This window comes from Aedes albopictus, chromosome 1, assembly GCF_035046485.1.
Source record: "Aedes albopictus strain Foshan chromosome 1, AalbF5, whole genome shotgun sequence".
Classification (NCBI taxonomy): Eukaryota; Metazoa; Arthropoda; class Insecta; order Diptera; family Culicidae; genus Aedes; species Aedes albopictus.
The window spans coordinates 186,189,615-186,331,826 of NC_085136.1; the positions used below are offsets into that span (position 1 = coordinate 186,189,615).

The following is a 142,212-nucleotide window of genomic DNA, read 5'->3' on the forward strand; positions in this document are numbered from 1 at the left end:
CCCACCGTACTTCGATTTAACGATCTTTTTCAAAATTTGATAGTTGGCCAACTACCCACCTGTGGCGCTCACATCGTTTTTGTTCGAGTTTGACATTTGCTCACTACCGCCACCTAGTTGATGGTCGGCCAAACTTAGTCATTTTAGCATTGGGCGAATATGTTTTCGTGACTATGATTTGAATCGAAAAATGTTCGAAGTGTTACGTCTGTTTGTCTGTGGAATATTATTGGATATTGAATGATCATCTGAAATGTTACAGGAAATGTTTAGTTGTTACAGAAAACTACAATGCATATATTTTTTTACATTTATTGAGATGTAGGAATATTTACATATACAAATAGTGAACGACTCTTCCAGCCCTAGCCAGAACGCTTTAAATAAACAATATTTTTGCTTCTGCTTACTCCACTACGTTATCTTTTTGTGTCATATTCAGTTACTAATATGATTACAATCTATATGATCAATTTCACTGTTTTTTTTCTTTCTTTTATGATACATAGCTTAGCACTAGGCTTAGCTAAACTGTTTGCAAACTCGACGCTCACAAATGCTACAGTGCAGTGATGCTGAACGAGCGCCCTTATTCATAGCAAGTTTGCACGACATAAGAAAAAACTAAAATGCAAAATTTTTGGAACAGGTTAAAAAATGTTAAGCTTTTTCAGAAGGGAAATAAAACAAGCCCTTGATTTTTGCTTCCTTTTTCGTGTAGGAACATAATGCAAACGTAGATTGAAAATATCTGACTAAATACAAAAGTTTAGCTGTTTTCTTTCTATTTAGATCACCCATTCTAGACCATCAGCAAACTCGAACCAGTCTCATTAATTGCTGTTGCTAAGTCCTCTAATCAGAGTTCGTCCGGGAACCAAACTTTTCCAGTCGTCTACGACGAATTTCGCTCATTTCTGAACTTTCCGCATGCTTCGCGTCGTTACTGTTTCTGCTTTTACTACTACTGTTTGGCGCCGCCGAAGTGCTTGGCACTGCTTGCTGCTGCTGATCCGGAGTTATTAAGAAAGCATCACCGGTGCTCGGCAGAGGCTCTTTGTTGAGTTTCGTGATGGAGTCATCATCGCTACCGAGATCTTCCAACTGGGCCGCCACTGTCGAAACGATTTTTGGTTGTGGCGCATTGTCTTCTGGCAGGTTTGGGGTGGAGAGGGTCGCTGGTGGATTTAAAAGGGTAGCGAAATCTGCTGCTGTAACGGCGGATGCCGAGCTTTGGCTGGTGCTCGCGGTGGCGTCCACAGGAGCAGTAACTGGAGGTAAACGGGCCACCAATGCGGAATACTGGTTCATAAGTGCCACTGAGGCATCCAGCAGAGTGCGAATGTTTTGAAGATGCTGTAAAAGAATAAAATATTGTTTGGAGAAACGAGAATAATCAATCGAAAAATGGGGCAGATACCTTAATTCGTTCTTCGACGTGATGTCGTTCATTTCCTTCCATGGCACGCAGTTCCTCATCGGTGAGCGTTTCCAGAGCGGGCGGCACCGGTGGGAGGGGCATCGCATATGGTGGAATACCCATGAACGGCATTGGAGGAAGTACCAGTGGCGATCCGGGCATCAACGGAACCGCTGTTGTGTTTGTTGCATTCAAATTGGAAGCTAGAGCGTATACAGAAAATGTTCACATGGCGTCAGATATAAAGAAATGCATAGGGTCACCAATATAATTTAGACCCCCATAAACAGGGGGTGGCCAAAATGATTGGGATAGGCAACTTTTTTTTTCTCTCACTAAGGGGGCATCCATAAAGTACGTCACGCTGGAAAGTGTGACAAGCAGTGTATTAAATATAGGAAAACCCCGTACGAAGGGGAGAGGGGGGGGGGGGGGTGATTTGAAAATTCCCATTTTTAGCGTGACGTACTAAATGGATGCCCATAAAAATGTTCAACATGCTGTAACTTTTCATAGCATCGAAAATTCTCAAATTTTGACTGTTTGTCCACCTATTATATATGCATTAGTATGGGACAAATATCAAATCTTCGCTCCAGTCGACTTTTTAGATCCCATTTAGCAGCAGCCAAGGCAGCAGCTACAGTGCTGCTAATAAAGCAAAACAAAAAGCCGTTCGTTGGATCACTAATCGGTAATAAATCAATAACTTTTTCCACAAGCATCCAATCGTTTTGCGGTCTTCGAAGGAAAGTTTCACAAATGATTTTTCTACAAGAAACGTTGATCGATTTGGATTAAGGAGACAAAGGGCGACCTCTGGGATTTTTTGATTGAACGTGTCACTTTTCCCATAGTAAATCATATGAAAACTTTGAGCCGCTTGCGCTAAATTATAGTTTCACCGATTGCGCTGAAATTTTGCACAGATCATATGGGACCTAAATGGAATCAAAAAAGTCGACTGGAGCGAGAATTTGATGTTTGTCCCATACTAGTGGTGATGCCTCCCGCCACCCCATGCAACAACGGCAGCAGCAGTGCTGCTGATAAAACAAAATAAAAAGCCGTTCGTTGGATCACTAATCGGTAATAAATCAATAACTTTTTCCACAAGCATCCAATCGTTTTGCGGTCTTCGAAGGAAAGTTTCACAAATGATTTTTCTACAAGAAACGTTGATCGATTTGGATTAAGGAGACAAAGGGCGACCTCTGGGATTTTTTGATTGAACGTGTCACTTTTCCCATAGTAAATCATATGAAAACTTTGAGCCGCTTGCGCTAAATTATAGTTTCACCGATTGCGCTGAAATTTTGCACAGATCATATGGGACCTAAATGGAATCAAAAAAGTCGACTGGAGCGAGAATTTGATGTTTGTCCCATACTAGTGGTGATGCCTCCCGCCACCCCATGCAACAACGGCAGCAGCAGTGCTGCTGATAAAACAAAATAAAAAGCCGTTCGTTGGATCACTAATCGGTAATAAATCAATAACTTTTTTCACAAGCATCCAATTGTTTTGCTGTCTTCGAAGGAAAGTTTCATAATTGATTTTTCTACAAGAAACATTGATCGATTTGAATTAAGGAGACAAGGGACGACCTCTGGGATTTTTTATCTGAAAGTGTAACTTTTCCCATAGTAAATCCTATAAAAACTTTGAACCGCTTGCGCTAAATTATAGTTTCACCGATTGCGCTGAAATTTTGTACAGTTCATATGGGACCTAAATGGAATCTAAAAAGTCGACTGGAGCGAGGATTTATTTTTTCCATACAAGCGTGTACCATACTAATATGCATTCTTGGTACAAATTTGAGCACGATTGGTAAATCTTCCGCGAAGCTAGAATCGTTCTAGTAAAACACTATTTTTAGACAACTTATTTTTGAACTGTCATATCTCGGAAATCAGTTTATCAACAATACATTAATGCTTCACAAGTTATTAAAACATAGGTACTTTTTGAATGTTGAAAAAAAGTTATCATGGCTTGATAAATGTATTTTTTTTACATCAATGGCATTAAATTTTAGTTTTGATATCCAAAGATTTTCTACTTATGTTCTCAAGATATCACTAATCAGATATATTAGAGCCAATTTGGATTATAAGGAAAAAAACATTTAGTTATTTTTGTTTGATATTGTGAATTTCACTTATTTTTCTCTATATGGGTGAAACTATGAAACCGGTATAACTTTATTTGTCGTGCGGAAATATTACATTTTATAACGTCGTAATATAGTTTATTGCATTGCTAACTGGACTGCGACAAAGTGCGGAATCTCAAATAAAAGTGCGATATTGCATCAAATCGTTCCGGTGTCTTCACCGCACTTATTCATCACGAGCTAATGAATAAGTGCGGTGAAGAGACCGAAACGATCTGACGCAAAATCGCACTTTTATTTGAGATTCCGCACTTCATCGTCGCACTTATAACCGCGCAATGCGCAATAATTATCAATATACTGTTGTGGAGCGGACCTGGTGTGATGGTCACTTGACTATCACGCCGAGGACCTGGGATCGAATCCCACTCCCAACAAACTCGCAAAATGTGAGTTCTTCCTTCGGAAGTAAAGTAAAGCGTGGGTCCCGAAATGAACTAGCCTAGGGCTAAAAATCTCGTTAATACAGATAAAAAAATATACTGTTGATAAACGTTCAAAATTTCATTCAATTCGGTTCGGTTGGTTTCCAAGATATGATACTTCACGCAGAAAAATAAATTGTAAACACAATTAAATTCTAGTTCAAATCACCCGATTTTTCAGTTTACTATAGCGACAAACTGATTTTTTTTTTGCTAGGTTTCTAGCTGCACTCTGAATAGAGTTGAAACCTCTACACTAGACCCGAAGATAGAAAAGAGTACGTAATCTTTCAGAAGCAGTTTGCCAGCCGTACGCGGAAAATGATATCCATTAAGACACTGTTGCAACTGACTCAGAAAGATACGGTAGAAGATTGGAAAGTTTTCAATTGGTCAGTCAGTCAGGATTTGCCTATGTAGTGTTATGGTCACACGGTTTGTGTTTGCCTCCTTGTTTTGAATTTGTGGCATGGTTAAATATGTTTTTCTCCTCGTTAAGTCAGTTGTCGTATGTTGTTTTTTTTCATCGAATCAATCGAACCTTGTATGTTAAAATATAGTCGATCCTGTGTCAAATTGTTTTCTTGATTTCGCTAATCGTTTTCTACTTGTGTTCATCTCTTGTGTCCTTAAATTGTCATCGGTCCAAAATCCATAGAAACATGTAACTGAACTTCTGAATATCTAAGAGATAATCAAAAATACGCCAAGTTGGTCAGTTGATTGCAATAAAATTTTAAAATAATAAAGATTTCATGTCAACTTTCATCCCGCTACAAATACTATTAAAAATATTCAAATTCGTTTAATTGTCCTATCGGTCCTACCTAGATGATCCATGTCATTTTCTCAAGCGTAGCCTAGAAATGTCAACCTAGTCATACACAAATAACGTTGTTCAGTTAATATAAAGCAGTCAGTTTTTGCCCAAAATGTCACGTCGAACGCATTGACGTCAACAATGCGTTTAAGTGTTCGCACGTTAGCTTTGAATCTATCAGCACAATTAAGTGCTGCAAATCTCCTTCCCACTATTGATTCTTCGGTCGATTTTTATTGCTTTATTTAAAGAAAATATGACCAACTAACATTGTAAAAACTCGAAAAAGCGACTATGACATTAATAAATTACTAATCAAAATCAACCGAGAAACGTGGGAAATAGAGCCCAAACAACATTTTGAAGTCAGATGGCTGTAAAAGGTTCCAAAACCTGTCACAAATCCTATAATACTTTTATTAGGATTTGTAACGATCATCAAAACCTTCTCAAATCCAACCGACTTGGAACTATTGCTTGGGAATAGACTCTACTGAGCCCCGGCGGTTCCTCCTGTTTATCGAGCATGTCTGATGCATATGATCAGCCATACTCCATCTGCAGCAGCCGGTTCGTGATTAACCGTTGGAGGCGCATTAAAGTGTTAAAAAGGTGATATGTTTCACTAAAGAACACTACATTACAATAATCAAAATGAAACTCCTTCACTTTAATACCGTCAACCCCTGCGAACTTGGCCAGGGGGTTTACTATAGCGACAAACTGATTTCTAGTTTAAACTGAACTGTTCCATTTGTTTGATAATACAAATATTTTCATTTGTCGAAATTTTTGACAGTTTGTTAAAACAAACAGAGATATGGTTTTTTAACCCTCTAATACCCAACCCCGCCTTTAGACGGGGTATAGTTTGAGCATTTTTGTAATTTTTGTTTCGTGGGAAATCAAAATTTTTATATTTTTGACTGATATTTAGGACCGTTTTGTATATCTCAAAATGGTTCTTGGTGTATTTTAAAGCGTATTTACATTTTTTAAAAATCATTTAAAAATTGATGATTTGGTCACCTTTTAGAAGTCATTGTTTATTTTGTATTGAATCGCTACAATTAACATATTTTAAATTTTTCCCAAACCATTCTATCCTTGTTTAATAGTTTAAGGGGATCGAATACACTCTAAAATTATTTTCCCTAAAATTACACGGAAAATAAAATTTTATATGAAAAAAATTTAAAATGAAAATATTTCCACAATAATCATAAAATCTCATAATGTTTTCATCCCAAAAATTCCGTACCCCAAATAGGCTTCCAGGAAAAATATAAAAGTGTGGGGATGTTCAAAAATAAAAATTAGAAAAATCAAAAACTGAAATTCACGAAATCGAGAATTGAAAAGAATCATCTTCCAAAACATGTTTAAATCGATTTTAGATGACGAAAAATGATATTTAGATCAAAATAAAAAATTTGGGTATTAGAGGGTTAAACATAAAATAATTGATTAATTCAAACGACTGCACTTTTGCCACTAACAAACCCGGAATGTGATTGTTTTGGTGACGGCAGCAACTGCGGCAGCTCGGAAATCTATTTTTAGATCGTCGGTAAGCGGATGGCGAGGAGAACGACTAGAAAAAGACAAAAAAGGCGAAACCGATCAACTTTTTGTGGATGCTGTCGTGAGTACCTGCGCGTTATCCATCACGGCCAAAGCTGCACTTGGAAGTTGGCGTGATGGATTTGCTGCACCTTCTTCGCTGTGGCGATGTTGGGGTAAGCATTTTATAGATGTGTGAGTGCTTTCGGACCATGTTTATGGTTTTTATTTTGTTGAAACAAATGAAATTTTTGACATTATATGAAATGATGGAAATCGGTTGTTTTTATCAATAAACTCTGAATGAAAACAATTAAATATAACTTTGGAATAAGTAAATTCTCAGTTTGAAAATCAACCATGCGTTTTATTGTTTTAAACAAGCGCCATTTTTCTGCGTGTTCTAAAATTAGTAGTCTAAAAATTAGTGTTTTACCAGAACGGTTCCATATGGGAAACCGCGACATTTCCGGTCGACTGGATGCAAGGCGTCTTACTAAGAGCCGATGCACACGGGCGGCGCGTGCACGCAGCGTGAATCAACGCGCGTCGCCGCAGCGGTCCTGTGGGGCATGCGTTGACATTGCGTGACGCACACGGTGCGGCGCGTTTGCGGTGCGGTAGCGTTGCGTTCTCGTGTGCATCCTCCCATTTGATTGTGTGTAACTCAGGACGCACTTGCGTGCACGCTGCGTGGACGCGCCGCCCGTGTGCATCGGCTCTAAAGGTACTCAATAAGGGTGACCTGATTGTATGCGATAATTGGCGGGGCATCATGTTACTGTGTATCGTTCTCATAGTCCTCTACAAAGTTATCCTTAACCGGATACGAGGGCTGCTTTTGCGAGTTTAAGGCCTGTAGTACTACTGCCCCACTCGCATAACAGTCCCATTTGCAAAAAGTAGGAATTGAGAAAACGGCATTTGAAGTTTGAAAACTTGTTTCCATATAGAACTTTGAAAAATCACCAAAATTTGAAAAATATTTCGATCATCTCGAAACTTTCACAGATTTCTTAGCACATGAATATATAACTGTAAAAAAAAAAATGTGGAGCGGACCTGGTGTGATGGTTAGAACACTTGACTATCACGCCGAGGACCTGGGATCGAATTCCACTCCCGACAAACTCGCAAAAATGTGAGTTCTTCCTTCGGAAGGGAAGTAAAGCGTGGGTCCCGAGATGAACTAGCCTAGGGCTAAAAATCTCGTTAATACAGATAAAAAAAAATAAAAAAAACTGTAAAAAATATTACAATCATTACAATTATTACAAAGTTGTTCAGTTTTGTGTTACGTGTATCAGTGGAGAACACTCAACGGTTGCAGGTCTTTATCAATAGCTGCCTGCGGTGGAGCTCCATCGTCGATGTCATCAAAAGCCGATAGCGAGAGAAATTCGGGAGCGAAAGTGGAGGTGGGTCGGCCACACGCTACGCAGGGGCGGAAACGAAATCTGCAAACAAGCGTTAGACTGGAACCCAGCAGGATATCGCTGCAGAGGCAGACCCAGAAGCTCATAGCGGCGCAGCCTCAATAACGAAATCAAGCAAGTCCACAGAAATTTGACCTGGCCACAGGTCAAGGCGATGGCTGGCAATCGCCCAGGATGGAAATCTTTCAATTCGGCCCTCTGCACCACCGTGGGTGCCCAGGACTGATAGTAAGTAAGTAAGTTCTGACTTCCCGAAAGTTTAACAAATTGTGCTCAAATTTGCACCAATGATCGATCAGAGAGTAAAAAATTCGAAGATTGAAAGTGAAGATTGACATTCTCATTTTTTCATTCGTGTTTGGCTACATTCATTGTCAGCTGAATGCCTTTCTTTATCCATTCAATTCTCTGTCACGAATATTTTTTCGCGCGTCGTAAAATGTCCAATTTCTGTGAACAGACGCACAATCCGACTGAATGGACAAATAGAGAAGATAATTAATATTCTAATTAACTACTATGTATACACAAGTTTTGAGGTGATTGGAAGTATAATCGAAAGTTACGGCCCAGTTATATTTCTCAGTGAAAATTGCCAGTGACAGAAAAAAGAAGAATGAATAGGTGAAAAAAATTATTCACCAAAATAAATTTTATTTTTAACCCTCAGTTGCGAATGTTCAAAATTCATGTTGAATTTCACTCATTGAAAATGAAAATTTTAAACTCTGCCAATGATGCACATATAATAGATTGACAAACAGTTACAATTTGAGATTTTTTGATGCACTCCATGAAAAATTACAGCATGTTGAACATCTTTGTGAGAGAAAAAAAAAAGTTGCTTATTCCAAACATTTTGACCACCCCCTGTATGTTGGACCCCTTGTTCTTACAGAAAGTTCCATTATTTTTAAGTCATCCGAGCGAAAACCGCAACATTTTACGAATACAAAATGTCGTGGCGAGAAAACTTGCAAATGTGGATTAAAACTTTTATTATTATGGGGCATTTAATCCGCTTAGTTCTTAGTCTATATCAATCAATGTGACCCAGTATATTCAAGTAGTAGTTTCTTACAAATTAGTTTCAAACATGTATTAACACCGGGTGTTCAGAATATATACACTAAAGAGAGTTCAAAGCAGTAAAAACTGTTGCTACAGAAATCAGTTAGTTTCGTTTACCTTGTGAATGAGGTCAAAATTTCAACCATTACTCTAGTAGTATTCTAGTTTCACATCAGCAAGCATGGGACATATGCATGAGCATTATAGACACTATAGATTCTATAGACTCGCGGAGGCGAAGACAACTGTAGCCAAACGAACTGTCAGTTCGTGTAGCCAAACGAGTATGACGTCATGATTTCAATAGGGACAATGGATTGCGTGACATCATATTCGCTCGGTACACTCTAAATTCACGGCAAAACACACCAAAGTCGTATTGCTCAACCATGTCTCCGCGAGTGTATGGAATCTATAGTGTCTATAATGAGCATGGGCGGTATTGGGAGGAATTGGACATTACAGCCGATTACACAGTGCAATTTTTTTTTGTCTCAAAAGCAAACTTATGTGTCTCTGACAGATTTTGGGCCGCTGAATCCGAATCCGGGCTCAGATTTGCGTCAAAAATTTTAGCTATACATATCATAATTTATAGGGCAAAATGTGCGGTTTTGGGCTTTTTTGATTGCAAGCCAATATGCAAGGAAATCATATAGCCAAGGGGTTGGTCACTCGGCACATTGTGCCCGGCACACATGCCGGCACATCTCGGCACACATGCCGGCACAATCCGGCACACATGGGCACAACATAGAAATCCAACTTTGCGGTATGGAATCAAACTGTCATTATACTTACGATTGCAAACAATCCCTTCATACAGATTCTAGACAAGTGTTCTGGGTGGAATTTTGTCGGTAAACACCGACTAGACCAATAACAATCGCCAAAAATAGACAGGATTATAATTAGCGCAAAAACATTCTAAGAAAATATTCCACTGGGCACATTCGACACACCTCCGGCACGTTCGGCACACACTGAAAAACAACCGGCACAGTTTAGGCACATATTGGCACACGCTAAAAAATCACGGCACAAATGAAGTGTGCTGAATGACCAACCCCTTGCATATAGCCTATATTACCCTTTCAGAGTAAATTGGTCAATTAACATCTAAATTAACGACACGTGCCGAAATATTTCGTGTTACCATATCAAATTTGATAGATTTAAGCATTTTATGTTGTAGATACATAAATATGTTGTAAATTATGTTGTAAATATGTTGCATGAGTCATTAACTTAGATGTTAATTTATTTTATTTTATTTTATTTAAAATAAATTAACATCTAAGTTAATGACTCATGCAACATATTTACAACATAATTTACAACATATTTATGTATCTACAACATAAAATGCTTAAATCTATCAAATTTGATATGGTAACACGAAATATTTCGGCACGTGTTACCATATCAAATTTGATAGATTTAAGCATTTTATGTTGTAGATACATAAATATGTTGTAAATTATGTTGTAAATATGTTGCATGAGTCATTAACTTAGATGTTAATTGACCAATTTACCCTTTGATTGCTTAAAAAATATTTCCTATGGCTTGCAATCAAAAAAGCCCAAAACCGCATATTTTGCCCAAAGAATTGAGGTAGGTACCTATAGCTCAAAATTGTGACGTGACGTGAGATTTGCTCCAGATCTGAGCCGGATTCGGATTTAGCGGCCCAAAATCTGTCCGAGACACATAAGTTTGTTCTTGAGACAGACAAATAGATAATTTTTGTTTCGCTGTGTTATTTTTTGCACGGGTCGTTTTTCGGCCATAACTAAGTTAATTTGAAATACGAAGTAGGGTCGAAGCATCAGTTTTGGCCATTGTGCAGTATGCAGCCTGTTGCGATCTTAATCGGCATGAATTTATGTTTTACCAGTAGATCCTATAAGATTATAATGATGGGTAACAGATGGGTAACCATACATTTTGATAAAAAAAAACAAGAAAAAAATAATTTTCCTTTAAGAAGAAGCTCCCACATATCTATTTTGACCAGGGTGCTTCTAATTTGGCCACTCCTATAAGAAATACACGTGATTGGTCAGAATAGAAACTAAAGTCGAGAATATGGCCAAATCTGCGGCAATGCTTCTGCAACTTTTAATACAAAACAGGTGCTTGTACCCTACTATTTTATACGTCACAATGTATAGCGAGATATTGCCATTCGGAACGAATGATCATGAGACCAACAGGCGGGGTTTGCGGGTTACCGTTTCTACAAGCGCCAAGCTGGGGCTTGGTCTTAATGGCTAGTTTCCACCTGGTAAGTACTGTGTAAAAGGATAGGACAAGTAATGGTCAAGTAAAACATTTGCAAACAAAATTACTTTAGCGTTCGCAGTTGATAAGTAATTCGCAGCCAAAAAGATTTGCCAACAGATGGCACTGTCATGCGATGCTGTCAGTCATGTTGTTAATTTTCCGTACGGAATAATATGTCGATGTATTATTCCGTGAGTAAAAGTGACATTTTCTCTTTCTTTTTGTTTCTTCTTTCGCACCAAAGACATCAGTGTTCATTAAGCTATTAGTACACAGGGGCCTTAGGCCTAAAGTACACAGGGTTAAAGATTTGGCAAGGGAAGAACTCAAGATAAAACATCTGTTTGAAGTGCGCAACGGAATGCGGAAGCACTGTGGTATGTACTCAAAAAAAATACGCAACTCTGCTACTGCGACAAAACGCAATGAGCGGGGATTTCCTGCGGTTAATTTAAAAACAACTTCAGTTTGATGAATAAGTTTGTTTCATCACTGAGGCAAAAAACTTAGGAAGAGCATAAGATCCCCTTAAGATTTGGTGACACTACGATTATTGTTGAAAGCCATAAATTTCACTTATGATTAAGAGGGCAAAATTTTTATATCCAGATACTTAACAAAATCATAAGTTTTGCTTAGGAATATCATTGGATCAAAGCTATAACTATCGTATGTTTGCTCTTATTGAAATCAACTACTGAAACTCTCCGGAGGAATTCCTGGACGAATCTTTGGCGGAATCATTGGAGAAATCTTAGAATGCATTCCTGTAGAAGTCCTAGAAGGAACTCTTGGAATGATCCCGGTTGGAATTTCTGCGGGAATCTCTGAATAAATATCTGAGTGAACCCCGAAAAAAAATACTACAGAAATCCCTCATGGAGGGATTTTTTGTAGAACTTTATCTCAAAGAAAAACCTTCGTACGGAATGCCAGAAGATGCATCACAAAGAATCCTTCGTGGATCTTCTTTCAATTCCCAGTGAAGCTTTGTCCCAGTATTTCTTCAAGAACTTCATGAAGTAACCGCCAGAGACCCAGCAGAATTCATACAAGCGTAGTGCGAATCCGTAGTCTGGATTTTTCCCAGAAGCCCACTCAAAAGTTAAATATAAATTAAATCATTTTCCCCACCCGCGCGCGAAAAAGTACATTTCTCGCGCTCAGTATCATACGGGCGTATCTACAATGATCCATTTCTCTTCATCGATTTAATAACTTGGGCGGCAAATCATTTTTAGTTGTTTTTGTTGTTCTAGATGCTAGTCCTAGCCGTCCTTCACCGAAATACACCGATAGATCATCCGACTATTGGACGTATTTCCCGGAATAATCCGAAGAGTAAATCGATGAAGAGAAATGGATCATTGTAGATACGCCTGTATGATACTAAACGCGAGATTTCAATTTCAATAACATTTCCTGAGGAAACGAACGAAATTTCTTCAAGTCCAAATCGTGAACAACCTGGTGTCCTTTTCTTTCACATTCTTCTTACAGCATCGTTTCGTTAAAATGCTGTCAGTTGAACAAATGTCAAAATTACTTACGGAAAAAGGAGGAATTTTACTTGAGCGCTCTACTTGGGAGCAGGAAACTAAGCTTAAAGAAGACCAGCAACGGTATTAGGCGAGTCGCACAAATTCGTTGGTGGTACAGTTTTATACCATTCTTATGAGAATTGTCTCTTTCACAGACGACAATATTGACGCAATAGGTTTTAAAGGCGCAGCTGTGTTTGAAGCATAAGGAGGGTACTCATACCCTACTATCGTTCTTTTATTACTTTGATACAGATTGACTTACCATTCGGTTGCGCATGTGCCGTTCCACCCGCAACAGAGCTGGATCGGTTTCCTTCGTTTGCGTTGGCCAAATTGGCCGCTTCGTTGTTGGCTGGCTGCACCGGATTGGGTGCAGCGGTCGTCGTAATAGGGGTTCGCAGAATGTTCAGCCGGCATGTGGGACAGGTTTGCTGCCGCTGGAACCATGATCGCAAGCAAGTGGTGTGGAAGATGTGTCCGCAGGGTAGCTTCTTCGAGTTGCTGACCATGTCTTCGCGGCAAATGATGCAAATGTTATCCGACAGCTGAAGTTCCTCTGGTGTTGCGTCCGGATATAAGGTGTTCATGTTGCGAATAGCTCGACGCGACAAGATAACGTCATTCAGAGCTTTTTTGAAGTTTCTGCGAAGAAAGAAACACATCATATGCATGATGAGCACTGTATGCGACATTGTATATGGTGGCATTTGTTATAATATCACTAACCTCATCGTGTAATACATTGGGCGGAATGCGAATAGCGGAAGTGTGTATATCTTCACCATAAGAATGACGAAAATAACATAGAGTACGACACGGATAAATCCGATAATAAGCTCCGTGTATAGTAAGAATACTGCCTTGTTCTCCCAAGGGGTGTCGGACCGCAACTCTGCGGCATGAAACATATACTTGATGGCCGTATTCAGCACCATAGTCATCAAGATGGCATACTCGAAACCAAACACCAATTGCACGGTGGCTCCTTTGGCAATCGTCGACTGATATGCATACGAGATGAGCTGGTAATCCAGGACACCCAAACACGCCAATAGTCCAGCCACTCGCAGATGGAATATCCATCCAATTACCGGGCTACGCTCCATCTGTACGAAAAACATATTTTAGTTGGTCACATACATCTATAGCTCAACAACACCAGAGAACTCACATAATCGACACGATCTTCGGCTAACCAGTGGAACGACTTGAGGAAAAGCAACACAGTGAACAAGGCAACAAATTTCGGATTGAAGTCATCTCGGAAAACGGTAAAAGCTAGACAGGTTTCAGTGAGCGCATACCAGAATCTTTCCATTAGATGTTCGAATTCGGCCGCCCGAAGGGTGCCTAAGAAAACCTTCTTCATTAGCTTTCCCAGCATGAGTACAAACACTAGCGATTGTATGTAGATGACCTGAAAAAAAGAAAAGTGTATGGTTTATTATAAGATATAGATATAACTGTAAGCTTGTCGTCGGATATCCTAGGCACTTTTAGGTTTGCAATGCACTTGTAAACAATTCAGAATTTTAAGATTTTTTATGAATTTCAAATAACTCAACGTACATATGTACAGATGGGTAAATTATTGGTTAAATTGGGAAAAATCCACAGCTCAGGTGAGATTTTTTAGATTATTCCATTTTAGCCCAAACAGTTCTATAAGTCCTAAGTGCAGATGACAGGCTCTCTTTAACTCCGTAGTGTGGCCAGCAAAAAAACACCCGTAGAATGCCGGCAGGGTACCCGGGTACCCACGAAACTGAAATGATCATATCTCCGTCAATTTTCCACCGATTTGTTTTTGGCTCATTCAACTCACAAACTCATTATCTATCGATATAGTATTTGGTTAGACCGGTCCGATCACCGTGGGTGCCGGAAAATCCAGATTTCCGGGCTTATTTTTTTATACAAAACAATGCTTGGAATTGTCGGTAGGTTAGTGGCAATATCGATATTAATCATCCTAAAATTGCTTCAGCATATAGTATCTGGCCAGCCTGCGATCATAAAACGTGTTGACTTTATAGTTGCGATTTCGGATCAGCCTTCCCGTAGGGCCATGGCTGGCAATGACCACTATACGGTATCCTAGGCTCAACAATGTAGGATTTAATATGGTAGGGTAAATGTACTAATAGTGGTGCTATTAGTAGCTCCATGTAGTAAAATAATTGAATAAAATTGATAGTACCACTAAATAAAAAGTCTGTAAACTTTAATCGGTAGTTTTTCACCTTAATTTGCTAGGAAAAATGTAAAAACCATTGGTTATTTCAGTTTTTATCAATAAATCACTTGCACCAACTAAAGGTACACGGTTCCTATTATGGAGGTAAAATTTAACATTGGTTCCTATAGTGGCGCATCCCATTGAATTCTTATGGGACCCACCACTATAGGAACACTACCACCACTATAGGTGCAAAGGAGCAAAAAAATTAAGGAAAATAATTGTTTAAAATAGGTTTATCGGCAAATCCTGAACACAAAACTGAATAAATGTTACTAATTAGGTATGATGCATCGATTAAAAATGACATTTGCAAGCTTTTTGGTAGAAATAGTGCAAAATTGGCACTACCACCACTATTGGTACTACCTCCACTAAGGAAGCCCTATAAGGACATGCTCCCGAAAATCTGGATTTTCCGAAAACTACAGTCGTCAGATCGGCGCAACCACATTATTTCTAGATAGATAATGAGTTTCTGAGTTGAATGAGCCAAAAAAAAAATGAAATCGGTGAAAAATTGACGGAAATATGATCATTTCAGTTTCGTGGGTACTCGGGTACCCTGCCGGCATTCCACGTAATAAAAAAAATCAGCAGCCCCTCCCCCCGACTCTCCTCACTTGGAAATTCGGTCAACCCCGTTAATAAAGATATATCCACGAGTTCTCAAATCTGCCAGAGTTTCAACTTCCTACTCTCAATAATCATAAAAATATTGAGAATTGAAATCGAAAAAGCTTCCAATTAAATTTGATCCGGCTTTATAATCAAACCTGATATGTTTGTGATCTGGAAGAGAATTGTCAGACAAAAGAGGCACAAAACAAGCAACAAAGAAGACGCGGCGATTACTCTTTATCCCAACTGATAACAGATAATGACATGATCTCGAAATTTTTTGTTGCAGACAAAACGAAGCCTGAATTTGTTGCGTACTTTTCAACTCGTGAATAATCAATTATTTCCAACCCAAAATCGAAACTTTTTGATGATACATCTTCAACAGAGTTGCAGTGTTTACCGAATCGAAGTTACCGCTCGAAAATCACAATGCAAGCCTTAAAAATCTCTAAACTCAAGCTACACGATCTTTGTCCTATTCTGTTCAAGTTGGGACATACGTATGTCGCATTGGGTAGAATGTCGCAAAAAATTCAGGTTGCGACATTATCGTTATTGTCGCGCGATGGTTGAATTTTGATTCACTGGCTGACAATGATTCCTCATCTGAAACATGTTCGTGATCTTATCTGAGAACAGATAGCTACAAAGCGTAAGATCTAAAACTTCCTGTCGAATAGCATTAACAAAAGTTGGAGAATTCCCTTTATTGCATATGCCTATGTTATTAGACGAAATGTAATTCAGGAGATTCTCACCTTTTTTATTAATATCTGTACTACTCCATATGGTATGGTGGACATTTGCATCGCACGATCGCACCCTATTACAAATTGGGCGTTTATTTTTTTTGCAATAATTAATGAAACTTACGACCAAAGATGGAGGCACATCATCAACGTCTCCGGGAAAATATGCAGAAGCAATGCATACCTCAGTTTTTCCGTGGATTGTTGGGACCTCCATTTTAATCGCAACAATGTCTCTTGTAATAAACTCAGTAATTGGGACAAATTTTGTTCTCCTTCTTACTAAAATGGCTGTTCTTGGATTAGACTGACTTTCGTCGTACAAGATCCTACAATTCTGCGAGGAGCAACCCATTACTCTTCCACTATTTACCCAGGGCTCTGCCCAAATGATCCCAGACCCTATTTATTCAATTATCATTCTAATTATTAGTTAACTACGCTACTATTATTCTAATTATTAGTTTACTACAACGCATGACAATAAACAGTAATCCAAATCCAAGCTTAGGGGCTGTTCATAAACCACGTAGACCAAAATTTGGCCATCTCAGGCCCCCCCCCTCCCTCCTCGTAGCCTTTGATCCATACAATTTTTTTTTAAATTTGTATGGAGCGTAGACTGGCCAGACAGAATCCCCCACGGAGGAATCACCAGAAAGAATTTCTTGGATTTCGCAAAAGGAACACAAAAAATCATCTCTTTACATCTTGACGTACCGTTCCCAGCCACTATCATAAAGTCTGCATCTCATGGTAGCGTTTTATGAGCACTTCCAGAGTTATTAACTGAGAGCTTCCGCTGAGAATGATCATTTTGCATGTGTATATCGTGTGGCAGACAGGAAGATACTCTATGCCCAAAGAAGGCAAGAAAATTTACATTACGAAAAGTTCCTGGATCGACCAGCAATCGAATCCGTCACCCTCAGCGTGGTATTGCTGAATACCCGTGTGCTTGCCACAACGGTTATATGGAGTTTTCTGAAGCATTTTCTTGAGGAATCTCCAGCATAATTTCAAGATGGAATCCACAGGATTTCTTGCAAGAATCGTCAGATGAAAATTATGGAAGATTTCTCAACAGAGAATTCAGAAGGAATCCCTGCATGGCATTTCAGAAGTAGGTAAACCATAGTAGGACGTGACGGAGGAATCAGCAGAACGAATTCCTGGAGGAGTCCTCCTCCACTTCTTGGCGTAACGTCCTCACTGGGACAAAGCCTGCTTCTCAGCTTAGTGTTCTATGAGCACTTCCACAGTTCTTTTTAAACTGAGAGCTTCCTCTGCCAAAAGTCAGTAGTATGCGGTAGTTCGGCAGCAGCAAAGCTTCGCGCGCTCGCTTTGCTAGATTTTTGCGATTTTTTTTTTCTTCTCTGCGGGGCACCGACGACGGGACGCCAAGCAGTCAGTAGTGTGCGGTAGTTCGGCAGCAGCAAAGCTTCGCGCGCTCGCTTTGCTAGATTTTTGCGATTTTTTTTTCTTCTCTGCGGGGCACCGACGAAGGGGTGCCAAGCAGTCAGTAGTGTGCACGCAAAAACGGCTACGCTCAAAAATGTGTTCGGCCTGCACATTTTTAGTAAACATCCATGCCGCACATGACTGTGTTGGAAACACACATTTTTTTTTTAAATTGCTCGTACGCTTACATGAGGATGTATTTTGCAATAATTTCGACATGGCAACCTCAATGGGTTTATAAACCACCTTCAAATACCGAAAAATATTGATATTTTGCAAAAATGTGAGCGTACGAGCAATTTAAAAAAATGTGTGTTTCCAACACAGCCCTTGTGCGGCATGGGCGTTACTCAAAAATGAGAGCTTTTATTTTAGAGAGTGCGGTAGTTCGGCAGCAGCAAAGCTTCGCGCTCTCGCTTTGCTAGATTTTTGCGATTTTTTTTTTCTTCTCTGCGGGGCACCGACGACGGGACGAGTGTGCGCGCGCCGTGGTTGAGTCGGTTCTGAATTTTTGGCTTCCCTTCGGCGCTAGTTTCCAATACACTTTTAGTTGATAATATTTTCTTTCATTTTTTGCATTTACACAAAAGAGTGAAAAATGTTAGTTCGGGTTCGCCGGTCGAGAAAAAATCCGGGCGCCGACAAGTGAGTCGCGTTCAGTGTATTTCTGTGTGGAATAGACTAAAGGTTTCTGCTCCCTAGTGGAGTGGAGACGCGCGATAGAATTTTCTTTTTGGCTAGTTCTTGCGTCGAAAAGTAGTCGGTTGTTAACGGCGGTTTGTGTATATTGATCCATTGTCAAATCATATCACCAACCATAGGTGACTCCCGGACTGACAATGTACCTTACCCTACTAACAAAAAATTCCTTCCTGAGACAAACGTGGAGATGCAGCGAGTCGCGGTCTTTATAACAACGTTTGTCTTACTAACATTCCCTTCCATCCTCGATGACCGTAAGGACGTGGCCGGCGCCGTTATTGACCTTATTAAAGTTGAGAGCTCTCGACCTGTGTACATTGAGAATAGTAAGCTAGTCCCAAGCCCTATTCATTGGTTCCTTGTGCAATTTCGATTGCTCTGGTCAATCACGGAGTAGCAACTACGAATTGTGCGGTCATCTATGCTCATGCTCATGCTCATGAGAGCTTCCTCTGCCAATGACCATTTTGCATGTGTATATCGTGTGGCAGGCACGAAGATACTCTATGCCCAAGGAAGTCAAGGAAATTTCCTTTACGAAAAGATCCTGGACCGACCGGGAATCGAACCCGTCACCCTCAGCATGGTCATGCTGAATACCCGTGCGTTTACCGCCTCGGCTATATGGGCCCCTCCTGGAGGAGTCCTTCGAAAGAACTAATATAAAGTTGCCATAACACAAACAGCTAAAAAGAAAAGAAAAAATATATGCGGTGATATTACCCGGATAATCAAGTCCAGATAGCAGCTGTAATACATCAGATGTATTATCAAAAAAGAACCGCCGATAATAATTATAATAAGACAGAAAAGAAAAAAAAACAAATGTATTTATTCTGGACTGGCTTTCTGGAAAGAAGTACAGAACCGTATATACCTATACCTGCACAGCGTAGGAAATCAGGACATTTCATATATTTTTTTTTTGCACTATTTATTTATCAGAAATCATGGCTTTTACAATTTTGTTAGGCTTGGCAGAGATTTGTAACACTTTCAGCTGCGAATGAATCAGTAAGTCCCTATGGAGAAATTATGGTTGAACAGTAAATTTGAACAATGGAAGGGAAAAATTATTCAGCAAAAACCTTCGAATAACTTAACTAAGCTTAACCTAATCTATACTAAAATATCACAGCTTTTATGGAAAAATGTTCACGATTAGTGGATTTGTGGACATCTCACAAGATGTTTTGAACCTGTTTGTTGCCTTTTGAACAAATTCGATGATAGTTTCTGTTTCAGCAATTTGGTGAAGTTTATCTGTTGGAAACCAGGGATGCAAATCGAAGATCATCTTTAATAGCTTGTTCTGCTTAACCTGGAGGCGTCTTAGATGGGACAGAGCACAACTTTGCCACACTGGGCAGCCGTAGGTGAGGACTGGCCTGAACACACACTTGTAAAGAAGTAGTTTGTTCGCCAATTGGAGGGATGATCTGCGACTGATCAACGAATACATTGACCGTGTCAAACCGTTGACTTTGTTGATGCTACTATTGATGTGCTTGTCGAACAGTAGTTTTTCATCCATGGTTAACCCCAAGTAGCAAGCTTCATTTTTCCATGGAATCCTGATTCCATTTACGCTGAGTTCAGTTGCTGGTAGGTGTCTTGGAGCTCTCTTTCGCGTGAAGAAGATTGCCTGGGTCTTTGCAGCATTCGTCTTAATACGCCACTTCTGCTGGAATTCCTCTAGTTTGTTCTGCGCATGTTGAAGTTTGCAGCTGATGATTCTCGGATCGACGTCAGAAACCAGGAACGCCGTATCATCCGCGAAAAATGCGTAAGTAACTCCGTCAACCATAAGGACGTCACTGGTGAAAACGTTGTAGAGCGTAGGGCTTAAAACTGATCCCTGGGGGACGCCGCATGGAACGTCGAACTTTTCTGACCTACACTCGTTGACTGACACTTGAAATGTTCGCTCGAGAAGGAATGATTGTATCAACTTCACTATGTACAGCGGACAGTTGCTTCTATGTAGTTTGTAGATTATTGCTTCCTGCCAAACAGAATCATAAGCTTTTTCCACATCTAGCATAATCATTCCAGTCGATTTTTTGGTAACAAATCCTTCCTTCACTATTTTCCTTATTCGAGTTAGTTGATGATTAGTAGAGTGGCCAGCTTTAAATCCAAATTGTTCATTCGGAATCACTGCATTGGTATCCAAATGCCGATTCAACCGATTGAGGATGATCCGTTCAAGCACTTTGCTAAGGCTGCTAAGCAGGCTGATGGGGCGGTAGTTGGTAGGCAGCGTAACATCTTTTTTGGGCTTAGGAATGGCCACTACTATTGCATGTTTCCACATAGAGGGAAAATACATCAGTCTAATGCATCCATTGAAAATTTTAGTTAGGTAGACCAGACCCTTTCGGGGTAGGTGTTTAAGCAACGCATTACGGATTCCATCCTGACCCGGTGATTTCTTGCTTTTAAGGCGCTTGATGATTTCCTTGATCTCTGTAGGTTTTGCTAGGGTGGAAGGGTCAAGGTTCATCTCGTTGGAATCAGCAAGTACCTCCATCGTGTGATTCACTTCCTCGACTGTTCTTTGGTCACTCCGAAGAATGTTGTTATGAGCACGAGCAAAGTTGGTCGCCAGTGTGTTGGCCTTTTCCTTATTAGAGACCATGAGACGATCTCCATCTCGCAGAGGGGGTTGATACTTAATTGTAGATCGAAGGTGTCTGCTAATTTTCCAAAAATTTTTGCTTCCTTGGGTCAAATCTCGAATCGTATGTTCGAAATTCTTGTACCTATGGGCTGCGCATTGCTCACGAATCCTCAGGGTAAGTGTATCAACTACCGTCTTCATGAGAGGATCTCTCGTCCTGTAGAATTGTCTTCTTCGAACGTTCCTTAAACGAATCAACAGCTTGGTTTGGAGAGGGAGGTCGTGTTTCTTCTTAGTGATATTAACAACAGGAACCGATTCTGCTTCGGCTGCATTTAAAGCTATAACGAATGCATGGATGCTGTCGTCAATTTTTTCGGTGGAGTCCAGGTTATTCAGTAATTCTGTTGTTAGATCAAGCCTTCTTTTAACGGAATTGGCAAAGCGGCTCCAGTCAGCGCGATTGTAGTTTTTATAGCTACGCACATGGATTTCAATTGGGCTATCAGGGTTGACAGTAAACACAACAGGGTAATGGTCTGAACAAAGTTCTTGACATGTTTTGGGTACAGTCATGTTAACGCGGTTGTTCGATAGCACCAAGTCTAATACTGAGCAGTGTTTTCCGCCCGGGGATATGCGAGTGTAACTGTCGGGGTGGTGTACGAAGAAATTTGAGCTTTCACTTTCTTGAAAAAGAACTTCTCCTGCTTTATTTTTCCTCGAACAAAGCCACTGACTATGTTTAGAGTTGAAATCAACGAACGAAAAAAGGTTCCGTAAAATTGGTGATCTTCCTGAGGTCTCTTTTAAAGTTGTTGAGGATCGTACGATTCGATGACCCAGGGAAGTAAGCTGCAATGATGTGCACAGGAGTGCGCACTAAGTTGAGAGTAACTTGAATTGCCTCAATAGTAGTAGTGTTTAAGCCATCTGCTTGTTTGAATGAAATTCCTTCCCGAACGAAAATGGCAACTCCGCCTCCTCGGTTTGCAACTTGAGTAGAGCGATCCAACCGAACACAAGAGTAGTTTGGGTGGAATATGGAATTATTTGGCTGTAACCATGTTTCTGTGACTACAGCAACATCGATTTTGTGAATGTCGATGAAGTCGAAAAATTCACCTTCTTTATTGCGGATGGAACGACTGTTCCAGTTCATGATGCGCAAGCTGTTCAAACTATCCATTGAAAACGTATTTGAACATCAGCTCAGACAGAGCGAGAAATTGCGATGCCTTCGTCTTACACGTAGCCAGACGTGTGAAAAGATCGTTGGCTAAACTCAAAAACTCCGAAAGGGAGAAAAGATCCGAACTGTTATTTGCACAGCTCTGGTTACCGGAAGCGGACCCCGCGAGATCAACAACAGCAGCAACACGTTTAACAGCCCCAACAGCAGCAGCAGCACCACCTACAGCAGCATCAGTAGCAGAGTTCTCCTTGACTACATCCGCGAACCTCCTATTGCGGCTAGTGTATGTGGTTCCGAATGGTTTCGAAACACCGGTAGATGTTGCAGTACGACGTCGCATTTTTTTCTCTTCACTCATCTGAATGAAGTTCTTCCTAGAAGGGCAACCCTTAAAATTTGCAGTATGGTTTTGACTGCAATTAGCGCAACGAATTTCCAAATGTGAGGCTTGGCGGTCATCTCCGATTAGTGAAGGTAGGGGGCATTCATTGGAAAGGTGAAGTTCCCCGCATTTTACACATTTCGGTTCCATATTGCAGTGCCGCATGCCATGGCCGAATTGTTGACAACGGAAACACTGAACTGCGTCAACTTGCTTTTTGGAGTAGTAGCGCCAGGTTACGGTCACGTTGAAAAGAGCGTGTGTCTTTTGGAGATCACGTAGCTTGATTGCTCCTTTGGGGAAGAGAAGAAGATAACAGGCGAGATCCCCATCCGAAGTCGAGCGTACTAGTTTCACTTCAGAAGGTGAAATACCATTATCATGCAGCTCACTTTTCAACTCTCCTAAGTCAAAGACAGGAAGGCCGGTTAGAACAATTTTGATAGGCATCTCGTCACTCGTTCCGTGAGTGTAGAATTTTGCGTTCCTTAATTTGAGAGCACCAATCGCTTTGTCGAAATCCACTTTTTTCTTCACTTGCAGGCGGATTCCGGACTTGATTACCTTCTGTGTAAACGACTTCACACTGACCGCTGGAGAGGACATCAGATTGTTGATTTGCGTTACAGACCAGTTGTACACAAATATCGGTGAGCACCGAATCTTAGCATTAGTGCCTGGCCGAGCTTGTTCACTTTGCTGGTGGTGGTTTGCGTCGTCGTTCATAAGAGCGTCGAAGATGTTTTCAGTTGATACACTCGGATGCACTTCGTAGCGGTTGTTTACATCGCCTTCGGATTGCGATTGGGGCGGAATCATTTGGCCACCGTGTTGATCGGCACCCGAAGCATGAGAATGCTCACCGTTATCATTTAGCGAAGTGCTTCGCTGACGTTCCTGGTGATGATTTGGAGTTAATAGTTGTTTATCAACCATAGCATTTATCTCATTATGCGATGAGGTTATGCGAATTTTGTTTTTATCGTAATTCCTCCGGATTACTATGGAGAACGGTCCATTCGAACCACTTTTCGAACTCGCGGCATCTGGAGCACTTCCCGACGTGTGCTTACCCAGGTTTGCGGATTTACCGATTTACTTTTCGCAAAAAAATATCAAAAGTAACCGTCGTATAGCAAAGATGCTGTAGTCGGTTTGACGTTTCGATATGAACTGATTTCATATATTTTAGCATTATCATGAGGCGAGTCGCACAAATTGGTAGGTGGTACAGTCCTGAAGTCCTAGACCGCTGTTAAGAGGGTTGTCTCCTTCCCGTCCGAACCAAAGCACAAAGATTTGGGATTAATCTCTGACTCTTAAACAAGACTGACACAATCCTCCAATGGCCGAGAACTGTCCTGGCCACGTCCTTGCGACAACTGAGGCATGAGAAAGGATGGTTAGTTTTGGACACCTATGAAAGATGTGAAAAGCTCTACGATCTCTCAGGCCTAGGTGTCACGGGGTGTTGTTAGTGGAAGAGTAAACTCCAAAGGATACGTTTGGTGAACGTTCAGGCACACCATTGTTAAACTGCTTCGAATCAGTTGTCTGATCAAGACATTTCATATATTTTGTTCAAAAAATAGTAAAACCCGTCGGATTTATTAAGATTTTTTTTCCAAAATGAGTCCAAAATCAGGACGGATGGTAACGTATCCTTAAACTTCGTCGCGAAATCTTGCAGCGAATAAAATCAACTGTATCAGATCATCCAGATAAGTTTTAAAATTTATCATACATACATATTAATCTATAGATATATTTACTTACCGCCATACTTGGATTGGACTTGGTGATGTAGACCACGGAAGGGTAAAATTGCTTCTTCTGGTAGTAGGCATTCCCGATGACCAGACCCGTCAGCGCAAGGCTGATGACCGATATTCCAAGGGCACGCATCTTCACTGCACAACACCCAGCCAGCTGGCTGATACTTTCGAAAAAAATGTTAATTTTGACGACCTTTGTCTGATGGAAATTTTAACCACTTGCTACTGCTGCTGCTGTTATTGCTGCGATCAACTTTTCATCCGTATTGGAAGCGAGTGTTCTGCGGGGTTGTTTTCTGCGAGGTCGACTCAATTTTCTCCGACCGAAGGGGACCTGTAGGGGTCAAATTTAGGATTAGCTAATGTTTTTTTGTATGGTAAAATATATTTTTTTGCATTTAAATGCTGAAAATCATTATAAAAAGTGATATTCATGAAAAAACAAATATTTTAATTCCACGTACACAGTGAGAAACACTGAATCCTATTTTTTTTTATATTTTATCTTTTGTCTGTCATCGGTGACGGAATAAAGTGACAACCACGAGAACGAGGGGCTATGCGATGCTAGCGATTTTTAGTAATATGTAAGGGCGCATTCACAAATTTCACAACGGCAACAATTCAAGGATACCCAGATTATTGAAATATTGTGGATTTACCGGCTACTTGTATTCTCCGTGCAGTTGAAACCCGGAATTTTCGACTAGCGAAGTTGGATTTTTCTCTAAATCCGTGCGTCGGACCTAACATCGGAAGTGATGCGCTGTATAGCGGACCAGGTTTACTATACAGCGCACCACTTCCGATGTTTGGTCCGACGCACGGATTTGAAGAAAAATCCAACTAAGTCTTCGCTAGTCGAAAACTCCGATTTTGAACTAAATTGAGAATATTCTACCGGTTACTTAAGTAGCCGTTACAAAGTAACCGTTTTCATATAAAAATTAACTTGATCGTCACCCTGATAAAAAAGATCATAGAGATACAACAGAATGTATTGTTACAACACGCTGAAATGAATGGTAGTTACCATGATTTCAATTGTTTAAAACGATAGAGGAACAACAGACCCTATGGTTTTCCACCATAGCATGTATTGTAAATGTCACTTTTACAATAGAAAATTGGGGTTGTTATGTATCTTTACCATAAAAAATCCAAATTTTCTGGAGCAAATTCAAGTCAACTACCATTCAATTTATGGTGTTTTTATTATTGAAATCTCTAGTGCCATTCATTTTATTGTGCACATATTGTAGTTCCAATTAATAATTTTCAGCAGGAAAATACGTACACAATATGATTTGTTGTTGAACAATCAACTTTATCATTATTCAATGAAAGTTTATGGCGATTTTATTGTATATTTTTATCAGGGCAGAAAATGAATGTTGCTGGGTAGCTAGTGGCAACGAGAAAAAGCGCATACAATAAAAATGTTTAAAATCATTTTTAAGTTCTAGATTGAGTTTAAATAAGGGCGGAAGTAACATGAGAGAGTTCTCTTCATCGACTCTCTGCAAATTAAAGTGACAAGATGCAAATTCAATCAAACTTTTTTACACTTAGACGCTAGATTGCATCGCAATCTTTCGTTTACGCGTAAAAAAGTTTAATGGAACTTGCATCTTGTCACTTTAATTTGAAGAAGAGAGAGTCGATGAAGAGAACTCGCTCATGTTACTTTCGCCCTTATTTAAACTCAATCTAGAGTTACTCTTTTTATAAAACGGCTACTTTTGAGGCCATACTGAAGCGACCGGTAGAATACAAGTATAGCCGGCAAATAAATCCACAATATATAAATTGCAAACTTTAAGTTTATAAATCTCGTTCTAATACAATGTATAAGGCGCCATCCACAAATTACGTAACGCTCTAGGGGGAGGGGGGGGGGGGGTGGAGTATGACCGAGCGTTACGGTGCATAAGGCATTTTATGAGACGTTTCAAATCAGCTGTTTTTTGAATGTTTACCAGCTTTGAAGTCCAACCGGTGGGCCCATTTATTTACATTTTCGTTAGCATAACATGTGATACGGGACCACCAATAAACGGGGTTCATTTATCTGCAAAAATGCGTCAATCCACCCACTATAATAGTCTATTTTACGAAATGACAACAGTGTTGATATTGATATTAACACTCACGAGCTTGGGCCGCAACCTCCTGTCAAATTTTCATTCATGAAATGAGCGATCAGCTGATCCGAAACGTCTCGTAAAATGGCTCATTAATATCCGTACACTCAAATTAATTTACTGATAGAATCTAAGTGCAGAAAGCACATAGATTAGGAACGAGAGAGACAAAAATCGTTCTAAGTGCAACTAATGAAAATTAAAAGTTACAATATTATAATTCATTCTTCTTATAATATATTTAGAGTGGGGCAACATAGAAAGCAACCCGGTCAACATAAAACCCAAACACAAACATAACAAACCGAATCGAACATAGAGATAAGTGACATTTCAACACACGAACACTAACGCAAATTTTTCCTCACACAAAAGTGCACGCCGATTGAAAGGCTATTCAGATTGTATATGCAAATATTACACAATCGAATTGGGTAAAACGGGTAAATAATGATAAAACTGACGTCCGGGGCAAGAGTGCAAATATTTTCCTCGCAGTTTCACAACTACATCTACAAAAAAGGCACGCATACATTTGATCGTGATTACCTCTATGGCGCGCTCAGAAGACACACATTTGGTTGCGGAATATTGAAAAAAAAAAAACTCTTCCATACGTGGTGCTGCGTCGCCCGAGTCGCTTGCTGTTTTTGAAGGTATGTAGTGCACTCGGTGGTGCACTTGTTAGAACCTTTTCAAACTACGTACATTCCTTTTGTATTTCTATAGAATTACACTTCATGGTCGCCGCTCCTTCACCGTCACCAAGGACGAACGCGTGGACGATTTGGGATCCTGGCGGATCCTAGACTGAATAAGGCTGCGATGAGGATGTGCTTTTTTATCAGTTTGGTAGGGTCCAAATTGATCACTTTAGTGTTTAGTTTCGTAAATAAAATCAGCTTGATCGTAGACTATGAGAAATTTGGATTAGAAATCTTACGCGCAATACAAAAATTGTTGGGTTCTCATACAAAAAATCTTACAAAAGGGGGAGGGGGTGTCGAAAAATCGCAAAAAATCCCTACGTAAATAATGGACAGCTCCTTTTCAGATGATATGTTTTTTTTCTGTTTTTATGCTATAGAGCTTACTGACGTTTATTCACCTCTCTCTTTCAAGTATGCAGGCGGGATAGGATTTGTTTTCATCGGGAAACCTTTCCTGATGACAACAAATTCTATTCCGCCTGCATGTTTGAAAGAGAAAGGTGAATAAACGTCAGCAAGCTCTGTATCGAAGAAAAAATCTTATAGTAGTTGTGGAAATCATTGGGATCATATAAAAACGATGCTACCGATTCATAACAAAAATCCAGACAGAGTAATTTGAGGAAGAATTTAAAGCTAAGATCATCGAGAATTTTTTAGTAAAATTTATAGCGCAATCGCTGGAGTGTTTTTAAGAATGCTTTAAAAAGAATTTCTAGCGAAATGTAGTCTTTGGAGGAGTTGATGATCAATCACGTATGATTAATAAATTCAATTACAATTACAATTACAATTATCAACATCACGTTAGAACTCGCGACTGCTAGGGAAGTTTGTTTGTAGTGACCTCTGTTGCCGACTCTGGCAGCACTGACGATACAGGCATACCGCCTCGCAAAACACACCGAATGGATTCTGTAGGTAACGACACTGACACTACACAGTGACGTTTTTCGCTATAGGCCAAACGAATGACAAGCGGAGTAATATAGCTTACTTTTTTGCAAGTCACTCCAAAGCATAGTAGAATTACAAACATTCCCGAATTTAGAAAGCGATAATATTACAACCGTGAATTATTTTGGATCCCTGATTTGGATTAGTTGATCGCAGTTAGTTGTAAGTTTATAATAATATATGAGTTACAGTTGACTGTTATACTATTGTATTTCTAAATCGTTAGGTTGACACGGTTGAGTTGTAGGCGACGCCGAATTGTGCGAGCCGTTAGATCTGCTCATTCAGACCCACCACACTAATTGTAAGTCCCCTGTAACTTGCATCGATAAAACAATTAACTAAACGCAATTGAACTTGTTATTAGGGCCGTATTATAGTCCACAATCAGGCACGATTGTAGTCGCGACTTGTTGGATCGTTCTTACTTTAGAGAAGACGAATTTGTAAGTACATATCATTATTAAAATTTTGAGATACCCGTAATAATCAAATAAATATAGCTTCAAGAATCACGTCAACGAACACCTGGCGTTTCTCTGGAGAGGTCATCGAGAAGGAAAGATCCAACAAAGCTTGAAGAAATTCTTATTAGCATCTCGGCAGAAGGATGCCTGAAACAGACATGAATGACTGTAAAATATGCCGTAAATCCAACAACCTGGACAATATGGTATTTTGCCCGCGGTGTGAGGAGTGGTTTCACTACCAGTGCGCCGGTGTCAACGAATCCGTCGCGGATCGAAGCTGGGTATGTGTGAATTGTTCGATTCTGCCACCAGTCGACCCGCCTGGACAAACGAGTACCCCGGTGAGTAGTATAGCGATTGGACCAATCCCGTCCTCCCTTAGCCAACCCGCGAGCAGTGCCCCGCCCGGACTTTCGTTGCCAACCATAGTCCCCGCCTCGGCGGATAGACACTCAATTCTAACCGAGCAGGCCCGGGCGAGCCTCCAGTGGATCCAGGAGCAGAGAGATCTACTGGAGCGAGAAATGGAAGAGAATCACAGGCAGGAAATGGAGCGAAAGCGGCATGAGTTGAAGAAACTGGCAAATAAAGCAATGATGGGAATTATCGACACCACGAAGGACGGATTAGCAAACAGTTTGGGTGGCCAGCTGGAAGCGGCGCCGACAGGTGTCAGCAAGGTGCAGAACTGGATGCAGCAAATGGTCGGCGAGATGAAGAACCTCTCGATGGCCCAATCTGCTGGAAGGCCAGAGGTGACAGCGACGAGCCTGCCTACGTTTGACATCAGTTCGGTTCCGACAACCGCAGGAATGAATCTGAGTGTATTTGATCCGACTTCATCATCAACTATCCATGGAATGCCGGACATGTCGGCGGTTGCTCCGACAACAACGTTTCCTTCACTTCAACCCAGTTCAGCACCTCTCATCCAGTCACAACTGAGTAACTCAGTGTATCCCTCTCCCGTTCCAATCTCCTCAGCTCCTCTAGCCCCACAATTACCCAGCGGTGCACAATCCGAATTCTCTTCCCTCGGAAGGCTAGCAACTGCACCCAGAGGACTGGTTAGCCGAGTACCGAATCTATCCGGATTGGGAGTCAACAATCCAACGAATGTAGTGACAGCTTGTTCCGTGATGCCAGCAGTGGGCTTTACTCAACCAGGGATTTCAGTTAGTCCTGCTGCTCAGATAGGTAACACATTCTCACTCTCGACTGGACAGTCTCTAAATTACATTGGCTCGCTACCCAATGAGAGATTTCCAGAGGTACAGTCTGTAGCGTTCCCAGCATCCGGGCCAGGTGTGGTATTGGATGGGAGGATGATGAGCAGTGGACAATATTTCCAACAACAACCACATCCGGGGCTTGCATCGAATGTCGGAGCGGCGGGCGGATTTCCGAACGTACTGAATAACGCTCCAGCACAGCCAAGGCTCTACGATCCCGTGGGACAGCATCTGGCTCCCTCTCAACACCAATTGATGGCAAGACAGGTCATGCCCAAGGACCTTCCTTCCTTCAGGGGCGACCCTGAGGATTGGCCGCTCTTCTATAGCGCTTATGTTAACTCGACAACGGCGTGTGGCTACAGTGACTTTGAAAACTTAGCCAGACTGCAAAAAGCGTTACAAGGAAGGGCGTTGGAAGTGGTCAAAAGTCGTCTACTGCTTCCAGCGTGTGTACCACAAGTCGTGAACACACTCTACATGCTGTTCGGGCGTCCAGAACTGATAATTCAGACTCTGTTGAATAAAATTCGCGAAGTTCCCCCGCCAAGAGCAGACCGATTGGATACTTTGATCTCTTTTGGGATGGCCGTTCAGAACTTGTGCGACCACTTGGAGGCGGCGGGGCAACTGGCACACTTATGCAACCCGACGCTGCTACAGGAACTAGTGGAGAAGCTCCCAGCTCAACAGCGCTTGGATTGGGCATTGTATAAACGGCAGTTTGTTGCGGTCGACCTACGCACGTTCGCCTCCTATATGTCTACATTGGTTGCGGCGGCCTCAGAAGTCACGGTGATTGCGGACACTAAACAACTGCGACCAGCCAAGGTGGGTTCAGCGAAAGAGAAGAACTTTCTTAACGCGCATTCAGTACCTGAGCCAGCGAAGAAGGAAGTCAAGGAGGAATCCACTCCGACGGTCCTGTGTTTAGCGTGCAATGGCGCTGGCCACAAGGTAAAGGACTGTGCCGTCTTCAAGAAGTGGGGGCCTGATAGCCGGTGGAAGACCGTTCAAGACCATCATTTGTGTCGGATATGCTTGGGGAAACATGGGCGTCGTCCGTGCAAGTCACAAGCGTGGTGTGGCATCGAAGGCTGCCAGCAACGGCATCACCAGCTGCTTCATACACAGTTCCAGAAACTGCAACAACCCACCGAAGCACAGCCAAAGAACCCAGGCAAAGGCTCTGTGGAAGGTGTGAACGCTCATCGTACTGCGGAGAAATCGACGCTGTTTCGGATCCTGCCAGTACAACTTTCTTGGAAAGGTAAATCGGTGGAGACGTTCGCTTTCCTGGATGATGGATCGTCCATGACGCTAGTGGAGCAGTCGATTGCAGATCGCTTGGGTATAAACGATGGGGAATCTCTACCTCTATGCTTAACGTGGACCAGTGATGTGAACCGCCAGGTACCAAACTCCCAACGAGTCTCGCTGAAAATCTCGGGCGCAGGGAAAGACGAACAATACGCTTTGATCGATACCCGGACTGTTGGCAATTTGAAGCTCCCAATGCAATCGCTGAAATATGAGGACCTGTCACGTCAGTACACACACTTACGAGGACTACCAATCAGAAGCTACGACTCAGTTGTACCAGGAATTTTGATCGGGTCAAACAACGCCGGCCTTATAGCATCATTGAAGCTGCGTGAGGGTCAATTGGGTGACCCAATAGGAGCCAAGACGCGTCTAGGATGGACCATATATGGATACGCAGTCGACCGTGAGAGGGTAGCAAACTTCAGTTTCCACATCTGTGAATGCCACGGCGAACACAAAACGAATGAACAGCTGCACGACCTGATTAAGCAACATTTCTCCCTCGAAAATGTAGGAGTATCAGCTGACCAAACTCCTGAGTCTGACGACGACAAGCGTGCTCCTCGGTTGCTGAAGGAGACGACGAGACGAACCTCAGTGGGCTTTGAAACAGGGCTGCTTTGGCGAACTGACTCTGTAGTTCTACCAAATAGTTACCCCATGGCGATACGCCGTCTTGAATGCTTCGAGCGGAGATTGAATAGGGACCCCGATTTGCGAGTTAGTGTACAGCGTCTGATCGAAGAGTATTTAGAAAATGGTTACATCCATGAGGCAACATCTCATGAGCTGGAGTCGGCAGATCCAAAGAAGGTGTGGTATCTGCCACTAGGAGTCGTGAAAAACCCGAAGAAGCCGAATAAAATCCGGCTTGTCTGGGATGCGGCGGCGAAGGTGGGAGGTATTTCCCTGAATACCATGCTTCTTAAAGGCCCAGACATGCTAATACCTCTTGCGTCTGTACTGTGCGGGTTCCGACAATACTCGGTAGCGGTCTCCGGTGATCTCAAACAGATGTTTCACCAGTTTAGGATCCGACCTCAAGACGTACATAGCCAGCGGTTCCTCTACCGTGAACAACCATCTGGCCCAGTCAAAACATTTGTAATGGACGTAGGAAGCTTTGGCGCAACGTGCTCGCCCAGTCAAGCACAGTACATCAAGAATCTCAATGCAAAGAAGCATGAGACGGAGTTCCCGCAAGCTGCAACAGCCATAATCAAGAAACACTACGTAGATGACTACCTTGATAGCTTCGACACGGAGGAAGAAGCGATCAAGGTAGCTATGGAGGTGAAACTGGTGCACGCTCGTGGCGGATTCGAGATACGCAATTGGCACTCGAATTCTGCTGCGCTTCTGGATAGAGTCGGCGAACAAAAGCTATTGGAACCGAAGGCCATCAACGTCAACACCGAGAGTGAGACGGAGCGAGTCCTGGGCTTGTTATGGCTGCCGAATGAAGATCTTTTAGCTTTCGCAGCCGACCTGAACTTGAACGAGGTTACTCCCACTAAACGCCAAATTCTACGCTGTGTGATGAGTTTGTTTGATTCCCAAGGTATCTTATCGCACATTACCGTTCAAGGGCGAATGATTATTCAAGATACCTGGCGCAGCCAAGTCAGTTGGGATGAAGTGGTTAGCGATGCATCACAAGTGCGCTGGCGCAAGTGGATCAAGCTACTGGACGACGTGAACAAGATTAGACTACCGCGAGCCTACTTTCCGGGATTCTCTGCAGCGGACATCGGTGTGGTCGAGCTACACATCTTCACGGATGCCAGTGAAGAGGCATACGCAGCTACTGCATACTTTCGTACCGTAATAAAGGGGGAGGCCTACTGCACACTGATAATGGCGAAAGCTAAAGTGGCGCCCTTGAAGGCTTTGTCTGTACCACGATTGGAGCTGATGGGTGCTCTCCTAGGAGCCAGGCTGGCAAAAGCAGTATGCGAGTACCACACGATCCCAATTCGACGCCGAATTCTGTGGACTGATTCATTAGCAACGTTGGCTTGGATACAGTCGCAGCACTGCCGATATCGCCAATTCGTCGCCTTTCGCGTTGGAGAAATTTTGAGCAAGACGGAAGCTGAGGAATGGAGGTGGGTCCCTACGAAGCATAATGTGGCTGACGAAGCCACTAAATGGGGGAAAGGACCGAGTACCGATGTCGAGTCCCGCTGGTTCAAAGGGCCCGAATTTCTATACCTGCCCGAAGACAAATGGCCGGTTAGAAAGCTATCGGGACCAATAGAAACAACCGAGGAGCTGCGACCGAGTCTGATACATCATGCAGCGACCACTAAGGACATCATTCGTTGGGAACGCTTCTCGAAATGGGAGCGTTTATTAAGGTCAATAGCTTACGTACATCGCTTCCTTGCAAACTGCCGTCAACAACAAAAGAAACGACCCTTATTCACCGGGTGTTTGACAAAGGAGGAGCTACAGAAGGCAGAAATCAGTCTATGGTGCATCACACAGGCAACTGCATACCCGGACGAGATAACAGTTCTGAGGCAACAGAATGTAAACCCCAAGAAAGCAATCGAGAAGACGAGCCCGGTCTACAAATTGTCTCCGTACCTTGATGAACAAGGTGTAATGCGTATGGACAGTCGTATCGGAGCAGCTTCTTTCGTCGGTTACGACTTCAAGTTTCCAGTGATTCTGCCTCGTAATCATCCAGCGACATTGCTCTTGATCAACTGGTATCATCGCCGGTATTTGCATGCCAACAACGAAACCGTTCACAACGAGATTCGTCAGCGGTTCCATATTTCGAATCTACGGACAGTGGTACGACATGTAGCAAAGAACTGTCAAGCGTGCAGGATTGCCAAGGTTACACCATCGACACCTAAAATGGCCCCTCTACCAGACGCACGCCTGGCCGTTGCTGTCCGCCCGTTCTCCTTCGTAGGGCTTGACTATTTCGGGCCAATGCAGGTGAAAGTCGGTCGCAGCTACGTGAAACGATGGATCGCGCTTTTCACGTGCCTGACCATCAGGGCCATTCACTTGGAAATCGTCCACTCTTTGTCTACGGAGTCGTGCAAAATGGCGGTACGACGATTCGTAGCACGTCGTGGATCGCCCGTAGAAATCTACTCCGATAACGGCACTAACTTTCAGGGAGCTAGTCGTGAGCTGCGTGCGGAAATCGAAGCCACTAATAAGGAGATGCAGGAGACGTTCACTAACACGAACACCAAGTGGATATTCAATCCGCCGTCAGCACCACACTTCGGGGGATCGTGGGAACGCCTCGTAAGATCGGTCAAGGTGGCGCTAGGATCCCTATCCTCTAATCGAAACCCAGACGACGAGACTCTAGCCACCATAGTCGCTGAAGCAGAGTCCGTGGTTAATTCAAGACCACTTACGTTCATTCCTCTAGACGACTTTGCAGAAGAAGCCCTAACGCCGAACCACTTCATACTGCAGAGTTCCAGTGGAGTTACACAACCCCCCAAAACATTAGCGGAGTCAGCAAAGGTAACGCGATCGAATTGGGCAATGAACCAACAACTTGTCGATCAGTTTTGGAAGCGCTGGGTGAGAGAGTACCTTCCGACAATCGCCAGACGAACCAAATGGTTCAATGAGTCCGAGGATGTGAAGGTGAATGATCTAGTGGTCTTAGTAAACGAGAGTCAGCGTAATGGCTGGACACGTGGCCGTATTCTGTCAGTAATTCCTGGTCGAGACGGTCGTATACGTCAAGCAACCGTGCAGACTTCCGGCGGAGTTTTCCGACGCCCAGTATCTAAGATAGCGGTGCTGAGAGTTCGAAGTACGAGTAACGCAGAGTCAACAGCGGAACCGGAAGTGCGTTACGGGCCGGGGGATGTTGCCGACTCTGGCAGCACTGACGATACAGGCATACCGCCTCGCAAAACACACCGAATGGATTCTGTAGGTAACGACACTGACACTACACAGTGACGTTTTTCGCTATAGGCCAAACGAATGACAAGCGGAGTAATATAGCTTACTTTTTTGCAAGTCACTCCAAAGCATAGTAGAATTACAAACATTCCCGAATTTAGAAAGCGATAATATTACAACCGTGAATTATTTTGGATCCCTGATTTGGATTAGTTGATCGCAGTTAGTTGTAAGTTTATAATAATATATGAGTTACAGTTGACTGTTATACTATTGTATTTCTAAATCGTTAGGTTGACACGGTTGAGTTGTAGGCGACGCCGAATTGTGCGAGCCGTTAGATCTGCTCATTCAGACCCACCACACTAATTGTAAGTCCCCTGTAACTTGCATCGATAAAACAATTAACTAAACGCAATTGAACTTGTTATTAGGGCCGTATTATAGTCCACAATCAGGCACGATTGTAGTCGCGACTTGTTGGATCGTTCTTACTTTAGAGAAGACGAATTTGTAAGTACATATCATTATTAAAATTTTGAGATACCCGTAATAATCAAATAAATATAGCTTCAAGAATCACGTCAACGAACACCTGGCGTTTCTCTGGAGAGGTCAGTATTTTCGACAAAATTCGGAAACCAACTTCTGATGAAACTTCATGGAGCAATGGAAATTCTCTAGAGGAGCATCCATTAAGTACGTCACGCTAAAATTGGGAATTTTCGACCCCCCACCCCCCTTCGTACGGTTTTTTTCTATACCTAATACATGGCTCGTCACACTTTCACAAACCCCCTCCCCTCCCCCCTAGGACCGTGTCGTACTTAATGGATGCCCCCTAGAGCCAGGGTTCGTAATTTTCGTTTCAGCGATACGAAATATGGCTATTTTCACGGCGGCGGGAGAGCTTATTTTCACTATTTTGCTTGAGGAACACTTTTCTCCTCCAGCACTTCTTTCGAGAGTAGCGATTCATGATAACTGAAAATCGCTTCAACCTGCAGATAATTTCTTTTCGTTCTGTTAAATTCTCTCTCACCCAATTTTCACGAAAATCTTTTCAAAGCAGATCAACAAAAATTGTGCCCGCGACGGGATTCGAACCTGGAACATTACTAAAAACATACGCGACACGCGCACTCTATCCACACCACCACGCCAACCACACAGAGGGTGTAGAAAATATAATGCATAAAACCAATCATCGTCGGCGTCATATCTGGAGCAACATTTGAAAAGGGCATACAAGCATTGGTAAACAATGACTTCACACGTTGCTCCTGAGCCCCCATCAGCTTATTCACAAAAACTAAGACCGTTATCAGATAGAGCAAACATCGATCTTTCGGATAACGGTGTTCATTTGAGTGGGCGGGCTGCTGTTATGCCCTACGGAGCGTTTTCGAAAAAAGACACAAGACCTCTTGAGCCCTTTTCAAATGTTGCTCCAGATATGGGTCAAGGAAAGACAACATAATCGGCCGACAAAGGGCAAACGAAATTCTCGCACCTTTGGGAGTGAGTGAAAAAATGTTTTCGCTCTGCTCTTTGTGCGGGAGATTTCTCAAACCAGATTTTCGCTGAAAATTGGCGTGAGGGAGAATTCTATTTTCGTGAGAATGAGCGAAAATTCCGACCGCTGCATAGAGCCATTTTAAACAAAAATTCTATTCTCCGTGCAGTTGAATTTTCGACTAGCGAAGTTGGATTTTTCTCTAAATCCGTGCGTCGGAACTAACATCGGAAGTGATGCGCTGTATAGCGGACCAGGTTTACTATACAGCGCACCACTTCCGATGTTTGGTCCGACGCACGGATTTGAAGAAAAATCCAACTTTGCTAGTCGAAAACTCCGATTTTGAACTAAATTGAGAATAATATGCAGTAACTTTTAGGACATTTCAGCAATAATCTGTGATGAGTTCCTCACAGAATTTCTGACTTCTTTTTGATTTTTTTGTGAAATTTCTAGAATTTGTAGGAATCTTGGTTGGTTTTGAAGCCGAATAAAAAAATAGAACCTTTTAGCACAGAGAAACAGATGTAACACTTAAGCCTTAAGCTTTGCCAAGTGTGCAAACTTTTCCGCACGCATCAACCAACAGCAAAGCAAACGCTTGACATTTCCGATGTTTTGTCAATGTTGCGACCGCTGTTGGCCTGCTGGAATATGCGTGCGGAAAAATTTGCACTCTTGGCAAAGCGTGTACTGAAGGCTTTAGAACAAATTTCATTAAAAACATCGTCACAAAAACGTAATCGCCCAATGCTAAACGTACTGCGTTTGGCAGGGCCGCCACTAGATGGCGGTAGTGAGCAAACGTCAAACAGGAGCAAAAACGATATGTACCAGCGCAGCGAGTGGTAGATCGACCTACTACTGAATATTTGAATCAACCGTTAAAAATGTGATCGATGGGAAGCAATGAGAGTGTGACGTCTGTTTCTCTGTGCTTTTAGATTTTCTCATGAATTTTAAAGATTTTTTAAAAAAAATCTATAATTTCTATGAAAAATTTATAGATTTTGTCAGAAGTTCACCAAAATAACACCCCTAATTCAAAAAACAATTCTCTTAGGAACTCGACTATTTTTTAAGAAATAGACAAAAACTTTTCAAAATTATCCGCATAACATTCTTGCTGGAGTTCCTCTAAATCTTATTTTAACAGTAGTTGGGTTCAATTCAAATAGGTCGTAAGTCTGTTAACTTAAATCAAACCCTAAATTTAAAACAAAAATAAAAATTAATAAATAACTAGGTATTGAAATTCCCGCAGTTTTTCTAAGAAATTCGTGGAAAATTCTCCAAAATATCTTCAAAAATATTCATCAGAAATAAATAGGAACTTTTCAACTTTCCATTCTATCAGTTTTGAAACTCTGCCAGAACTGAGAAGATTTCACTAGAAATGCTTTTAAAATATCTTGTCCAATTCACAAGATACATATTCAATTGAAAAGTTGTTACAAGTTTTGGTGGAAGTTTTTGTAAGTCGCTGGTCATTTAAGTACACAGCAAAAAATAAATGCAACCCGCCCGATGTAACTCATTCCGATGTACTAAATAATCAATGTAATCACGATTACTATGTACGATTACATCGTTTTGATGTAAAATCTTTTGTTCTTATGTGTACATCGTCCTGTGTAATATTCATGCAACCGACGTATTGATCGTGTTGCAGCCTCGCTATTGATTTTTTTATTGGACTTTTGGTTACCAAGATATCATTCGAAGAGTACTTGAGAGTGCTACAATTTACAGTTTTTGAGAGATTTTTGACTAAGACTTTATAAATTGTGTGTGTGAGTGCGTTACAAAAAAGTCACGCACGTGTCTCACCCATCTGTCAACCGATTTGAGTTCTGCAAACTCCCAATGAAAGCTACAACATCCTAGAACGCGAATTAATTTTCTTCCGATTGGACATTTTTGGTTACCGAGATATCTTTCGAAGAGTAGGGTACAGTAGACGTTCGATAACTGCAACATGTTCATGTTTTACTTAGCGAATGAAATTCGATAACTGCAACAAATGACAGACGTCAAAGAACTGTCAGTCGCTGCAAAATGCACCCAATGTGCATACAGAAAACATCGCACTGCAACAAAAGTGCATCTGAAAAACATCGCATCGCTGTTGACATTTGATTTTGACGGATAGCGGTGCGATGGGTGCGATAACTGCAAAATTGTTGCACTTAGCGGACTTGCAGTAAAAAAGCATTGCAGTTAAACCGTTTGCACCGAGCGAACGTCTACTGTATTGGTTCCCTTATTAAGCATGTGGCTCCCATTTTCATCCTGCGAAAAACAAAGGATTGCAGCGCTGTTTGTTTTGTTTCTTATTTTTGTTTTTTTTTTTGTTAAAAGTGAGCACCCATGAAAACAAAAATAACGGAATTAATCGGTGCCGTAATCGCTTGTTTCCGAATAGGATGAATATGGGAGCGTGAGATTACTGATGGCACACATACCCTACTTGGGAGTGTTGGGTTTCTCATCAATGTTTAGACATCTGTTATAATTTGAAAATCCGCGATATTAGAGTTCACCAATGCTAACGGGGATGTGATATCTTTTATTCAGAATAAAATGCATAAAATATGAACTTTATTATTAGGTTTATTGGATAGCACCAAACAAATAAAACGTGCAGTATTTTATAGGACTAGATCGTGGAAGCTAATACGAGCGATTTATAGAGAAAAATGTACAGTGCTTTAAAAACCTAAATCGAATCAGGAACATGGAAAAATAATCTTTAAAAGAGTGGATGCTTTACAAAACAAAATCAACACAGAAAATTTTAGGAATACGGTTGTCAACATGAAGCAGACAAATTGCATTTATTTGAGCGTTTGCAACACTCATTGCAAATCCTGTATTCAATATAGTACAGGTGTGTAACTGCTTGACATTAAGCGCTTGAGTGGTTGTATTAAAAACAATCGAGGAAATATCTTGTGCATAATCAAGAATGAAGTTGAAAGGCACTTTTTCCTTATTTAACCGACAGAATTATTCAGAAGATGCATGGATTCGCCAACCAAATATGCATTATCACTATGGGTGGGATCTCATTTGTGCTACAACTCGTTTAAGAAACAAGAGAAAATAGTCAATTGAAATAAGACCTTTAGATGACTGTTTCCGGAAGCCAATAGTGAAGATTGCGGAGATTATACCATCCTCGTTGAAAAGTCGGTAATTGACTTTTTTGGCAAATGAATTATTGCACCAGTTTATACTGTTATTGTATATTTTAGTTATGGGCGTAATATTTATGTAAATGTAAAAGGAATAATCCTTTTCAACACTATTCAAAACTACTGTGTTTCGAAGGACAGGTAATAATCTTCTATAGTCTATATCAAAAAATTTCAGCTGCTTATAGAATATTGGAAGGCGTATTAGTTTCTATCATTTTTGATAGCCTATCATCGGTATATATCAAATTGTATATTAATAACCTCTAAATATCACTACGATTTCGATAACGTGTTATTTTCTGTTTTAATAATTTCCTTTTTATCACTACTCTATTCAGTTATACCTAGTACTACTACAACAGCAGCTTTACAGCGATCTGTACATGGACATACATGAACGTAGAATATATGAAACTGTCAGTCATATACGTATATTCTGTAACTCCATTAGTTACCAATATTCCAGGGCAACAACAAAAGTTGAATATTGAATTCAAATGTTGATAAAAAGTAATTGTTGTATATTAAGATGAAAAAAAAAATGATCATAAAAATACCTCCCAGCCAAAGTGGCATGCAAGAACAAAAAAATAGAAGATATACTGATTTACGTTGATTCGTACGATCTGAATGTCTTCTTCATTTCAATCCCTAGTACAGACCGCATAAAGCAACGTATATTGTTTTAATTCACTATTAATGTCTTGTGTTGTTGGGGTTACTTAAAGCTTCTATGAAAATGTTTTGCTTAGTATTTTTCATAAACGACTACTTATTGAATATCTGTAATTGTTTTTTTTTGTTTATTTACTTTGTATTTCTCCTTATACGAAAAAATCAGAATACATTTCAAATAAACTGCCATCCAAATTGAGTTAGTACACTTGATCGATGTTAATAAAGTCGATGTTTTCCGAGTCTGTTGTTAAACCTCCGGGAAGTACGTGGTGTTCTTGAAAAACCTGGTGTTGACCATCGAATCATATGCTTCACATAGTCACAAGAATCCGCCTCGCACAAGGAGCTTTGTGTGTATGTACAAAAAACTACACCGCATCCTTTCCATTTTTTAAATATTCAAGTATTATTTGGTGTAAATATAATAAATATGTTTAAGGCCAGTTATTGTTTTCAATATAAATTCTTATATATAGTTTTCTGTGTGGTTTAGTACTTACTTTTACTACTGTAACAAGAGTAACTTTCATTGTTTTTGATTTTGTATGTTGTTTTGGTAGTAAATTTGCCAAGTTATTAAACCGAGTATTTTGTTATAGAAACACTCTACTAGGAAACGCCCTAAGTTGGTAATGTATGTTTTGCCCATTGCAATTGGTATTATAGTTTTATTGTCCCTAATCCAATTTTAAATGTTAAAAAGAAAAAAAAATCCTAAAAAAATCAACGTACAAACTGTTTTCCTTCTTGTGTCTCATATTATATGCTTAAATGTGTTGCTCTTACTCGTTAATTTTAGAATAATGTTAATGCGTAAAGTGCGCGTTGTTCATTGCTTTCAAAAACAGCAATCACTCATCCGCAGTACGCGTTTCTTCTTAATAGAAATTCGTTAAAGCCTTTCTTAAACTTGCTATCTTACAAAACTATTCTTCTCGAGTGTTGAAAAGGTCTTTGTGTTGCTATTGTTTTTAATCGTTTGTTTTACGTACGTTATTTGTATGTAAGGCAATTTGCAACCAATAGTAATTGTGTTCGTGTATACTGGTATCAAGTAACGATAATAGGGTGTGTAATAGGTAATTGTAATATCGATAGGGTGACCGTTAAATGGTGATGGTTAAGCCAATTCTGTAGACAAGTTTATGATGAAACAATTTATTCAGGATGTCTAAACTCACATGCAGAAACAGAATTCCCAATAGGGTCTTGTACCATTTGGGCAGGTGTACCTATTTTGGGCACTTGCCTCTATAACTATGTCAATTTCCAACCGATGGATTTGAAATTTTGTACAGAGTTAGATACTATGCGTACCTAACTCTATACAAAAAATCAAATCAATCGGTTTGAAATTGACTTAGTTATAGCGGCAAGTGCCCAAAATAGGTACACCTGCCCAAATGGTACAATACCCTACCTAGTTACCAGGCCAAAATATTCAACACGATTACAAGAAATGGAATTATGGACCTCGATAATGTTGAGAAACCCACGCTCGCGAATATTTCTTCCAGTTTTTGTTGTCTTTGTAGAAATAAACACATTGCTGAACTGATAGGCACTTCGCACGCGTTACAAAATCAGAGACATATAGCAAATGTGCTTGCGTCGCCGCGGCAGATTTCTCCAAACAAAATATATTGTAAGTTGCACTCTAATCCAAATATCTAGGCACTAGGGCCAGGACACGGGCTAAATACCTGTGTCCCGTGCCTGGAAGCACCTAGGACTAAGGGGTGACATTAACCTTCTTAGCATCGTCACCCCCACTGATTTTCACCGTATTTTGCTTTTTCATAAACTGAGCGGTAGGTACGGGTACGAAAAGTCCCCACTCATTGTTTTTATGTTGAAGCAAACACGCGGCACATTAGGCCTGGCCGCTTTAATGCTTGCAATACATTTCCGATGTGCAATTAATAATGACAAGAAAAATGATGGAAACAGTCGTTTCAATTATTTTCCAGGATTCTTTCAATGATTGGCTGTGTATGTGTAGACTAGACTAGACTAGTTGAGTTGCCTTCTAATCAAAATTTTTGGGTGATTTAAAAAAAACTTGAAGATTTGAAAACGCAACCGTTTGCGCACTCTACCCAGAAAGTGCGGGAAATTACGTGAAAATCTCGTTAACATTTCGGAAAGAACCTTCAATAGGTGTCTTACATTTCTTGCAACAAAAATGATCAAGGATTATGGAATAAATTTTAAAAAATATATCTTGTTACCAATCAACGTCAAGGACAAGATTCTTCAAGCGAATTCTTCAGTCATTAGGATCCTGCAAGAAGGTTACAAAGGATCTCGCTTAACATTCGATGAGAACCTTGGTCGTGCTTACTAGGAATTCTGCCAGTAGTTTGCTTAGGATTTTCAAACGCCCATCAAGATTTTCTCCAGAATTCTACCAAGGCTGGTAAATAATTCTTGCAAGACATCGAGAGATATATACCAGCCTGATCTGCATTGTTACCACATCCTGAATAACATTTCAATTTGTAAAAGCGCAGTGAATTATATATTGTTGTTTGTTTTGCAATGATCAATAATTTGCTCAATAAATTATAATTTCGTCGGAACGCAACGAAAGTTTGGAACATCGTTTTGCACCCATGTTTCATCGGTCACCCTGAATAGTAACTTTAAACCATATCTGGAGAGCTCAAAGTTCATCCTGTGGTTCGATCTTATCCTCCCGAGGTAAAAGCACCAAATACTGACGATCAATCTCGTCCTGCCGTTCCATTTCCGCCCGACCCCAAGCGACTTCGGCGGCTGCACCATGTTCGATCACGGCGGCGGCTGCTACCGCTGCGGCATCTTGACGCATCATCATTTCAACACCATGACATTCGTTAGCACTGGCCAGGTTCGATAAACTGCCCAGCGAGTTGGCCGTTTCATAGTGACGATCATTGTAGAGCATTCCGCTCGTGATTGTGTGCGTTGTTGGTTGATAGAGACGATCGTGCATCATTGAAGGCGAGTTAATTGATTGCTCATATTGTCGGTTATCTAGGATGTAAGAACTCGTGATGGTGCTCACTGGATAATAGTGTCGCTCATCTCGGTACAAGGGTACTGGGTTGGAAATAGTGTTATCACTGCCTGACACCAGTCCCGTCTCATACATTCGAGTGTCCCGTGGCATCATTCCTGGGAACTCATAACGTTCATCCCTTGGCACTGGGATGTATTCCGATTGGAAGGTATTGTCGCTAGTAATAACTGTGGTTGCAGCCGTTGCAGGAGCTACGGCTTGTATCGTGGCAGGAACCGGAAGAGCCGGCGTTGGAGTTATCGACTGATAGTAACGCTCGTCATCGAACGTATCTGCACGGTTGTTGCGTACGACGGGTTTCAGAACACGATAGAGAAAATTAACAATCAGTAAGAGAAGACCAACAAACAGTTCACCCTCCGGGGCTTTTCCGAGTAAACTTTCGCGAAGCCTTGCACTTTGTAACACACTTACCAATCATTCGAAATGCAAAAGCAATGTCCAGTTTACTGTTAAGCGCAGAAAGAGGTGTGAACTGTACGAATGACCCAGGACAGAGCAAGCAACTCACACACGCAGGGAACAATAACGACGACTCAGTTCAGGATACGCTGTGGCAATCGGTTCGATACGCTTTTCGAGCAATTATATACGCTTTTATATCGGGTTTGAGTTGCTTTATTTTGCATTGAGATATATCAACGCTCACATCAAAATATCAACGAATGCTTACCATTATTATCATATAAAATATAATAGAAAAATACACACACACATATTCTTACCATGCAGGAACCAGTTATCGCTTCTCATATGGCTAAAAGGAGATCAATAGTTTAGTTATCATCGATATAAATGTTCCAGAGATAAACAAACAAAGAAAGTTTGGGAAATCCAGCAATAATATCGCCTATAGAAACATCTAAGACCACAGTTTTCATTGTTGACCGGTTGATACTGTTGAAAATATATTATAATATTTATTATACTAAGTTTGATCAACTGTTAGTTGACCCTTTCAGGACGGTTGGGTCATTTGCACCTCGCTGACGCGTTCTACGGCAACGAGGTTGGTGAAAAAAGTCGTCCCGAAGGGGTTGAGGATGTCATGAACAGTAACATGATCTTTCTTTCTACACATGATTTAAAAAATACACAAATTTGCAAAAGCAAAAGACTAAACAAAGCAAAGTATCTGCAACCAATAAATCATGTACAAATTACAATGACGACAATGTTCATTGTTTTCAAGCAATTAAATGACATCAACAAATTTCCAACGGGTAAGTATGTGGTTTATTGATGCGGCGTATCCAATGAAAAATGTGCTTAGGAATAATCTCAGAAAATCTCTATAAGACAACTCAGACTTTTTTTGTATGAATGTACCCATTAACCAAATCTCAACGAACTTTTTAGGAAAGCCAGAAATACAGTTTGACCAACGGAAAGAAATGTACAAATAATTTATACTACATAAAAATTTCCTGACACCTGTCGTGCATCGGAAAATCAATTGCATTTTTTTTCATTCCAAAAACTAGAATGATAATCTTTTATATTATTGAGTTTAATCAATATAGCTAATAGTTACACATTCCATTGGTCAAATAGTTGAAATAAAATGACAAATCATATTTAAGCGCGTGTTGTCTAGGAATTTAAACCTAATATGTACGTACAAAATGTTCGTGGTAAAAATGACGGTGGCTAAAGTGGTGGTGGACGAAAAGTTGAAAATATTCTTTTTCCTTTTCTCCTGAAGTAAAAAAAACTAGAATAAATAATTCGTAAAATGTTTAAATAAAAGTTTTTTTTTCCGACAATTGAGATAGGTTTACACAGAACCCTTCCCTTTTGGCCGCATGAATTTTGGTAGTGGTATTGTACTTACGATTTAGCAACATTGCACATCAAGGCATTTTTGTTTTCGAGAGAGCATCAGCTATTTCGCTTGTCCTCAAAGAATGATGAATTGCAATATTTCAAATTTCGCCAAAGCAATCGCTTTCTCTCCTGCAGCAGAAAATACAAACTTCACTGTTTCTTTCATTCTCACAAATGCGCAACGGCAATGTATGAGGGATACTTTCCGCTTCTTTTCTACGTGGTGGTGTATTTCGGCAACTGTATAATATCACTGCTTTTGTAGCTTTGAAAGTATGAAAAGCACGACTTTGTATCGCAATTTTGAAACTTTAGATTAATTCTCTTCGACAATGAAACTTGACGACCAAATGTGATATTGACCGAACAAAAATTAACAAAAAAAATTACAAGATTATAAACAAATGTCTGAAAATGACATATTTTAGATACGCGAGCACTCAAGTATTGACCAAAGCATTCAAGATAATGCAGACTTTCGTCTGAGATTTGGCAGCACACATTTTCACATTCATCCAACTTACAGGGAATGTAGCCATCATTTGCCCATTCCTTTAATCAGCTCACATATTTATTTTAAATTTATTTCACAATTTACACTGAGTGTGCTGCCATTTCTTCAGCACGAAAATGGGATTAGCAAAGGACGCCATTGTCAAATGCTTCTGATTTAGTAATTGGAATTGATATATGTATATATTCAAAATAACAATTTAAATTTCATTTTACTTCAGTGTTGCACATTTTATTTCAGTTTTACACTAAAATTAGACTCTTACAGTTACATGTCCATCGCACAGAAACGCGAGGAGATCTACATATTAGCATTTTATTCATCTAAGTGAATATGTGGGGATACGATGCCTAACCTCAGTAAGATGTTTGTCAGCGTTTCATCAGAGTACATGTTTTATTTTACTTGGTTGTTGCCGCAAAACTGCTGCCAATACAACAATAAACACTGCGCTGTGTTGTATGCGTGTAGAGTTACATCGGTTTCATTAAGTTGTTATTTCTGAATGAAATTTAAACTTTATCTTCCTTGATGAATGCTACTATCAATCTGTCTTCCTTTCCAATAACGAATGGAACCAAAAATACTTTGTAGCTTATGATGATGATTTCTAAGCTTTTTGTTTAATGTTAAAATAAAATAAATACTTTTGTTGGTGTCAGATTATGATTAGACCTGACAAACGGACAACCGGTATTACTAGTTCTACCTTTTTATTGAACATCAAATTTTTCAAGAATTGGATATTTTATTAGATGTGAGATTAACTTGTGTCTTTTCATTACTAAGTGGTCAAATGTTGTAAAAAGAACGGCAAAATGATAAATATTCATTTGTGTCACTATTATTATTTTTTATTTCTGGTTTAAGAAATTTGTGATTTACTTAAAAATAAATTACATTAGTTTGTTCTGCCTAAACCTAGAAAGAGTACGCTTCCCAGACAGATTTCCATCATCCCTGATAACGTTGGGATTAAGGGAAGCTAATGGATTCTATATACAAGACACAAATCTCTTGTAAAAATTAACTTTTCTTGGTTTAGCTGTTTAGAAGCGTCGGCTAAAAATGCTACCAGCGAGGCGGCTGCCAGTATTGGATTGCTGGGAATTGTTATTCCATTTGTTTCCACCGGCATTGCCAGAATTGAAACCGGAATTGTTTCCACCGAAGTTGCCACCACGGTTGGAATTGTTCGAGTTAAATTCACCAAAGGACATACCGCCTCCCTGGTTGCCACCCTGGTTGAAGGGCTTGTTCTGACGGTTGCCGAAATTGCCACCCTTATTACCACCAGTGTTGCCAGAGAAGTTGTTATCGTCGTTGTCAAAACGATTGTTTTGGTTGTTGCGGTTGTTAAAATTGCTACTAAAATTGTTTCCATCGTTATTGAAGCGATTGTTTCCACCGCTGCTGCCACTATTGTTTCCGCTACCGAACGAGTTGAAGTTATCGTTCTGGTTGCGCTTGTTACCACCGAAGTTGCGGTTGGTATTGCCACCGAAGTTGTCACTCGAGAAGTTATTACTGCTATTGTTACCAAAGTTATTATCGTCGTTGCCAAAACTATCATTGGAAAAATTGTTGTTGCGGTTGTTGCCAAAGTTGTTTCCTCCGCCAAAGGAATTGTCATTGTCGAAGTTGCGGTTATTTTGGTTGCGGTTCATATTGCCACCACCAACCTGGTTGTTGCGATTTTGATTTTGGTTACCGGTATTCATATTCATTGGCTTATTTTGTTGCGGGCGATTAACATTTCCGCCGCTCTGATTCATGTTGTTGCCTTGATTCATGTTACCACCACGGTTCTGGTTCTGCTGATTACCACGATTCATGTTTTGTCCACCACGGTTTTGATTTCCGGGGGAACCTTGGAAGTTGTTACCTCCGGCATTATTGTTGCCACCGAAATTACCGGCATTATTGCCACGGTTCTGATTCTGGTTCATTCTTCCTTGGCCACGGAAGTTGCCTTGATTACCGCCTTGATTATTGCGGTTACGGTTACCGAAACCACCGTCGCCAAAATTGTTAGAATTGGCGACTGGTGGATCGGGTCCGAACGAGCTCTGGTTAGAAGCCAGATTCTCGCCAACGTTCTTGCCGGACATGAACGCAAGGCGCAACAAATCTTGGATAGCATTTGGATTGTTCATATTGGGATTGAAGCCTCCAGGGCCTTGATCAAAACCTGGAAAATGAGATTTCATTTCAATTAAGTTAAGCTAAATAATGTTTTCGCTACTGAGATTAAACAATAGAATCTCAAAAATAGACAAACTTCATAGCTTATAATACGACAGTGTCCATAGCTAAGGTGGAAGGAATTCTATTCTTTCACTCGTAGCTAATGCCGATTTTTTTAAAATACAGATATCGTTATAAACTTTGAAGTAATTGTATATTGAATTAAACCAGATTTGAAATAACAGTCGAGGGATAAGGGGAATGACAGTGATGCTGAGAAGGGAATCAAGGAAAGGAACTACGAGAAGACTACGGTAGTAAGAATCAATCGCAGCAACGATATTGCTGAGCAATCGAGTATGAAGAATCATTCGATGAGTTCTGAAATGAAAAAGAATAAAATGCAAAATAGTATCCAAAGCCTTACCTGGACCGCCAAAGTCCATTCGTGGGCGCTTGTTGGGTGGTGGAAGAGGAGTTTTCTTCAGCATATCTGGATTTTTGGCGACAATTTTGGCGATGCCGTTCAATACACGAACATCATCCTCATTGTACACGCGAGTGCTGATTGGGGTCTTGAGCTGTTCCATCTTGCCTTTTGGCAACGGATGGTCAGCAGTTTCCGTGTTCATCATTTTGTCGACATCGGCGGTGTCTTCCAGCTCAATGTACGCGGCCAATCGAGCCTTCTTAACGATGCGATTGATCTTGCCAACGAAAGGCTTGATCTTCTTGAACAAGGCGTCCTCGGACACTGTTAAATAAAAAAGAAAAGCTTTGATTACCACCGAGCTCTTGAATAAAAAGTCAGCAAAAGGTGATGCAAATGCAAAAAAATACTTACTGAATGGAATTTTGGTCATCTTGATGGTCTTCTTGACGTCCATGTTTTGTGTTCCGCGCAGAGGAAGCACATGCAGACGGTGGCCACCGAAGAACTTATGATCGAAGAAGCGAACAGCATTCTGCTGGCTGACACGGTTCATATAGTAGATGATAAACGTCTTGACGGGATGTGGTGCGCTGTTGCGGTAGGACAGAATCTGGGGTGAGAACATGAACTTGATTGGTCCGTGCTGGGCAAAGTAGTGCTTCAGTTCCAAAGGAGGACAGTTCAACGGCACATTGCCAACGTAGATCGGGTGGTAAGCCTTCAGCTTATTCAGCACACTTTGTTGCTCCTTGGTTTTTTCAGCCTGATCCTTTTCTTCTTCTCCGGGCTTCAGCTTGCGCTTAAGGGCAACCGGGCGCAGCACCAATGGGCCATCGTATTTCTTAACAGCGACCTCCTTGGTAGCATCCTTGTTTTCTTCGGTAGGAGCCGGGAAGGTGGTGCACGCAAGTGCCTTTTCAGCAGAAGCAGCGTTCTTGAAGCAGATGATAGCAGCATCGCCGCAGTTGCGACGGTTGGTAAACTCGATTTCGCCAAACTGCTTGAAATGGTCGTACACCTGCTCTTCGGTAACACCCCTGTCCAAGGCCGTTACATAGACCGAAGTCTTGTAGTTAGGCATCAAAGCAGATCCCAGATGCAAAGCATGGATACGCTTACCTTCAACAACGCGTCCATTCAGAGCTTTTGCAGCCTTGGCGGCCTGTTCTTCGGTTTCGTAGAAGATACGGGCATAGTTGGAAGCCACCACGGGATTTTGAGTGACATTGTTCGAAACAGCTTCGGTAATAGTACCGCCTTCGGCGCACTGCTTCTTCATCTCCTCCTTATCTTCAATCCACTTGTTGGGGATATTCAACAGCTGGACGCGATTGCGGTTGCGGAAGAACAATTTAGCCGCACGCCAGATGTCCAAATGCTGGTTCTGATCACGCTGGTTTACGTCATGCACATTGAATCCAGCAGTCTTCAATTTCTCGAGAAGGGCAGGCTTGTCACACTCCTTCTCCAGGGTAACGTAGCCCAACGGGTGGAAGATCAGCACCGAAGTTGGCTCCACGCCAGCAGCCTTGACCTTATCCCACAGTTGCTCTTCGGTCATGTTCTCATCTTCAATGACGGTCACGACGACTTCACGCTTGATGTGGCGGATGGTGGTGAATTCCATGTGCATGCGTAGACGGCGGTCGCGGAACATAGCGTTCTCCTTATCTGCCAGAGCCGCGGCGGCGGTGTCCTTGTCCTTGAACAGGACCAGGGCCAGCGTGTACTTGCGGTAGTGGTAAATTTCCACCTTTTCAACCTCATGACCGCTGAACAAATCGCGCAACTGCTGCTCAGTCACATCCCATGGCAAGTTGGCGACATTGATCTTACGCTGATGCTCTGTGAAGAAAAAATAAGCCCAAAAGGAATCCAAATGTTACATTGTTTGCATTTTTAGAAACTTTCGGAATTAGAAAGCATATTCGCGAATTTGAAGGTTTCGTATGACTGAGGTTGATATAACGGTTTGATGTTTCATATGGCTGAGAAGCATACGAATAGAACTCTCGGACATTCGACATGATATACTTATTTAATTTTAAACAGAAATAATAAACAGAAAAGGTGGACAATGCTCAACGACTTTCAAGGGCATGAATTGAAAAAAATAAACATTTTGCGCCAGAATGATCGATTGATAACTTTGACCATATATAACCTAACATTTAGGACGGATTCGTATTATGGTACAAGTTGACAAGGAAACTATTTCAAAGTTCACTTAAACGAACTAAATGTGAGTATCATAAGTCCGACACAGGTAGACATAAATCACTGAAAATGATTTGTTCACTTCACTGTTTTCATTCTTGAAAAAAAAACGAAGCGCAACTTCGATGTATTGCTTGAAAATCGCTGTCAGCGGCAACAAATATTGTCCAGTCTGTATTTGCTTTGTATAAGTGTAAACTAGTTGAATGACGTTTTCGTTTTCGCGGTGCTGCTTCTACACCGGCGTAGCACTTCTTGCATAGTTAATTATACCTTATGTGGCCGGCAGGGTACCCGGGTACCCAGCACCCATTTAAAATACACGGTGTAGAAAAAAGCAAAAAATTTGCCGGACGGTTATTATAGTGCAGTACTCGAATAATCGGAAGTGTAGCAGGTGCACAGATGACAGAAATTACGAAATTAAATGAAAAAAAAAAAATGTCATGACATTATTCATTTTCCACCATTTTCTGCTATTCTGCATTAGCATTTTTCATTTTCCATCATTTTCGGTGCAAATTTCCGTCCGTGAGCATTACTAATCTTAAGTGCTCATTAGTTATAAAGGTTGATCATATCGCCGATAAATATGTATCACCAGGTACAATAAAGTAGGCAAATAATGGAATGACATTTTCATGATATTTCCCATCCCTGAGCAGGTGTACTACACCATGTCAGCGTTTGCAAAAGTTGCCAATATTCCGGCTTATATTCATTGGCGTAAATAAGGGGTGGCTAGAGGGGGCTTAGACCCCCCTAGAAACACATAAGCCCTCCCTAGAAAATTTTCAAATTACATTGTAGAGCTTATTTGGATACTGAAAATGACACTGTAGCCCCCTCTAGGAATTTCACCAAGTGACGCCAATGCTTATATTTACGTATTCGAATGCAATAAAAAAACGAAAAAGACATAATTAAAATAGTGCAAGTTTTTTTTTAACTGAAGAAATATATAAGCGAAACACCCAGGGATGCCACATATACAGATTTTTCTGTAATCATGCAGATTTTCTTGCTGCGTTTCATACATAATTCTGTATACCAATATTACAGATTTTTGGAAATAATACAGATTTTTCAACACCCCCTTTTGTCATTCGTCGAACATTTCTCGATGCGCAATTACGGTAATCCGCCATTTTGCCTTCTAAACACTCGCACGCGTCATCACACCGAATAACGGGACACCGATGAGGTGAGATTATTGACCTTTGCTATTCTCACACTCCTCACTTTAAAAATGGCGCACGAGAAACCCAAATCACTTAAACCGTAAAAAAAATAAAACGAATCCGCGACACGGAAATGAAAAAAAAATCGCGACCTACTTTAAATGCTTCTTGAAAGTGCTAAACATGAATCATCTACGCATTTCTACCACATTCACCATGTAGGTAATTCATTATGCATACGAAGAACCATGTTTCTTGGTGTTAGTGACACGCCGGTAGTGACGAAGAGCTACCTTTCACAGACCGGTGGCTTCGTCATCGATTTTCCGCCATTTTGGAAAGTCAGAGCACTGGCGCTACGCCCCGGGGAGAAGCCGCCATTGTGCTTAACCGGCACTTACGGCAAGAAAAGTCCCAAAAAAAAAGACGGAAATGGACACTTACCAGCATCAGGCTTCGGGCCCTCGGTTTCTGCTCCGGTGGATTGTTCTGGAAATAAAGAAAAAGGAAAGCAAAGTGTTATATCGATGCTAAACGGGCTTGGCTTGGCTGAAATCCGCATGGTATGCGAAAAAAATAACTTACCTGCTTTCTTGTCGGTTTCAGTCATTTTGGAGTTTTAAAAGATATTACAACTGCACAAATGGATCACTACAACTGATTTAAGCACTTTAAATTCTCTAGTCTAAGAGAATTTTAAATTTTGAGATTGAATATTTTTTTCCACAAGTTGAACGGGCAGAGAGCAGCACTCCGACGATGTTAACTGCGTGAAAAGATGGCGAACAATGACTCGGATTCGAGCGACGAGCTGGGCTTTACTACGCCGCGGGTAGACCATGAATAATGGCAAAAATAATTTACCGCTGTGCTCGCAAGGGGCAGAAATTAACTGTAGCTTCTAGTCAACTGTGGTAGACTGAATCGATTTAATATGCGCTTGAGGTAAAACGACCCATCCAAATATCCTGATGTTGATAATAGGTTTTGATGTAATATATTTTTGCACTAATCGATCATTTTAAATTTTATATCTTTTCAATCACTAAAACATGAAGTCTGATCCACCATAAATTTAAAAATAAAGACGATTCCAACCATTTATGTTTGTAAAACTACGAAAACTTCCATTTGCATACCTATTTAAAAATCGAAACAAAATCAAAATAGCATGATGAGTACAACAAAGTGGCCGTTGAAATTTGAAGGAATGGCCACTTTGCTTATTCTCAGGTGAACAGTAGGAGTAAAACTATTGAAAATTGAGTATGGAGAAAAATAAACAAATCTCTATTTTTCTTTAAATATACTCTACAGAATAAAAATATTGGTATGGTAGTGGTTAATATTGAGTTGTCCAAAAAAAGTCTCACGAAACCTATTGCAATGCAAGCCTATACGTGAGAACAAAAGATGTTTACAAAGTTCTTACAGATAGATTAATACGGGAAATCTGAACACAAATCACTACCACACCGGAATTTGGATTGGTCAATAAGGCAATCCATGAGACAGATGCGACTAGCTGATTTTTTTTTGTTGACCATGTTACAGTCATAGCACAATCATGGGTCACCCACAATGGACTACCTGCTTTGCGCGCAGCCACAGTTGATCAGCAGGAGTAAACCAATTTAATTTTGTATGGCGAAATGCATCTGAACCTGAATTACTTGAAATACAAAGCTTTTCCCGAAAAAATATTTGGTAGGCTTAATAGTGCTCACCATTGTGCACAACCCCTACCAAATATTTTTTCGAACAATGTGTTCCACTTTGAAGAATTTGCCTTTAGATGGTATTCGCCATACAATATTTTTGCGATTTACTTTTAGCGATTTTTCGCGCATAGAAGCTGGCGCCACATTGGTCGATGCGGAGAGTAGGAAAACAGCCGATGTAGTTAATTCATTATGGGTCAATTCCATTAGAATTGCATGGTGAACTGTCTGACTAATAATTGTGACAAAGTGACCCATAATGGAGTACCCGCTTGGCGCACATCCACAGTTGATCAGCAGGAGTAAATCCATTATATTTTGTATGACGAAAAGCATCTAAACTTGAATTACCTTCGAGAAATGTGCCTTTAGATGCTATTCGCCATACAATATTTTTGCGATTTACTTTTAGCGGTTTTTCGCATAGATGCTAGCGCCACATTGGTCGATGCGGAGAGTAGGAAAACAGCCGATGCAGGTAATTAATTGTGCAATGACTGTATTTTTGACAATCGATGATCGGGGTGACAGTTGAACACAAAGGAATTTGTTAAGCACCGACGACACTTTGTTAAGTTGTACTCACACTGTGTTTACAGTTTTGGCTGTCACCCCCATCGCGAAAAGTCGTCATGGATTGCCTTATGAGCCATTTTACGAAGTGACAACAATGTTGATGATGATATTGATTTTCACGGGTTATTGGACGCTACCTCCTGTCAAAATTTATTCTTAAAATAGGCTCGTAAAATGGACTATTATGCACAAGCACAACCACTGAACACCTAACATTATTCTCCGTGCAGTTGAAACCCGAAATTTTTGACTAGCGAAGTTGGATTTTGCTCCAAATCCATGCGTCGGACCTAACTTCGGAAGTGGTGCGCTGTATAGCGGACCAGGTTTACTATACAGCGCACCACTTCCGAAGTTAGGTCCGACGCATGGATTTGGAGAAAAATCCAACTTCGCTAGTCGAAAACTCCGATTTTCAACTAAATTGAGAATATTTCAATGGTAGTCCATGGGGCGCGTTCACAGTTGTTAGTCACCCGGGGAAGTTAAGGACAAACGTCTTGAAATCCCGCTTCAACAGTGCATCTGAACTTCGGACGCACTGACGCACAAATCTCAAGAAGCACGCTTCAAACAGTGCATTTTACTGTTCTGTTATTGCTCACTTGTTATAAGCTTAAAATGAGAAGCTCAGGTGCGCTGGTTTTGTTTACGAAGAGATTTGTGCCCTCAAAATCATGAGTAGGTGCCAAAGTCGGCCATTGTGGCGGCCATTACTGTCATTAAAGGCAGATACAAAGAACAAACGAAATACAAAATTAAAAAAATCGCATCATATCTCATTTTATCATGCTTGTTATTTATGACTACACTAAACACTATTATTTATGACTACACTAAATAACTCGCTAATAAAAAAAATTTTTGCAAATTTTGTTATTTCTCAGTTACAAAACAATAATTACATGGTGTGAACGGAATTGGGAACCGAAAAAAAGAAATTGAAATTATGTGATGTCACGGTAACACAGAGAGCGATATGCTATACTGCCCCCACTCGCATAACAGTCCCATTTGACTTTTCATCACTTTTGAGTTAACGTTATGAATAGTCATCATTTTTGATGTACTTCCAAAAACAACAATAAAAATTGCGAATTTTTATGTCAATGTGTGAGTTATGAGCGTCCCATATCAAAAGTACCCGCATAACAGTCCCATCATGGATTTTGGTGTTACGTAACACAAAACTGAACAATTTTGAAGTGATTGTAATATTTTTTACAGTTATATATTCATGTGCAAAGCAATCTGTGAAAGTTTCGAGATGATCGAAATATTTTTCAAATTTTGGCGATTTTTCAAAGTTTTATATGGAAAAAAGTTTTCAAACTTCAAATGCCGTTTTATCAATTCTTACTTTTTGCAAATGGGACTGTTATGCGAGTGGGGGCAGTATAGGACTATCAATTTGTTTTAGAGCATTTATTATATTTTATACAAGTTGCTTTATTTTACATTGAAATGAATCAACGCTCACGTCAAAGGGGCTGTCCATAAACCACGTGGTCATGAGGGGGGGGGGGGGGTTCGGCCAATGACCATTTTGTATGGACAAATAAAAAAAATAGTATGGACCAATGACCACGCGGGGGGGGGGGGGGGGGGGGTGTTGGTTTAAAAAGTCCCAAAAAAAATGACCACGTGGTTTATGGACAGCCCCAAAGTATCAGCACATTTTTGCCACTATTTGTCACAGGCAACTATCATTTCGCGCTTAACCTTCCGAAACTCGCACAGTTGGCCACCTCAGTTAGCACCACGCTAATGCTGCTTCATGTAACAATCGAGCATTATCATTAGCCAGTTATCCATAGGAGGAAGTAGTGAGCTGGAATTTTGTTTCAATGGGGCAGGTTCGGCGTAGTACTAGATTTATAGTAATGAGCTGAATTTTAGTATGGTGAGAAGGTCAATTATCCGTTTCTGCAATGAAATGGTGCAAAAAGCGTGGGTATTATGATGCTGTTTGAGTAATTTGATGCTGTTTGAGCAAAACTTTGGATAGCTATGTTGTTTATGTTGCAAGAAATGGATAAAACAACAACACTGTTGCCCAAAGTTTTGACCAAACAGCATCAAATTAGGCAAGGAATCATAATACCCACGCTTTTTGCACCATTTCATTGCAGAAACGGATAATTGACCTTCTCACCATACTAAAATTCAGCTCATTACTACAAATCTAGTACTTCACCGATCTGTCCTATTCTTCAAATCTGCAATGAAATGGTGCAAACAGCGTGGCTATTATGATTTCTTGCCTAATTTGATGCGGTTTGAACAAAAGTTTGGGTAACTGTGTTGTTAGTTGCAAGAAATATTTAAATAATACAACAACACAGTTAAGGTACACCGGGGCAAGTTGAAACGGGTGGGGCAAGATGAAACACGAAGTTTTGAAATAGATTTCAATACAATTTCTAAATTTCTCTTTCGCTGAAAGTTTGTTTGAATCAAAAACTATGTGTTAAGGCATTCAAGCTGTTTACCATCATTGGATAGGGGCTGTCCATAAACCACGTGGTCATTTTTTTGGGACTTTTCAATCTAGTACTTCACTGACTGCGTCATATAGGACATATTGGTGAAGTACTAGATTTGCAGTAATGAGCTGAATTTTAGTATGGTGAGAAGGGTAATTCTCCGTTTCTGCAATGAAATGGTGCAAAAAGCGTGGGTATTATGATTCCTTGCCTAATTTGACGCTGTTTGAGCAAAACTTAGGACAACAGTGTTGTTCTTTTTTCCATTTCTTGCAACATAAACAACATAGTTATCCAAAGTTTTGCTCAAACAGCATCAAATTAGGCAAGGAATCATAATACCTACGCTTTTTGCACCATTTCATTGCAGAAACGGAGAATTGACCTTCTCACCATACTAAAATTCAACTCATTACTACAAATCTAGTACTACACCGAACGTGCCCCATTGATCGGCGCCCGTAACCATTGAGAGACGCGCATCAGGCTCTGCCGGGTGGAGCACAAGCAATGCGACCGGGTGGGAGACTACCGAGTGCTACGATGAGCGGAAAAGCAATGTTGCATTGGATCTTCCTCGCGAGCATTCATTTTTGCATCTTCGCGATCCATTATTCACAAGCATTCGTTTTTTCATTTATGCTTCGCGAAGAACACTCTAGCAAGTCAACGGGAGCAGTGAACGAGGAAGTAAGTTGATCATTTGTGCAGACCACATGGGACTTCCATTCGTTCATGGTGCTTACTCCTTCAATCCTATTCGTTGCGAGTGCATTTTGACAGTTGCGTTGCGGCTAATGTGGTTGGGAAAGACCTGGTTTATTGTGGCATCAGGCATTAAAATTCTACGCCGAAATCCGGATTTCCGCAATCCTCGGTGACCGCTCCGGCTCCCCCTCTCAGTAGAAGGTGATTTTTTGAATCGAATTAGCCCAAGATTGCTAGAATCGGCGAAAAAATGGCAAAAATATGACCATTTTTATTTAGCAGGTACCAGGGTACCATGTTAGCTAGAATGTCGTCCAGCGGGTGCCGTTCACGAAGCTGCTCGTGCGAATGGTTTTCTGATCTTCGCGAAGAGCACGCATGATGCATCGAAGCAATCATGTCTTCGGGCGATGAAGTTTTTTTTTTCAGTCGTAACGATCGACGACGACGCTTCGTTGATGACGAACAAAGCTCAAGCTTTGGCAAACCTGTTCACTCGCAGTTCACATATACATGGCGAAGCAATATTCATCGCCCTTCGCATGTTTCATCAGTGTTCAGCAACATTGCGGAAAAGTTTTGGTGAACGAAACGAGTGATTAGAAAAATGTATAAAACGGTTGAAGTGACTCATTCAAATGTTGCATGAAAGTGTATCATTGAAACGAAATGGTACGCCCCTGATACCCACACTGTTTGCACACTTTCATTGCAGAAATGAAGAATTGATCCTCTCACCGTACAAAAATCCAGCTCACTACTTCCAATCTAGTACTTCACTGATTGGATCCTATAGGACAGATCGATGAAGTACTAGATTTGTAGTAATGAGCTGAATTTTAGTATGGTGTAACCGTTCGTTTGAACGTGCTTTCCGGTAAAGTTAGCAGATGGCTTATGCGCCACTCCGGAAGGAGACCATCTACCTGTTTTCAGGGTTGCCCGGCCTGAGACCTCTCGAGGGAAAGGATTTTTGGGTCCAATTGCTGGACAGAAAGCACGAAGCACGTCTGGCTACGCCGTTGCAACACAAAGACCCTCCCTTGGATTATACTCCAGACTGCTAAACTGAATAAAGAGAACCTAGCCGATAGTCTAGACCACATTTACGCCTGTTCTCACCACTGGCTGGCTGCACACGTAAACCCCTCACTGTTTTATGGAAGATTAGGGAGAAGTCCTTGGTTGGATTCGGAGCCAACCTCCCCAGTAAAATAAAATAAAGGAACAAACTAGAAAACGACACCGAGTAACATGAAACCTCCCCTACATTACCTCTTCTCGCTCAAAAACTCAAACACAGGTCGGTTTGTCTGTGGTACCCTTGCTGTTTTATTCAAAAGACACTCTTCAGCAAATTCATTCCTATATTTAACTCGTAGGCCTACTTTACCGACATTAAACTTTCTCTCTCCTTCTCTTACTCTATATGTACATACTCTCCAATTCGTTATTCTACCTTCCTAATGCTTTCCTATCACGTGCTCTTGTGCGGTGTGGGCATTCACTTTAACTCCGGCTATGGTCAAACCAAAAATAGCCGCCGCCACGCGTCTCGAACTAACAATCGGGAGCGGGCAAAAAAAACTACACCATGCGCATGGGACTTTCACTGATTTGCATGCATTTACTCACGGTACCATATCAGCACGACGGGGACGGATGATCGCCAGACGATGACTCTGCTCGGCTCACTGACGCTGTGGACGCTGTCGTCGGGGGACGCTGCGGCTCTACCGCGCTTCTGACCGACGCTGCGAAACGGTGGGTGGGTCGTACGGTGCTGAGGTGCGGCGCGTCGGGGGACGCTGCTGACTTACGACACTGGCGGGTTGATTCGGTCGACGCTTACCTACAGCACATGTCTGGCACGCGTGCGCGCTTTACTGTCGGACAACGGACGTCTACGCTTCACGCTACATTCAGGCGCCGTCGGCGCCTCACACACGATTTGTGGGCTTCTACTAAATATCACTCGCGGTCGTCACCGTAAGCGGGAAAAACTGTTGCTGTTCGCTGCTGCCTTCTGCCCTGTCTGGGGCGCGGAATTGACGGGCGCGGCCCCCTTCGGCCACGTGTTGCACTGGCCGGGACCTTCGAAGCTGCAGAGTGGGGTCAGGAATAGTTTCCAACGGAAGATGGTGAGGTGGCGGGCTGGCACGCTTGCCACAAATCTGGTAAAGAAACCACCCACGCACAATCCATTACACTTAACGTATTCGCACAACTTGAGCACGTGATTTACCTGGTCAACTTGACTTCCACACTCGCACACTTCCTATCGCACGGTTTAACTCGATCGCACAAATTTACAGCGATTTTCTTGTTAGCTAACTAGGAGAGAAGAACTGAGCTTGAATAAATAACTTAAGGGAAATCACATGTTACTAATTCACACCTGGAAAATACACCTCACGACGCGGAACTAAAACTGAACTACTCCTGCCTCTTCCACAATGCAGATCGAAGTGAACGAGTCACAGCCAGAAACCCTCAGATAAAGCGCGAATATTTTCCACGATCTGCGCTACCGGATTTGACTTGACGAAGTCTCTAAATTCCCTTTACTCAGTCTAACAGTCTATTGTGTCCAAGAGAAATTAGATGCTTCGTATTGCAACGATTTCACCAGCCGAGCGCATCAGAATATCGGAGAGAATTCTCATTAACGAATTCCCGGGGTCAACAAATCCTGAAAAGGTTTCCCACAGGTCGATGGCCACCAACCAACGCTGTGATGTGATCACATGCGCTTGCATTTGCGGTCACATGTTACAACTTTCTTTAGCACTCATCTAATCCATGTGAGACGCTGCTTGAGTGCTTGAGCGCAGAGAGAAAAAGCTTGAATTCGCGGTACAAGTGATGGTGGAACTTTAGGATATTTCAAATTATTTTTGAAGAATTCATTTTACTTAAGCTAAATTTATATTTTAAATATTTACAAAAATGCAACGAACTGAAAATTTGTTACAATGGTGAGAAGGTCAATAGGACGCAATCAGTGAAGTACTAGATTGAAAGTAGTGAGTTGGATTTTTGTATGGTGAGATGATCAATTCTCCATTTCTGCAATGAAATGGTGCAAACAGCGTGGGTTATATGATTCCTTGACTAATAGGATAGATCGGTGAAGTACTAGATTTGTAGTAATGAGCTGAATTTTAGTATGGTGAGAAGGTCAATTCTCCGTTTCTGCAATGAAATGGTGCATAAAGCGTGGGTATTATGATTCCTTGCCTAATTTGATGCTGTTTGAGCAAAACTTTGGATAACAGTGTTGTTGTTTTCTCCATTTCTTGCAACATGAGCAATATGGTTATCCAAAGCTTTGCTCAAACACCATCAAATTAGGCAAGGAATCATAATACCCGCGCTTTTTGCACCATTTCATTGCAGAAACGGAGAATTGACCTTCTCACCATACTAAAATTTAGCTCATTACTACAAATCTAGTACTACACCGAACGTGCCCCATTCGATGCTGTTTGAACAAAAGTTTAGGTAACTGTGTTGTTGTATTATTTATTTCTTGCAACTTAAACAACACAGTTATCCAAACTTTTGCTCAAACAGCATCAAATTAGTCAAGAAATCATATAAACCACGCTGATTCCTCCATTTTATTGCAGAAATGGAGAATTGATCATCTCACCATACAAAAATCCAGCTCACTATTTTCAATCTAGTACTTCACTGATTGCCTCCTATTCTCCTTTTCTGCAATGAAATGGTGCAAAAAGCTTGGGTATTATGATTCCTTGCCTAATAGGAGGCAATCAGTGAAGTACTAGATTGAAAGTAGTGAGCTGGATTTTTGTATGGTGAGATGTTCATTTCTCCATTTTTGCAATGAATAGGACAGATCGGTGAAGTACTAGATTTGTAGTAATGAGCTGAATTTTAGTATGGTGAGAAGGTCAATTCTCCGATTGTGCAATAAAATGATGCAAAAAGCGTGGGTATTATGATCCCTTGCCTAATTTGATGCTGTTTGAGCAAAACTTTGGGCAACAGTGTTGTTGTTTTCTTCATTTCTTGCAACATAAACAACATAGTTATCCAAAGTTTTGCTCAAACAGCATCAAATTAGGCAAGGATTTATAATACCCACGCTTTTTGCACCATTTCAATGCAGAAACGGAGAATAGGAAGCAATCAGTGAAGTACTAGATTGAAAGTAGTGAGCTGGATTTTTGTATGGTGAGATGATCAGTTCTCCGTTTCTGCAATAAAATGGTGCAAACAGCTTGGGTTATATGATTTCTTGCCTAATTTGATGCTGTTTGAGCAAAAGTTTGGGTAACTGTGTTGTTGTATTATTTATTTCTTGCACTACAGTTAATTCATTAATTACCTGCATCGCCTGTTTTCCTACTCTCCGCATCGACCAATGTGGCGCTAGCTTCTATGCGCGAAAAATCGCTAAAAGTAAATCGCAAAAATATTGTATGGCGAATAGCATCTAAAGGCAAATTTATCGAAGTGGAACACATTATTCGAAAAAATATTTGGTAGTGGTTGTGCACAATGGTGACCACTATTAAGCCTCAGAAGGCCGGCTCCAGAGGCACGTTATCCTCCATTTGGGACATTTGTGCCAAAGCCTACCAAATATTTTTTCGGGAAAAGCTTTGTATTTCAAGTAATTCAAGTTTAGATGCATTTCGCCATACAAAATTAAATTGATTTACTCCTGCTGATCAACTGTGGCTGCGCGCAAAGCGGGTAGTCCATTGTATACCGCATTTAGTTCACCACTGGACTGCGAACTGCGACTTCTATAGTGCGAAAACGTAAATAAAAGTGCGCTATTGCATCAAATCAGGTTGATGTCTTCGGCGCACTAATTCTTCAATCTATGGTGAACAAGTGCTCTGAAGACATCGAGTTGATTTGATGCAATCGCGCACTTTTATTAGCGTTTTCGCACTCGTGAAAACTAATGCGATAGTCCAGTGGTGAACTAAATGCGCTATAATAAAATAATACTTTTATGAAAATTTCTACATAAGTCTTGTTTTGTATTTGTATTTAGATTAAACTAACATAAAATGCAAAAACATTAGGCAAAAACGATTAAGCTGATTAAACGTCGCGATCACCAAGGCAATCTTTAATTATTTCATTCGCAAAATCATGAAACATTTCAAATAAGCAGAAAATCATGGCTTACGCAGCAACTTAATCTGTTTAGTGAGTACCCCTATTATAAATTAGGTTACCAGTCATTTCAAATTTTGAAAACGACGTATAATCAATGGTGTAGCATTGATTATACGTCGTTTTCAAAATTTGTTACTGATTTAACAGATGATGTTTTTCTGCAAAACTGAACTTAGATGAGTGGAATCTGGTACCCTGATGGTACGTTTTTTATATCGACGAAAAACGAAATGACTTTTTCGTGAAAACTCTTGTTTTTCTTTATTGGTTTTAATTTTCATCGAAGTCATTGTGTGGGGTTAATTCCACGTTGAATTTAGACCGTTACAAATAGGCAGGGAATCGCGCCACTTGGGCGGTGGTTCTATATTCGTCTGTTTTCCACTATAACTCAGTCAAATTTGAACCGATTGGCACAACTTTTGGAATGTGGTGAGATAGGTATAGTATCTACCCGTGTACAACATTTCAAGTCAATTGGTTCAAAATTGACTGAGTTATAGTGGCAAACAGACGAATATAGAACCACCGCCCAAGTGGCGCGATACCCTATGTATTTCACTTTTTGTCCCACCACTTTTTCAGTAATTTTTATTGCTGGACGAATTGCTGAAATTTCAGCTCGGCAAAATTCAGCAAAACTTAGCTGATTTTCAGCGAAAAAAATTTGGTTTGTAGGCTAGTTCATATTAGACTTCCTAAATCTAGTCTGTTTATAACACAGTCCCGCAAAGAGTGAAACCAAATCTACCTATCGAACTGTCAAATCGGCTATCGTGATTTCTGGTGAAATTGATCAGTGGGGTGAAATTGATCGACGCGAGATCCAGTTTTACTTGCCAAAAATAATGCTTTAAACTTAAAATTAGATGGAAAAAAACACCATCATCTGACTCAAGGGTTATTGAATGATGAGTTAATAGTAGTTTACGCAACAAGGTGCAGAATGATGATTTTGACAGCACGAGCCGTACATTACGATGAGTGCTGTAAAAATCGAGTTCTGCACCGAGTTGCGTACAACGTTTTTTGCAACTTCATAAATTACCACTTGAGGATAGTTTTCAACAAAACTTTTTCATCAGACTGCACACTGATGTTTATAGTCATGTTAAAGGAAGTCTGATCATAACAGGTTATACCGTGCAGTAGTCACAATTTTTCAAACCTGCGTCCAGAAAGCATCAATAAGTTGATCAAAACTGAAAACAGTGCTGTAATGGTTCATTACGCAACGCAAATCAGTGCTGTAATGAACCATTACAGCACTGTGAATTTGGTGTGGGAAAGATGGCCTTTTCCTGTCAGATTTGCGTGAGGTAAAATGGCCTATTACGATGAGAAGTTGCAAAAAGAATTTTACAGCAAATTTATTCAATATTTCTATGAAAAATTTAATATTTTCACAAACAATGTGTTTTGCGATTGTGTAAGACACCTTCAAACTTCCATTGCCATAAAGATATCGCACATACAATAAAAACATTCGAATCATTTTTTCTAGCTCTAAAGTCATCAAAGAACCCGATTTTGTGATCAAAATGTACATAAACATTACCATTTATGCAGAAAAGTGAATTTTTCGAAACTAAAAGCATATTATCCAAAAGCATTGCATACTTTCAGTCGTTTTTGCGAAGGTAATCAATAATTATCAAAACTTTGAACTTGAATAATAAAACATTTAGTGAACTTGTTTTTGCGATTCTTTACACATTCTGGGATCTCAAATTCAATTGGAAAAAAATAAATTGAGCTCTTACAAAGCCACTTCACTGATTGATCAATTTCATTTTTCATTTCATTTTCATTTTGCAGCATTTGGTGGGGCAATGAGAGCGCAAGTCAGTCCAAAGCCGATGATAAGGAGGGGTAATGGCTGAATAGTCTTTGGTGACCACATAAACGCCATGGGATAGGAAAAGGGTATTTTGGTGTGGGATTAGATTAGGGTGTTGGTACAGACTTGACAATATCAATGCTATTCAGATGCAAAATAATTTTAAGGCTCACTAGTAAATCGCATACCTTCCAAAACCAAAAAAAAAAAAACAATAATCCACAAAATACCAAGCAAGTCAAAGAAAGAAAAAGCGCCCGATTGTTTATTTTGTCAATTATAACAAACGGAAACTTCTACCCTCTCCGACTCGTCAGTCACCCCGGAAAAAATGTCCCTTCAGTTCTGGAAAATATATTATCCCCAATTAAGCCTTTAATCGAATTGTCCGCGTGGTCTTGTAGTACCCCTGCTAGGTAAGAACCAGTCATTGCCATACATATTAAATGCTAGACATGACCCCATGGATAGCATTTGCATATGTAAAAGCTTTGCTGATGTGACTTTCCTATTAGACAATTCTCTTTCTCTCATCACGTGTTTGTCTTCAAAACCTTGTCAAGCTTAGAAAATTGAAGTTAATAAACAATACATTACAAGGTTCGAATTCCCATAGAATGAGATCATTCATTCGCACAACACCATAGGAGATAATATCACATTGGCTGATTACAGTACAAATGCGAAAAATCTCCCTTTTCCCCCTATCCGCAACCCGGGGACGCGCCCTGTTGGATTTCGAAAGCCTCGGAGAATATTACAAACCTTCAATGGCATGCCCATACACTAACCCACATTGCCCATTCAGGGGTCTGACTGGGCCTATTACCCTCCCTCAGTTTGTAATATTCTCACCAACTTGGAATTATATTTTCCCGGCATATAAATGACTTCGACAAATGTTCGATATACTATGCAGCATCATGATCAGAATAACAATATCAGATGACTTGAAGATCTGATTTTTACAGAATTGTTTGCCATTGATTATACATTCAGCTATTCCAATCATTTCTGCAAAGCACATCGACTACATGCCTGAAATCAAAGCTTCCTGGAAGATATAATTCAAGGCCAGGGATATTTCAAACATTATTTATTACACTAAAATGATTTGCTGTAAAAGTTTCAACCTCGTTGGCTGATGAACTCCATGGTAGTACTTGTTTCAAAGTATTGAGGTTGATATTATCGTCAACTGTTTAAAAATTGAACGCTAAAAACAGTGAAAAGTGATCAATTTCACCCGAAATCACGGTACCTATCGAGCACGCCAGCAAAAGTATGAAAACAAAGTCTGGCGAAGAAGAAGAACAACAGTCAAAAGAAGTCGTCGTTGCATGTCTCTATATAAAGTCTCTACCTAAATCGACAACAAACTCTCAGAGGCAACTCTAGAAGAAATAACATCAAAAACTATACGCTGGCTATACCGTCTACCGCCGTTGGTTTTACCGCTTCTAATCTGAACACTATTGACCACCGGTAACATGCACGTCGGTCAAACTAAAAATAAATTCAATGCAAATTCATTATGCTTATGGAACGGGGTGAAACGGAACGCATAATTAAAACAAAACAACATAAGGTTACCAGCAGTATGTTTTTCGATGCTCATAGGGTTACTACAAGTTCAAATTAAAAAAATAAACCCCGTTGATTTGCATGAGGTGTCGTTCAAAACAACGGGGGTAAACGGTAGGACTATCGGTTTGTTTTAGGGCATTTAATAGAATTTATATAGGTTTAAGGTTGCTTTATTTTGCATTGAAATAAATCAACGCTCACATCGAAATATCAGCACATTCTTGTCACTATTTGTCAAAGAATCGAACATACTTACCATGCAGGAACCAATGCTCCATTGTCGTAATGCGTTCTAGCTGGGACTGGTGCTTCTCTGAGAGCTCTGCCTGTTAATATTTTTTGCATTCGTACATCGCACTGCAGCCACTAAGATGCGTTTCACTCTGGGAAGCCAAGGGGATTTCCATTACGGATGGTCCTGTAGCTTACCAAATATCGAACTCAAGTTACGTAAGCATGGTCTTTCTCAATGGTTACGCGTTCACCGACTAAGTTGTTACAGTACCTACAGTTCTAGATCCAGTAGATCCAGTTGTCGTCCTAATGACTAAAAGTAGATTAAATCAATGGTAAAATTTGTTAATATTTGAATCAATATAAGGTACAAGTCAACATGAATGTAAAATGTTTTATACGAAAACCTACCCACTGAACAATGGGGCACGTTCGGTGTAGTACTAGATTTGTAGTAATAAGCTGAATTTTAGTATGGTGAGACGGTCAGTTCTCCGTTCCTGCAATGAAATGGTGCAAAAAGCGTGGGTATTATGATTCCTTGCTTATTTTAATGCTGTTTGAGCAAAACTTTGGATAACTATGTTGTTTATGTTGCAAGAAATGGAGAAAACAACAACACTGTTGCCCAAAGTTTTGCTCAAACAGCATCAAATTAGGGTATGTGTGCCATCAGTAATCTCATGCTCCCATTTTCATCCTAATCGAAAACGAGCAATAAGACACAATCAGTGAAGTACTAGATTGAAAGTAGTGAGCTGGATTTTTGTATGGTGAGATGATCAGTTCTCCATTTCTGCAATGAAATGGTGCAAACAGCGTGGGTTATATGGTTTCTTGCCTAATAGGACAGATCGGTGTAGTACTAGATTTGTAGTAATGAGCTGAATTTTAGTATGGTGAGAAGGTCCATTCTCCGTTTTTGCAATGAAATGGTGCAAAAAGCGTGGGTATTATGATTCCTTGCCTAATTTGATGCTGTTTGAGCAAAATTTTGGGCAACAGTGTTGTTGTTTTCGTCATTTCTTGCAACATAAACAATAAAGTTATCCAAAGTTTTGCTCAAACAGCATCAAATTAGGCAAGGAATCATAAGGCCGGAACAAATCTCATTTTCTTCTTTTGTCACAATACTCGTTGGCTCGCTAAGGGGGAGGACAATAAATAATAAATGTATTTGACGAAGTAATACCCAAGCAGTTTGGCAAAATCTATAAACTCATCGGATTTGTTAAGAAATTTTCTGTGCAACTCTAATTTCACCTTGAAATTTTAAAATTTCTTGAATAATTTATTGTTGTCCCCCCTCAAAATGTAGAATTTTGACCAAAATTTTCCGAGGGGGCGGGGACATAAGAGAAAATCGAAATTTGTGTCAGCCTAATACCCACGCTTTTTGCACCATTTAATTGCAAAAACGGAGAATGGACCTTCTCACCATACTAAAATTCAGCTCATTACTACAAATCTAGTACTACACCGAACGTGCCCCATTTAATGCTGTTTGAGCAAAAGTTTTAATAACTGTGTTGTTGAAGTTGCAAGAAATAAATAATACAACAACACAGTTACCAAACTTTTGCTCAAATAGCATCAAATTAGTCAAGAAATCATATAACCCACGCTGTTTGTACCATTTCATTACAGAAATGGAGAACTGATCATCTCACCATACAAAAATCCAGCTCACTACTTTCAATCTAGTACTTCACTGATTGCTTCCTATTACGGCACCGATTGACTCCGTTCTTTTTGTTTTCATGGGTGCTCACTTCTAACAAAAAATACAAAAATAAGAAACAACACAAACAGCGCTTCAATCCTTTGTTTTTCGTGAGATGAAAATGGGAGCCACATGCTTAATAAGGGAACCAATACCCTAGGCAAGGAATCATAATAGGGGTAGGCGGGGCAATATGGACACCCTAAGGTTTTTGCCAATTTTACCTAGCAAGATGTCAAAAAAGTTTAGTTTTTTGATACATGTATCCTTTTAAAGACTATTTAGCATCTATTGCATAAGAATGCTCACGAAGAAAAATGATTTATCCACTTCAAAAAATGTTATGAAAAATGTTAGTTTTTCATGACCGTCTTCAAGCATACGGGGCAGAATGGACACCCCCATGGGGCATTATGGACACCATGAGACTTTTACAAATTTCGTACATTATTTACACCTATAAAGTAATTTCATTGCAAAACAACTATTATGAATGAATAATACGCCGAAGTAGTTCATTTTTGTTAAGTTAATTTAAATTCAGGCTGTTTTGGATAAAGCTTCGTTTTTGTCGGCAGGTACAGCTGTGCCTAGAACAACTATTTTCCGCTGCTGTCGTTTTTTGACCAATTTGTTTCACCCTATGTCTACTATAGTGAACTTTTAACCGAAAATATACTGAAATCGAAGAATTTGATTGGTTTGTGATTTAGGTTATATTTTTCCCTTGCCGCTTCTTTCAAAAAGGTGAGTGTCCATTTTGCCCCGGCAGCAGAAGATATTTCCAAACTTGATTTTTGATATAATAAAGAAGAAAATATAAACATGTTAAGCATGTACATACAGCAAAACTACTTGCATGTGTTTTAGAAATATCAGGTTTTAATCGGCCTGCAATAAATTAATCACTAAACCTTATTTTAGATGGTGTGAAAATTATAATTTCCATGCACAAAAAACGGAGGACGCAACTTTTTCGTGTAAAATCAAGTATAATTTTAATTTCGAATGTTTCTTTCCTGAAACTACGTTCTAGACAAATGGACTATATTCTCCATTCATTAAAAGTTCAAAAAAGTTCGCATATTTCAAAATATTGAGGGTGTCCATTCTGCCCCGGGTGTCCATAATGCCCCGCCTACCCCTACCCACGCTTTTTGCACCATTTCATTGCAGAAACGGAGAACTGACCTTCTCACCATACTAAAATTCAGCTCATTACTACAAATCTAGTACTTCGCCGATCTGTCCTATTAAATATTATCTTCTTACTAAATTTACATATGCCATCAAATTCTCGATAATAAAAATAAATATTTCTAGATTGAGTTTAAATAAGGGCGAACGTAACATGAGAGAGTTCTCTTCATAGACTCTCTCATCTGAAAATTAAAGTGACAAGATGCAAATTCAATCGAACTTTTTTACACTTAGACGCTAGATTGCATCGCAACCTAGCGATTTATGACTAAAAAGCGCAGCCATACTTGCATCTTGTCACTTTAATTTGAAGAAGAGAGAGTCGATGAAGAGAACTCTCTCATGTTACTTTCGCCCTTATTTAAACTCAATCTAGATTTGTAATACGTTTATTGTCGATTGCAATACCGTTCAATCAACGCCTTCCTACAAACGATAAACATGTTCATTTGGCTCACACTTTGACAGTTCTCTCTGCTCGATTGGCTCACAATTGCCTTCTCTATAAAGTAGGATTACTAGTCTAAGTATGCTGGACGGTGTTTCTATTCGCCCCGTTTTACGGTAACAAAAAAAAAATGTTTGGATTTTTTTTTTGCACGGCCGTGCAAAATAAACCGAACAAATCGAAAATCGGGTAAGTTCAATTTTATTTTTTTACACAATTTATGCTACAGTGCGCTACTGGCTCTACAGCACAGGATGGTTAGTAAGGAACCCGCAGAAAATGTACTTCGTTTGAAAACCGGAATTTGTTATTGGAAAAAAAAAACAAATTGAATTTGATTTAACTTCAGTATTACACATTTTATTTCAGTTTAACATTAGTATAACAATCTAATAGTTGTTCATTTTATAATGTTTATGTTGTTATAATGTCCATCGCGAAGATGTCAAGAAATCTATGTACATATTAGCATTCATTTTTGTGAATATGTCTTGGATACGGTCGCTAACCTCATTAGAAGTGCACCGACATTTGAAAATACAAATTTTGTAAAAAGAACAGTAAATTATTATTATTTTCATTCGTCTCATTTGTGTTAAGAAATGCGCGGTTGACTTAAAAATAGTATACATTTGTCTCTTGTGCCTAAACCTAGAAAGAGTACGCTTCCTAGACAGGCCTTCTGGCATCCCCATTGGGATAGAAGAAATCATAAACACTAATCGTTAAGTAAAAATAAACTTTTCCTTACATTAGCTGTTTAAAAGCGTCGACTGAAAATGCTACCAGCGAGGCGGCTGCCAGTATTGGACTGTTGGGAATTGTTGTTCCATTTGTTTCCTCCGGCATTGCCAGGACTGAACCCAGAATTGTTTGCCCCGAAATTACCGCTACGGTTGGAATTATTCGAATTAAATTCACCAAACGACATACCACCTCCCTGGTTGCCACTCTGGTTGAAAGATTTGTTCTGACGGTTGCCGAAATTGCCACCCTTATTGCCAGAAAAGTTGTTACCGTTGTCAAAACTATTGTTTTGGTTGCTGCGGTTGTTAAAACTGCTTTTGTAATTGTTCCCATCGTTGATGAAGCGATTGTTTCCACCGGTGCTGCCACTATTATTTCCGCTACCGAACGAGTTGAAGTTATCGTTCTGGTTGCGCATGTTACCACCGAAGTTACGGCTAGTATTGCCACCGTAGTTGTCGTTCGAGAAGTTATTGCTGCCATTGTTATCAAAGTTATTATCGTCGATTCCAAAACTATCATTGGAAAAATTGTTGCTGCGGTTGTTGCCAAAGTTATTTCCTCCGCCAAAGGAATTGTCGTTATCAAAACTGCTGTTATTTTGGTTGCGGTTCATATTGAAACCACCAACCTGATTATTGCGATTTTGATTGCCGGTTTTCATGTTCATTGGCTTATTTTGCTGAGGGCGATTGAAATTACCTCCGCTCTGATTCATGTTACTCGTGTTCATAATACCACTACGGTTCTGGTTCTGCTGATTAACACGATTCATGTTTTGTCCACCACGGTTTTGATTTCCTGGGGAACCTTGGAAATTGTTACCTCCGGCATTATTGTTGCCACCAGAATTCTGGTTCATTTTTCCTTGACCACGAATGTTACCTTGGTTACCGCCTTGGCTGTTGCGGTTACGGTTACCAAAACTGCCGTCGCCAAAGTTGGTGGAATTGGCGATTGATGAGTCAGATCCGAACGAGCTCTGGTTAGAAGCCAGACTCTCGCCAACGTTCTTGCCGGACAAAAACGCAAGGCGCAACAAATCTTGGATAGCATTTGGATTGTTCATATTGGGATTGAAGCCTCCAGGGCCTTGATTAAAACCTGTAAAATGAAACATAATTTCAATTAAACTAGCAAATCATTTTTTTCGCTATTGTGATCGAACAAGATCTTAAAATCAAGAATTTTTTTTCCTCCCCTGTTGGGAAAATTAAGCCACTGCGTCCAATAGGCATAACTTCATAGATTTTATATAAAACAAATAGCTAATGAGGGAGGTATTCAATTCGATCACTCGCAGCTGATAGCTAGTTAGTTTTTTTTTAACAGAAATACTTAAAAACTTTCAAGGGGCTATCCATTTATTATTAGGGTAAATCGAGGAATTTGGCCATTCTAAGCAAAAGTCGATTGCTGTAGGGTGCGGGCACCGAGTTTGGCCCGTCTAGGGGAAATCATTTTTTATAAAAAATATCCAATAATCCTATGAAAACAACCAATGTGTCAAATGAAAGGTTTCAATCTATATTTTGAAGGAAAAATGCGTGTATTAAAAGTAGCACTGGCCAAAATGGAAACATTGCCGCAGTTTTGGCCATATTTTCAACTTTGGTTTCTATTTTGGCCAATCACGTGTATTCCTTATGGAAGTGGCCAAATAGGAAGCAATCAGTGAAGTACTAGATTGAAAGTAGTGAGCTGGATTTTTGTATGGTGAGATGATCAGTTCTCCGTTTTTGCAATGAAATGGTGCAAACAGCGTGGGTTATATGATTCCTTGCATAATTTGATGCTGTTTGAGCAAAAGTTTGGGTAACTGTGTTGTTGAAGTTGCAAGAAATAAATAATACAACAACGCAGTCACCCAAACTTTTGCTCAAACAGCATCAAATTAGGCAAGAAATCATATAACCCAAGCTGTTTGCACCATTTCGGAGAACTGATCATCTCACCATACAAAAATCCAGCTCACTACTTTCAATCTAGTACTTCACTGATTGCTTCCTATTAGAAGCACACTGATCAAAATAGATACATATTAGTTGGTTCAAGTAAACAAATTGGGATAAAGTGTCATTTATAAACCAATAAACCACGCAGACCCTCTGGAGCGGGAGACGGGTTGTCGTTCCAGAGTCTGGCCAAGATGTTGCAAGAAAGTAACTGAGTCAGCTCTCAACCGTTGGGCAATTGCGTCAATCTTGTAAAAAAATAAAAATATATTCCATATTCCAAATTTTTGTACATTGATAACAGACGGAAACTGAGGAAACTGAGCAAATATGAGACTCATATGCTATCATAGGCAGCGGAAACAAAACAAATATAAAAAAAGCGGTCTTAGGATCGCAACAACTTTCAATATGCGCGCGATTTACAAATGGGGCACGTTCGGTGTAGTACTGGATTCGTAGTAATGAGCTGAATTTTAGAGGTCTGGTACGTTTGGCATAAGGACATTTGGCATAAGGACGTTTGGCACAAAGAATATGTGAAATATATTTTCCCTCTGGAGAAAAATTAAAGAACAACCTTCAATGGAAAGAAGGCGACCTTGTTAGTGGAGCATTATTTTGGATCTCTTATTTTCGAAATAACCTTTTGCTTTCATGAATATGATTTTTTTTTCCTGAAGGGGAATGTTTCTTCTTTTGTATATAGGTTGTTCTTTATCGATACAAGCAATTTAAATTCCGGTAATGGTTCTACCCAGCAAATCATCCTTGTCTGCATATTACCGTGGATACACAGTTATGGATCACACACGGTAACGGATCAATTCGATGTTTACGGTCAAATGTCGCCTCATGCCAAACGTCCTTTATGCCAAACGGCCTTATGCCAAACATACCAGACCCGAATTTTAGTATGGTGCGAAAGTCAGTTCTCTGTTTCTGCAATGAAATGGTACAAAAAGCGTGGGTATGATTCCTTGCCTAATTTGATGCTGTTTGAGCAAAACTTTGGTGGATAACTTGGGTACGTGTACCATCAGTAATCTCACGCTCCCATATTCATCCTATTCGAATACAGTCAGGTTTTTTTTACGCGGGGGATACGTACCGCGTAAAAAAAAACTCAGTTCAAAATTCGAAAAACCGCGTAAAAAAAGTCTCACCATTTCTCGACGAATCATGCAAAAATAAGACGATGACATTTTTTTTTGTAAGTAGATTTGTTTTACGCGGCCGCGTAAATGAAAACCGCGTAAAAAAAGACCTGACTGTACAAGCGATTACGGCATCGATTGGTTCCGTTCTTTTTGTTTTCATGGGTGCTCACTTCTAACAAAAAATACAAAAATAAACAATACAAACAGCGCTTCAATCCTTTGTTTTTCGTAGGATGAAAATGGGAGCCACATGCTTAATAAGGGAACCATTACCCTATGTTGTTTATGTTGCAAGGAATGGAGAAAAACAACAACACTGTTGCACAAAGTTTTGCTCAAACTCCATCCAATTAGGCAAGGAATCATAGAGTAAAAGCACTAGACTTCGCCACTGCTCTAGTCTTCGTCCCCTCCATACAAATTCAATTTTTTTTTTTGTATGAAGTGGCAGATTAGAGCAGAATTTTAGGGGGGCGAAGTCTAGTGTTTTTACCCTAATACCCACGCTTTTTGCACCATTTCACTGCAGAAACGAAGAATTGACCTTCTCACCATACTAAAATTCAGCTCATTACTACAAATCTAGTACTTCACCGATCTGTCCTATTGCTAATGCCAAGGCGAAATAACTAGAAGAAGAAGGGATTTCTAGGATAAAAGTTTTGTTATTAGACAATCCTTAATGCACATTAATTGCAGCAGCGATATTGTTGGACAACAGAATAGTATTATCCATTCCATATAGGGGAACTTACGTATTTTCGGCAGTTTTGTTCTCTTCGTCATGGTTTTTTTTTTAATCTGTTCTGCCCATAATCGCATATGAGTAACATTCAATAAAAGTAGGCATAGGAGAAAATGGAGCCCAAAGATTGAACTTTTAATACTATGGAAATAGCCCTAAATTTTAAATATTTCTTATAAATTCATAATCAATCGCATAGCAATAGGGAATCGCGCCACTTGGGCGGTGGCTTCTATATTCGTCTGTTTTCCACTATAACTCAGTCAAATTTGAACCAATTGACACAACTTTTGGAATGTGGTGAGATAGGTATAGTATCTACCCGTGTACAACATTTCAAGTCAATTGGTTCAAAATTGACTGAGTTATAGTGGAAAACAGACGAATATAGAAGCCATCGCCCAAGTGGCGAGATACCCTAGATTTTTCTACAGCTCAACTTATAAATGCTAGACGAATTGTCAGAAAATAAATCGGACCTGATAATGATTGATGACACCCTTTAAAGCCAGTCTATTTTACCAGTGTGACTGTTATGCGATAACATTGATCAATAGGAGGCAATCAGTGAAGTACTAGATTGAAAGTAGTGAGCTGGATTTTTGTATGGTGAGATGATCAATTCTCCATTTCTGCAATGAAATGGTGCAAACAGCGTAGGTTATATGATTTATTGGCTAATTTGATGCTATTTGAGCAAAAGTTTGAATAACTGTGTTGTTGTATTATTTTTTCCTGCAACTTCAACAACACAGTTATCCAAACTTTTACTCAAACAGCATCAAATTAGTCAATAAATCATATAACCCACGCTGTTTGCACCATTTCTTTGCAGAAATGGAGAATTGATCATCTCGCCATACAAAAATCCAGCTCACTACTTTCAATGTAGTACTTCACTGATTGCCTCCTATGGGGCACGTTCGATGTAGTACTAGATTTGTAGTAATGAGCTGAATTTTAGTATGGTGAGAATATCAATTCTCCGTTTCTGCAATGAAATGGTGCAAAAAGCGTGGGTATTATGATTCCTTGCCTAATTTGATGCTGTTTGATCAAAATTGTGGATAACTATGTTGTTTATGTTGCAAGAAATGGAGAAAATAACAACACTGTTGCCCAAAGTTTTGCTCAAACAGCATCAAATTAGGCAAGGAATCATAATACCCACGCTTTTTGCACCATTTCATTGCAGAAACGGAGAATTGACCTTCTCACCATACTAAAATTCAGCTCATTACTACAAATCTAGTACTTCACCGAACTGTCCTATTGGGTTTTTAAATTAACCCTCCAGGACGCGCGCTGTTGTAAAAAGTACAACACTATCAAAAAACCTCGGTCGTCGTATACAGCGCGAGCGCGGTGCAGTTTCGGTTGCTTGATGGCGCGCGTCCTGAAAGGTTAAGAAAAATGTATTGATTTTTTGATTTTAAACGAAAGAGCACCTTTTTCTGAACCACCATGATTTTTTTCAGATTTTTAGAACTTCATTTTGGTACCTATAATCGATTTCGAAGAGATTTTTCGAAATCACCTTTTGACAGCTGGCCAACTGCTTGACAGCTCCGCCCAGTACAAAATGCGACGAGGAGTGATTCGACAAATCGCTCCCATACAAACTTCAAACTGATTTTCAAATAGGTTCCCGGGCACCAAAATTCATGAAAATTTGGATTTCGCATGCAGATTTTGAATATGGAATTATCTCAACACCGCTAAAGAAGCCAATGGGGCACGTTCGGTGTAGTACTAGATTTGTAGTAATGAGCTGAATTTTAGTATGGTGAGAAGGTCAATTCTCCGTTTCTGCAATAAGATGGTGCAAAAAGCGTGGGTATTATGAATCCTTGTCTAATTTGATGCTGTTTGAGCAAAACTTTGGATAACTATGTTGTTTATGTTTCAAGAAATGGAGAAAACAACAACACTGTTGCCCAAAGTTTTGCTCAAACAGCATCAAATTAGGCAAGGAATCATAATACCCACGCATTTTGCACCGTTCCATTGCAGAAACGGAGAATTGACCTTCTCACCATACTAAAATTCAGCTCATTACTACAAATCTAGTACTTCACCGATCTGTCCTATTGAGTTGAGACAAAATGACTTGGTATTTTTTTTTTCATAAATCCTAGAACAAACTTAAAAATTTTATTCAGGTAGTCGAAAGTACAGTGACCCCACAATTTATGAATCGGCAAAAATGACCACAGTTTATAGATCACTCATCTGATCAACACGGTGATCATAAATAGTGTACAAAATTAAGGTGATTCATCGGTGTGGGGTCACTGTACTTGTGATTTGATGGTGATCCTCGATAGATATTATCTTTATACCAGCAAAATATGCAAATGTTACAAATATGCAGTTTTGGGCAGTGTTGGTCTCAGAGTTTGTCTTAAATCCTTCTCAATCAAGCTGAATTATATGCCAAAATTTCAGGCAATTCGGCCCACGAAAACCCCCCATGACGAAGAGAACAAACCTGCCGATAATACCCTTCGTCATCCTATTCTGAAATGCAAAAATAGTTCCAAAACAGTATCCGAAACCTTACCTGGGCCGCCGAAGTCCATTCGTGGGCGCTTGTTGAGTGGTAGAACAGTCTTCTTCAACATGTCTGGGTTCTTTTCGACGATCTTCGCAATGCCGTTCAAAATGCGAACATCGTCCTCATCGTATAAGCGAACGCTGATCGGGGTAGTGAGCTGTTCCATCTTGCTTTTCGGCAGGGGATGGTTTGGGGTTTCAGTCTTCATCAATTTCACGACATCAGCGGTATCTTCCAGTTCGATAAACGCTTCAAACCGAACCTTCTTCACGATGCGATTGATCTTGCCAACGAATGGTTTGATTTTCTTGAACAAAGCATCCTCAGACACTGTAAAATAAAAGAAAAACGCATGTATGAAGATTGGATATCTAATAAAAAGAGCATTTACGGGTAAATATTAGCTGTGATTTGGTCGAACAATAGTTGTTTACAAATTTTCTTGAAGGATGGAAGAGTTCCATACGAGTATAAATAATACTTACTGGATGGCAGCTGGGTCATCTTGATGGTCTTCTTAACATCCATGCATTGTGCTCCACGCAGTGGAAGCACATGCAATCGGTGGCCACCGAAGAACTTATGATCGAAGAAGCGGACAGCGTTCTGCTGGCTTTCACGGTTCATATAGTAGACGATAAACGTCTTCACGGGATGTGGTGCGCTGTTGCGGTAGGAGAAAATTTGTGGCGAGAACATGAACTTGATTGGTCCATGCTGGGCGAAGTATTGCTTTAGTTCCAAAGGTGGACAATTGAACGGCACGTTGCCAACGTAGATCGGATGGTAAGCCTTCAACTTATGCAGCACACTTCGTTGCTCTTTGGTTTTTTCAGTTTTTACTTTTTCTCCCTCTGTGGACTCCAGCTTGCGTTTGAAGGTAAACGGGCGTAGTACCAATGGGCCATCGTATTTCTTAACAACGACCTCCTTGGTAGCATCCTTGTTCTCCTCGGTAGGAGCCGGGAAGGTGGTGCATGCAAGTGCCTTATCAACGGAAGCAGCGTTCTTGAAACAGATTATAGCAGCATCGCCGCAGTTGCGACGGCTGGTGAACTCGATTTCGCCAAATTGCTTGAAGTAGTCGTAGACCTGCTCTTCCGTGACGCCCTTACTCAACGACGTAACATAGACCGAAGTCTTGTAGTTGGGCATCAAAACAATTCCCGGATACAGAGCATGGATACGCTTGCCTTCAACAACGCGTCCATTCAGAGCCTTTGCAGCTTTGGCGGCCTGTTCTTCAGTCTCATAGAAGATACGAGCATAGTTGGGAATCACTGAGGGATTTTGAGCGGCATTACTTGTAACAGCTTCGATGATGGTACCGCCTTCGGCGCACTGCTTCTTCATCTCCTCCTTATCTTCAATCCACTTGCTGGGGATGTTCAAAAGCTGCACGCGATTGCGGTTCCGGAAGAATAATGTGGCCTCACGCCAGATATCCAAATGGTGGTTCTGGTCACGTTGGTTCACGTCATGCGCATTAAAACCAGCTGCCTTTAGCTTTTCCAGCACGGCAGGCTTGTCGCAATCCTTCTCCAAGGTAACGTAGCCCAACGGGTAGAAGATCAGCACCGAAGTTGGTTCCACTCCAGCAGCCTTGACCTTATCCCACAGTTGCTCTTCGGTCATGTTCTCATCTTCAATGGCGGTCACGACGAGCTCTCGCTTGATATAGCGGATGTATGTGAGTTCCGAGTACATGCGCAGACGGCGATCACCGAACATGAAGTTTTCCTTCCCAGCGAGAGCCGCAGCCTTAGTTTCTTTGTTCTTGAACAAAACAGCGGCCACTGTGTACCTGCGGTAATGATATATGTCCACCTTCTCGACCTCATGATCGCTGAACAAATTACGCAACTGCTGCTCGGTCACATCCCATGGCAAATTAGCGACGTTGATTCTGCGTTGATACTCTGTTACGAGAAAAAAAAACACAAAAAAACGGATGGTCAAGGCATTCAAAAATCATTTCAAATGGGACACGTTCGGTGAAGTACTAGATTTGTAGTAATGAGCTGAACTTTTGTATGGTAAAAAGGTAAATTCTCCGTTTCTGAAAATGTTGCAAAAAGCGTGGATATCATGATTCGTTGTCTAATTTAATACCGTTTGAGCAAAACATTGGAAAATTGTGCTGTTGTTTTCTTCATTTTCTTGCACAGTTTTATAAAGTTTTACTCAAACAGCATCAAATTAGACGAGGAATCATAATAGGACATGATCGGTGAAGTACTAGAATTGAAGTAATGAGCTGAATTTTTGTATAGTGAGAAGGCCAATTCTCCGTTTCTGCATTGAAATGGTTCATAAAGCATGGGTATTATGATTCCTTGCCTAATTTAATGTTGTTTGAGCAAAACTTTGGGTAACTGTGTTGTTAACGTTGCAAGACATGGAGAAAACAACAACAGGGTTACCCAAAGTTTTGCTCAAACATCACCAAATTAAGCAAGGAATCATAATACCCACGCTTTTTGATCCATTTCATTGCAGAAACGGAGAATTGGCCTTCTCACCATACAAAAATGCAGCTCATTACTTCAATTCTTGTACTTCATCGATTGTGTCCTGTACCCACGCTTTTGTACCATTTACTTCCAGGAACGGAGATTTCACCTTCTCACCATACAAAAATTCAGCTAATTACTACAAATCTAATACTTCGCCGATCGTGCCCTATAGGTCGGAATCAGTGAAATACTAGACTGAGAGTAGTGAGCTGGGATTTTGTATGGTGAGATAATCATTTCTCTATTCCTGCAATGAAATGGTGCAAACGGCGTGGGTGATATGATTATAATTTCTTGGCTAATTTGATGCTGTTTGAGCAAAAGTTTGGCTAACTGTGTTGTTGTATTTTCTTTGATTGCGTCTTATTATGCCTTTAATCGTATTGTCCGCGTGATCTTGTAGTACTCCTACCCTACTATCCAAGAAACAGAAGTAGCTGAACAACAGTTTCTTAAGCTAAAGTTTGCTTAAGAGTGGTTTGTTCAACTCTTATACAGCAACAATGTTTGCTGGGATAGGTAAGAACCAGTCATTGCCATACATATTAAATGCTAGACATGACCCCCAGAGGCGACGCGTGGTCCAATAGGAGACCTGTTCAACATTGAGAATACAAGTAATCTTCGATATAACGTACCCTCGATATAGCGAATTCGATATAACGTACATTTTGCTTCGATATAACGTACAACATTGATTTTTTTTTATTTTTCCCACGAATAACCCTTAGATAAACTGCGAAATCACTCAAATCAATGTTTTGTTGCAGCATTAGCCTTGTCACCCAGAATTAGAGCAATTTGGGGAAAAATTTAGTGTACGTTATATCGAAGCAAAATGTACGTTATATCGAAGCAAAATGTACGTTATATCGAAGCACAAAAAACGAAATGACTTTTTCATCAAAACTCAAGTTTTTTTTATTATGGGTTTTGTGAATTTCATCGAAATCATCATTTGGGATTAATTTCACGTCGAATACATCAATACTAGCATAAAAAATATTAAAATTTTCTCTGCTTCGATATACATAACGTACACTTCGATATAACGTACAAAGAGAAAAGTACCTGTACATTCGAAATTGGTATTCGACACACTTCTGGAGAACTGATATTTATGCAGTATTGAGAATTACGTATAGGTATGTATTCCAAAACCGTAAGTGGTGCACTTTCTAAATAATCACCAAATCTCAGATTTGTTGGTACCAAAACGAATACGTTCCCGTTTGATCACCAACGTCAGTCGTTTAAGCTTTTCATGGTACATACAGTCGGTAGAAAATTTTCGTCAAACAACAAAATATACGATCATTTGATCGTTTTTAAAAATAAGAAAGATTCTGAAAAGAGTCTTGACCAATCTAATCCTTATGATCATATGGGTTTATTTGGTTAAATTTTAAAGCCAATCAAAAACGGTAGCATAATGCTTAATGAGGGAACCAATGCCCTACTACTGTAAAAAATAAAGTGAGCTAGCTTTAGTTGTGATCATCATCAAATAAGTTGTGCGCATCCGCGATATAGAATATAATTAAATATATGTTGTCCAATACAAACTAGCCCGGCTAGGACATGTTTAATAAAAACTGCATTTTTAACATTCAATAGGTAAATCCAACGGAAGCTAACGATCCCTCCGCATCTGGTGGCAGGAATGAGAACCCTATGAAAAACGGGGCTCCACCAAAATTTCACATGGCGCAGCATAGGCAAAGTGCACTTTTTTCACTTTTTCATATCGAATTCCGCATCGTAGAGAAACAAACGAGCACTTTTTGGAAAGAAAATTTACTTCTCTTTCAGATGCGCTTAGATCCGGTAGGTACTTACGAACAATTTATGTGATTAATTTGAGGAGCTCTTGCTATGCCTCCGGCGGGCGATCTTCCGGATTTTTTGTTAGCTGGCCAATCCGGTGTCTGTCGGCGTGGGCATCAAGAATGATGATAATGGAAGCCATTGCAAATGGAAAATAGAAACTTCTAGAGCAAAAAATGAGTAAAATTTGACGACAAAAAATTGACCTTTTTATGTAAACAAACGATTTTCTTCTTATCTCACTCAGCGCCTCTACAATGGGGGACCATTCGGATTCACCTATTACATACAGGGGATGGCCAAAATGTTTGGGATAGTCAACTTTTTTTCTCTCACAAAAATGTTCAACATGCTATAACTTTTTGTAGAGTGCACCAAAAAATCTCAAATTTTGACTGTTTGTCAACCTATTATATGTGCATCATTGGTACAAATTTGGGCTCGATTGATTTATGTTTCGCAAAGTTAGAATCGTTCGGGTAAAACACTATTTTTTAGACAACTAATTTTTGAACTGTCACATCTCAGAAACCAGTGAACCGAATTGAATGAATTTTTTAACGTTTATCAACAATATATTGATACTTAATACGACGTTATAAAATGTAATATTTTCTCACGGCAAATTAAGTTATACCGGGTTGAAATTTTTACCCATATAGAGGAAAATAAGTCAAATTTATAATACCACACAAAAATTACTAAATGTGTTCTTCCTTCAATCTAAATAGGCTCTAATATATCTGATTAAAGATAACTTGAGAACAGAAGTGGAAAATCTTTGGATATCAAGACTAAAATTTATTGACATTGATATAAAAAAAATACATTGTTCGAGAAAAGTCCAAAAAGTTTCAATTCATAATAAATTTTTTCAACGTTTAAAAAGTACCTATGTTTTAATAGTTTGTGAAGCATTCACATATTGTTAGTGTGCGTTCAAAATTTCATTCAATTCGGTTCACTGGTTTCCGAGATATGACAGCTGAAAAATGAGTTATCTAAAAAATAGCGTTTTACCCGAACGATTCTAACTTTGCAAAACATAAATCAATCGAGCCCAAATTTGTACCAATGATGCACATATAATAGGTTGACAAACAGTGAAAATTTGAGATTTTTTGGTGCACTCTATAAAAAGTTATAGCATGTTGAACTTTTTTGTGAGAAAAAAAGTTTCCCAAACATTTTGGCCACCCCCTGTATGTATATTACGCAATGATCGCCAGATCTATCAGCTTGGTAGTATTAATCCTATATTATAGAGATGTGCGGAGGTGGCCATTGTGAGCCAATCGAGCAGAGAGAACTGTCAAAGTGTGAGCCAAATGAACATGTTTATCGTTTGTAGGAAGGCGTTGTTTGACCGGTATTGCAATCGACAATAAACGTATTACAAATATTTATTTTTATTATCGAGAATTTGATGGCATATGTAAATTTAGTAAGAAGATAATATTTAATTAATTCTGCTTTCAAAAGTGTATGCACATGAAGAAACTTTTGTAGCTGATCTTCTCGAAAAAACTTTCATTGCTGCCGCTTGATTCACTTCTGTCGATTTGATTCGCGCTATTCTTTGCAATGCATTTCAGATTTCTTCAATTTCACTGTTATTTTTTTCAAAATTTGGGAAAAAAAGTTTGAATATAATTAGCAAACATACAAAACAACTTGCACCACAATAAAGTCACGCAAAAAGTTTGAACATCTAGCTTTGTGGCAAGTGTTGGAAGCTGTTGTAAACAAAACAAACAGCGTTGCCGAATCGACATATTTAACTTCCGCTCATCTCTATGTAGAGGATTTCTACTTGATAGTAGGCACATCACAGTCAGCACCCGCATGGTTGGTTATGGCCCGTTTACATATGTGATAATAATGCGTGACAATATTCTGTCGGACAATTTATTCCACGCTAGTATCGTTTACATTGCCGCTAAAAATTTAGCTGCTAAATCTGGGACAATAAATTGGGTTCTTTAGGGGTATCCGGATTATTTCATAATCGGATTCTCCGCCCAAAAATTAGTCGAAATCCAAAATTTCATAATTTTTGGAGTTCAGGAACTATTTTTAAAATGCATTTAAAGTTTGTATGGGGAAAATTTTTTGTTCGGGTTGAACTGTCACTTTATCGATTGAACTGTCATTCTATCCACGAAAATTAAAACTGTTTTGTTAATTTAACCATCAAAACAAAGGTATTGGAATCCAATAAAATCACGTTATACTCAGAAAAATGAGCTCTTTCGATTAGGATATAGAAAATAGCAATATTTTGTTCACTAAACAACCCAATTGTCCGACTGTGTTGGTACCAAACTATCGTAATGTAAACACTCCCCTATCTGCCAGTAAAATTGGCGTGATGGCATAATTAGCTGACAGTTCGTCTACAGACCGTTTACATGATGCTAATTGTGTCGGACAATCTAATATCCTTATAATTGTCCACTAGTTTTAGCACCGAATTCAGAAGCTTCTGATTTTGTCATGCTAATTTTATTGTCTGCTAAAAAGTGTTTACATTGCGCTAAATTGACGCCAATACTGCTCGAAAATGAACTGTCGCGTAGAATTAGCAAATATGTAAACGGGCCATTAATGCGCAAGCCACGCGCATTGAAAGCTCGCAATGATTACGGTGAGAAGCCTCTCTTTTTTCTTTGTTTTATCTCTCTCGTTCAAGTCGGTGGGTTGAACACGATGAGAGACACCGACGCCCAGCTGCATGCAAGTTTACGGCGCTTTTTTACGCAACACGGTAAGATTGGCTCACACAGCGATATGCTGGTTTCGCAAAAATGGTTCTGTTAGAATTTAGTAGTGATCGTAGAGCGTTTTTTTTATTTTTGGGACAAGAACAATGGGGCACGTTCGGTGTAGTACTAGATTTGTAGTAATGAGCTGAATTTTAGTATGGTGAGAAGGTCAATTCTCCGTTTCTGCAATGAAATGGTGCAAAAAGCGTGGGTATTATGATTCCTTGCCTAATTTGATGCTGTTTGAGCAAAACTTTGGATAACTATGTTGTTTATGTTGCAAGAAATCGAGAAAATAACAACACTGTTGCCCAAAGTTTTGCTCAAACAGCATTAAATCAGGCAAGGAATCATAATACCCACGCTTTTTGCACCATTTCATTGCAGAAACGGAGAATTGACCTTCTCACCATACTAAAATTCAGCTCATTACTACAAATCTAGTACTTCACCGATCTGTCCTATGGGGCACGTTCGGTGTAGTACTAGATTTGTTGTAATGAGCTGCATTTTAGTATGGTGAGAAGGTCAATTCTTCGTTTCTCCGTTTCTTTCTTTCTCCATGGTGCAAAAAACGTGGGTATTATGATTCCTTGCCTAATTTGATGCTGTTTGAGCAAAACTTTGAAAAACTACGTTGTTTATGTTGCAAGAAATGAAGAAAACAACAACAACGTTGCCCAAAGTTTTGCTCAAGCAGCATCAAATTAGGCAAGGAATCATAATACCCACGCTTGTTGTGTCATTTCATTGCAGAAACGGAGAATTTACCTTCTCGCCATACTAAAATCCAGCTCATTAATACAAATCTAGTACTTAACCGATCTGTCATATACGACATTGATATAATTATTTTACTATTTTTGTTGAATTCCGTTTTCTGCGGAAGCTCGACGGAAGCATTGTGAGGTGTGATTTAGAACTCAATCCGTCAAACAAAATCACGCACGAGAGCCTCGCAGCACTTGACGGCAAACGTTGTTCAAATTCTCTCGTAGAACGGGTTGATCCCACACATTTACATCTCAAATCGTATAGGTACGAACATCCGACCTATGGGGCACGTTCGGTGTAGTACTAGATTTGTAGCTATGAGCTGAATTTTAGTATGGTGAGAAGATCAGTTCTCTGTTTCTGCAATGAAATGGTACAAAAAGCGTGGGTATTATGATTCCTTGCCTAATTTGACGCTGTTTGAGCAAAACTTTGGATAACTATGTTGTTTATGTTGAAAGAAATAGACAAAACAACAACACTGTTGCCCAAAGTTTTGCTCAAACAGCATCAAATTAGGCAAGGAATCATAAATACCCACGCTTTTTGCACCATTTCATTGCAGAAACGGAGAATTGACCTTCTCACCATACAAAAATTCAGCTCATTACTACAAATCTAGTACTTCACCGATCTGTCCTATAGGATCAAAATTATAGTGGTCAAAATTTGGAAAAGATCGGGCTATTCTACACGAAGTTATAAAGGTTCTAGAAAAAGGTATAATTATACGATAGCCAACTTTGAGCTGTTATATCTCCGGATTCAATTAACCGAATGCAATGAAATTTTGATCATTTATGACTTATATAATAAGTTATTAAAAACTTTTGACTTTACTTAAAATTCTTTACACGAAAGAAAATTATAACGATTAGATTAGATTAGGGTGACGATGGGTATTATCGGCAGATTTGTTCTCTTCGTCATGAGGGGTTTTTGTCGACCAAATTTCCTGAAACTTGGTCATAGAATTCATCTTGGTTGGGAAGGATTTGAGGCCAACTCTGAGTTCAACAGCTTTCAAAAAACCCCTCATGACGAAGAGAACAAAACTGCCGAAAATACACAATTTCCCCTATAACACCAATTTATCCAAAACTTCATCATCGTTTCAAAATTCGAGATAGTAATTATAGTTCAGTTAAATTCCCTCTAATTGACTTGAATATATTTATGTTTCAAAAGAAAGCTACCAAATAGCCGGCATTAAATTGAAAAAGTAATGGGATGCATATGAAAAAAATAGATAAATTTACTAAAAAATCATAGAATAAATTTCTTGAAACTACGTTACTGTCTTGCATTATTCAATATTGTTAATACTGAAAAACCCTCGTATCTATTTGACAAACTAAGACCTTTTCAGGGAACGCGCAATCGAAATTTCATATTGTGTCATCATAATACCTCTCACTATGGGAGAACTCTCTTTGTACGAGGCATTGTTAATTGGAACTTACTTCCTTCTGAAATCAAATCTATTAGAAATTACAAATCCTTTCGTAGAGAGGTCACGACATGGTTGGCGACACGGAACTAGTATAATTATTAACACGAGTAAAGGTTAGTTTAGTTAATGTATCAAAGTTTTATGTATTCAAAGTTAATCTAATTGTAGGAATTTATAAGGAGAAGTCCTTACTCTACATGAATTTGAGCAATAAATAAAAAAAAAAAAAAAGAATGAAATCGCTATAACTTTTTTTCTTATAAATAACTTTTATATATATAGATTTCAAATAACGTCAACTGTTTTTCAAACTTCATTATATTAGTCATAAATGATCAAAATTTCATTGCATTCGGTGAATTGAATCCGAAGATATAACACTTTAAAGTTGGCTATCGGATAATTATACCTTTTTCTAGAATCGTTATAACTTTATGTAGAATGGCCCGATCTTTTCCAAATTTGAACCACTAATACACAACCAGTTACTTACAGTAAAAATTGAGAATATTTGATGCCCTTTTCGAAAAGTTACAGCGAATTGAACACTTTTTAAAAAGTGAAAATTTTACCTGTCCCAGTTATTTTGAGTATCCCCTAAGGTCCGATTTTGATCGTTTTAGTTTTGTTCTGTTAATTTTCACCCAAGGTAGGTTTATGAGGGGCCCATATAGCCGAGGCGGTAAACGCACGGGTATTCAGCATGACCATGCTGAGGGTGACGGGTTCGATTCCCGGTCGGTCCAGGATCTTTTCGTAAAGGAAATTTCCTTGACTTCCTTGGGCATAGAGTATCTTCGTGCCTGCCACACGATATACGCATGCAAAATGGTCATTGGCAGAGGAAGCTCTCAGTTAATAACTGTGGAAGTGCTCATAGAACACTAAGCTGAGAAGCAGGCTTTGTCCTAATGAGGACGTTACGCCAAGAAGAGAGAGAGAGAGAGGTTTATGAGGCAAAAAACATAAAAAATGAGTTTATGAAAATGGGTCTTCCATACATTTTGTGACCGGGGACTTGTAATTGAATTGGTTCTTCAAACGTCAAAAAAAACACAGTAGGCAAGACAAAGTTTGTCGGGTACAGCTAGTTTACAATAAAATGTATGGTTTTGCAAAAATATAGATTTTTTTTTGTATTATTACGATACTTAACAACCTGTATAATATATTGTAAAAATCTTATTTACAATTCACTGTATGATGTCTACATTACATCTTATTGTTTTGTATATTTATTTTTACAGTGGTGTCTTTTGTAACAATATGGTTCTAAATAGTACTGTATACAACGTTCGGTTTTTCTACTGTATCTTTTTTTCGTTCACTCATCTATGAGGGAGCAACGGTAAGGGGAAAACACAATCTAAATCACAAACATACCAAATTTGTCGAATTGAGTATGGTTTTGGTCGAATGTTTGCTGTAGTAGACAGGGGACGAAACAAATTCGACAAAAACACCAACAGTGGAAAACATTGTTTTACGCCAGGTTTTACGCACAGCTGTACATGCGGACAAAAGCACAACTTTATTAAAAATAGTCCAAATATAGGCAACTCCAACGGAAGCTAACGATCCCTCCGCATCTGATGGCAGGAATGAGAACCCTATGAAAAACGTGACTCCTCCAAAATTTCACATGGCGCAGCATAGGCAAAGTGCACTTTTTTCACTTTATGGTATCGAATTCCGCATCGTAGAGAAACAAACGAGCACTTTTTCGAAAGAAAATTTAATTCTCTTTCAGTTGCGCTTAGATCCGGTAGGTACTTACGAACAATTTATGTGATTAATTTGAGGAGCTCTTGCTATGCCTCCGGAGGGCGATCTTCCGGATTTTTTGTTAGCTGGCTAATCCGATGTCTGTCGGCGTGAGCATCAAGAATGATGATAATGGAAGCCATTGCAAATGGAAAATAGCAACTCCTAGATCAAAAATGAGTAAAATTTTACGACAAAAAAAAAATTTTTTTTTTTCCTAGTGATTACGGCGATAGCACACTGTGCTTATGTTCTAACACCGCACCCTTTCCCTACGTTTGCTTCTATGAGCCTCTATTTTTGTTTCAACACACAGAAGTACGTAGGCATATCGTGGCCCAAGTCGACACTGTTTTGGCCTGCGTTGACAAAAATAGTTTTAATAAAAGTTTCCCATTGTTGCCGTTTCACTATGTGTTTTTGTATGTCGAACCGCGTTGAAAAGCTAATCAAGAGTATTGTGTTATTCGATACTGTGCATGCATTGCTCCTGTATTTGATGAGTATCGCAGCATTATCGATCGCGTTCGCCACTGGCTCGCGCGGGAGCAAAAGCAATAGATACGCGGGTGTTTAGTGTTTAGTATTGTGTTGTTCCTGTGTCTGTAAGTGGTGAGCATCGCAGCATAATCGATCGCGTCCGCCATTATCTCGCGCGGAAAAAAAATATATATATTCTTTTTGCCTGGTTTCTAGCTGCACTCTGAATAGAGTTGAAACCTCTACATTAGACCTGAAGATACGAAAAGAGTACGTAATCTTTCAGAAGCAGTTTGCCAGACGTACGCAGAAAATGACATTCATTAAGACACGGTTGTAAACTGTCTCAGAAAGTTACGGTAGAAGATTGAAAGTTTTCAATTGGTCAGTCAGTCAGGAATTGCCTATGTAGTGTAATGGTCACACGGTTTGTATTTGTCTTCTTGTTTGGTTTTGTGGTAAGGTTCAATATGTTTTTCTCCTCGTTAAGTCAGTTGTCGTATGTTTGTTTTTTATTTCATCGAATCAGTGTTAAAATATAGTCGATCCTGTGAAATTTCTTGATTTCGCTAATCGGTCCAAAACCCACAGAACCATGTAACTGAATTTCTGAAATTTTTCTGTTGTGTCATAATACCATCTAAGATAAACATACGCCAAATTGGTCAGTTGATTGCAATAAAATTTTAAAATAATAAAGATTGCTTGTCTATTATGTATTCATCCCACTACAAATACTATGAAAAATATTCAAATTCGTTCAATTGTCCTATCGGTCCTACCTAGATAAACCATGTAATTTTCTCAAGTGTGGCCTAGAAATGTCAACCTGGTCATACACAAGTAACGTTGTTCAGTTATTAAAAGCAGTCAGTTTTTGTCCAAAATGTCACGTTGAACGCATTGACGTCAACAATGCGTTTAAGTGTTCGCACGTTAGCTTCGAATCTATCAGAACAATTAAGTGCTGCAAATCTCCTTCCCACTATTGATTCTTCGGTCGATTTTTATTGCTTTATTTAAAGAAAATATGACCAACTAACATTGTAAAAATTCGAAAAGCGACTATGACATTAATAAATTACTATGTAATAAAAATCAACCGAGAAACGTGGGAAATAGAGCCCAAACAACATTCTGAAGTCAGATGGCTGTAAAAGGTTCCAAAACCTGTCACAAATCCTATTTTTTTTTTGCTGGGTTTCTAGCTGCACTCTGAATAGAGTTGAAACGAAACCTCTACACTAGACCCGAAGATAGAAAAGAGTACGTAATCTTTCAGAAGCAGTTTACCAGCCGTACGCAGAAAATGATATCCATTAAGACACTGTTGCAAACTGACTCAGAAAGTTACGGTAGAAGATTGGAAAATTTTCAATTGGTCAGTCAGTCAGGATTTGCCTATGTAGTGTTATTGTCACACGGTTTGTATTTGTCTTCTTGTTTAGTTTTGTGGTAAGGTTCAATATATTTTCCTCCTCGTTAAGCCAGTTGTAGTATGTTTTTTTTTATCGAATCAGTCGAACCTCGTATGTTAAAATATAGTCGATCCTGTGTCAAATTGTTTTCTTGATTTCGCTAATCGTTTTCTACTTATCTGTGTTCATCTCTTGTGTCCTTAAATTGTCATTGGTCCAAAACCCACCGAAACATGTAACTGAACTTTTTCTGTTGGTGTCATAATACCATCTAAGATTTGGTCAGCCAAATTTTAAAATAATAAAGATTGTTAACTATTATGTATTCTTCCCCCTATAAATACTATGAAAAATATTCAAATTCATTCAATTGTCCTATCGGTCCCACCTAGATAAACCATGTCATTTTCTCAAGCGTAGCCTAGAAATGTCAACCTAGTCATACACAAATAACGTTGTTCAGTTAGTAAAAAGCAGTCAGTTTTTGTCCAAAATGTCACGTCGAACGCATTGACGTCAACAATGCGTTTAAGTGTTCGCACGTTAGCTTCGAATCTATCAGCACAATTAAGTGCTGCAAATCTCCTTCCCACTATTGATTCTTCGGTCGATTTTTATTGCTTTATTTAAAGAAAATATGACCAACTAACATTCTAAAAATTCGAAAAAGCGACTATGACATTAATAAATTACTAATCAAAATCAACCGAGAAACGTGGGAAATAGAGCCCAAACAACATTTTGAAGTCAGCTGGCTGTAAAAGGTTTCAAAACCTGTCACAAATCCTACAATACTTTTATTAGGATTTGTAACGATCATCAAAACCTTCTTAAATCCAACCGACTTGGAACTATTGCTTGGGAATAGACTCTAATGAGCCCTGGCGGATCCTCCATGTTTATCGAGTATGTCTGATGCATATCATCAGCCATACTCCATCTGCAGCAGCCGGTTCGTGATGAACCGTTGGAGGCGCATTAAAGTGTTAAAAAGGTGATATGTTTCACTAAAGAACACTACATAACAATAATCAAAATGAAACTCCTTCACTTTAATACCGTCAACCCCTGCGAACTTGGCCAGTGGTGTCTTTTGTAACAATATGGTTCTAAATAGTACTGTTACAATACAACGTTCGGTTTTTCTACTGTATCTTTTTTTCGTTCACTCATCTATGAGGGAGCAACGGTAAGGGGAAAAACACAATCTAAATCACAAACATACCAAATTTTTCGAATTGAGTATGGTTTTGGTCGAATGTTTACTGTAGTAGACAGGGGACGAAACAAATTCGACAAAAACGCCAACAGTGGAAAACATTGTTTTACGCACAGCTGTACATGCGGACAAAAGCACAACTTTATTAAAAATAGTCCAAATATAGGCAACTCCAACGGAAGCTAACGATCCCTCCGCATCTGATGGCAGGAATGAGAACCCTAAGAAAAACGTGACTCCTCCAAAATTTCACATGGCGCAGCATAGGCAAAGTGCACTTTTTTTCACTTTTTCGTATCGAATTCCGCATCGTAGAGAAACAAACGAGCACTTTTTCGAAAGAAAATTAACTTCTCTTTCAGTTGCGCTTAGTTCCGGTAGGTACTTACGAACAATTTATGTGATTAATTTGAGGAGCTCTTGCTGTGCCTCCGGAGGGCGATCTTCCGGATTTTTTGTTAGCTGGCTAATCCGATGTCTGTCGGCGTGAGCATCAAGAATGATGATAATGAAAGCCATTGCAAATGGAAAATAGCAACTCCTAGATCAAAAATGAGTAAAATTTTACGACAAAAAATTGACTTTTTACCCTTCTTACACCCATAAGAAGGGTATAAATATCGCTCGAAAAACCGACTTTCGATCCGGAGCCCCGAGAGCCCGGAGGTCTGAGTCTCATATACTAATGAACTCAGCTCGACGAACTGAGCAAATGTCTGTATGTGTGTGTGTGTGTGTGTGTGTGTGTGTGTGTGTGTATGTGCGTTACAAAAAAAAGTCACGTACGTTTCTCAGCCGTCTGGCAACCGATTTGAGTTCTCTTGGAAGCAAATGAAAGCTACTACATCCTAGTAGAACGCCATTGAATTATTTTTCGATTGCACGTTTGGTTACCGAGATATCTCTCGAAGAGTACTTATGAGTCATAACATATAAACTTTTTAAGATTTTTGAACAAGTGTATCATAATAAATATTTCGGCCGTTTGTCAATCGATTTGGGTTCTCTTGGTAGGGAATCGCGCCACTTGGGCGGTGGCTTCTATATTCGTCTGTTTTCCACTATAACTCAGTCAAATTTGAACCAATTGACACAACTTTTGGAATGTGGTGAGATAGGTATGGTATCTACCCGTGTACAACATTTCAAGTGATTCAAAATTGATTGAGTTATAATGGAAAACAGACGAATATAGAAGCCACCGCCCAAGTGGCGCGATACCCTACCAAATGAAAGCTACAGTATCCTAGTAGATCGCCCAGAAATTTTATTTCGATTGGACATTTGGTTACAGAGATATCTTTCGAAGAGTACTTAGGATTTATACAACTAAACCTTTTGAGATTTTTGACCAAGTGTATCATAACAAATATCTCAGCCATCTGTCAACCGATTTCGATTCTCCTGGCACCAAATGAAAGCTACAACATTCTAGTAGAACCCTATACAATTTTATTAGGAATCGAGATTTGATAACTGAGATATCTTTCGAAGAGTATTTGGGAGTAATACAGGTTAACTTTTTGAGAGATTTTTGACCAAGGGTACCATAATAAATAACTCAGCCGCCTGTCAACCGATTTGAGTTCTCTAAGCACCAAACGAAAGCTACAATATCCTTGTAAAAGGCTCTGAAATTTTATTTCTATTCGACATTTGATTAAATTTTTACCCTTCTTACACCCATAAGAAGGGTATAAATATCGCTCGAATAACCGACTTTCGATCCGAGGCCCGGAGGGCCGAGTCTCATATACTAATGATCTCAGCTCGACGAACTGAGCAAATGTCTGTATGTGTATGTGTGTGTGTGTGTGTGTGTATGTGCGTTACAAAAAAAATTGAGTTCTCTTGAAAGCAAATGAAAGCTACTACATCCTAGTAGAACGCTATTGTATTATTATTCGATTGGACGTTTGGTTACCGAGACATCTCTCAAAGAGTACTTATGAGTCATACATCTAAACTTTTTAAGATTTTTGACCAAGTGTATCATAACAAATATCTCAGCCATCTGTCAACCGATTTCGATTCTCCTGGCACCAAATAAAAGCTACAACATTCTAGTAGAACCCTATACAATTTTATTAGGATTGGAGATTTGATTACCGAGATATCTTTCGAAGAGTATTTGGGAGTAATACAGGTTAACTTTTTGAGAGATTTTTGACCAAGGGTACCATAATAAATAACTCAGCCGTCTGTCAACCGATTTTGGTTCTCTAAGCACCGAATGAAAGCTACAATATCCTTGTAAAAAGCCCTGATATTTTATTTCGATTCGACATTTGATTACTGAGATATCTTTCGAAGAGTATTTCGATTAATTCTTTTTTTTATTATTATATTCACATGTTATACTGTAGTGTAGAATTAGCATTTAAGTTAAAATACACATTAATAAAAACTAAAAAAAACTTGTTATACTAGCAGGTTATTGTTTTCAACAGAATTATAAATAACAAATTACAAATACTTAGGAATTCTATTAAAACTAACAATATGTTAAATAAAAGCTTAGCATTTATTATATTGTGGGAAAAATGCAAGAACCGGACAGCCAAAATAACTAACTACCTAATGCCAAAACCAGGGTGGCCACTCAACTCGGTAAAATAAATTCCCGGTTATTTCCCGGTTTTTCCCGGTACCTAAATTTTTTTCCCGGTTTTCTAGAAATTGATTTATATGGTTAAATCGGAACACTGATATTGCCATTTTCTATTTTCTCTTTTTTCTAATTTTGTAAACAGTTTAACCTTACTGGAAGCGCGCCATAGTCAAAGGTCTAACAATGTCAAAAAATATCATTCATCATAAACAGCCCAAGTGAAGTAGACTTTTGGCTCAATTGATCGCGTTCTAGGAGGTTGACAATTTATGGCGGCTTTAATAAATTTTACATTTATATATTTTTTGAATTCCCCAACAACATAACACCTCCTCTCCTCTCCTCTTCTTGGCGTAACGTCCTCACTGGGACAAAGCCTGCTTCTCAGCTTAGTGTTCTATGAGCACTTCCACAGTTATTAACTGAGAGCTTCCTCTGCCAATGACCATTTTGCATGCGTATATCGTGTGGCAGGCACGAAGATACTCTATGCCCAAGGAAGTCAAGGAAATTTCCTTTACGAAAAGATCCTGGACCGACCGGGAATCGAACCCGTCACCCTCAGCATGGTCATGCTGAATACCCGTGCGTTTACCGCCTCGGCTATATGGGCCCTGTAACATAACACCATAACTGCTCAATTTTATGCTTTAAGCTTGAATTGTTTAACGCTCAAAATGACAAAAAAATACTTGAATTTTTGTACCAGAAGTTCTTTTGTTATGTGCACGTTATCAACATTCAAAATTCAGAAAACGTTAGTAAAATCTCGAACAAAGCGAAAACTAAATCATGCCTAACAATTAGAAGCGAATGAGCCCTGCTATTAGAGCATCTTTGGTGGAAAAACAAAATCCAATATAGGCCACATTTAGTAAGAAGCCCATATTTTCTCTAGTCTTAAAAACTTAAAATATTTCTCAAGAAAGTATTTTCGGAATTTTATACATATTAGATATGCTCTATTCAAAGTTAGGGTAGAGATTTCTAACAGAAATGCCAAATGAAATTTTTGAAAAAAAAAACTCAAATCAATTTCTCGAGAATCTACTGGAGCAATCCCTGGGAGATTATTCGAAAAATCTCTTGAAGAAACTTGCAAAGGTAATCTGGAATGTAAAAACTGTTTGTGGAATCTCTGGAATAATTAGTAAAGGATTCCTTGATAATGTTCACTGTTGAGAAGCTTGACAGTATATGTACTAATGAAAGAGGGGCTCCTGAAGAAATCCATCAAATAGGTAAAATATAGTTAGAATTCCCAAATAAATAACTCCAAAAGTATTTGACGAAAAGCAAGTAAAATCTTTCAGAACGTCTTTAGAAATTATTTATAATTTTATCAATAATTTTCTTGAAAAAAAGGAAATTATTGGTAAAACTGCTTGATATGGTTGAATTGTTTTGGAAAAGTTACTTGTAAGACGTTTCAAGAAATCCCTGGGAAAATATCTTGTTAAATCTCTTAATGAATGTTTGGAGAAATCTCTAGGAGAATCTGCGAAAAAAACCTTGGTTTATCATCAAGAGAAATGTTAGGCAACCTGGAAGAATCGATTGTATCTAAAGAACATGCCCAACATGGAATACTGGAAATAATGTTATGAAATTCTTGAAGACGATCGAGTTAACAGAATTTCTAAAATCATACTAATTTGTAATTGTAAAGGAACACTGCGGTAAAATGAGGTATTTTTTTTAATACCTATGGCAATATTTTTTTCTGTAATGATACAATACACTGACTGTCCTACCCAAGACACATTATTAAAAGTTTTCCATTTATAAGTACCTTAGCTTTTTCAAAAACAATTGTAGGTAATTTTCTACAACAGTTCTATTAAAAAAGTCCATAATTTAAAATCAAAATTTAGGAAAAATCTAAAATAAATCTTATGATTAAGTTTTGAACTCTGCATTTAGTATCTGCGATATTGTATCTTTATATTACAAAAATATTGATCATGTTTAAGAAAAAATAATGATTCTCATGTAGATGCAATAGAAATTATTATCCTGGACCTTCAATTTTAAGGGTGGTTTATGTTCTAAGCAAATTCCCGGTTTTTTCCCGGTTTTTCCCGGTTGTTTGCGATTCCCGGGTAATTCCCGGTTTTCCCGGAATTCCCGGTTGAGTGGCCACCCTGCAAAACTGATTAACTTATGTCGTTTTCGTTTTTGCAGCGGTGCTACACCGCTTCGTGCTACACTTTTTGCTGAATAAACGAACATTTTCGGTGCAGTTGCATTGGTGTGCGTGTGTAAACACCAAAATATTGACAACTTTGCCAACGCTGATTGGTGGACACGGTGTGCACCAGCTACACTCCCGATTTTTTGAGTGCTACACTAACATGCGCGGTGCAGAAAAAGTGTTGCACCGGTGTAGCACGAAAATCAAAAACGAACATTTTCGGTGCAAAAGTGCTACACCGGTGTAGCACCACCGCAAAAACGAAAACGACATTAGTAGATATATCATTTTTGTCCTTTCTACACCATAACCATGAATACCAAGTACTTCGGAACTAATTTAATCGACTGATTAAGATATATTAGACAAAGTGTATCTCGCTGATTTTCTTACCCATTTGTTAATCGATTCAAGATCTTTTGGCAGTTAACAAAAGATACAATATTCCAGAATATGTAAGCTATTTTTTAAACATTCCATACAAGATTCTAGGAGCTGTCTGGCATTTCTGGTAATTTAGTCCATGGTCCATGATGCTATTTTGGAAACCAATCCACTAGATCATGGTTTCCCAAACTATGGGACGCGGCCCCCCAGGGGGGTCGCTAGCCTTCATCCAGGGGGTCGCGAGGGACAGTAAAATATTTTACTGTAACAGACAACAAATGAGGGAATTTATATGGGGGGTCGCGAAAACTACGTCTGCTGGCAAAAGGGGGTCGCGCGACCTAAAAGTTTGGGAACCTATGCACTAGATGCCAAATCCACAATATTTTCTAGAACTTTTGGTCAATCACACAAAATAAATTTGTTAAATACAAATAATACAACAATAATTTTAATAAGTGTAAGAAGGGTTCTGTTCACCATAGGTGGATTAAATCGGGGTTTTTTATGTAAACAAACGATTTTCTCCTTATCTCACCAAGCGCCTCTACAATTGGGGGTCATCTGGATTAGCCTATAGTCAAATGTTCTGTGGGAGTAACAGGACAGGGCAAATTCGTGCAGAGGCTCATAGTTAACTATGAGTTTACATTTTTGACTTAGGCCCTTATCACATGTTACGCTAGAAACGTAAAATCCGCGTTTTTACCCTTATGGCCGATTTTTTCACCCTGGCTTAAGCGTTAAGCCAGGTTTAAACCTGGCTTAATAATAACGCTTAAGCCAGGGTGAAAAAATCGGCCATAAGGGTAAAAACGCGGATTTTACGTTTCTAGCGTAACATGTGATAAGGGCCTAAGTTAAAAATGTAAACAAACGAGATTTTTCGTTATTCCTATCAAGTCTCACGTAAGGTATGCACACAGCAAAATCTAGCCACCGCATTTTGGATAGAAATATCTCTATTTTCAACGAATCGTGGCAATCTCTGGCGCAAATGAAAGCTTATTGTGTAAGGAATCGAAAAATATTTACTTCGGGATATATTTTGACATTGTGTTTAAAATAGAGTCAAGGGAACAAGAAGCCCTCGAAAAGTTTTTGCACAAACGTGCTGAAAATCTGACAAGGTACATTAAAGCGACCGTCCCCGCAGACCTAAGTTAGCTTTCAAGTATTCGGTTCTATACATCATTACAACCTGGAAAGGTTGCAGATCAACTTAAGAGCAAGAAAAAATCGAAGTTTGGCAAGAAATACATAGTTTGGTCAACAATATGAATTTGTGGTTTGAAAAACCGAACTTTTAGAAATACATGTACAGCAAATCATCTTTTTCACTACGGGAAATGTCGGGAAAAATGGCTGGCACCCCTTATTCAAAAGCTTAGATATTGTGTATTGATTTGAATTGATTTTTGTCCCCTGTTTTTGGCGGAGAATGCTTGCGTTTGTATGCAGAAAACTATGTAGAAATTGTACTGCATTTTTCCAAAAAACGTAAAATCTCATAGGTACACTTCAAAACTCAACCCAATTGAAAAATATTCAGTAACCGTGAATTGGAACCTTCAAAAAATGTCAAGAACGACAGCTTTCATCGAAAAATAAGATTGATTTTGACACAAAGGTGGTAAAATTTTCTTGGCATGCGGTCGAAGGTACTGTGCAAAACTTTACGGAAGGACTCAAGCTCAAAACTCGAGATGACGGATATAACAAGTCAAATCAGCAATGTCTTGATGTTGATTTAAAGTAAATTAATGCTTTTTTACGATAAATTGCTTTTGGTTTGGGAATAAGTTGGAATGAATTATTACAGCTTGATTTTCTTTGGCCAGATTTTGCTGTGCGCATACCTTAATCTATCGATATACTTCCTCACTTACGCCAAAACCCCATGTTATCATGACTTTTTTGATGATTTTTCAAAAGGCTTAAGTAAATTCATAGTTCCTTTTGGGCCGAAGTCGAAGCAAAAGTTGAATTAGATCTAAATTTTACATAGGCCAAACGTGCCAGAAGTTACTTGGATTTTTCATGGTTTTGATTTGAATCTGATTCTTTCTTGCATAACCACGTAAAATCGACAATGATTTTTTCATAAAAGCCTCACTAACTTGATCGATTTCTTTTCGTCGACTCTCTCTTTCGCTAATAATTTAATCAAAACAAACAAAATCATTATTCTTTTTGTTTCTATAGCAACATGTAGTCGTCTTCTTCACATTTCAACCAACAATATTTGGAAAACTCTACACATTCTGTGATAACACAAAGAGAGGATCGATGAAGAGAACTCGAAAATGTTAGTTAGGCCCAAATAAAAAATCAGTGTCGAAATATAAGAAAAGTTATGCAAACGAACTTCCTTCTACTCAAAATTAGCTCAATTCAAAAGGGCCTAAGTCGATTCATAGTTGCTCATAGGGCCAATGTACTAGGGCCTAAGTCATTTAATGATTGTCAAAAGACCAAAGTATTGGGGACTAAGTCAATGAAATTTTTCTGAAGGGCCAATGTCCATTGCTATTCGAAAATTTAACTTCTGAAGCAACATTTGAAAACGACATACAAGCATTGGTAAACAATGGCTTCAAACGTCGCTCCTGAGCCCCCATCAGCTTATTCAAACAAACTAAGACCGTTACCAGATAGCGCAAACATCGATCTTTTGGATAACGGTGTTCATTTGCGTGGGCGGGCTGCTGTTCTGCCCCACGGAGCATTTTTGAAAAAAGACACAAGACCTCTTGGGCCCTTTCCAAATGTTGCTCCAGATTTTTATACGAATTTCAATGTAGTATGCTATTTTGGCGCTAGATAGCATGTAGGGAGCAGTTATGCGCATTATTTGCTGCATAAGTGTAACTAATACAGTGTTTGATGTCTAATTACGGTTTATGAATATACCTCGCGTTACATTTGAAAAGAGCCTATCCCTAAAGTGTAAACAAATCGATTTTGATACCTTTCCATAGCATCCCCCAACAGTAACATACTGTGCAAACATCACCCGCCTAACCGTTAATCGTATCAGAATAAACCCCACCTTCAAAACGGCCGATCATTGCTTTTTCCCCAATCATTCATAAGCCCGTGCTCCAAATGGGCCAGTAACGGTAAAATTTTGTTTTCATTTGTTGGTCCTCTCGTTTAAAGAGCCGACAACCGAAAATTTTCGGAGCGGCTCTCGGCCCGAGGGCCGAGAGCGAGAATTCTCTCTCTCAAAAACGGCCAAGCCTTGATACGATGTCAACAACGGACTCACTCGGGGGACCAACCCACGCTAAGAAAATTTTAGAAAGACTCACAATAAGGCGTAGGGGTAGGCGGGGCAATATGGACACCCTAAGGTTTTTGCCAACTTTACCTGGCAAGATGTCAAAAAAGTTTAGTTTTTTGATACATGTATCCTTTTAAAGTCTGTTTAGCATCTATTGCATAAGAATGCTCATGAAGAAAAATGATTTATCCACTTCAAAAAGTGTTATGAAAAATGTTAGTTTTTCATGACCGTCTTCAAGCATACGGGGCAGAATGGACACCCCCATGGGGCAATATGGACACCATGAGACTTTTACGAATTTAGTACATTATTTACACCTATAAAGTAATTTCATTACAAAACAACTATTATGGATGAATAATACGCCGAAGTAGTTCATTTTTGTTCAGTTAATTTAAATTCAGGCTGTTTTGGATAAAGCTTCGTTTTTGTCGGAATGTACAGCTGTGCCTAGAACAACTATTTTCCACTGCTGTCGTTTTTTGACCAATTTGTTTCACCCTATGTCTACTATAGTGAACATTTAACCGAAAATATACTGAAATCGAAGAATCTGGTTGGTTTGTGATTTAGGTTATATTTTTCCCTTGCCGCTTCTTTCAAAAAGGTGAGTGTCCATTTTGCCCCGGCAGCAGAAGATATTTCCAAACTTGATTTTTGATATAATAAAAAAGAAAATATAAACATGTTAACAGTCTTCCCACAAACTTGACACATGTTCAACTTCTGTACGTTTTCTCGCACTTGTGTTGAACATCAAACACCAAACATCGGAGTACCCGTGTTTGCTACCGTACTCCGTACCGAAGAGTACTCAAGTACAAAACTTGTGTACGCACAGAAGTACAAAACGAAAATCGATCCGAGCACTAACCGAGAATGAAACCCGAAGCGGCGTTCGGATTGGCAAACGATTGGTGCCGAACTGTCAATCGTCATTCGAGAAAGTTCTTTTTTGCACGATTGCTTCCCACTTCGTTTCGCACGGTACACATGTACTGTACATATGTTCGAACTTGTGTTTGAAACGAACTTTGAACATAAGTACACGTTTGGGTACAGATTTGTGAGTTGCGGTACGAACGCACAGTCAGAGTACAGGCGGAGTATAAATACAGCAGTACATAGCGAGTTTGGTGTTCGTTTGGGAAGACTGCATGTTAAGCATGTAGACACTGCAAAACTACTTGCATGGGTTCTATAAATATCAGGTTTCAATCGACCTGCAATAAATTAACCACTAAATCTTATTTTAGATGGTGTGAAAATTATAATTTCCATGCACAAAAAACGGAGAACGCAACTTTTTCGTGTAAAATCAAGTATAATTTTAATTTCGAATGTTTCTTTCCTGAAACTACGTTTTAGACAAATGAACTATATTCTCCATTCATTAAAAGTTTTAAAAAGTTCGCATATTTCAAAATATTGAGGGTGTCCATTCTGCCCCGGGTGTCCATAATGCCCCGCCTACCCCTACACCGGGTGAAACTTTTCAAATTAGCTTAACATGTTTATCTATAATTTTTCATACTTTTTTGATAACTTTTAATGCAAAATTGATTATTGAAGCATAGATACATCTATTCTTGTATCATTAAAACGAAAAGCATGTTGAAAAATCCGAAAACTGTGAAATACGAATAGGAAATGTGATGGAAAATGTTTGCATCGATTTTTCTCAATGTTTACGTTCTGGGGATAGGTCCTTTTCAAATGTAACGCGATACATGGAAACCTTCTCAAGCCAGATTTCTCAATGTTTACATTTTGGACTTGGGCCCTTATCACATGTTACGCTAGGTTTTTGCAAATAACGCGGTTTTTACAACGGACCGCGTAAAAAAAACTTCAGTGGAACGCGGTTTGATTTTTCGAAATACCGCGTTTTTTTATATGCGGAAGTGTACACCAGATTTCAAAATTTGAAATTAAGCCTATTTTCACCGCCACCATTTTTTTCTGGCCGGCACTCGCGGCAAAAATATGACCACTTAAATTTTGGTATGATTTACTTACCAGAATTACCCTTCGAAGTATCGGTCTCGTGTTCTCCGGTGGATTGTTCTGGAAATGAACAAGAACAAACATGATAAATCCATGGCAAACCGATAATGAAAAAAAACCGCAAAAGAAAATGTCCCATTCAAAACTTACCGGTTTTCTTCTCGACTTGAGACATTTTGATAATTCAGTAGTTAGAACTGCACAAATTTAATAATGAAACTGATTTTAGCACTTGTAATTATAAAATTTATTAGAATTTTGATATCGGCCGTTTTTTTCTTGTTACGTTGAATGCACAGAAGGCAGCACTCGAATCGATGTTCACTGCGTGAAAAAGCTGGTGATCAATGAAAAGGCTCGTCGTCCGTCGATGTCGCGTGTCGATAGCGGCTGATAGCGGCAGCCGCCTCGCATGCGGCGGCCGCTAAAAATACGACGCAGGGGTGAAACAAAATGTTTAGTCAACTGTGGTTTCGCACCGGTGCGCACGCTAACCTGAAACTAGAGTGACTATGCCATGCGCAGCATTTTTTTTAAATAAGACAACGCTCTGCTTTATTTGAGTCATTAAACGTTAGGAGCAACACGTGCGTGAGATTTTCTCTCTCGGTTGGTGTGGTTTGTTATGATCCAATCTGACATTTCTTTTACGCTGCTTATGCTGCCAGCTGATGGAGGTAAGGATGGAGGAGCATAGTCGGAGGGGCGCTCCAATGCGTTTTCGGAATAGTTTGTCTTACGGGGGTGATCACTCCAATAATATTAATTAATTTTAAATATTTTTATTTATATTCCATATGCTATAAAATGTTCGACACTGAACTGAAATATAATTCAGTAATCACAGCAATCACTGAAATCCCGCATTTTTTCAATTGTTTGTGTCTGTCAGTCGAAATCAACGGTTCTTATAATTTTATTCATATCCTTAATTTGATTTTATTCCAATACTTTTTATTCTAGGGTAAAGATATTGATAATCTTGAGGTTGGAATTTCCACAAGTGCTGCTTGTAATCTCCAGAAATTGTACCTTAGACCCTCTCTTGGATTCTATAAAGGTTCCATCAATTAGTCTATGGTTCCACCGAGACCGGACGTGAATCTCATGATTTATGCACAAAATAATAAAGCTAATGTTGTAAGAGATACAAAAAAGTATTTCATTCTTTTCGGATTATACTACGGGAAAAGCGATGTGTGAATCAACTTTATTTAGGCAATTTGTTTTGGTCGATGTTTTTGTTTTGTTATACGGTTACCCTTCAACTTTGTAGATTGATTGACGTGATTGCCCTTTCAGCATTGTACTGAGAAATTGCACGGATACTTCAGGGAAGCTGCCTAGAGCCTACATCAGTGGAGGGAGTTCTATGTCCAACAACTGGTCTTATGGTTTGAACAGCCCAACAAACAGCCTCTATCGGTAAGAGCATACTGAACGTTCATAATTGTTAGACCGATGCAAAGCCGCGGTACTAAAAAGTCCTGTATAAATTGGCCTGAGAAGCAATCACATCCCAACTAACAATCACTCATTTAACAGGCACCATTATGACGAATTAATTCAGCATAATGTTTAATAACATTTGAATTATTTTCACGTACAACCTATGTTCGGGTTTTGTTCACACAAATTTGGCGAAGTTGTAAAGCATCATGTTGTGCACCAACTTAATTTTTTGTTGTTCAAAGCGTTTAACAAATGTACAAGAAAGTTGTTATTCAGCTTTGGCAAAAATGACTGAAAATAAATAAAATGCAAAAATGTTGAACTCTCACAAGAGTAATTATTTGCTCTCATGTTGAGAACACCTATTATGAAATAAGAATTACATGTAAAATTACCTAAATCCGGATTAGAACTCGAGACCTGTCGATTGCCAGCCGCATGCCTTCCTATCTGCGCCATCCTAGAGATGGTGAGATGCAGCACCCAAAGCAAAACATAATCTTCCCATGACTCAATAATGGTCACTCCTGAACTTGTGTTCAGCAGTGGTGAATAAGCACAGCACGTGGTAATCAACTGAACAACGCCTTATACTCAACAGCTGTTCAGCTCAAAACACATGTTTTCCATTCTGATTTCGCTGTCAGTATTTTTATCGCACGGTGAGAAAACTTGTATCGATTGCGGCCAAAAAGTGTTGGTATTGTTTCCAGACGAACTAATTGCGATATGAATATGTTTATATATATTTTTTTTAAATCGATCTTTAAAAATGTATGACAATATGTGGTGCGGTATGGTCTTGGACGTGGTGCATTCACAGCATCTATTCAGGTAATCTACTCATGCTCAGTTGAAGATCCGACAAGCATTTTTTTATTAATGCTTTTGTCATGGAATCTTGATATTATGTTCAATAAATAGGATGTTTGGGGATACTTGAAATTTGTCGATTTCTGAATGCTGTTTGATTATCTAGGTGACTGTGGGAACAATATTCAGTAAACACGACAGCACTGAAATGTCAAGTGCATCGATCCAAGCGTCCCGTACAATCGAACTGCTGCGGAAGACAAAAAAAATAATAATCAAGGTACAAGATATCTTGTTACGTACTAATAATAATAAATAAGTACCTCATTTTTACGTTGGTTAAGTCTCTTGGCACTTAATGTTAAATTACATAATTATATTCTGTTTTATTTTATGTGATTCGTTTAAAATTTTGGTTCTTTAACCCTTCAAGAAGCGCTTTTGTAAAAAGTACAACTCTACCAAAAATCCTCGCTCGTCAGTTTTAGCCATGATTTATCCCATAATCCGAATAAAGTTCTGAGTCAAACTATGACGGGCTGAAGGCGTTTATTTGACAAGTGAAAAGCACATTGTTCAGGCGCATATGCTTATCGATCCATCAGCTTAATAAGATGCAGACAAAAGTTTTGTTAAACTCTTTTGTTAAAGAATCAATGCTTGTCGAATAAATTTCTTGTTAAACTTTTGAAAAGTGTTTTAATTTATCATTGTTGATACCATTGAGGAAAGTCGAACATTGACTATTTTCTCAATTGAAAAATCATTTAAACAGTTACGTGTTGAGCATAATTTTAGTTCAGCTATCATAACCATTATTAAGCCACAATTCAGCAAGCTTGCTTGTTTGTGACTTGCAATTGTTAGTTGGGATTGCTTGTCCGTCCTTCAATTTTTACATAGAGATGATCTTATGGCTTCAATTCAATAGATTTGCAGCCCTTCTGCCGAATAGTCCATTTTACGAGCCGTTTTTATTATAGATAGTAGAGTAAACATAGATCCGCGTGAGATGAATCCGTTGTATCCAAACGAACTGTCAAAATCTGTATCCAAACGAGCATGACGTCACGATTTGGCTAACATCAATGGAGCGCATGACGTCATATTCAATCGTCGCACTCTTGAAAATTACTACTTACACGCTTGAAACATTTCTAGATTGAGTTTAAATAAGGGCGAAAGTAACATGAGAGAGTTCTCTTCATCGACTCTCTCTTCTGCAAATTAAAGTGACAAGATGCAAATTCAATCGAACTTTTTTACACTTAGACGCTAGATTGCATCGCAACCTAGCGATTTATGACCAAAAAGTTCAACAATACTTGCATCTTGTCACTTTAATTTAAAGAAGAGAGAGTCGACGAAGAGAACTCTCTCATGTTACTTTCGCCCTTATTTAAACTCAATCTAGATTTGAGTCAGCGGTGTCCGCGGATCTATGTTTACTCTACTATCTATAGTTTTTATGAATGAAATTTCAATTTCAGGATTCAAGGAGAATCGCACCTAAGGCGTAATTTATGCGCTATTTTATTCATATCCTGAGGCTCTGTTATGTTTGATGTGCTTGCTGGAAAAAAGGAAGATAATGAAAATTTAGTTGAAAACATTAAATTTCTGACTACCGAAATGATTGTTTTTGTTGACAGCCAAATAAACAAATTAGGATTAGACAAAACCAAAGTTTGCTAAGACTACAATTTCAGTTCAAGTACAATTTTATAGCATTAGAACGGAGCTATAAACATTAAATATATTTAATCGTGTTCATACTCATATTAAATAATATTTTTGAAGTGATCACCCCCGTGGTTTGTCCTCGAGTTTGTCGAGATAAAAAGTTTCGTTATAAATTTTTTAAAAAATAATTACAGTTTCAAAGTTCAGCATAATCTTTTCAATGCGTTTTTCATATATTATTTTACAGAGAATCAGTGTAGAGGTCGTTTACGGTAATTAAAGCATTAACTTAGAAGTCTATATTTTTACAAGAACACATGGAAACGCCCCTTGAATTTAACGGCGATTCCCAAACAGCTCAAGCAAATTCCCTTTGGAATTCATCTTCGAAGTGAAATCACAATAGTAATCTGTCCAAAATACCTGAATTCCCCTGAGTAGATGCATGCCTGTTTGTTTTTGACAACATCGGTGAGCCAGAGAGGGAAAACAACAAGTTTATTCGATATACTCAATTGGGTTGTTTAGTGAATAAAATATTGCTATTTTCTATAGCCTAATCGAAAGAGCTCATTTTTCTGAGCATAACGTGATTTTATTGGATTCCGATACCTTTGTTTTGATGGTTAAATTAAAAAACAATTTTAATTTTCGTGGATAGAATGACAGTTCAATCGATAAAGTGACAGTTCGACCCGAACAAAAAAATTTCCCCATACAAACTTTAAATGCATTTTAAAAATAGTTCCCGGACTCCAAAAATTATGAAATTTTGGATTTCGAATAATTTTTGGGCGGAGAATCCGATTATGAAATAATCCGGATACCCCTAAAGAACCCAATTTTGAGTAAAATCGAACCAAATATACCGCATTTAGTTCACCACTGGACTGCGAACTGCGACTTCATAAGTGCGAAAACGTAAATAAAAGTGCGCGATTGCATCAAATCAGGTTGATGTCTTCGGCGCACTATTTCTTCAATCTATGGTGAACAAGTGCTTTGAAGACACCGAGTTGATTTGATGCAATCGCGCACTTTTATTAGCGTTTTCGCACTCGTGAAAACTAGTGCGACAGTCCAGTGGTGAACGAGGGGCTGACACTCGCGGGGATGAAATTTTCCTGGCTTGGAATGAGTGTGTATGGCAAAGAATGATGAGAATGATTTGAGAGTGACAAGAGTGAGTTTAGGATGGCGGAGGATGATGAGAATGATGAAAAGATGAAAAAAATAGATTGGAATAAAACGGAATGAAAATTGTCACGAGTGATGAGAGCTGTCAAAAGTTGTTTATGCTGTTTTTTTAATTGTTGTTTTGTTTGGGCAGCGCCAAAATTCGGACTCCCGCCGATGGAGTCCAATGGTGGTTCGGCGGTAGAGTTTACCCCAAGGAGAGTAATGGATTGGATTGACGGAGGCAAGGGGTGATATATGAAAAAAATTGATTGCATTCAAATGCATTTTGATGCAATTATTCATTCATTCTGTAAACAAGCAACCCATGGCTTGTTACGAACTTGGCTGTTGTCATTGTCAGTGTTGAATAACAAACTCTGTCAGTCTCAACTAGCGCTTATAATTAATTATCCACTAGCATTAATGGTAATAACTACAATTTAACCACCAAATTCATGGAGGTATCATCAAGCCCTTGACGATTCTATTAACTAAGAGGTGTTGTGCATACTCAGAAAAAAAAAAATCAATACTAAATAGTTTAAATGACAGACTAAATCACGTTTCACCTGGTTGACCCCAAGGTTGACCCCAAGCTTCCAGGTTGGGTTGGCTTCAATATCCAGGCTAAACTGACTCAGTTTTATCGAGAATTTGTTTATGAGCCGCTGTTGTGTCATTTGAAGAATAAAAAAACAAACTAAGATTGAATGAAGTGAAGCAACTTTTTATTGAATCTCCCCTGCCATCTTCCACCGATGTCTCTCTTGCGGTCAACATTCCACTGATCGTCCATCACCGACACATTGTTCCGGCCGTTCTCGTTATGCTGCTTATCTATTTGTACCAACGCCAGGCATTTCGCGGAGCTTGCTCCCGCCGCGTCCGATGATGAGCCTGACATACTTTGCGTCGAAATCGAACTTATCTGTCTTGGTCGTGGCCTGATCGATTCTCGGTGGTTCATGTGGGGTCCACCACGGGGAACGCCGTTGTTGCGAAATCCATCGTCGAAACGGTATCCTCCATCACGGCATCCTCTCCGCTGCCGTAGCCTCGGCCCTCCCAATCGTACCAGGAAATATACACACAACCGCCGGAGCTGTAGAGCGAGTTCCATCTTCCGAAGTTCCAGCGCTCGATGATTGGGAAGCAGCAGTATCGATAGCAGCAACACATGTTTAACGTCGTGCATTATGTGATCTTCGAATGAATGAAAACTTTTTCGGTGCTGTTCTGATGAGGAAGGAAAAAAGGAATTCTTACCTGCCGATTCAGCCGTATGTGTTTGTAATCTTAATAATACAGAATGGAAAATATATGAACAGTTTTGACATTCAGCAAACTGACGTTTTCATAGTAAATAAAAATATCAATGCTGAGTTGATGAAAAATATATCAAAATGCATTTTCATACATTAGATGCAAATTGAATGCACATTCAAAGAGTGATCTGCCCCTTGGACGGAGGATTCCTTACGTCCGGCCGAAGCTCATCGAAGGGCCACTGCACAATATGGATAATTTTATGTGTAAGAGCATGTATTATGTCGAACAGACGATTTTCTCAATGTATCTTTCTTCACAGATGATAGAAACCAAGTGCGAAGAGAGTATGTCGGATCGCCTGATAAACCAGTGTTGCGCCGAGCAAATTCGATGAAAGACCTGGGAGTCCTGAACTAATCAACAGGTCGCCTGAATAGGGCCCTCAATATGTGCGACAAATATGTGGATAGATACCTCCCGCTGGAGACTGTACCGATTCTCTCAACCCCAACCAACATCAGCCACAACACCCACAAAATGTCATCCAAACCATTCACCGCGGCATACAGATATCCGGTAAGCTGACCCGTCGATCGACGTTCTGCACCCGCTAGGAGCTGACCTCCTTTAAGAAGCTTAGTTCCGATGCCGTGTTCGTTGTGTTGTACACTGCTGATCTGATCGCTATCTATCCACGGCTAGCCATGCAGAAGGATGTCGCATTGTGGCAGCGCTGAAGAACCGATAAAACAAGCAAATCAGTCGCTCGAACAGTTGGTGGCCCTGTTGACGCGAGTGTCCGTCCGAAAAATGATTCTTCTGATTAACTTCACCGCCGAAATAGTACCAGCGTGGCCAAAACGATTCATTTGCAGGCCTGCGAGCTGCTACATGATGTTTGCTACCGATCGACTGAACCCATACCGAACGGATTGGCGGGATCCGGCATGTGGTGAACCAAATGCGCTATATTAGGTAGTTTGGATTTTCCGTGATAGCCAAACGAACTGTCAGTTCGTGTAGCCAAACGAGCATGACGTCATGATTTCAATAACGACAATGGATTGCGTGACGTCATATTCGCTTGGTACACTCTAAATTCACTGCAAAACACACTAAAATAGTATTGCTCAACCATGTCTCCGCGAGTCTATGGAATCTATTTATAGTGTCTATATTTATATAGACCACCTCACGGCGAAATTCTATCTCTTTCGCTCTTTCAGAGAGTTTGAAAACAACAGGACCAGTACCTGTCAAATTTGACAGGTGTTGGTCCTGTTGTTTTCTAATATTCCGTAGGAGAGAAAGAGAGCGATTTCTTGATGACGTCACCATAGACTAATTTCAAGACCTCGATGTACCAAAGAAAACGATCAAATTTTGTGTGTCCAGTCCAGTACCCAATAATATTCATAACCGTGTATTTTTTTTCCGTGTAAATTTCCTTTTGTGTAAATTATAGATAGTAGAGTAAACATAGATCCGCGGACACCGCTGACTCAAATGTTTCAAGCGTGTAAGTAGTAATTTTCAAGAGTGCGACGATTGAATATGACGTCATGCGCTCCATTGATGTTAGCCAAATCGTGACGTCATGCTCGTTTGGATACAGATTTTGACAGTTCGTTTGGATACAACGGATTCATCTCACGCGGATCTATGTTTACTCTACTATCTATAGTGTAAATTATATTTAGCGAGTTACACTGATCTGACAGCTCTGACAACAAGGGACTAAACATAAATTACGTAAAGTGGGTACCCGAGTATTGTTCACAATCTGCGAACTGACTGCGGAAAAAATCGCAACCATGACGCCGTTGACGTCACCGTGCAATGGAGAATAGTTTCCACTGAGAGACCAAAGTGCTCTTTAAAGAGTAAAAAAGTACCCTTTTCGAGAGTAACTAGGTGAACTCATAAAAAGAGTAAACGGCCTTTACTCTTTAAAGGGTAAACCGCTTGTACGTTGAATAAACGAGTGATTTTTACCCTTTTTCTGGAATGATCTGAAATGATGAAAAGAGTAAAATTTACCCTCTTTTTCATTTTATGGGGACTTAGTAATAAATAATTAAATTTTTAAATACAAAATTGAATGACAAACAACGCACAAAAGATAGTTCTAGCGAAATATTTATTCATTCCTGTTATTTTACTTCTTAATTATGTATGTGGGTTTTGCCAAAGAACCGCAGATAACCTTTCTTCCAGCATCTGGTTAATTGAATCCTGTACCCAACTTTGATCCAGGTGGAGGCTCGAGCGGAGGTCCAGAATCACACTCGGAGCTGTCGGCATCCTATGAAATAATCAAATTTCCCATTAGTTCGTCACTTTAAAACACAGTTGAATAAATATTTAGTTTGAACTTACCCGCAAAAATAAGCAAATCACAAGCATCATCATCAGCACCTCGAAAATGTTTAACAAATTTTCCACTCATCACAGAGTACACGGTCGGAATTCAAAGGGAAAAAAATACCCGCATAATAAAATACAGTTTGTGTTAATATTCACACAGTATGTCTCCTTTATCCGTTACTGTTACTGTATCTCGAACAGATGCTTTAATGTTGAAACTATGAAACTCGAAGCATTCAATCATAAAGAACGGTCTATGTAACGCATACAAAGCTGTAACAATATGTTATATTGTGCAGAAGTTGTCGAATAATACAGTGATGAAAACTCAGGAGGCATGGTGGCAATATAGAATGACCTTTTCTCAAACGGTTTGTGATTTTATTTGTGCAACACACTTACACATGCGCGTTTCACTGTATGCCACTTGAGTTCAACAGTTTGTCAAATAGTAGCTTGCATTGGTATCTGTACCGGTCGAACTTTGCAGTTTGCATTGAGTAGAAAAAAAAATCTTTCGCCCGCGAGCGGGTGAACATAATAAACTGAAAATTTACCTCGGAAAATGTTTTGAAGCACTTGGAGCGGTCTAGAGGGTAAGTTTTCTATGACTTGTATTTTGTTTTTGTGCCATATCTCATAAAATTCAAATTGTTTTGCAGGATTCCGGAACTTGAAGTCAGCGATACAAACCTGATCTGGCCTGACTGTGCGACTGCGAGGCGTCCCGCTTAAGGGCGTAGTGAAGGATTCGGCCTGCGGCGGGTGGAAATTGGATACTTGCGATGAAAAATTCGCTGCCACCACAGAAATCGCCAATTAATCAACCAATCGCCGTAGGTATTACCAAGCCCAGAATGAAGCGTTGAATTTTTTGAATAAAAAAGCCGATGAACTCATTACTGCTTCTTTTATTTTTAAACGGTTCAAATATAGCAGAACCATATATCATAAGCTTACATCACCATGAAAGACCATACATCAATAATAACCCATACAGTGTTCGTTTTTCTTCTAGATTTATTGTTGAACTGTTCTCTTACCATTTGTTATGCAGTGAATTGTCTGAAAAACTGGATAATATATTGACCATATCCTTTACTGTTTTGCGAAAAATTTGTTCGGGAAAACGAGCGATTTTTTATGGTAACCTATCTTAACCGCCTATTCCACATACTGTTATTTGGCGGGTTACCGTTTGTCAAACAGGCAAATCTATGCATGGAATGGTTAGCTTACTGTTATCTCCGATAGTCTGAGAAATGGTTAAATGACAATTTCTAATGGTCATAAACAGTATGAGAAACAATGCATTTACAGTTTGTGATTATGCGGGTACTCTTTTTCAAACATTGACAACCTTTATTTTGACAGCTTCATATACTACGCACAGAAATAAAAGTATACACGGAATTACTATTATTTATGCATTTTGTATCCGCATCTTTCTCACTCTTTTTCTGTTTTCATGCTATCTGGTGCTTCGCCTGGGTTGACGAAACACTTCTCTTCAATCCAGGCTAAACGGCAGATAGCATGAAAACAAAAAGAGAGTGAGAGAGATGCGGATACAAAATGCATAAATAATAGTAATTCCTCGTATACTTTTATTTCTGAGTGTAGGAAATAGAGGGTACTTTTTACACCTTAAAGGGTAATGCCGGATTCGCAGTGCAGGTTAGCTTGATACCCAGATCAACTGTGGTAAAGCTGAACTTGGCCCTTTTAAAAACAAGAGCTGTCATCAAGATAAACACGCGCGTTTGGAAAACGCGAGAAACCACAAACGCCTTGGAAACCGGTAACTTGTTTACGGTCTACAGATAGTGGAAAATTTTATTTAATTTCTTTCAGACAGAAGTGATACAAAATCAGTGTATTTGCCATACACAAGCCTACCTACAGTTAAAGTTGAAAATGAAGATCGAAGAAGTGAAAAGCACAGTGAAAACCCAGCGTATTGCTGCTCACAGTCACGTCAAGGGTCTCGGGCTAGATGAAAACGGAGTTCCGCTTCAGATGGCCGCCGGTTTGGTCGGTCAAAAAGATGCCCGTGAGGTAAATGGTGTTTGCTTTATAAGATCAATTAAACAATAAGAAATGTACCTAACACTATTTTTTTACATTTTAGGCAGCGGGCATTGTGGTGGATTTAATCAAGTCGAAGAAAATGTCAGGTCGAGCTTTGCTGCTGGCGGGGCCTCCGGGAACGGGGAAAACGGCGATTGCCCTTGCCATCGCCCAGGAACTTGGCAACAAGGTTCCATTTTGTCCGATGGTCGGTTCGGAGGTGTTTAGCAGTGAGATCAAGAAAACTGAGGTACTGATGGAGAATTTCCGCCGTTCGATTGGACTTCGTATCCGGGAAACGAAGGAAGTGTACGAAGGTGAAGTGACAGAGTTGACTCCGGTTGAAACTGAAAATCCAATGGGAGGGTATGGAAAAACAATAAGTAATGTCGTGATTGGTCTAAAAACGGCCAAAGGTACTAAACAGCTCAAGCTGGACCCAAGCATTTACGAATCGCTGCAGAAGGAGAAGGTCGAGGTGGGAGATGTCATTTACATCGAGGCCAACAGCGGTGCCGTCAAAAGACAAGGACGAAGTGACACATTTGCCACTGAATTTGATCTGGAAACGGAAGAATACGTTCCCCTTCCTAAAGGTGATGTCCATAAGAAGAAAGAAGTCGTCCAAGATGTAACACTTCACGATTTGGACGTGGCTAATGCACGTCCCCAAGGCGGTCAGGACGTCCTTTCGATGGTGGGTCAGATAATGAAACCAAAGAAAACTGAAATCACAGACAAGCTTCGAATGGAAATCAACAAAGTGGTCAACAAGTATATCGATCAAGGAATCGCCGAATTGGTTCCCGGTGTTTTGTTCATCGATGAGGTTCATATGCTGGATTTGGAGTGCTTTACCTATTTACACAAGTCGCTGGAATCTGCTATTGCCCCAATAGTCATCTTCGCCACCAACAGAGGCCGATGTGTCATTCGTGGAACGGATGATATCATCTCTCCCCACGGGATTCCTTTGGATTTGCTGGATCGCTTGTTGATCGTTCGAACTTCGCCATACAATCTGTCGGAGATCGAGCAAATTATCAAATTGAGGGCTCAAACTGAAGGGCTGAGTGTTGAAGATGCGGCCATTCAAGCGTTGAGCGAAATTGGAGATAACACCACCCTACGGTATGCCGTACAGCTGCTGACGCCTGCGCACCAGAACTGTAAAGTAAACGGGCGGACGCAAATCACCAAAGACGATATCATGGACGTCAATTCGTTGTTTTTGGATGCCAAGCGATCGGCCAAATTCTTGCAGGAAGAGAACACCAAATATATGATGTGAGCGCGTTCAATTTCATTCAGATTTAATTCCTATTTGCAAATTATAAACTTACTTTAATAAATCGAGTAAACTTGAACTAATTTGCTTTTTTGTTTTTGAATAAACCGGGATATTAGCCACAGCCATGATAATACAGTAGTAGTTAATCATCGATTCAGATTTTCAAAACTTGTTATTTTACCTACTAAGATATGCCGTAACACAATTCCGATTAGCTCTATTAGCATAATGCGCCATATTAAAAATCGATTGAAGTTCACTAGCGTGCGTTTAAAGTCGTGACTTCGATTTGGGGATCACCATAGGTCAAATCTGTTGGAATGCCTGCGGATCGTTTACGAGCATTTACATATGACCAGAATGACGACGAATTTTCCTTGTGATCAACTTGGAGATTAACCACATACAGTATGCGGCAGGAAAAAATGCGAGTGTTTTTCAACTTCAAACCTCATTTTCGTCCATTTGACGTTAAGCAATCTATATTTCAACGTTCCATGATGCCTAACAGACCAATTTCCTGAACGTTATTTAAAAAAAATATCTTTTTTGTCACAAACCTTTTCAAGACGGTGCCTGAAGCTGAAGACAATCCAAATTTTCAATCCACTGAAAAGTACACAGGTCGCTAAATTCCATATCTGATAAAACACAATTTATTTATTAATTAATTCTACAATATCATCATATATATGTGTTTATTTCATCTGGTATGTGAAACTTTTAAGGCTTACATTACCACATGTTTTAACACTTATAAGCATCAGGGGTCTCCAGTTAGCTTAGTGGTTAAGGCTATGGATCGCCAATCCGGAGACGGCGGGTTCGATTCCCGTTCCGGTCGGGAAAATTTTCTCGACTCCTTGGGCATAGTGTATCATTGCACTTGCCTCACAATATACAAATTCATGCAATGGCAGGCAAAGAAAGCCCTCCAATTTATAACTGTGGAAGTGCTAAAGGAACACTAAGTTGGAGAGAGGCAGGCCAAGTTCCAGTGGGAACGTAGAGTCATACAGAAGAGAAGAAGAAGAAGCATCAGTTTTGGCCAGTCGGGTGTTTGGCCATAGTGTGTTATTCAGCCTGTTGCGATCTAAATCAGCATAAATTTAAAACTTTCTAAAAGCCCCCGAAATCATTAAAACCCTTCATGAGATCCTTCATTGGACATCTTCCGTAAAGACCTCTCAATTCACCCGTGTGCCCGTCTCTCGCTTAGATCCTTGCCAATGTATACTTTATTGGTACTGAATAGATTTCACTCTTTTATGCAGGGAAATAAAATTGCATAATTGAAATTTGACATTATAAAATAATGTGTCTTAATGTTATATATCTCGTTATTTTTTATTGACATGGAACGAAATCACAAATCTATGCTAATTTTCACTGATTGAGTATTTTGTTTCCCCTCGGATGAAATGGTATCTTGCCACTGATTCGCATCGCTACTGCGAATTTCTAGCATCCATGTGGAGACGCACGACCAAACCAATGCGATAAAAGCGGCAAAATTTTAAAACTCGCCATACAAAATAAAACAGCATTGCGAACGGTCTTGAGTAATCAAAGATTTGAATTTAAAAAGTCGTAAAGTTTTTTCTGGGGCCTAACTACTGCTATGATAAGATGGTTGCCTTGGCCAATAAAGCCTGCCTACGTTAAACTATGGATACCTAAGAACTGCAGAATCTCGCAAATCACTTTAAAAACTTCAAATAAAATGCCTCTCAATGGTGATGTTTGGTTCGTAAAAAATATATACAGTGTATCAAACAATTGTCCGTACAGCAATTTTTTGATCAAAATAATTTTTCATTCAAATGATCATTACTTTTTTATACATCAATCAAATACGCTGAAATTTTGATCAATCATAAACCATATATTAAAGCTCCATTGGTAAAATTTTGAGCGAGATCGAATAAGTAATAGTAAAACTTATAAGAATTTTTGTTATACACACTGGTAGTGATACCATTCTTGGCACACCGCACAGAACACCATATCGTCCACATTATTCGACCTCCGACAGAGCTTGCAGTCGAACCGATCCGTTTCGGGCATCTTCAATCCTAGTGTTCGAAGTAGTTTCTTAAAGCTTTGTTGGGTAGAAGTTTCGGAGCTCTCAAGAGAATCGCCCTTTGGATTTTGGTGCCGAGTTCTTTAAGCTGGGAAGGTAATTTATTATTAGTAAATAGCCCAAATGTAGCAAATGCAAGACTACTTACAAACTAGTCTCCTTGATTATAGCTATCCCAACAATCTTGACAAGAGTAGTTCAATTTATCGTCCAGATGATCTGAGGAACACCTATCACATGATTTAGTTCATTATTTCCAATTTTGGGTCGCAACAAATTATAATTCACTTACGATCAAACTATGCGAATACTCATGGACACAAACCTAGCGATATAGATACCTTTCAGATCGCGTTATCCTATACAATAACAGTTTATGGGTAATTAGTATTTCATAGATTGTACTACAAACGAACTTACGACGGGCTTAGTGGTCTAGTGGCTACCGCTTCTGATTCGTATGCAGAAGGTCATGGGTTCAATCCCTGGCCCGTCCCTTTCATCCTACTTTGTATCTTTCTATCCACTTCCTCTCTCTCTCTTCTCTACATATACAACTCATGTATATTCATATGTTCATAGCCATCGCTAGAACCAGAAACGAATTGTAAAAAAGTCGTTTTTGCAACTTCTCATCGTAATAGGCCATTTTACCTCACGCAAATCTGACAGGAAAAGGCCATCTTTCCCACACCAAATTCACAGTGCTGTAATGGTTCATTACAGCATTGATTTGCGTTGCGTAATGAACCATTACAGCACTGTTTTCAGTTTTGATCAACTTATTGATGCTTTCTGGACGCAGGTTTGAAAAATTGTGACTACTGCACGGTATAACCTGCTATGATCAGACTTCCTTTAACATGACTATAAACATCAGTGTGCAGTCTGATGAAAAAGTTTTGTTGAAACTATCCTCAAGTGGTAATTTATGAAGTTGCAAAAAACGTTGTACGCAACTCGGTGCAGAACTCGATTTTTACAGCACTCATCGTAATTATCCAACTCGGCAAGCCTCGTTGGATAAATGTACGGCTCGTGCTGTAAAAATCATCATTCTGCACCTTGTTGCGTAAACTACTATTCCCTTCCTTCCAACTTCCACTGACAGCACAGTGTATGTAACGCCTACAAGTTATGCAACCAAAAAGCGTGCTGTGCCGCTTGACCTTATTCACTCACCTTATTCACCACACAATCTATCACCTTACGAACACTATAAATAACCCCTATCCATGGATCGACCCAACGGTGACTCCCAGATCTCCCATCCTTTCCGTCTAACAAATACCCCAGTCCGTGCTGGTTGTGGGGATGCAGAGGTGATCTCGGTCTTTAGTAGCAACAACCAGCACACTCTAACATTCCTCTCCCTTCCCAACTGACTATAAGGACGTGGCCGGCGCCGTTATTGATCCAAAATGTATGAGCTGCTAGATTTGCACTTTGAGAATAAGTGGAGTGTCCCAGCCCTTATTCAATTGGATCCCAGTGCAATTAGTACCAGCTCAGATCAATCACGGAGTAGCAACCATTGACATGTATAGTCAGATTTGATCGTTTGATCGTTTGATCGATTGTACTACAAACGAACTTACTGTGCAAAAGGCTGATTTGACCACCTAATACGCAATGCACAATATAAGAAATTCTGATGACTTAGATTACTTTCTAATTCACAATTATTTTCCCTCATCTTGACGTTACCCTGACGTTCGTTGCGCGTCGGTAGATACGCAGGATCAAGGTCAGAGATGGTGCGCTCCGAGTCTGATCGGAGGTATCACAGGTCAATGCGTTATTCAAAATATCAGGGCTGCCAGCGTTAGCAACACCCCTAATTTTTTACCTGTGAGTTTGCGTGTTATTTGTAGTAGATTGCAAAAAAGTTAAGATATTTTTTCTTATTTGAAAAAAAAAATGGAAGTCATATGCTTATTTTTATTACCATTCTACATATTACAATTGTATTAAGCCAAATATTTTATTTCTCGTTGTATTTTTGATATTTGAACATTTACTTTCCATGTATTTTGAATGTATCGTTTTCATGATTCAACACATAACTGCAAATCCAGTTAGAAGCCGTCCACAAATCACGTAACGCCCTAGGGGGGGGGGGGGAGTGGGTAGTACGGCCGAGCGTTATGGCCCGTTCAAAATTTTCAGGATTTTAATACAAAAAAGCGTAACGGAGGGGGGGGGGGGGTAAAATGTCGATTTTGGCGTTACTTAATAAATGGATGCTGTCTTATTCGTAATCAGGAACCATGGGTGGACATGTGCAAACTAGATGTTTGTCTCCGTACAGGTCGTCAATACGTCCGACTGTGGGCCAAACTTTAGTTTCTGGCTTGACGAATGGCTGAAAAAAAAGAACATTTTAACATAAAACTCAATGGGTATTACTCTTACTAACGACTCGACATACCGCAGGGAAAGCTCCCTGTTCCCTAGGATACGGGCGATTCCATTCGGAAGATATAGTCTGTTTCTGAGTGTGTGGCGCCATTTTCAAAGGGTTGATTCGTACATCCATGCGTCCTTCTTCGATTTCTAGAATTTCTTTGCGAATTGAAATCATCGCTTCACAAAAACGATCCAATTCTTCCTTGTCTTCGGATTCGGTAGGCTCCACCATTAGCGTACCGGCAACAGGCCAGGACATTGTTGGGGCATGGAATCCATAGTCCATCAGGCGTTTGGCAATGTCTACAGCTTCAATATTGGCTGTTTTCTTGAAGTCTCGAACATCCATGATAAACTCATGCGCCACTAAACCGGTGTTTGGATCAGTATAGAGAGTTTTGAAATGGTTCTCCAACCGTTTCGACATGTAGTTGGCATTGAGAATGGCTACTTGTGTTGCCCGACGTAAGCCACGTCCACCCATCAACTGAAAAACATTAACATTTTTATAACAAACAAGATTGTTTATCCTGTAAAGACCTTACTTTGATGTATGACCACGAAATCGGTAGAATCGACGAGCTTCCATAAGGCCCAGCACTTACAACGCCGAAACTTTTGTTTTCCGACCCCTCCAAAGGATCTATAACCGGGTGAGTTGGTAGGAATGGGGCCAGATGTGCTTTTACGCCAATTGGACCCATACCCGGGCCTCCACCACCATGAGGAATGCAGAATGTTTTGTGCAAATTCAGATGAGATACATCGCTTCCGAAATCTCCAGGACGGCATAAACCCACTTGAGCGTTCATGTTGGCCCCATCCAGATATACCTGGCCACCATGTTGATGGACAAGTTCGCAAACATCTACGACGTTGTCCTCGAAAATGCCATTCGTTGATGGATAGGTGATCATCAAGCATGATAGGTTCTTAGAATGTTCTTCAACCTTCTCCTTCAAATGAGCAGTATCGATCGTTCCGTTGTGAGTGTTCACCCTAATGGCCTCAACTCGCATACCAGCCATTTGAGCTGAGGCTGGGTTCGTTCCGTGAGCGCTGATTGGAATCAAACAAATGGTTCTGTTAGCTTCTCCCCGCGACTCATGATAACTGCGGATGGCTCTTAGACCGGCATATTCGCCTTGTGCTCCGCTGTTTGGCTGGAAGGAAATTTTGTCATAACCCGTAATTTCACATAGATCTTTTTCCAACTCATCAAACATTTGCTTGTAGCCTTTAGCTTGCTCTATCGGAGCAAAAGGGTGAAGTTCTGTGAAGTGCCGGAATGAGCAAGGTATCATCTCGGTTGTTGAATTTAGCTTCATTGTACATGATCCCAATGGTATCATGGAGTGCACAAGTGAAATGTCCTTGTTCTCAAGTTGCTTCATATACCGAACCATTCGCGATTCGCTATGGTGCTTGTTAAAGATTGGATGAGTTAAGAAAGGTGAGGTACGTTTGTATTGAGTTTTGTGAACTGACAAGGCTGTTGCTAACGGATCTGCCAGAGTGGTTTCCACATTAGGACAGTTGAATACCCATAAAAGATCTGCAATGTCTGAAGTCTTAACCGTTTCATCCATGGAAACGCCAATCGAATCATCGCTGAAGTAACGCAAATTGATCTTCTTCGCTTCAGCTCTTGCTCTAACCTCGGTCGTACTCATTCCATGAGGAATAACGTGCAAGGTATCGAAGAAGGCTTTGTTGAGTTGCTCGTGTCCTGCTTTGATTAATCCAGCATTCAATGTTAAAGCGTAGTTGTGAATCCTGTTGGAAATATTCTTCAAACCTTCAGGCCCGTGATAAATGGCGTACATGGCAGCCATATTAGCGAGAAGCGCTTGAGCAGTGCATATATTACTAGTGGCTTTATCTCTCCGAATATGCTGTTCTCGAGTTTGCAGTGCCAACCGATATGCATCTTGACCATCCATATCTCTGGTGACACCAATCATTCTACCAGGAATAAGACGAGTGAGTTTTTGACGACACGCAAAGAAAGCAGCATGAGGTCCACCATATCCCAAAGGAACTCCAAAACGTTGGGCGGATCCAATAGCAATATCTGCTCCAAACTCTGCTGGTGGTCTAAGAAGAGTCAGCGCCAAAAGATCCGTTGCTACGGCCACGAGGGTGCCATTCTTTTTACAGTCAGCCGAAACTTGTTCGAAGTCTTGCACATCTCCGAAAGTATCGGGATATTGCAGTAAAATACCGGATATTTCATGATCTGCAAAGTCTATGTCTCTCACAGATCCCACTAAAACTTCAATACCCATGGCTTCGAGGCGAGTTCTCACAACTTCTACTGTTTGTGGATGCAATTTCTTGGAGATGAAAATCTTCTTCCGTTTGTTGTAGCGATGACACAAGCTCATTGCTTCGGCGGCAGCTGTGCCTTCATCCAGAAGTGAAGCGTTGGCGATTTCCAGGCCCGTCAGCTCGGTGACCAGAGTTTGGAAATTAAGCAAAGACTCCAACCGGCCTTGGCTGATTTCCGGCTGGTATGGAGTGTACTGGGTAGTCCACCCAGGATTCTCGAAAATATTGCGCAAGATCGGGTGCGGTACAAGGCAGTTATGGTAGCCCATACCGATGTATGATCTCCATACTTCGTTTTTGTTGGCTATGGCCCGGATGCGATCGATCAGTTCATGTTCATCTGCAATGATAAATTAAAAAAAAAATGATGAGTAACTATACAACTAGTAACTATATAATAGTCGCGCAGTTGGTAACAAATTCGCTTCATAAGCAGATATACATTGGTGTAATTCCCAGCTCCGGCAATTCCAATTTTTCGTCGTTCAGTTGCTAATCTAATGCGATATGATAGCTAAAAGTTAGATATACAGTTAAGTTAGGTTTTCGTTTAAATATCATTTATAAGTTTAACCCTCCTTGTGTATTAGGGTCATACCGTGTACATACTACGTCAGCGAGCTAGCTGCCGACGTGATCACCATTCCGAACGACACTTACAAAGTGCTGTGCTATGTGATGTTACCAGACGTGCTTCATTGAAAGCTGCTCGACAATGTATGGCAAATCCTCTAAAAATGTCGTAAAGGGGGTATCAATAAAGTACGTCACGTTTAGAAGGGTGAGGGGGGGGGGGTTCTAAAAAGTAAAAAGTGTGACAAAACAATATGATAAGCCCGTCAAAGGGGGAGGGGGGTCTTGAAAATTCCCTTTTTTTAGCGTGACGTTCTAAATGGGTGCCCCCTAATATCAGACCACCACGTTCATCAGTTTAACCCTCCTTTGGCATTAGCGTTACTTTCGACGCGAACGTGCGCAAACCATACACTACGTCAGCGAGCAGCTGCCAACGTGATGCAAAAGGAAGGTTAAAACGGCATAAGAAGGCTTCCCGGAAAGGGAGGTCGACCGTAGACGCTATCTTGACGGTTAATAAAACTACCAAATTGCTTTACGGCCTAAAGCCTGGTTTAGACGGTGCAAGTGACTTGATTCCAGTCAGTTGAAAATGCCTAATTGAATGCGAATTGAACGTGTAAACACCACCATTCATCTCAATTGAGCAACTGACTTGACTTGAACGAAAGTTGAACATGTTGAACTTTTTCATTCAAGTCAAACGGAATCATCTCACTTGCCCCGTCTAAACCCCCGATTCATGTGAGTTGATTTCAAGTCCTCTTTCAAGCGAGATGAATTCAATTCAGTTTGCTCACGCGCGGCACGAGCTGAACAATGTAAACACTTGCTTCAGGTGAGATGCATTCAAGAGCATGAAAGTGGACATTCAAGTTATTTGCTCAGTCTAAACACATCATTCCATTGGATTGAACATGTGTGAGAAGTTAGCAAGTCAGATGCTCGTTTCACATGAACAGTGTAAACCAGGCATAATGCCTGGCGAATTGAACGTGGAAGCACCACCATTCATCTCATTTCAGCAACTCACTTGACTTGAACGAAACTAGAACATGTTGAACTTTTTCATTCAAGTCAAATGAAATCATCTCACTTGCCTCGTCTAAGCCCGCAATTCATGTGAGTTGAGTTCAAGTCATCTGTTAAATGAGATGATTTCAATTCAGTTTACTAACATACTACATGGAAAAATGTAAGAAAAGTACAAAATAAACATCTTTTCTTAACTCTACGATAGATTCCCCCCCTAGAAGTAAAACAAGTTTATATACGTCTCGGTTTTAATTGGAATTTAAGTTTAGCAGTCGCATTTTCTCCGATATTATTAAATGTCAGTTAGGACTTTTCAAAATGCTCGGCCTGAATTTCTGGGATTTATTTTCTTTCCTCAGAAAATCGCCGAAGTTGCCTCGTTATTTTCTCGCGAGAGTTTCTGTCAAGCCTGAATATAAGATTGATCACAATGGTTAAACGGCAACGTGCGTGGGGCAGTTCCACCATACACTGAAATAAATTTTGTTGTGGAAATTATCGATTCCATAGTAAAATTACTAACCGTACCTATGATTCTCAACCGACAACAAAATCTGCTAAGTTCATTGAAATATGATTGAAGTAACAATGCATTGCAGTAAATTTGACTAAAAGCGTAGTCGTCTCAACAACAAAACATTGTCATTTTTTCCTGGACACGCATCTTACAACACGGTATGGTTAAAAAAATACAATGCCCAGCTGTTAAATTTAGATTATTTTTGGTAATGTTAACAGCACTGCTAGTAAAATTGACAGTGTTTTAGTGGAATTAACAGGAAATAGCTGTCGGTTGAGAATCATAGGTACGGTTAGTAATTTTACTATGAAATCGATAGTTTCTACAACAAAATTTATTTCAGTGTAGACTAATTTCAAGACCTCGATGTACCAAAGAAAACCATTAGATTTTGTGTGTCCAGTCAATAGAGTTAATAAACTAAAGGGTGATACGGTTGGTGTCTCCAGGTAGCCTAGTGGTTAAGGCTATGGATCGCCAATCCGGAGACAACGGGTTCGATTCCCGTTCCAGTCGGGAAAATTTTCTCGACTCCCTGGGCATAGTGTATCATTGTACTTGCCTCACAATATACAAAATCATGCAATGGCAGGCAAAGGAAGCCCTTCAATTAATAACTGTGGAAATGCTCAGAAAGAACACTAAGGCGAGGCAGGCCAAGTCCCTGTGGGGACGTAGAGCCATAAAGAAGAAGAAGAAGGTGATACGGTCAAAATTTGGTCACACAATTTGTTTCATAACTTGAGAGTGCCGATTCTTCGATGCCGCGTTCTTCCTCTTCACCCACCTTCCATGGATATAGGGTGCGACTTATGAAGCTGGGAATTCGCCAGCATCTTACCTTGGTGTTTTCCTAAAAAGTGAGTCATAAAGTCCGTAGCTACAAGCGTACACCGCTACCCAGATAATCAATAAGCATTTAAACAAGCCGTATTTCAGCATTATATCTACACCTGCTTACTGCTCTGTCATAGCAGTTCGACTGCTAAACTGTCTTAAATTAAGATCGCTGTTCACAGGGTCAAATCTTTGTCCAAGAAGAAGCCAATGCTCGAACATCTTTGACTCGATCGAATTTTCATTAGTGTCAAGCAAATGGTTGATCTTTAGTTCATTCCCAGACAAATATTTGATGCTGTGTACTTGAGGCCTTGGCAACTGAACTGCTACAGAAAATTAGACAGCTGTTGCGTAGCATTTCAAATACACAACCTTTTACGCATTCAAGCAGAAAAATACTGTCCAGCACATCCGAAATTGCATAAATAACCTATTTTTGAAGCGCAGAGTGAAGAAAAAAGAACATAGAAAAGATAGAAAAGAAAAGGCAAAATAAATGTGATATTCTGAACGTATTTTTGTTATCATTCAGCCATATATTGGGCCAAAACCTGCATCTAAGCAGCCCTTAAGGGGTCTGGCCAAAGTTTACGCTTCATACAAATTTAGAAAATTTTGTATGAACTAAAGTGTACGAGAGGGGGGGGGGTGTGGTGTTTGAGTTGGCCAAAAATGAGTCTACGTAGTTTTTGAACAGCGCCCTACAAGTTTAGATTATCCCATCAACATACCGCAACAGTTTGTCTGATCATTACAAAGTGCATCGCATGGCAATTAGCTCAGCTATACCATGCTTTATTTATTCACATGATTTGTGCACATTCTTATCAAACTTTCCTTGCGGGGGGTAACAGAATCGCTTGATCTTGTATACGCTCGGTGTCAAAGTGCTTCGGCTTATATTCCATGCAGCGTAAACTGAGGCAATTCATATGATGAGCTGAAGCTCTGCGTCATCGTCAGTCATTTCTCTGTTTGTTTGGTAGGTTACTATTCAATTTTGATTTGCTTACGTTGATACGGCTGTTTCTATAGAGCCTGTAACGTTTGAGCGATAGACATTTTGGACCGACGCTACGTGGCGTCTGATTTGTCGAGATTTGCGGGGCCTGGCAGTTCGAATGAGATGCTGTACGAGTAAATACAAATCGCAAATACCTCATCGGGCATGCAACCTCCGATCCATTTGTTTGCTGATAATAGTTTATGAGTAAGAAAGGTTATCGGATTGGTGTTGATGTTGACTTTTTGTCACTGCTCAGCGACGTGATTTTCGGCGATTTGATATGAGATCATGGAAAAAAAAATCTATAAAATGCGTGAAACCTATTTTAAATACTTGTAGGGTAACCTGGAGTAATACGCATCCTCGGGACAAAAAGCCTTCATGATATTTTAGACCAGTGTTTCCCAAACTTTTAGGAGGTTTCGCCCCCTTGGAGCTTGCGAAAAACATTTTCGCCCCCCTAAGTGAGATTTATTTTTCCATGATAAAAGGCTGAAAATTTGCTAAACGGAAGCCTTTGTAAGCCCACTTTTTCGCCCCGAATCGACTACAACATTAAAATTTTTATTTTATGTAGTAAATTCTGATCAAAAAAAAAAAAAAAAAAAAAATACTTCATCCATTGTTAATTCTTCGTATACATGTAGATAAGGTAACAATTCACTTGTTTTTATGCTGGACACATTCCAACACTCGTAATACCTTATTTGATGCTGCTTCGAAATTATAAGAATTTCACCATATGAAAAACATATAGACTGTTTCAGAAATTATAAATACACTAACAATAACCTACCATTTCAATTTGAAAAAAGTTTCTTCTAGCTCTTATAGTAAACACGCTAACGTAGCAAATAACACTAATTTTGTTGATGTTTCTGGTAAAAGTTTAAAAATAGGGCTCTGTTAACTAGATGATTAAAATTTATTTATTTATTTATTTATTTATTTATTTATTTATTTATTGAATTATTTCAACGAACCTTGTTGGTTTAATTGAAAACTTATTACCTAATTTGACACAAAATAACAGCAACAAGAAAACAATGTGATTCATAACACAAACATCAAAATGCTTTCGTTTACAAAAAACAATTCTCAACTAAATTTGACATAAAGCATCAGGTTAATATTGAATTCTTCTCCTATTTTCACTTATTAAATTACTATGTCAGAGGTCTCCACACTAAACGTCGGTTTTCAAACTCTCGGAACTTTACTCCTATCGGCCATGTCGTAGGTTTCATGGCAATGCATTTCAAATTAGAATCTAGCGTTATTTTGAATGACACATAATCTAGCTCATCATTTGATAAACCTCTTGGTATGAGTTTTCTAACCTTAACTTTGCTTGTATCATCAATTTCTAGACTACTTCTTACGAGCCTTTGAACATCATCTTCCGTGGTACGGCACTCTATGTTCGTTAGAAAAAGGGAGAATGTATTGTCAGTACCAGATGTATCGGGAACTAGCCCATATAGCGAACTAAATTTCTATCCTACATATTACTACGTTCCATTTTCTAAAATATTATATTTTTCATAAAAGTGCTAGGCACATTAAACCTTTATGGAAGATAGTTTGCCATTTTTATAGATCACTAGCTGTCCCGGCAAACGTCGTACTGCCTACCTACTGTGTTTTTTTGACATGAAGTTCCGTAGAGACGTGCCCCGCAAAGTCATCTGTATCCTGTATGAGAGCCCCTCGTTCCAGAGATCGTAGAGGCACAGACAAACAGACGTCTCACTCTACTCACTTCCCATCGTTTCCCTTTTAACCGGTTTTTAATTCATATTTATTTTTACCGGATTATTCAAATATTCTGTAGTTCGCAAATCGCTCGCTCATGGCGCACGCATCGCTTTTGCTCCTGTTTGACGTTTGCTCACTACCGCCATCTACTCAGTGGGTTTGCGTACTACAGCATAATTAGCATTGGGCTATTATGTTTGCGAGACGATGATTTTTATCGCATTTTGTTCCAAGTGATACGTCTGTTTGTCTGTGGTAGAGGTCTCAAACCAAACTTATACCTTCCCTGGCCTCAAACATACCCACATACAAAATTTCGCACCGATCGGTTGAGTAGTTTCCAAATGCATAAAGGTCAGACAGACAGACAGAAATTCATTTTTATATTATAGAAAGATCATATATTTTTAAGGTGTCATGATGCATCACTAAACTTTCAAACGAATCATTGACTCTTTGAGTTTCAATGGTTGTTTGCCTTGCGTTTTTGAAGTGATAAAAAACTGTCAATTCTGCAGCAACGCAGCAGAAAAAGTATCATCGCAATCACTGCGGGTGAGCATATAGGATGATACTTTTTAATACGAATATCGCTTTGGTGGCAGAGAATAGGCTCCTAAAGGCCTATCTCAATTTCTGCATAATTCGATCAAACATTGATTAAAACGACATGTTTACTCATTTTTTAAAGTATTCCTATTAGGTAAAGCCCATAAAATTTATTTTCAAAAATTTTAAATATTTTTGCAACACTCCTTGTTTAGCATTCAATTTTGGATAAATGTTGTTTACCGTGTATGTCAAACAGGAACATTTGTTGTCAAAAGTGAGCCAATGTGATGTCTTTTGCAACCCGTCGTTTCACTTTCGTTACATCAAGGTTGACCTCGGAAGTCAAACAAGACCTGCTTGATATGTATGTACTACTTGCGCACCCCTAGCGCGTTCGATATGTCATTTGATGTTCGTCATTCCGAAGAGAGGTCGTAACGAAGGTGAAAACGATGAAAGGAATATATGTGAACGTTAGTTTACTCTGAACTACCATCGTGACTAGATCTCCTATTTCCTCAGTTCCATATCACGTTTAGATCCTACTATAAGTCTCCACCAAGACCTGGCTGGTTCGGTCCCGCTAAACAGCGTTCTTTTTCGGTATAGAAAAGTGGCGGCGAGAAAAGCAGTGTTTCTAAAAGCAACGCGTGCAAAGCTAACAGAAAAAGTTTTAGCTCGTACATCTTTCTGGCTACTGCATTGGTTTGGAGGCCAAATTTGTCATCCCGTTTGTGCCTGCTCCCAGGGTAGACTCGGACGACCGGCTGTTTGCAGCAGGTTTGCTTCTATTGCGGACAATTCGCATTATCATACGAAACGGAAAAGGTCGAAATATTAAGCGAAAGTGCAACGGAATTATTTGGTGGGCGCTTTTTCCAAGGCAGGAGGAGAAAAACCAGTAATTGATCAACGAACAAGCCCGGTACGAAAGGTCGGTGAAAAACGTTTGAATACTATATTGTTCCTTTACTTTTGAGTGATTGTTTGATTGACAATGAGTACCAGTGTGGCTGTTTCTATTGAACCCTACCGTAGGGGAACATCGTTCAATGACTGGTACACCCGGATGAAATACTTTTTCGGGGTGAACAAAATAAGAGATGACGAGAAAAAGGCATACTTTATCACGATAAGTGGTCCGGTAATTTTTGCCGAAATGAAACTGCTCTATCCGGCAGGGAATTTTGAGGAAGCCTCATTGGACGACATTGTTTCAAAACTTAAAAGTCGTTTAGACAAAACACATACGGATTTAGTTCAAAGATATAAATTTAGTACTAGAATACAGAATCCAGACGAGAGTGTAGAGGATTTTGTTTTGAACCTCAAACTTCAGGCCGAATTTTGCGGTTTCGAAAACTTTAAGGAAGTGGCCATAATTGATCGCCTTATTGCTGGAATAAGCGACAAGAAGGTTAGACAACGACTCTTAAAGCGAGGATAAGCTTACTTTAGCAAGCGCTGAAAAGCTAATTGCTACATGGGAGGTAGCCCGGGCTAATGCCGGAGCTGCTGAACAACCAAATTCAGGAAATTCAAATATGGTAGCAGCAGTAAATAATAGGTCGAGTGGGACACATGGAATTGTAGCAAATAGATTGTCTCGGGTCTATGATTTAGCTAGGAACCAATCGGGTTTTGGACACAATGCAGGTGGAACTAGTAGCAGAGGCCCAGTGAAATCCCGACTAGGAATTAAATCGCCAGGGAAAATACAGCCATCTTATAGAGACCGGCGTGGTGCTGAAGCGGACAACTACCGGCAAGATGGTCGAGTCGGAGGGCAGCGGCAATGGCAGCGTCCGGACTATTCCCAAATGATATGCAATTTTTGTGGTATCAAGGGACATATCCGGAAGAAGTGCTTCAAACTAAAGAACCTGAACCGCGACGCCGTCAATCTGGTAGAATCATATAGGCCTGGACCATCATCTGACCGACACATAAACGAGTTGCTAAGCCGGATGCAAACCAGAGACGAAGAGGATACCGAGGACAGTGACTCAGGTAATCTACAATGCATGCAGGTGTCTTCTATTAATAAGATTAGTAATCCGTGTTTGGTGTTAGTCGTTATTGAAGGCAAATCCCTTGAAATGGAAGTCGACTGTGGTGCTTCTGTGTCGGTTATAAGTAAAAGGCGATATTTTTCAAAGTTTGATAATCCTCTCCGTAGTTACAGTGAGCCATTGATGGTAGTAAATGGGACAAAATTGAGAATTGCAGGCGAAGCAAGGGTTTCAGTGAAGTTCAATGGAAGAGAAGAGCTAATGCAACTTTTAGTTTTAGATGGCGAAAATGATTTCTACCCACTTTTAGGTAGAACTTGGCTTGATGTATTTTACCCAAACTGGAGACAGTTCTTCATGAATGGCTTACACATTAACAACGTAAATATGGACTCTGGTAAAATTGCCATAGAAGATTTAAAAAAACAATTCCCTACAGTATTCAAAAAGAATTTTTCGACGCCCATACTTGGATTTAAAGCAGAGCTAATGATGAAGGATGAAGTTCCGATATTCAAAAAGGCGTATGAGGTTCCTTATAGATTAAAGGATAAGGTTTCAACGTATTTGGATAAATTAGAGGAACAAAAGGTTATTACACCAGTTGAAAGTAGTGAATGGGCTTCTCCAATTATCGTTGTTATGAAGAAGAACGGTGAAATTCGGTTAGTAATCGATTGTAAAGTGTCAATAAATAAAGCCATTGTCCCGAATACATACCCTTTACCAACTTCACAGGATATTTTTTCCAATTTAGCCGGTTGTAAAATTTTCTGTGCACTTGATTTAGAAGGCGCATATAGGGGTAGGCGGGGCAATATGGACACCCTAAGGTTTTTGCCAACTTTACCTGGCAAGATGTCAAAAAAGTTTAGTTTTTTGATACAAGTATCCTTTTAAAGTCTATTTAGCATCTATTGCATAAGAATGTTCACGAAGAAAAATGATTTATCCACTTCAAAAAATGTTTTGAAAAATGTTAGTTTTTCATGACCGTCTTCAAGCATACGGGGCAGAATGGACACCCCCATGGGGCAATATGGACACCATGAGACTTTTACGAATTTCGTACATTATTTACGCCTATAAAGTCATTTCATTACAAAACAACTATTATGGATGAATAATACGCCGAAGTAGTTCATTTTGTTCAGTTAATTTAAATTCAGGCTGTTTTGGATAAAGCTTCGTTTTTGTCGGCATGTACAGCTGTGCCTAGAACAACTATTTTCCACTGCTGTCGTTTTTTGATCAATTTGTTTCACCCTATGTCTACTATAGTGAACATTTAACCGAAAATATACTGAAATCGAAGAATTTGGTTGGTTTGTGATTTAGGTTATATTTTTCCCTTGCCGCTTCTTTCAAAAAGGTGAGTGTCCATTTTGCCCCGGCAGCAGAAGATATTTCCAAACTTGATTTTTGATATAATAAAGAAGAAAACATAAACATGTTAAGCATGTAGATACAGCAAAACTATTTGCATGTGTTCTAAAAATATCAGGTTTTAATCGACCTGCAATAAATTAATCACTAAATCTTATTTTAGATGGTGTGAAAATTATAATTTCCATGCACAAAAAACGGAGGACGCAACTTATTCGTGTAAAATCAAGTATAATTTTAATTTCGAATGTTTCTTTCCTGAAATTACGTTTTAGATAAATGGACTATATTCTCCAATCATTAAAAGTTCAAAAAAGTTCGCATATTTCAAGATATTGAGGGTGTCCATTCTGCCCCGGGTGTCCATATTGCCCCGCCTACCCCTACCCAACTAGAATTGACGGAGAGGTCCAAGCAATTTGTGGTAATCAATACAATGAAGGGATTATACAAATACAACAGATTACCACAAGGGGCATCTTCAAGTGCCTCTATTTTTCAAAGAGTAATGGACAAGGTACTAGAAGGAATAGAACATGTTTCATGTTACCTTGATGATGTCTTGATAGCAGGGAAAACTCTAGAAGAATGTAAGAGGAAACTTTTATTGGTTTTAGAGCGATTGGCAAATGTTAATATAAAAGTGAATTTTGAAAAGTGCAAATTTTTTGTAACGGAGCTGACACATTTGGGTCATGTTATTAGTGATAAAGGACTTAGACCTTGCTCAGACAAAATTTCAACCATCGAAAAGGCAAATGCCCCAAAAAACGAATCTGAACTCAAATCATTCCTAGGACTTTTAAATTACTATCATAAATTCATACCAAACTTATCTTCAAAATTATATCCTCTATATAATTTACTGAAGAATAATACAAAGTACGTTTGGGACGACCATTGTCAAAAAGCCTTTCTTGAAAGCAAAAATTTGCTTATTGAGACAGATCTTTTGGAATTCTATGACCCTAAGAAGCCTATGGTGGTAATTTCGGACGCTTCAAGTTATGGTTTGGGAGGATTAATAGCTCATGTGGTAGACGATGTTGAAAAGCCAATAAGTTTCACTTCATTCTCATTGAATTCGGCTCAAAGGAAATACCCCATCTTGCATTTGGAGGCTTTGGCTTTAGTTTGCACCATTAAGAAATTCCACAAGTATCTCTATGGACAACATTTCACTGTTTACACGGACCATAAACCTTTAGTTGGTATTTTTGGTAAAGAGGGTAGGAATTCAATTTTTGTTACAAGACTGCAAAGATTTGTATTAGACTTGTCAATATATGATTTCGACATAATTTATAGACCATCGCATAAATTAGGGAATGCGGATTTTTGTTCAAGATTCCCGTTGCAGCAGGAAGTTCCTAGCCAGATAGACTCGGAAGCCATTAGCAGTATAAATTTCAGTAACGAATTCCCAATTGATTCTAAAGTAATCGCCAGTGCAACTAAAGAGGACGAGTTCTTACAAAAAGTAATATCTTTCATGCTAAATGGCTGGCCGGAAAGAGTGGATAGGCAATTTGCAGATGTTTACTCAAATTATTTGAATTTAGAGCTTGTGGACGATTGTCTTCTTTTTATGGACAGAATAATCATACCAAAAGTATATCAGAAAAAAATCTTGAAATTACTGCATGCAAACCACGCGGGAATAGTCAAAATGAAACAATTAGCAAGAAATACGGTGTATTGGTTTGGTATAAATACCGATATTGAAAAATATGTAACCGACTGTGAGTGCTGTAATAGCATGGCAATTATTCCAAAGCCTAAGGAGATAGCCAAATGGACACCAACTACTAGACCATTCAGTAGAATCCATATTGATTTTTTCTATTATGGGCATCGTACCTATTTGTTGATTGTTGACAGCTACTCCAAATGGATAGAAGTGGAAAAAATGGTACATGGTACAGATTGTAATAAAGTTTTAAGGAAGTTAGTGGCTTATTTCGCGCGCTTTGGTCTACCAGACGTTTTGGTTTCGGACAATGGTCCTCCTTTTAACTCTCGGGGTTTCGTGGATTTCCTAGAGAAGCAAGGGATAAAAGTAATGAAAAGTCCACCTTATAACCCAGCAAGTAACGGCCAAGCTGAGAGGTTGGTGAGAACTGTGAAGGAAGTCCTCAAGAGATTCCTCATGGATCCCGAAATTTCGGAGTTGGAACTGGAAGACCAGATAAATCTGTTTTTATTTAATTATAGAAACAACAACTTGACAAAGGAGGGAGTTTTTCCGGCGGAGAAAATTTTCGCATACAAACCAAAGACTATTTTAGACTTAGTTGATCCACGAAAACATTACAAAAAGTATATAGACATTTCGCACCCACATGATGATGTTCATTCTAGGCATCAAAGCGGAATAATTCCGAAAGCTCAAGAAGATGCCTTGGACAAACTGACTGCTGGGGATGAACTATGGTATAAGAATCACAACCCCCATAACCAGGCAAGATGGTTAAAGGCCATTTTTATTAAAAAAATTTCTCGAAATATTTTCCAGATATGCATTGGAAACGCGGAAGTAATAGCACACAGGACGCAGATCAGAGTCTGTAAGGGGTCTATGCAATGGCAAAGCCCCAATGTTTGGATTACGAGCCAGGAACCACGCAACGAACCCCTGATGTCCCCTGGGCGCAAAACACCAACAAGCGACAATCTGTCCGCTGTCGACGACCCGCCCAATGGTGAGGATAATCGAGACCGAACTCCGAAGGGAGGCGCTAAGAGGAAACGCCAGGACTCAGGAAGCTGCCTAACGGAACTCCGTCGATCCAAACGCACGAAGAAAGTGTTTCGTAGTGATGATTTCTATTACAGTTGAACTCATGAGTTTATCAAATCATTTTTACAAAATTTCTGAAATTGAAACAATGTTTTTTTGTTGATAGCAAATATGGATTAAGTTAAGATTAAGTTTATGATCAGATAAGTTTGATCTATGTAAAGGGGGAAGAATTGATATGTATGTACTACTTGCGCACCCCTAGCGCGTTCGATATGTCATTTGATGTTCGTCATTCCGAAGAGAGGTCGTAACGAAGGTGAAAACGATGAAAGGAATATATGTGAACGTTAGTTTACTCTGAACTACCATCGTGACTAGATCTCCTATTTCCTCAGTTCCATATCACGTTTAGATCCTACTATAAGTCTCCACCAAGACCTGGCTGGTTCTGTCCCGCTAAACAGCGTTCTTTTTCGGTATAGAAAACTGCTCACCATTATTTTATTCTCGAGTTTACTAACTATTCTGCCATTGTTTAAGTTCGGAAAAAATACCATTGAGATCAGAAAAGCATGCTCCTTCGTGTTATGCAGCAAAATTGGGAAAATATTTTTCATTTTAGGACCCTATTACCACTTCGAGTCACATATCCAACATGGCTGCCGATGCTGATGAATCCGTAAAAAGCCTTAAGAGCTATTTGAAGAAATTTACATCTTTTATTGAACACCCGTTCAGTTTGCTGTAAAACAGGGGTACATTCCCCTTCTTCTTGTCGTAACGTCTCCACTGGGACAAAACCTGCATCTCAGCTAGTGTTCTATGCAAGGATGGGAGCATTCATTTGCAATCAGTTACATTCACTTGCTGTTAACTCGCTTCAGAAGCATCGTAGCAAAAATCAATGTATGGAACACATTTTCATTTTTGTTTTACCTAAAACTTTGTAGAACAATGTACTAGCGTAGCATCAATAATTAAGTCAACAGAAACCAGCAAACGCAACTCTACACGGCGTGAATGTTATTTACATTCACGGCGTGGAGAGTTACCTTTACAGCTCGCTCACGACTTTGGTATGCGTGTGCGACCCTAATGTCATTCGGCAAACTTTCAGATTAAACTACAAGGTTAAATTCATCCATACATTGTTTTTTTGATAGCATGCTTGTGAACTGAGATAGTAGCAAGTGAATGTAATTCTTTGCGAATGAATGATCCCATCCCTGGTTCTATGAACACTCACACAGTTTTTGACTGAAAGCTTTTTCTGAAAATAATAATTTTGTATGTGTACGTCGTGTGGCAGGCACGAAGTCAAGGAAAATTTTCTTTGCGAAAAATTCCTGAACCGGCAGGAAATCGAACCCGTCATCCTTAGCACTGCCATGTAGGATACCCATGCTTTTATAGCTGCGGCTGTATAGGCCCGGGTGGGTGCAACCTATTCAAATCGAAGTCCACAATTAACCCTCTAATACCCAAATTTTTGATTTTGATCTAAATATCGTTTTTCGTCATCTAAAATCGATTTAAGCATGTTTTGGAAGATGATTCTTTTTAATTCTCGATTTTGTAAATTTCTTTTTTTAATTTTTCTAATTTTTATTTTTGAACATCCCTGCATTTTCATATTTTTTCTGGAAGCCAATTCGGGATACGGATTTTTTGAGACGAAAACATTTTGAGATTATATGACTATTGTTGAAATATTATTATTTAATTTTTTTTCATGGAAATTTTTATTTTCCGTGTAATTTAAAGGAAAATGATTTTAGAGTGTATTCGACTCCCTTAAACTGTTTTACTATGATAGAATGATTTGGGAAAAATTTAAAATATGTTAATTGTAGCGATCAAATACAAAATAAACAATGACGTCTAAAAGGTGACTAAGACATCAATTTTTCAATGATTTTTAAAAAAATGTAAATACGTTTTAAAAGACACCAAAACCCATTTTGAGATATACAGAACAGTCCTAAATATTAGCCAAAAATATAAAAATTTTGATTATTCACGAAACAAAAATTACAAAAATGCTCAAAATATACCCCGTCTAAAGGCGGGGTTGGGTATTAGAGGGTTAAGTATCATAGCTTTTATAGATTTCATTGTTCCGCTAAAATGGACTGTTGGATCAAGTGAAATTATGCCACATAGAAATGGCAAAAACACTGTCCATCCGATCCTCGCCGGATTCCTAAAAAACGATGTTTGGCATCCAACCGCACATTTTATTTGCTCATGCTCTTAGACAACTTTATCAGCTAGGATAGACTCACTAATTTTGACCAAATGTCTATTTTGTTCATCTCGGGCTATGTGCAGGTCCGGACTAACGAATGTAGGGCCCGGGCCACAGTGTTGTAGGGGCCCTCTATATGGTGGATACATTTTAACTCATACAACATAGAAAAAAAAATACTAATAATTCTCACAAAATGTACTAATGAAGATATTAATGCCGGTTTGGATGTATTTGAATATAGAATAACAAGAAGAGCTGTGAAAAATGTTGATATCCACTTAAATAACTCATAACAGATTTGTAGTTCTAGCGCGAAAACAATGATAAGAGAAATGTATATAAAGTAAAAAAATGCTTTTTGCTTGTTTCGTGGGGCATTAGATTCCAGATTTATTATAAATTCATGCCACAGTGTATTGAGAAATTGCATAAAGAATATATAGCTGAAATTTTCGAGAAGTTTGTAGTAAAATTAGTTTCACAATCCTACCGATGAAGCTGTCGTTTTGCAAAAACTCAAGAGAATTTCTAAATTTCATAAAGAATGAAAAAAACTTAAATTTTAGCGCGAATCCATTTTTAGTCAATTTTTTTCACAAATTTTGCCTGCAATTTTCTCAAAATAATCTGTTTTAAATCCATGCTAGATTCCCTCCAAAATATGTTTCAACCCTTTGATGAGTAAGTCGTAAGCTGTCTAAGCAAAATCAAACTTAAGAGTCCCAAAAATACTTCCAATTTTTGAAAAAATGCTATAATTCTTCCAAGAACTCTATTGGAAAATTCTTAAAAATGTTTGCAAAAACATTAGACAGAAAAAAAAAACAAATTCAGGAGGAACATTTTAACACTTCAATTTCTAGAGTTTTAAAGTTCCGCTAGAATTTTGTTGATGGTAAATAAATAAATAAAAAAAAACATGAAGATCGAAAGATGTCAAGTCTTACCTCCTGAATCAGTTGTTTTAGACTCCCAGAAACTACGTTCAAAATTTGAGTCAAATCGATGAAGTATAAGGGGGCGCTCAACGAGCTTGAAATTTGCATGTGAAAACTAGGCTAAATGTATGCATAAACCTTAAGTTTCCGACGATTTTTTTGCCGCTAGGTGGCGCTATAAGCTTCCAAACCTTTGGTATTCTATGCCACAACTACTTTGTCGAAGACCGAGAAGTGATTCGATGCCTGCGAAGAAAGTTATACCCTAAGCAAAGTGAGGCAACACATTGAGACTTCATTATTGATCTTATTCCTTTATACTTATGACACACATGTTATACAAGAATCACTGTGCAATTGCGCTTGAAATGAGTGCCATACTGAAAACTCTCTCAGTTCAAGTCAGTCTTGTTAACATTTTCTTGACACTGCTTACCGTTGTACAGGAATCACACTCGTATCACATGTCTGTCCGGGGTACTACACAATCCTTTACATGTGCTTGAAAAACAAGAATGTTTCACCTCACTTTACCTAGGTGTATAACTTTCTGATCAAGCGTAGGACCACTTTGCGGTCTTTAACAAAGCTGCATTACTTTTTTTGCTTTTCATTTTTTCGTGAAGTAAAATTTTGTGGGGGCCTATTCCATTGAACAGGACTATTATCTCGCAGCTATTAAATAATCACAAGTTATCCCAACAAACATTATTGCTGTATACAAGAGATGAATAAACCGCTCTTAAACTTGATTTTTCAAATTTTGGTTGAATAAGCTGTTATTCAGCTGTCATTGTTACTTGGGATTTCTATATGGTGGCTTAAATGATTCCACTGTCAATCATTCAATTTCTCAAAAACTTCTTCCCTCGACAAACGCGAAAGTGCAGAGGATTTATCAGTCTCTGGTAGCAACTCTTGCTGTAGAATTAATATTCATACGCATTCTAGATGGCCGTAAGAACGTGATTGACGATAATCTTGGCTTTTTTTTAAAACTGGATGCTTTCGAACTATGCACATTGAGAATTGTTAGCAATACCAAATCGTAACCATTACATAGCTACTACGGAATCCATGTTCTTCTGTGACCCAAACTACAACGCTTCCGCAAAGCCGAAAACTACGTTTCGTGTCATTTTTGTTTATTATAGAGGAAATTTCCTTGACTTCCTTGGGCATAGAGTATCTTCGTGCCTGCCACACGATATACACATGCAAAATGGTCATTGGCAGAGGAAGCTCTCAGTTAATAACTGTGGAAGTGCTCACAGAACACTAAGCTGAGAAGCAGGCTTTGTCCCAGTGAGGACGTTACGCCAAGAAGAGAGAGAGAGAGAGAGGTTTTAAACCAACGGGTTCATTCACCTCTTAGCGTTTCGTGTCATGCAGCAAAAGCTAATAAACGTTTTATTCTTTTGGTGGATAGTAAAAAATATCAATATTTCAAACAAGTGTTCACTGCAATTTTTTGCTGGTATTCAGTAAACTTTGCTGATTTTTTGTGTGCTGATTGCATTCAGTGATACAAATTACAGAAAGTCAGCAAAAATGTTTCTGCAATTCAGCAATTTCTTTTGCTGATTTTTTGTGTGCTGAAAGCATTTCAAAAATTTTGGTTTATACACATTTTTTTCCTTAAATTCGCGACTCATTGCCACATTAACTATTATAAAGTTAATTTCATACATAAAACAACGAAAAAGCATGGACAAAGTATTCATGTAGTGTAATAGTTGGAACTTGTCGCATTTAATGAATGGGTGCTTGGTTAATTCCCGAAAAAAAAAATCTTGCTAGTGCATGTTTGATAAGCGTAAGATTTTAGCTACAAGTCGGAGTGATGATTGATTACTAGTACCCTATATATTATTACTTACTCAAAGGATCCTCGATGTTCAAAATTCTGTTGAACTTAATAGCAGCCGGTACAGCCTTCTCGGATAGTTCATCCAGTGACTGTAAGAGCATAGATACAAGAAGAATTTCAATTGGATTACTACAAAACACTGTAATCTGTTCACTATCAAATGAAATTTCACTTTCAGTTTCTTTTGGTAAACGGTTAACACATTGCGAAGCTCATTGTTATTATTTTAAATCATGTGTTCCCTGCTGACTGATAAGTTCCACGTTGTTCTACCGTTATCAGCGGAAACTACGGTGATTTGCCATATGTGAACTTTTTGATTTAATTACCTTAAAACCAATCGAATTCAACATGGTAACAACGTCGGTTTTTCGAGGCCCGATGTGGCGTGAGGCAAAGTCCGGTTTGTTGGGGAACACTTCCTCAACGGTGGCTAGATAGCGCTGCAGCTGTTTGTTAGCACTAGTCTGTTTAACCAACATTGCCAGCAACGGTCGATGCCTGTTGGCCACAGTTTGTAGGCCAACATTTTGAAGCGATCTGTTCAACAACGCACGCTGCATTTTGTCGATCTTTTACAAGTAACTTCACGAATAAGTTTGGTATAATTTGTTCAAGCTCTTGTTTTAAAAATTACACATCATAATCTAAGCACTTCGGTTCACCAACTATGTTCACACGACACTTTTCCGGCCACTGGCACCTTTTCCAAACGCTCGATCAGTATAACGGTTCACGCAGGACTGAAGCATGGAAAGGATCGATCATCCAATTTTAAAGACTGTCAGGTTCCGTCTTATCAGTACCACGAAGATGCTGCAGCGACCTTGCTATAGAGTGGCATCATTCTGTCTGACTGATTACACACTGAGTACTGTAGAGCAGAATTCGTTTACTCATTTATTAAGCTCCGTCGAATGATCATAGTCGATTGTATTCTAGGATGGAAACCCTAGATCACCAGCGTAATGCAGTATAAAGGAAAGACTTGACTACGACTACAACGTATGCTGCTCCAACTGTGCAGTGAATTGTTTATTCAAAACAGTACCGCTTTGAACTCCTGAACACTGGGGTGGCTCACACTTACATGAAAAACAAACATTTCGATAAATTTTTACCTCTACAATTAGTTGTTTTAGACTTCCAGGAGCTACGTTCAAAATTTGAGTCAAATCGATTAAGCCTAAGGGGCGCTCAATACGCTTAAAGCTTGTATGGGGAAACGTGGCCAAATGTATGCGGAAATCTTAAGTTTTAGATTTTTGCCGCTAGGTAGTAAAAATAGCCGGGACAGGCAAAATTTTCCCTTTCCATAAATGTTCAACTAGCTGTAACTTTACGAAAAGGGCATCAAATATTCTCAAATTTGAACTGTAAGTTGATCAACTAATTTTATATCAGTGGTCTAAATTTAAAAAAATAACGGATTTATTGTACATGAAGTTAGAAAGATTCTAGAATATAATCATTCAAATTTGAGCTGCTATATCTCCGCATTCAATGAACCGAATGCAATGAAATTTTGAGCATTTATGACTTATATAATGAACTTTAAAAAACGTTTGACATAATTTAAAATTATTAGCAAGAAAGAAAAAGTTATAGCGATTTCATTTACTGTATGGTTTTTCAGTAAACTAATCTATTTTTAATATGCATCTCATTACTTTTTCAATTTATTGATGGGCATTTGGTTCCTTTCCTTCAAAACTTATATATAAATATATTCAAATAAATAAGGGGAATTTAAATGAACTATAATAACCATCTCGAATTTTGAAACGATGTTGAAGTTTTGGATAAATTGGTGTTATATTAGAAAAATAATCGAATCGTTATAATTTTCTTCTGTGTTAAGAATTTGAGGTTTACTCGAAAGTTTTTCAAAGCTCATTATATAAGTCATAAATGCTCAAAAAATCATTGCAATCAATGTTGAATCCAGAGATGTAACAACAGCTCAAAGTTGACTATAGGATTATTTCACCTTTTCTAGAATATTTCTAATTTTGTGTAGAAAAATCCGATCTTTTTTTTAATTTGTATGTATGTATGTACAATCCATCGCCCACTGACCGGCAGTGCTTTTATGGAAGAAAAATGTCTGCGTCTGTTTTGGCCATTTACTTTTATGCATAGACGTAAACATTTTTAGTCCTGGAGATGGAAGGTGATAGCTCTACTGTACATCTAACGACCCATTTCGAGGTATGCCTTGACTCGCACGTGCATCCTGAGGTCGTCTTCTGCAACAGTAAGCCCCGCATTAATGCATCCGGATATCAAATGGATATCTGAAATGCATTAACACTTCCTGAATCAAAAATTTATATTTTTGGTTCTGGCGCGTATTTAGTGTAGTAATTTTCACACGTATACATAAATAAAATTAAGCATTTTGATAGGAAAGATCTCACCAAGTTACTCGTAGTCTGTCATACTCTGGCGAAACCGTCGGATAAACACAATCGCAAACTTTCAAAAGAAAATTTTCCAGTAAAATTTCCACCAGATGGCGTAGCTCCACTTCAGTCGGAAAAATCAAAGCCACGTGTTTAGTTTTTCTTGTAGCACAAAATATACACCAAAGGCCATCCGAGGCAGCACTTCATCACTATGGAAACATCCACCCAGGTAAACACCACTTATTTTGATTTCCACCCGTTTTACCCCTGTCACGCGAACAATCGGTCATCGCTAGACCACATTCCGAATGCGTGCATTTTGATCCACTTTAGATAACATATTCACTTTTGAAATTCAAATCTTCCGAGGAGTACCCATATTTTTTCGAATGAACACTAGTAAATCTTTTCACGGTGTGGAATTGCGTCGGCCGTTTCACTGGTGGAATCACGGAGAAAACCCGCACAACGAAAGCTAACCGAACTGTTAGCAACCCAATCATACACAAGACACGAAAACTTCCGGTTGGCGTAGCACACCCCCGGCCGCGAAACTAAATTTGCACAAAAAAAATCTTCTGACTTCAACCCGAAATTACTAATCATCCGATCTTTTTTTTAATTTGCACCATTATTTATACCTCCTCTCCTCTTCTTGGCGTAACGTCCTCACTGGGACAAAGCCTGCTTCTCAGCTTAGTGTTCTATGAGCACTTCCACAGTTATTAACTGAGAGCTTCCTCTGCCAATGACCATTTTGCATGTGTATATCGTGTCGCAGGCACGAAGATACTCTATGCCCAAGGAAGTCAAGGAAATTTCCTTTACGAAAAGATCCTGGACCGACCGGGAATCGAACCCGTCACCCTCAGCATGGTCATGCTGAATACCCGTGCGTTTACCACCTCGGCTATATGGGCCCTTAACCATTATTTATACATAACTAGTTGATCAACTAACAGTAAAAAATTGAGAATATTTGATGCACTTTTCGAAAAGTTACAGCTAGTTGAACGTTTTTTTGTAAAGTGGAAACTTTGTCCCGATTACTTTTATTATCCCCTGTATTTACCAAACAATTTTGTCGCGGATCGCAAATTGATCCGACATCTGTAAAAAAAGTTATAATCTAGGTAAAGTGAGGCGAAACATTATAATTGTTTTTTTTTCAATACATTTAACCTTCCGTAACTCGTGCGGTTGGCCACCACTGCCAGCACCGCGCTAATGCTGGGTACAAAAAGCGAGATTTTTTCAACGTGTTGTACAAAATATAAGAGCGCGATCGCTCGAGAATTAAAGTAACAATATCAGTAATGAAATCTCAATACTTCGCTTTACTTTGCCTAGGGTATAACTTTTTTCATAGACGTTGAATCGCTTTGCTATCTTCGAGAAAGTTGTTTGGCATATAGTCACCTACATGAATACCAGTCCAAGTAACAATTTGTATCCTTTCTGCTCTTAGACATTATTTATTGAGGTTTTGTCATGGATTTGCTAAGCCCTTTAAGGTTTGGTGATGCAGTCTAAATTGCCAATCAGCTTTAACAATACAAGCAACTTTAAAACACTTTGTAGATATCTATAAATTCATTGAATAAAACTTATCTGCTTGTCTTTTCGCTAAGCAAAATATTCACTGTAAGCGAGCTGTAAAGAGCGTATAAAAACTTGGTTTAAAAACCTATTTCTAAGCCGCAGGCATATCACGTCTTATCAGCTTAAAAACCTGATAGATTACATAAAGTCGTAATAAA

At 39.3% G+C, this 142,212-nt stretch overlaps 5 protein-coding genes, 2 long non-coding RNA genes, 1 other non-coding gene and 1 pseudogene across 9 annotated transcripts; 4 read left to right on the plus strand and 5 right to left on the minus strand.

The window, feature by feature from the left end:
* Positions 1–296: 296 nt before the first annotated feature.
* On the minus strand, positions 297–25,111 carry LOC109419673 (E3 ubiquitin-protein ligase HRD1). 2 transcript variants are annotated; one of them, XM_019693913.4, is made up of 7 exons: positions 24,962–25,111; positions 24,499–24,831; positions 13,919–14,164; positions 13,474–13,853; positions 13,010–13,389; positions 1,421–1,623; positions 297–1,356 (listed from the first exon to the last, which is right to left on the minus strand). In XM_019693913.4, the coding sequence occupies exons 2-7, from the start codon at positions 24,625–24,627 to the stop codon at positions 856–858; spliced, it is 1,839 nt and encodes a 612-aa protein (XP_019549458.3). In that variant the 5' UTR covers positions 24,628–24,831; positions 24,962–25,111; the 3' UTR covers positions 297–855. The 2 variants fall into 2 exon arrangements, with proteins under 2 accessions (XP_019549458.3, XP_062701976.1); XM_062845992.1 differs by lacking the exon at positions 24,962–25,111 and having other exon boundaries at positions 24,499–24,961.
* LOC134285377 (uncharacterized) lies at positions 1,636–69,911 on the plus strand. The gene is made up of 2 exons (XR_009996323.1): positions 1,636–5,034; positions 67,468–69,911. It is a non-coding gene; the product is annotated as an uncharacterized LOC134285377 (long non-coding RNA).
* Positions 28,186–34,766, plus strand: LOC134285126 (uncharacterized). Its single transcript, XM_062845254.1, has 3 exons — positions 28,186–28,754; positions 28,812–34,612; positions 34,743–34,766. Exons 2-3 carry the CDS (start codon positions 28,919–28,921, stop codon positions 34,764–34,766), a joined length of 5,718 nt encoding a protein of 1,905 aa, XP_062701238.1. The 5' UTR covers positions 28,186–28,754; positions 28,812–28,918.
* LOC109419664 (uncharacterized) lies at positions 46,240–52,892 on the minus strand. The gene is made up of 5 exons (XR_003892970.2): positions 52,639–52,892; positions 52,498–52,542; positions 49,067–50,500; positions 48,650–48,976; positions 46,240–48,226 (listed from the first exon to the last, which is right to left on the minus strand). It is a non-coding gene; the product is annotated as an uncharacterized LOC109419664 (transcript).
* Positions 69,912–70,075: 164 nt separating the features above from the next.
* LOC109419656 (uncharacterized) lies at positions 70,076–101,994 on the minus strand. Its single transcript, XM_019693889.4, has 5 exons — positions 101,761–101,994; positions 101,623–101,670; positions 77,392–78,825; positions 76,913–77,236; positions 70,076–71,593 (listed from the first exon to the last, which is right to left on the minus strand). Exons 1-5 carry the CDS (start codon positions 101,783–101,785, stop codon positions 70,503–70,505), a joined length of 2,922 nt encoding a protein of 973 aa, XP_019549434.3. The 5' UTR covers positions 101,786–101,994; the 3' UTR covers positions 70,076–70,502.
* A 6,331-nt stretch (positions 101,995–108,325) lies between these two features.
* On the plus strand, positions 108,326–109,465 carry LOC134290319 (lipid storage droplets surface-binding protein 1-like; annotated as a pseudogene).
* Positions 109,466–110,128: 663 nt separating this feature from the next.
* LOC115257106 (uncharacterized) lies at positions 110,129–110,494 on the minus strand. The gene is made up of 2 exons (XR_003892961.2): positions 110,386–110,494; positions 110,129–110,311 (listed from the first exon to the last, which is right to left on the minus strand). It is a non-coding gene; the product is annotated as an uncharacterized LOC115257106 (long non-coding RNA).
* Positions 110,495–112,054: 1,560 nt separating this feature from the next.
* Positions 112,055–113,810, plus strand: LOC109623012 (ruvB-like helicase 1). The gene is made up of 3 exons (XM_020077469.3): positions 112,055–112,174; positions 112,228–112,431; positions 112,505–113,810. Exons 2-3 carry the CDS (start codon positions 112,291–112,293, stop codon positions 113,732–113,734), a joined length of 1,371 nt encoding a protein of 456 aa, XP_019933028.1. The 5' UTR covers positions 112,055–112,174; positions 112,228–112,290; the 3' UTR covers positions 113,735–113,810.
* A 3,741-nt stretch (positions 113,811–117,551) lies between these two features.
* Positions 117,552–138,795, minus strand: LOC109623011 (glycine dehydrogenase (decarboxylating), mitochondrial). The gene is made up of 5 exons (XM_020077468.3): positions 138,374–138,795; positions 138,055–138,133; positions 118,772–120,897; positions 118,249–118,713; positions 117,552–118,182 (listed from the first exon to the last, which is right to left on the minus strand). Exons 1-5 carry the CDS (start codon positions 138,605–138,607, stop codon positions 118,069–118,071), a joined length of 3,018 nt encoding a protein of 1,005 aa, XP_019933027.1. The 5' UTR covers positions 138,608–138,795; the 3' UTR covers positions 117,552–118,068.
* Positions 138,796–142,212: the final 3,417 nt, after the last annotated feature.

Coding starts and splice junctions, on each gene's coding strand:
- LOC109623011 (XM_020077468.3), bottom strand. CDS start 138,607: ATGCAGCGTGCGTTGTTGAACAGATCGCTTCAAAATGTTGGCCTACAA. Junction 120,898..138,054: donor GAACATCGAGGATCCTTTGA/GTAAGTAATAAT, acceptor TTATCATTGCAG/ATGAACATGAACTGATCGAT. Junction 118,714..118,771: donor TTTCGTGGTCATACATCAAA/GTAAGGTCTTTA, acceptor AATGTTTTTCAG/TTGATGGGTGGACGTGGCTT.
- LOC134285126 (XM_062845254.1), top strand. CDS start 28,919: ATGCCTGAAACAGACATGAATGACTGTAAAATATGCCGTAAATCCAAC. Junction 34,613..34,742: donor GGGGATCGTGGGAACGCCTC/GTAAGATCGGTC, acceptor TCATTCCTCTAG/ACGACTTTGCAGAAGAAGCC.
- LOC109623012 (XM_020077469.3), top strand. CDS start 112,291: ATGAAGATCGAAGAAGTGAAAAGCACAGTGAAAACCCAGCGTATTGCT. Junction 112,432..112,504: donor GTCAAAAAGATGCCCGTGAG/GTAAATGGTGTT, acceptor TTTACATTTTAG/GCAGCGGGCATTGTGGTGGA.
- LOC109419673 (XM_019693913.4), bottom strand. CDS start 24,627: ATGCGTGCCCTTGGAATATCGGTCATCAGCCTTGCGCTGACGGGTCTG. Junction 13,390..13,473: donor CCAATGTATTACACGATGAG/GTTAGTGATATT, acceptor CTTTCTTCGCAG/AAACTTCAAAAAAGCTCTGA. Junction 1,624..13,009: donor GGCACATGCGCAACCGAATG/GTAAGTCAATCT, acceptor TATACGCTCTAG/CTTCCAATTTGAATGCAACA.
- LOC109419656 (XM_019693889.4), bottom strand. CDS start 101,785: ATGTCTCAAGTCGAGAAGAAAACCG. Junction 101,671..101,760: donor TCAAGTCGAGAAGAAAACCG/GTAAGTTTTGAA, acceptor GTTCATTTCCAG/AACAATCCACCGGAGAACAC. Junction 77,237..77,391: donor GATGACCCAGCTGCCATCCA/GTAAGTATTATT, acceptor TTTATTTTACAG/TGTCTGAGGATGCTTTGTTC.